This window comes from Lampetra planeri, chromosome 26, assembly GCF_965212315.1.
Source record: "Lampetra planeri chromosome 26, kcLamPlan1.2.h2, whole genome shotgun sequence".
Taxonomy (NCBI): Eukaryota; Metazoa; Chordata; class Hyperoartia; order Petromyzontiformes; family Petromyzontidae; genus Lampetra; species Lampetra planeri.
Genome location: NC_136132.1, coordinates 3,570,712 through 3,699,664, shown reverse-complemented (window position 1 = coordinate 3,699,664; position 128,953 = coordinate 3,570,712). Strand labels below are relative to the sequence as shown.

At 46.6% G+C, this 128,953-nt stretch overlaps 4 protein-coding genes across 14 annotated transcripts; 3 read left to right on the top strand and 1 right to left on the bottom strand.

Annotated features, from left to right (window-relative positions):
• Nucleotides 1–816: 816 nt before the first annotated feature.
• Nucleotides 817–28,277, top strand: SPG7 (SPG7 matrix AAA peptidase subunit, paraplegin). Of its 3 annotated transcripts, none has more exons than XM_078606488.1 (17): nucleotides 817–1,246; nucleotides 7,213–7,315; nucleotides 13,301–13,390; nucleotides 13,755–13,993; nucleotides 14,866–15,005; nucleotides 15,616–15,718; nucleotides 17,351–17,476; nucleotides 17,621–17,783; nucleotides 18,634–18,807; nucleotides 20,145–20,269; nucleotides 21,564–21,666; nucleotides 22,388–22,498; nucleotides 23,940–24,055; nucleotides 24,305–24,461; nucleotides 25,361–25,524; nucleotides 26,890–26,967; nucleotides 27,693–28,277. In XM_078606488.1, the coding sequence occupies exons 1-17, from the start codon at nucleotides 1,100–1,102 to the stop codon at nucleotides 27,924–27,926; spliced, it is 2,373 nt and encodes a 790-aa protein (XP_078462614.1). In that variant the 5' UTR covers nucleotides 817–1,099; the 3' UTR covers nucleotides 27,927–28,277. The 3 variants fall into 3 exon arrangements, with proteins under 3 accessions (XP_078462614.1, XP_078462616.1, XP_078462615.1); XM_078606489.1 differs by lacking the exon at nucleotides 817–1,246 and adding an exon at nucleotides 3,003–3,142; XM_078606490.1 differs by lacking the exon at nucleotides 7,213–7,315 and having other exon boundaries at nucleotides 1,153–1,246.
• Nucleotides 28,278–32,666: 4,389 nt separating this feature from the next.
• On the top strand, nucleotides 32,667–72,111 carry IMPACT (impact RWD domain protein). Of its 7 annotated transcripts, XM_078606483.1 has the most exons (14): nucleotides 32,667–32,894; nucleotides 41,241–41,372; nucleotides 43,414–43,466; nucleotides 45,405–45,467; nucleotides 49,256–49,341; nucleotides 51,321–51,446; nucleotides 53,963–54,057; nucleotides 55,449–55,522; nucleotides 57,912–57,980; nucleotides 58,843–58,933; nucleotides 63,736–63,870; nucleotides 64,880–65,030; nucleotides 65,797–65,910; nucleotides 71,233–72,111. In XM_078606483.1, exons 1-14 carry the CDS (start codon nucleotides 32,862–32,864, stop codon nucleotides 71,271–71,273), a joined length of 1,263 nt encoding a protein of 420 aa, XP_078462609.1. In that variant the 5' UTR covers nucleotides 32,667–32,861; the 3' UTR covers nucleotides 71,274–72,111. The 7 variants fall into 7 exon arrangements, with proteins under 7 accessions (XP_078462609.1, XP_078462605.1, XP_078462606.1 ...); XM_078606479.1 differs by lacking the exon at nucleotides 57,912–57,980 and having other exon boundaries at nucleotides 32,669–32,894; XM_078606480.1 differs by lacking the exon at nucleotides 65,797–65,910 and having other exon boundaries at nucleotides 32,669–32,894.
• An 11,878-nt stretch (nucleotides 72,112–83,989) lies between these two features.
• Nucleotides 83,990–92,372, top strand: HRH3 (histamine receptor H3). Its single transcript, XM_078606476.1, has 3 exons — nucleotides 83,990–84,757; nucleotides 86,759–86,925; nucleotides 88,924–92,372. The coding sequence occupies exons 1-3, from the start codon at nucleotides 84,430–84,432 to the stop codon at nucleotides 90,127–90,129; spliced, it is 1,701 nt and encodes a 566-aa protein (XP_078462602.1). The 5' UTR covers nucleotides 83,990–84,429; the 3' UTR covers nucleotides 90,130–92,372.
• A 4,254-nt stretch (nucleotides 92,373–96,626) lies between these two features.
• On the bottom strand, nucleotides 96,627–111,942 carry LOC144727583 (uncharacterized). 3 transcript variants are annotated; one of them, XM_078606486.1, is made up of 7 exons: nucleotides 111,523–111,942; nucleotides 108,950–109,061; nucleotides 107,525–107,626; nucleotides 105,054–105,229; nucleotides 103,297–103,407; nucleotides 101,953–102,117; nucleotides 96,627–99,764 (listed from the first exon to the last, which is right to left on the bottom strand). In XM_078606486.1, exons 1-7 carry the CDS (start codon nucleotides 111,799–111,801, stop codon nucleotides 99,666–99,668), a joined length of 1,044 nt encoding a protein of 347 aa, XP_078462612.1. In that variant the 5' UTR covers nucleotides 111,802–111,942; the 3' UTR covers nucleotides 96,627–99,665. The 3 variants fall into 3 exon arrangements, with proteins under 3 accessions (XP_078462612.1, XP_078462613.1, XP_078462611.1); XM_078606487.1 differs by having other exon boundaries at nucleotides 102,041–102,117; XM_078606485.1 differs by having other exon boundaries at nucleotides 101,947–102,117; nucleotides 111,523–111,941.
• Between the last annotated feature and the right edge of the window lie 17,011 nt (nucleotides 111,943–128,953).

Genomic DNA, 128,953 nt, shown 5'->3' with positions numbered 1-128,953 from the left:
GTGGGGGGGTGGGTGGTGTGGGGGGGTAGGGTCCGGGTGGTGATGTGGGGGTTGGGGGTGGGTGGTGCGTGTGGGGAGGTAGGGTGTGGGGGGGGTAGGGTGTGTGTGGGGGGTGCGGGTGGGTGATGTGGGAGGTAGGGTGCGGGGGGGGGGGTATGGTGCGGGTGGGTGGGTGGTGTGGGGGGTAGGGTGCGGGTGGGTGATGTGGTGTGGGGGGGGTAGGGTGCGGGTGGGTGATGTGGGGGGTTGGGGGCGGGTGGGGTGTGTGGGGGGGTAGGGTGTGGGGGTGGTGGGTGATGTGGGGGGTTGGGGGCGGGTGGGGTGTGTGGGGGGGTAGGGTGTGGGGGTGGTGTGTGTGGGGGGGTTGGGGGCGGGTGTGTGTGGGAGGGTAGGGTGGGGGGTGATATTGTATCGTCTCGAGTCACGCGACGATGACGTAATGGTCGGGGCGGACGCGCAACCGCGCGCAAGCGAGCGGGCTTGAGAGGGGAGGGAGCGGGCTTGAGAGGGGAGGGGGCGGGCTTGAGAGGGGAGGGGGCGGGCGGTGTTTGTGTGAAGGGGTTGAGGAGGTTTATGGGGAGGGGCTGTGGGCTCTGGATGGAGGTGGGGGAGGGAGCGAGGGAGGCGGCGAGGGGTGGGGGAGAGGTTTAACGGAGCGCGAGGCGACAGAGAAAGGCATCGCTCGCGCGCGGCGGTGGCGGCTGCGGCACGGAGCGCAGCGCGGGTGAGCCCCTAAAACCAAGTGACGGCGGTTTTTGACATAAAGCGAACGTCTACCTCGGGGCAATGCCGTTTTAAAACGACGCAGTTTGAAATGCAACCGTATTCAACGTACGTTTAATTTTTTTTCGTTCTCGATCGCGTCATTAACAATCCTTTTTTTTTCCCCGTACGCTCGCTTTTCGCCGACGTAAATTTATTTCTGGAGAAAAAAAAAATCGTCATCATCATTGTCGCGAGCCGAGTTTGCCATTCGTGCGATCTGCATTGTCGTGACTAAATCCGGAATATAAGAAAAATAGCCGTGGCGGCGGGATATTTGTTAGAAATCTGAGGCGGCGGTTTGCGACGACAACGACGACGAAGCCGCCCGTGAAACATGGCCGCCGCGCGCCTCCTGTGCGCGCGCCTCCGCCTCGTGACGCACGCGCACTGCCGGAAGTTACGTCACGACGCTCGCCCCGCCCAAGCCCCGCATGGCGCGCGTGACACGTGCTCGCCCGGGGCGAATAGTGGGCCAGTGCAGGTAAACAAACAACAACAACCACAACAACAACCATTTATGTTGAACTTCCTTCGCCACCGTATGTAGCTAACTGTACTAATCGGAGGTGCTGTATGTGTATGTTGAACTTCTTTCGCACCGTACGTAGCCAACCGTGCTAATCGGAGGTCCTGTATGTATGTTGAACTTATTTTGCCACCGTGCTTAATCTGAGGCGCTTTGTGTTTATGATGCATTTGTGGTGGGATTACGCACTGCGCGTCGCGACGTCCACGTCTTGTGGTGTAAAAGGCGATGCTATGCCTGGAGATCCGTGGGAATTGAGCGAGTTGCTGCGGAATTGCGCAGTGGTTGAAAAGCGTTTTGTGAGATTGCCAAAATGCCTCGCCGTGCAGTAATTTGTCAGGATGGGTATATATTTTTTCCCGTGATTGGCTGCGATGCACCCTCTGCCCCAATGCACTCAAGTTAATTTTGCCTTTCACAATCAGAATTTTCATTTAAAATTGAGAAATCCGATGAGCTATAAAGCGCTTTTTCACAGCTGCCCAGTAGGGCGTTGAAGAACGTTCCAACAACAAACGGTACAAAAACATGAAAAATAAGTATAGGCTTTACCCTACCTGGCAATACAACTGGTGTTAAGATGTTCAAACACCAAATAGACACCTTTTACGAGTAATCAAGTCTGTCCAAACCACACGTTATTGTGGTGAACATGCAAACAAAACATCCTCTGTTAGCAAATTCATTGTCTTTGAAACGGGTTGGCCTTGTTTATGGCCTAATCTCACTAGTCAGACCAGAGAACTCCAAAAGGCGAACATCCAAAAACACTTTCGTAGTGAAAAGTATAAGAAAGGTAAACAAATCACCCAAACACACCAATAAAACAAAAGCCACCCTACCAGGCAAAGCCCACTGAGGTATTCACTTATTTTTCTGAAGCGACCTGGTCACAAATGATGGCTCAACAAGTGGCCCATCATTTGGATATTCATAGCACTAAAACAATCTAAATCTTAATGCATGTTTCGAAATTTACATCGTGGAGCATCGAAAAACTCCAACATTCATTCGATGGCGCTTCATAACGGAGAATTACGGGACAATTCTAGATTTGTCCCCTACGGAAGTCTTATGGATGGACTTGCCCCTGTTCGCCCGTCATAGGAATGTGAAATTTCCACCACCAAGGCTGTGAACTGGAGATAAGCATTGTTGCCTCGTTGCTAATTTGAGCAGGACATTTCTTTGAAATAGGGCAGTGCTATTGACGAGTGTTTTGTTATTATTTGCTTGTGCGTGACGGCCCAATATATATATTTCATGGTTTTCCTCGTCAGTTGCGGTGCTTACCCATTTGGTGCCTGCCCTGTTACTCGGCATACATTTTGAGTGAGATGGCAAGAGATGGAGACAAGTGGTTGAGATCTAGTGAGAAAAGAGAAGAGCTATACATTGCAGATGATACATGTGAAATTAGAGCTGTATTCAACACACATTTAGTAAATTAAAAGAGACATGATAGAGGTGAGATATTACGCTATTCTGATTAGTTTTTTATGATAATTAGGATCTGACTAAAAAAAGCTGATCTTTGGTGCAATTTTTTTCATGAATCTGGGGCCTTGGAAGCTGATTGAGACACTAACCTTTTGTTTTATTCCTAGCACCACCACTGATCCCCATTTATTAGCCATGGTCATTCCACTGCTGGATGTGTAACTTGCTGACCTGTCCTTACTGGACATCTGCGAAGAAGAGCTTCATAGCTCATCGGATTCCTCCAGGATAAATAAAGATTCTGATTCTGGATGAAGGCCACCCCAGGGTATAGGAATCTCATAGGATCCTGCAATGCAACGAATCCACTCATCTCCCACACACGAGCTGATTTCACTCTCCACCTCCTGGGTGAATGTACTCACGGACATTGCTTAATTTCTCAGCTGTTGTGGCTGTATATTTACGTTTTGTGTAGTGTTGCTATACTGTGCATAATGACTCTCGTCGTGTTCATGAAGGGCAATTTTTTCCAACACCAGGCAACTCACCAGTTGTTAGACAACTGCTATGCCCATGAGGCTGAAACACTGCAGATGAGTACAGTACCCTAAAGGAATTGGCCAAACATCCCAATGCAGGTTTCAAATTAAAAATACAATTTGAGACTCGGATTTGCTCTTAAAAAATATAAAGGGCATTGGTATTGTTGTTGTTAAAGTCAAAACCAGTCGAGAATTTCCCCGTGTAAGTATGCTGCTGGAAAAAAAAAACTGTCTCTTTTCCTGAAGGCTTGATGGTATTACTTGTTAGGCCATTCAACTTTAATGTCATATGGTGCACATTTTTTATGAAACTGACGCTTCGTTATAGAGTAGGATAAATAACGTCTTTGGATTCATTTTCCTTTTTACATTCATCTTGGTCAAATACCTATTTTTAGAAACTTCTCCCTAACAGCCCAACTGTGCCGGTGCACTGTGATTTATTCAACAATTCTACAAAATAAAGGTCCTCTAGTATGCTTGAGGAGAACTGTGATTACTAGAATATGTCATGTGTATGTGATTTCCTCATTTCATGTTGACCGCATCCAAAAAAGCCATTAGATGTTTGTTAAAGGAAATGTGCACTTGTATTCTGTCATGGGGTACCCTTTTTAAACATTGTTTCGATATTGAATATCCGTTGGAGGGACACATTTAGTATGGCTGGCTACATGCTGTACAATATAAGTTCAACATAACTATATAAATTTAAGAACACGCGAGAGTACGTATACCTAGGGTTGTTTTTGAAGGTTGTCCCGGATAAATATAATGATATGAAGGCAGACAAGAACAACCTGCAAATGTGCCTAATGAAGAATGTTTTTAATCCTGCTATGACATATGGATGAGAAACATCCACATTAACAATTAATATGGAACATTACGCTGAAGTGTCCAAAGACGGTATAGAGTTGCATGCGTGTAATGACATCAAAGCAGAGTAGCACATGGATAAAATAAGAAAACATACACAGGTTAAGTCCATCATATTGACTGGAAGAAAGGCCCTGTGCAGGACATGTCAGTAGAAGGGATGCTGGCTACTGGCTAAGACTAATGGTAATGTGGCAGCCACCGAAGTCGACTTCCACTTTAGATATGGAACAAAAAATCTGCTCTTGTGCGGGGGTCGTATGGGTTGTTGCATCGTGAGGCTGAGAGATTTGACAGCTTAGGAAGGCTCTCATCCTACACTGGATAGATCATGGTTGATGATGCTACATTTGTATTTGATGCTTTTATTTTTATTGATAGTCCTGAGTTTGCATCTGACCCGGATTTGAAACGATGGGTGTATAAGATGCTGTTTATAAACACGTTTCAATGAACAGGCCGACTTGACAAATTTCATTTTGAGTTTTTTCCTTGCGTGAGAATATACCCGAAAAAAATTCCATCCATATTAGGTGATAACATTTGACGTACTGCTTCATAAACACATTTCAAAATCCTCGCTTGGGCGTGTGCCACCCAAGCAAAGCCAAGCAAAGTCACCATGAATTGACAAATTCAAATCTGATCATTGTGAGGTATTTGGTCGTATATTGTTCAGAGGCCACCAGTTACAATATAGACTTATTCAAAAGAGTTTATTTAACATTCATAAGTGAACCCATGCTTCTAGATTTGAAGCTTTCGTGACTGCAAGGATTCACCTACGTGACTACTGAAAAAACCTAAGAATATGAACCTATGCTGTTTTGAGAATGGAGATAGTTCTAGGGCAGGGTGCAAAGTAAAGTCTGAACGACGGTCAAACGATATGATCGAAGTTTGCATAGCTTTTTCGAAGGGGGTGGAGCAATATCTACGAAGCAGCCTTTTGCTCCGAGATTTATGAGTGGGCTCTGGAGAGCCGTTTCGCCCGACACATTGGAGGAGGGAAGGTCTTTAGTATGTGCATTATTAATTACTAGCATTTTGCACGACCATACAGTGTGTTGTTAATGTGTGGGCTATTTTCGATATGCAGTCGGGTAACAGTATTGATGTATTGGTCATGTAATTACAGAATATGGCATATCAACATTTCAGGGAATAGATTTTTTTTAAAGCCTAGTTCTTAGCAGGCGACAAGCCCACCGAGACAAAACACTGCTATTTCAAGAGATGGAGGGTTAACAGGAGTTTTTAAATTGCAGTTTAGCTTTTTTAATATTGAGGTTTGGGTCATGATAACTGCACAATTGCCCACTTGTTAATCATGTCACAGGGTATTTGCTGTGAACCAGGCAACATCCTGAGGGTCATGATTTAAAGCTTCCGTGACTGCAGCAATTAATGTTCTTTGGGTCTTTTGGTAAAGTCACGTAGATTGGTCCAAAGAAAATAACAAAAAACAAAAACTACGACGTTTCCATCGCAATACAAGCGGTCGTCTTCAGGAAAGGGGGGTTAGCTTCCAAAGGCAAACTATAAGGGTTTGAAATGGGCATAGCTCAAATGTCAGCAGCCAATGATAATGCAAGTGGTAGGCAGCCAACCTGACGGTAGTTGGTTTTCTACCAATCAAAGGGCTGCCAGGTGAAAATTAGCATGTTCATGAGAGATTAGCACGTTAATGGGAGATCTCAGAGCCGCAACCGAGGGGTCGGCGCGCGAAGTGGCTGTGTTGGTGTGAACTCTGTGAAAGCGCAAGTTTGAAATGGGCGTTAAGCACAACTAACATCGGAAGGTGGTAGGATGTGAACATCATAGTCAGTTATGACTTAAACTGGTTGATAACGTCCTTCCAATGATTGCTCAGTTTGTACCCATCTTCTCGATTGAAATTGTGTCTGTGTCTATATATATGGATGGCTTCATGAACGAATCTTTGTTGCTAGCCAGTGGGCTTGCAAAGTACCTTCTTCTTAGAGAAATACATTTCGTGTGAGCCCACCGCATTAAAACAATGATCAGCCACGGCCGAGGTATTGGTCCTACTGTGTTTCAGATCTCCCTTATGTTCACGAACACGGTCCGAGACATGTCGCTTAGTTTCCCCAATGTAACCACTGCCGCAGACACAGCTTCGTTTGTGGACGCCGGGGTATTGCATGTCAGGGATCACCTCCTTCACAGATGGGATTAGATCACGAATTTTATGTACTGTGTTAAATTGAACCTGGATCTTGTTTGTGTTTGCTCATGATTTTGGAATTATTTTTAGTGACCCCTGGTATTTTCTTTGAACCTATCTACGTGACTTTACCGAGGGTCACTTTGGCTTGATCAGTCGACAAGACACAGATTGCCGTTTCAACGATGTAGGGCTGTGACTATTGACCTTGTTAAATTGGACCATTGGCCTTTGGAGCAACATTTGTAGGTGGTGGTAACGGTGTATGCGTCTTGGAACTTGCATGACAAGTGATTGTACCCATTATGTTTGTATCTCCAGTCTTCGTATAGATAAGGAACCATTGTGTGCTGGTGACGTAGTGCAATTAACTTCGCATAAAAAGTAATTGCAAAACTGCTCTCAAGTTAAAATAGCCTGCAGCAAATGACTAAGTTGCGTAAGGGTGTTGGAAGTACGCTTCTGGTTTCTTTTTATTCCTGAGATTAGCCCCTTCCTCCATATGGAAGTGTGTTGTATTATTGCCTCTGAAAAGCCCTCCATGAAATTGCATGTTTTTTTCACACGGCTTGCTTCTTTGTACAGTGTTGTATGTGTCTGATATTGTTCAACCGCCTTTTAAAATTGTTTAGCAGATATTCAGTTTATATTATAAAAGTAACAATTTGCAATAATACAGTGTATGAATAGTCCTGAAATATCATTCATTGGATGCCAATGTGCTTGTGTACCCCCAACCACTAGTCTTTGAAATGTGTCTGACAGTGGTACATTTTGAATGCGTCATGCAGTGACTCATGCTGTGTGTGCGTGCGCTCGCTGCCTTTGCAGCAAAGAGTACAGTACTAATCACATGGTCTGTTGTGCAGGCACTCCTCAGCTTACATTTAAAAGGTCAATACGCAGGATTGCAACGACTGAGTCTGACACAGCTTTCCGCCAGAGACACCACTCTGCTATGGCGGAGTTTAGGTAAGGGTTTAGATTGTGTGTCCGCAGCCCTGTACTGCACCGTTGATTCCACACACTGGTTGTCAAGCTGGCCCCAGATGCTCCCACCACATCCACAGATGTATTTTTCCCGTGTGTTTTCAATTATTAATACATTTATTGGATCTGCGAAAAAGCACGCACTCATCGGCCCTGACCCTGGCCTAATATTTGTGTACTTAAATATACTGGACTTGGGAGGGAGCAGTGGTGCAATAGTTCATGCACTCGCTATACTGTGAACTCCGTGACCGAGTTTGATTCTAGACCGTAACCAATATCAGTGGTGAGGTTGATGTCTGAACCAGTCCGTGGGCTTACCCTTCACCAACTCGAAATGTCCGTCATAGTGAAGTCTGATAAAATAACCCCGACAATTGCCTTGGAGTGATAATAATGCCTTCCATCCAGCAGTTTGACAAAGGGCTGAATAAAAATGTCTACTTAATAATAAGTTGACTTGGATAAAAAAAGAGAGTTTGATTTGTTTTCAAGTGCAGTATGTTCACGCCTGCTCGCTTTTAAATTTCACACCGCGTCGTCCAACAGGAACAATATCTAATGTGTAGGATATGTAATGTTTTGGACAATTTAAAGTAGTTTTAGTAAATGTGTCGAAGTGAAGTTCTAGTCCTTTAAAACTATGCCAGTATGCCATGCTTATTCGGTGTGAACAGTCAACGGCACTGCAGTCAAAGGAATGAGGTATAATCCTGAATACAGATGACACATCTGGTTACTTGTTATTCCACGGATGATGTAGTTGGATTAAAATTAACTTGTATAGCAGTAGTCCATTATTAAATAAAATGTGCTGATGTTTTGTCGGATTTTTGTTGCTGTTGTATTGCAATTAAACTTTCAAAATAACAGGAAAAAGTGGCTGAATGCAGTCATTTATAAATACTGTACCATGCTGATTATGTCTTTACATAAGAGGGCCTCTTGCTGGCTGAAGCACCCAGATATTCCTTTTAAATATGCTCAAACATCACCACGCACTCCACACTCATTCCCCGCTTGAGTTTTCACTTCGATCGCACTACACACCCTCCTTCGGTGTCATAAATTGCCGATGGGCAGAACAAGCATGAGTGAACATGTATGCTCGGCAACACAGTGGGGGTCAAAGTCCCTCTGTTTTCACTGATATGTTGAACTCCCTGTTTGTTCTGGAAAAAGACCTCATTTGTCCACCACATTGCATATTTTTGTAAGAAATAAAAACGGCAGTAAAATACATTGTTAGGATGCTGGTAATACTGTATTGTGTAATTGTTGTTAAAATGTTTCCATTGTCCTTTCGGTGAGGATTAGAGGAATTCGCTATCATTTTGATGTGAACCACATCAAAATGTGATGTGAACCACATCAAAATGTGCGTGCCTTTTTTATCGGAGTTCAGGAACCATCATGCAGTCGGGTGCCAGTGCAGAGCCATTCCAATATATTTTTTCCCCATAATTTGACTTGATGACAACAGCTAGGAGAACGCATAGAACACATCAAATGCGATATTTTAGAAGGAAATGTTAAAATGAAGGTTATGCGCAGCTGTTTAAGTTCTAACAAGTATTACTATGTGTATGTTAAAGTACTGTATATACAGATATCGTTTATCTGGGGTAAACGGTAGGAGGGGGGGGGGAAGTATCCAAATTTCCGGGGTCCCGATTGGGGATTAGTTGGTTTGGGGGGGGGGGTATTTACCGAACTAACTAACTTTGTTTATCCGCTGTATTGACTACAGACAATTAGAAGAACCCCCCTCCCAGTATCACGTGACCAAAAACGTCACCAAATGGGGCGCGGCCAACAGGCAAGGGCATTGGGGGGACCCTTGTCTGGAGGCGTTCTGACTTGCTCACACTGACAGGGTCGCAGTCATCAGCTGCTCTCCCCTCGGGCACCAGCCCAGTCCTACCGGGTCTCTGAACATCGTGTTGAGCAAAGCTCCCTTTCCCATAGCCATCCCACGGATATTTACATGCAGAAACGTGCAAATCGTTCTGCGACACGGCACGCCAATGCAGCGTTCCACACAGCGCTGGATGGCGTGCTATGTATGCACACAGCACGCCAATGCAGCGTTGCACACCGCTGAGTTGCGTGATGCGTAGGCACACAGCACTGCAGCCCTTGCATGGCTGCTGTGTAGCGGAATGCTTTGCACAATGCTGCGGTCATGTATCTGAGGGAGAGGTATAGGAATGTAGCCTGCTTGCCATCCTGTTGAGAGAGAGACCCCAAGGACTGGTACCTCGGCAGTGCAGTGCAAAAAGCGCTGTGCGTCCATACCCGAGGAGAATGAACCATCATGCGAACTCTAGTCATCCTCGCAGTGGCTTTTTGGCTTGCTATCGAACACAGACGGTCACAGAATTGTGCGCTTTTTTAGATGCGTTTGTGTGGCTGTCTGGAACGCTCTTCTGATATTAGGAAGCCACTGGAGCTATACACTTTTAAATCTAGATTGGAAACTCATTTATTTAGAACTTATTTTTTTGTGGTTAGTTTGTCCTTCCCCTGCACCTCCGATTAGCATGGTTGGCTACATACAGTGCGAAAGAAGTTCAGCATAAATCCATACTCAATTTGGCGGCAGGATCATTTTGCCAACTTTAACCCGGATATTTGAAAGATTTTTCCAAATTACTCCATTAAACCGTGGTCGAAACCCCGTAGTTGTGTACCGTAATTGAGCTGTTATTTCTGAAAATATAACTAAGATTAAGGAATATTTTTTTATAATTTGGATGCTATCGGATAATCGCGTCAATGGAGATTCTAAATGCGTCCGCAACACGAGGCATTTAAACAAGTTATTTTTAACGTCAGATTACAACCGGTTACGAAAGCCTTCCTGACAAGTAGCAGGTCTTTTCAGAGACTTGTCAGTATAGTGTGCCCATTGTTGAATCGACGTATTGTAGTTGACAATCGCTTGTCAATATTTTCTCAAACAAAATGTAATTATTTGGCCACTCATACAAATATGCATGAACCTACCTTGCCAAAAATACCATAATTTTCGTTGACATACGAGCCCATTTTCACTGCCCCACGCGTTTCTAAATGAATGCTTACTCCTACTGCACTTAATGATGATGATGTCTGCCAGATGGTCAGTTCTGAATGCCTGACATCTAACAGGTGGGTGGGCAAGGTTGCCATGCATTTTTAATGGCGTGATGGCATGCTCGTGTTGAGACGGATCCGATGGCCACTGTATGCACGCGCGCGGTGTAAGTTTAGCATTGTCGGAACAGTGCAAGGTCGCCCGAAGAAAGCCCTGTGATGTAACCATAGCCAAGGATTGCGCAATCGGCTGTTGTTGCAGCAATTGCACAATGCCCTATACCACCAAACTGGGTGTGGAAGGAAAGACTTTAACCCGAGCTTAACTGCAATATTTTTTGTTCCCTCCCAAACCAAAATAACTTGACTACAGTGTCATTTTGTTGTAATCTTTTTAGGTTATTAGGTAAAGTATTGCGTAGATAGTTGAGTAGTGTAGTACACTTTTTTTTGCCTATACATTTTTAACTGCATTTACGCAGCTTTTCATTCCATTTAATATTCTTCCATGCTGTACTTGAACAGACTGCATTTGTACTGTACATCAATTATGGTGTGTGTGTATACACCTTTTTTGTACAGCGACATTTAATTTGCTTTTATTATGATCTTTTAGTTTGTGCAGGTTAGCTTTGTCAAAGTATTCTTGTGTAAAAATGAATTTTGTTGGCTTAGTTTTCTCACCACTGGGCATCCTGTTAGAACTGGTTTTGGCCAGAGAAACCCATATCACATGGGTTCTCCATGGCAGGCCTCCACTGGCTGAACTGGCCTTAATTGACTTGAATCCGGCTGGAGAGTTCAATACAGCAAGCACATTACGTTATTTTCACAAGGGCCCTCCTTAGGGACCAGTTTCTAAATCTTGTGCGCAACACAGACGCGGCACGTGCCATGATGACACATCCTTTGCAATACCGCCTGGTTTCCATCGTGGAGAAATGCAATAAAACATAAAGTCAAACCTAACCGATTCCTTGCTTGCAATTTTAACAAATATATTTATTTAACATAGTTTCTTGACCTTTACCCCCTGCCTAATATTGTGACCAGTGTGACGAGCAAAAAGAAAGCTTTTTTTTTATTTCATTATTTGGTTTTTCTTGACCAGACTAACACATAAACTGGGTTAAGCTGTTTTAAACGAAAATGCAGTCTATTTGTTTAGTTTAACACGCACATCGCCAGACAATTGAACGGAGTGGCACATGTCTCATATCTACATTGAACCCGTGATCATGAATGCTTCCAGGCTTGGGTTTGAGTATGGTTTAGTTGCCCTTAAAGGGAGGTTGGGCATCTGGTATTGGATACCGATTATGATTGGTTCGGTTAGACCTGGTCGTCGTGGGAACAAGAGATCGCCAGGCCAGACCAGTGCCTCCAGGGAGCCCCCCGGGTGTTTCCCACTGCTTGTGGGAAAAGTGGGTATACCAGGGCTGTCCACAGGCCTCGTTCCAATTGGTTATGGAAATGAGGCATTTTTGTTTTTCTCCACCCCTACTGAATGACCTCATTAGTTGCACTTTGGCCATTGCACTCTTCAAAAGTTTGAAGATCTAGCCATTTATTGTCTTTGGGGCTATAATATTTTTATGAAACGTTAATCCTCTGTTTTAGGTTGAAATTTACAATAACCTCCAATGTATATTATCTAATGTTTAGCAGTATTTTGTGTAAGTACAGAATTACGTTTTGTAATTCCTTAGAAGGATTTTTTCTATTTTAAATAGGTTTGGTGTTTAAAGTGATATATCTGTATGTCATCCGTGTTTATTTTGGAATCGTGAATTATAGTCGACACTTTTTTAAATTATTTAATTTGTTAACACCATGGTAAGTGTTCAATTATAATAATGGGAACAATTTGTCAAAGTATTAACGCTGTTTTCTCCAGGGATAAATTTGTCAAAGCACTGCAGTGAAATTGATTGGTTCTACTGGCCCCAGTAGGTCATGTTAGTTTAAAATTTGCATGCCCAGTGCTTAAATACACTAGCCCAACATTTTTGGCTGGCTCTTGCACAATGGAGAGAAAACTAAAAGAAAAAAATACATTTCTAGGGCATGCTTTATAGGAATCCTCTGTTTTTTTTTAATAAGAGCTAGCATTTGCGGTGCATTTCTCAAAAAATTATTTACCTCCTGTTATGCTTGGTTTTACAATATTAGATTCAAGTGTAATATAGTTTTTTACATCTATCAACCGTGGTTTGCTCTTTCCCCGAGCCTTTGCAGTGAATAGCCATTGTATGTTTAAAAACTTTCCATACTGCAATTGGTATATGACTATTATGGAAACTTAATTATGTGAAGCCCAAATTAAGGTTATAAGGCACACACAACCACATCGGGGAATAGCTGCCAGCTTGGGATAGGGGTAGCTAATGAAAGAAGATGTATTTTTTTGGCAGCTGTTTTACCCAATCCAAAGATAAATCGGATCTTAAAAACCAGGCTACAATGTACCTTATAGACTGCCAATACACTCACCGAGGTTAAGAACCAGGCTACAGTCTACATTATAGATAGGCGGGACACTCACTAGATTAAGAACCAGACTACAGTCTACATTAGTGTTTTTAAATTGTTTTATTTCTTTATTTTTATTCACCTAATTATTTTTTTTCTATCTACATTACTTTACCGAAAGAACCAAAGAATACTAATTCCTGCAGTAACTAAAGTAATATATCACGACTGCATATTTCAATGTTTGATTAGTCTTTTAGGGGATTCCGAGGATGTACTACATCTAAAAATAGAGCCAAAGGGAATAGTCATGTACAATTAATGGCATCAAAATGACTAATCACCCACGAGTTTGAAAGCATATTTACACTTTCTGTGTTATATAACGCTCTTTTTGTCCTTTGTCCTGGGCTGCAGTCAGCAGCTTGCGCTACTTCAGTACACCACCGCGTCCACGGGGCCAGAAGAACGATGACGAGAAGCAGACATCGGGGGAGGATGAGGAAGGTATGGACGTCTCCGATTGGCACACCGTCTCGCCACACAGCTTACATCATTGCAATTTGGAAAGAGCACTTTGTTTGATTACTACTTTGTAATCAACAAAGTACGTTCTGGTGCCGCAGGACGGTTTTTGCAAATGGGTACTGCACGTATACTGTACAGTTATCATTTATGTGCTAGAGATCACAACATGCAGTTGTGATCACACGTAGTTATATGTTGAGTGCGTTACTCGGATTTAAATATAAATATTCGTCCTTTGAAATTCAAGAATAATGCAATCTGCTCCATGGCACCCCCTACAGTTTGCATGCATGTGTGCAGTGGATTGACCGTGGCTTATAATCATGATTGTGTGTGGGTACAGAAAAGAAGCAGCAGGAGGAGGAGCGTCACAACAACATGGCTCGACTGCGCACACTTGTGGTCACGGGCATTGTGCTGCTCTTGGTCAACATGCTGACCGACACCCAATCCAGCGTGTCGTGGAACGATTTTGCCAACGAGATGCTCGCCAAGGGGGAGGTGGCGAGCGTGCAGGTCACGCCTGAGAGCGAGGTGGTGTACGTCACCGTTCACCCCGGCGCCGTCATCTCCGGTCAGCAGGTCTGCTTTTGCGGCGCTTCTCCGTGCACCCCTGAACGTATTCTTCCTACATTAGTGGGCGAGGTGTTAACCAACTCGACTGGTATGCAGGAGGCGGTGGGTTCGATCTCGACCACTGAAGCCTGTATGTTTTGAGTTTGCATGTTCTCCCCGTGGTCATGTTGATTTTACTCCGGGTCTTCCCGTTTCTTTCTGTCCACATTTAGAATCAACGTGCATTTTGAGTATTTGGCTGCTATACATTTCCACATGATGAGCCACTTCGTTGACCTATCATTTGTGGCCAAGTCACTTCTGAAAAAGAGCTACGTAGCTCAGTAGATTGCTGTTGTCGTAAACTGTCCTCCATCCTGCACAGTTTTCTAACCTATTGCAACGTCCAACAATATTTTTTGGCACGTTTAATTCTGAACTTTCCTACCCTATACAACCAAGGAAAGTCCAGCATAATTTGCATGAACCTGTATTCAAAGGCTAAACATATGTTTTATAGCTGCTTTCTTAAAATCCTGCTATGTTACCTGCACAGTAACAGATATTCATCTTTTTAAGTGTGATTTTGAGTACAGTATTTGTCAGTCTTTCTGCATTTGGTTGAATTGTCACTTCTCACAATAAATATGGATTTTAATGCAGTATTATTGCCTTTGGTGCAATAGAACATCAGTACGCCCTTGACCAATGTTCTACCGCGCCTGTTGCGTGTGTGTTAAATCTCCCAGTGCAAAACAGCTTGGAGTTTTATTTGGTATAAACTGCACTTTTGGTAGGGTGTAGCGGTTAATTGTCATCGCTACACAGTTCTAAACTTTTAATGTCAATAGTCGATACGATCATCATTCGCATGCCTTTCTGACCCCATTTTTCAACAGAGGGTGGCGAGGGTGTATTCGATGCGGGTCCCAAACATTGACAAGTTTGAGGAAAAGCTGAGGACTATTGAGAATGAGCTGGGCATTGACCCGAAGGATCGAATCCCCGTCATTTACCGTCGCACGTCCATGCTCCAGCGGTGAGTGTATAAAACGGGAGGGCTTGCAAATAAAAAGTACAAAACCTCGTGCCTGTTTCAACAAATGGAGAATATAGATTGATGGTTCTCCCACTTGACCTACATATAAGCTTTAGGTAAATTTAGGAACTTTGAAATCATGTTCGGTGAGCACACTGCACTATATACCCGGTAAGATGAGTATTATCTCTGGTCACGGATAATTTCAGTTGTGAGTTATATCTGAACCGGTCTTTGGCCTCCACCCCTTCACCCACCCGCACTGACCAGCATGGTGGAGTATGGTTTAACAACCCCTAGAACAGCACTGTATGAGAGGCCTTCATTCAGTAGTAAATCAACAAACTGCTATCATTTATAGTTGTTCAAGCTAGTATTGCTACAGCTTTAGTGGATGATATTGCATAAAATAGCTTAAGTTTGTGATCTTTGAATTTGTCATTGTTTGCAATTTAACACACATTTGGTGTTGGTTTGTGAAATATTAAATAGGTGGGACTGGCGAAAAACACAAGGTACTTCTATGATTATGAATATTTATACTTACGCGAGTAAACCCCAAAAAAAAACGTATTATAAATTAATATTTATATTTGTACTGTTTTCATAGGATCGTGCAGATGCTGGCAATCTCAATGGCCGGGATCTTCCTGTTCTGGATGCTGTTTCGCCAGGGTATGAGTGCTGCGAAGGAAGGAACATTTGGCGCTTTTGTAAGTTGTTTATCAATATTTTTACTACAACTCACCTTCCTGCCCCCAGCTGCTCTCTGTTTATTTTATTTTCCAGTCGTCGCTGGGAATATCCTGAGTTCTCACTTAATCCATCCACAACTGTAAGCACATCAAACGTGTTTGTGCTTTATGTATGTATGTAGAAATTCGTTCGCACCATACATAGCCAACCGTGCTAATCGGAGGGGCGGAGGAAGGGAAAGTTCTAAAGAAATTAGTTTTCAATCGAGATATAAAAGTGCATAGCTCCACTGGCTTCCTAAGATCAGATGGAAGAGCATTCCAGATGGCTGCAGAACTGCATCTGAAAGCACGTGATGCAGTGACCGTCTTTGTTCGATGGTTCGCCAAAAGCCGCTACGAGGATGTCCAGAGTTTGAGTGATGGTTTATGCTCCTTGTACAAATGTTTCAGAAGTCTCTAGAATGTTTAGTCACTTCTCAAAGCAAAGCACTGTTTTATCTGCAGTTGTATTTAATCATCAGGTCATCTACGATTTAATAACTTCACCATTATTTTAAAAATCGATTCAGCAATATGCAGTTTTCAATATACAATGACAGCGCATTAAACATTTTTTGTACATGTACAGTCGTTTTGTCATCTCACCGCTGCTAGACGTGGGTTGTAGGGATTGTTTTGTCAGTATGCTGCTGTACTTCACAATGTTCCTCCCTGTGGGTTGGTGAATGTGGGGAGCATTGCCAATGGATTAGGCTGCACTGCCCCCTACTGACCACAACAGTCCCGGAGCCGACGGCAAATATTAAGCGTGGCAGTCGCTCATCCAAGCATTATCAGTGCTGAGCCATAATTATCTTTCGAGATCTGACGAGCTCCCTGCATGTAAAGTGATTTAGTCATAAACACTACGTTTTTACATGCTCATAATACAACCACAAAGAGGTTATCTTGGCATCTGATACATTTTTACACAATTAAAACTCATTGCAGGTATACTAATTTAGCACGGGTAACACAGTTTTATATTGAAATTCCATGTGGGTAACAAAATAAGGTTCAGACAGAGGCTGCTACAATTCCTTACCGGTATAAACACCGCTGCTTCGATGGAGAATATCAATGGCCTCAATCTCTCTTGAGAGCTGCGGTTGGCTTCCTGCCACACTTGCTTGTGCTTGGAAATACCACCACAACTTATTAGATGCACATTCACCAACCAAAAATAATCGGAGTACTTGTTGACTTGGGATTTATATTCCCACGAGCGGGACAATGACTACATCTGCTTGGCGATGGTGTAGGGTTGTTTTCTGGGCGTCCTGCATCGGAAACCACGTCATGTTGACTCTGTGGCCTTGACTATGGCAGGGTTGTAACCCGTCGCTTCCTCTTGTTGCATAATGCTTACTCCAAGCAGTTAAATGGCATCAAAGAATTCTAATAGGTTTGCAATTTGGCCACAACTCTTTATTTATCTAATATGTCCATTGTCTGCGATATTGCACTATGAATGATATTGATGTTTGCGTAATATTAAATGGACTTATATCATTTAAAGTTTTGACAATAGAATGCCTGACGGACGTAAATAGGACCGCTTAGAGGTGTACTAAATGTGCACGTGTCCACATCTTGCACATCTGCCAGAATCAGCTGCGTATGGCACGATTCACCGTGGTGGACGGGAAGTCCGGGAAGGGCGTGAACTTCAAGGATGTTGCCGGTATGCACGAGGCGAAGGTGGAGGTCATGGAGTTTGTGGATTATCTGAAGGTACAGCAGCTGATCGTACACCCACCCAATTGAAAGATTAATTATGAACCTTGCATCATATTTGAAAAGTATTTAGGTTTCACCTGATGTTGCAATTAAGTCCTTGCTGATCTCTGGACCCCCCCCACCTCGCCCTTCTCCCAGGCCCCGGAGCGTTACTTGCAGCTGGGGGCTAAGGTGCCCAAGGGGGCACTCCTCCTAGGTCCCCCAGGCTGCGGGAAGACACTGCTTGGGAAGGCTGTGGCCACGGAGGCCCAAGTGCCCTTCCTGGCCATGGCCGGCTCCGAGTTTGTCGAGGTCATTGGAGGTAAGGGGGGGGGGAGGTTTGGGGGAGACCCATGTCTGTACCCAAATGTAATTGGCAGTACAAAGTTGAAATCGTTGGGTTAAGCGCGCGCAAATGGACTGACTCGTAAAGGAAAATGCAGCCCAAAACTATTTCCCAGTAGATATTTTTTAGTGTTGTCTTCTTGACTGTGCCACATACATCTCTTGGACTGTGCAACACAGATCTGTAAATAAGAATTTTTTTTCATGTTTGGGTCACTGATATCAGGCCCTTATGATGTAATACAATGTAATTTCAATGATGTCATGAACTTTGGAGCATCTGACAGTGATTAGTTTTATCAATAAAGCTTCAAACTGAATGTCAGACTCGGACCCTAGATTTATATCTACAAGATCAATTTGTATTCTTGGTTCTTTGGTAAAGTCACGTAGAAGGGAAATAATAAAATAAAAATATAAAACAATAAAATTATCACGACGTTTCGACTGCAACCCAAGCAATCATCATCAGGTGTGAAATCCTCAGCAAGAACAATTTCTTGCTGTGAAATCCACAGCAATAAAATTCACAGCAAGAACATTTTCTTGCTGTGGATTTCACACCGGGTGATGATTGCTTGTGTTGCAGTCGAAACGTCTTGAATTGTATTGTTTTATATTTTTATTATTTCCCTTCTACGTGGCTTTACCGAAAGAACCAAGAATATTAATCCCTGCAGTCACGAAAGCTTTAAACCAAAATTTAAGAGCAATTTGGATTTGGCTTGTGTCTCTAAACAATGTAGCAGACAGAGCCCTGTTATGACGAATCTCTGTCGCTTTGCGTGACGCAAGTAAACCTGTGCGACGGACGTGTGTGTGGGCAGGGCTTGGGGCGGCTCGTGTGCGCTCCCTGTTCAAGGAGGCACGTGCCCGGGCACCCTGCATTGTCTACATCGACGAGATCGATGCTGTGGGCAAGAAGCGCTCCAGAAACACGGGCGGCTTTGCCAACACGGAGGAGGAGCAAACGCTCAACCAGCTGCTCGTCGAGATGGATGGTGCGTGATGGTCGAGCGTTGCGCATATTATGCTTTGCACTTTGTGTGCCATTTAAGTGTCATTCATATACAGCCCTTTGTCAATCCACTGCTGGATAAGGGCCTCCCCATAATGTCAGGCATGAGAGTTGTTGAGACCATACTTCACCATGCTGGTCAGTGTCAGTCGGTGAAGGTGGCGAGCATAGATTGGGAGCATAAAGTAGTACAGTGCAACAATGGATTTTGTTGCACTGCCCACGAATGCCCACAAAGAGGCTGAAAGACTACAAAGCTTTGTTTTTATGTATCGTGGTCACCCGCCCAAGCACTGATCAGATTAAATCCTGTGTATCTTACAAGAACTGAGACATTGATGTCTTCAGGTTGATTTGGTCACCGGCATGAAGTTTTATCAGTAGTCGACTTTTTCTTCTTGTTGGTGGTGTGTTGTACTCTCTTGCGTACAGGCATCTAACATTGTTGTTACACCACGACTGCCTGTTAAAGTGGCCATGTAAAAATAATAAGCGTCATGTAAGTAGGGTGATGATCTCGGCAACACAAGTATCATTGCCGGTCCCGGTTTATGTTCGTGACGAGTGATATCTGAATTGGTCCTGGACTCCACCCTTCACTCTACCCACAGTTGACCAATGTGGTGATCTACGGGAAAACAACCATGACAGACCATGGCGTAGGGGGTTCTTCTTCCAGCAGTGGGTTCACTCAGGGCTGTATTAAGTGAGGGATTTGGTTAATGGTGGCTAATGTGGTTTGGAACTTTCCTTGTGTATCGCGAGTTCTTGTTCTTACGTAGATAGGTTCAAAGAAAATAATAAAAAATAACAGTAGTTTTTTGTTATTTTTTATTATTTTCTTTTAAGTATCGTGGTCACCCACCCAAGATAATAATAAAAAATAACAGTGGTTTTCTGTTATTTTTTATTATTTTCTTTTAACCTATCTATGTGACTTTACCGAAAGACCCAAGAATATGAATTCCTGCAGTCACGAAAGCTTTAAGTCAAGATTTTATCGCTAGTTAAATGTTAATGTCCCATTTTATTGAGGGACCGTTGCAGTGTTATCTTGGTGTGCTCTGGGACTGTTTTGTTGTTTTTGCTGCCTTGCCCAAGCTTGATAAATTTGGACTTATATAAATAATGAATGTATACATTACTTATATTTAGTTACTTGCTTACCATTTTCTCTTTTTTTCAGTGCTGTAGTTACTTGTATTGTTTACTGTCGTAACTTTCTGACCCGCGCCCATACAGGACGTGTGTGAGAAATAGCTTCATAGCTCATCGGATTCCTCCAGTCTAAATCAAGGTTCTGATCAATCCTGCCCTCAGGAATGGGTCCCAAGGACCACGTTATCGTGCTGGCCTCTACAAATCGTGCCGACATCCTGGATGGTGCGCTCATGCGTCCCGGCCGCTTCGACAGGCACATCTACATCGACCTGCCCACACTGCAGGTGCTGCCTTGGCTATGCGGCCATTCGTGTAACGTATTTCACATAAACGAGCTCGTTACTTCATTCGGTTCAAAGCATTTCTCGTTCTGCTCCATCCCCCTCGGACTGCTCAACTTTGGAATTCGCTCCCATCTTTTCTTTTTTTTCCCCAAACGCTTATTACTTCTCCCAACTGAAATATAGTAACTGTAATTTACAACAGCTGTAGTATTGCTGTTTGTTGCTGGCTGCTCGGCGTTTTCACCTTTTTGAGCCTATGCTCGGTCACCAATTTAGAATAACGGTTTTATCTCATAATAATAGAAGCATGCTCACTTCTTTGTAAACCTGTAAATAAGAATGCGAGGACGTCTTGGTGAATTGAGTGTTTTACGTTTCAATTGGGAGATGTTGAGGGTTAAATTTCCGTCCCATTGCTGGCTGTATTACTTTTGATGGCCAAAGTGCCGTATTTGTCACACCCATTTCCAGTTGTATGTGCATGCAGTGGCAATCTTGATGAAGCAGGACAGCTGTTGGACATAATCTGTAATCGCTGTGTGTGTGTCCCCGTAACCTCTGCATTGTGGCGGTGGCCTTCATGAATGATGCTAGACATCTGTTGACCATAATCTGCGCAGGCATTCCATTTTCCCGTGGGTTTACAATGTAATTGAATGTGCCGTTATGGTGGATGTGCCAGGTGTTATGTGTTGTCAAAAAGTGACATCCGGGAAGTGTTATTTTTGTTTAACTCTTTATGTTAACACCCATCTGGCAAAATTCCACAGAAGCAATTATTTCTCAACCATTAATTGGGTCGTATGTATATTTAACATTTCCTTTAAATGAATTTGGTGTCCCAAGCTACACTAACAAGAAATACAATAATTTATCGTAACTAGTAATAAATTGGCATGTTTTGTTTTTGTGACAAACCTTACAATTTGGCTGTATCGAGTGGTGGCGGTTTTAATGACACATTATATTTACGTGATCTAACCCAAAAACCTCTTATGGATAGAACTTAATATTTGTTGTACAGCCTTATACCACATCTGTTACAGAAGTCCACATTTGACAAGTGTCCATACATTTGGACAATTGCTATTTATTTTGTTATGTTTGTGACACCTAACAAGTGAATAAATAAACGAGTGGCCACTGCTAAATACGTTGGCTATTTATGAAGAACTCTTTTCTTTTCCCGCACTATTGTACATCACAATTTCCCTGTAATGTTCTGATCCATCGGTGGGTTACGGTTACAAATGAGCTGGAATCACATTGTACGTTGTGTTTGTTTGCATCGCAGGAGAGAAAGGAGATATTTGAGCAACACCTGAAGAGCTTGAAACTGGCCCAGCTGGAGACTCACTACTCACAGCGGCTAGCAGAGCTGTCGCCAGGTTTCAGTGGTGAGACGGAGTTTTCATCGCACACATTCCAGTTTTGTGGCTTTTTGTGCCCATATAGCTTTCCAAGGACACACATTCACATACTGCAGTGTGAAATTAATCGGAAGCGGTGGTATTTTTCTGCGACCTTAAAAACAATACATTTCATAGTAACACAAACTATTTCGGTTATCTTTAAAATGTTTTTCAAAAACATTCCTTTGGTAAGAAGAACCGTTCAAACGTGCTATAATAAGCACGTTTTGAATCGGGCTGCTACTCGGCAAAATTAGCTTTGTACTTTAGATGTACAAATCTGAGAATGCAAATTGGCCTCTTATGAAATGTATGTTGAACTTATTTTGCATCGTACGTAGCCAACTGTGCTAATCGGAGGTACGGGGGAAGGACAACAAACTAAACGCAAAAATCAGTTCTCTAGAAATGAGTTTTCAACTTGGACCAAAGTCAATAAATGTAGATAAAGCGGCATCTGTCAATTTAACTCCAAATGGAAAACATACAGCATTTTTTTCCCCCATTCATATTGAGCATTTTTGTCACGCAAGTCAACCGCCATGTGCGGTGTGTGTAACGCCGGGTCTCTGCTCATTCTGTTAATTGGGGGGTCGGAGTTATGATTGGTCCCTACTGTTGTTTTCTTCGTGCGCCATGCCTGCGTGGCGTAACAGCATACGGCCTGTTGGTAAATGAGCCTTTGATGCGACGGTTTCCCCTGCAGGAGCTGACATCGCCAACGTCTGCAATGAAGCGGCGCTGCACGCGGCACGAGAGAACAGCAAATCCGTGGGGGTGGACGACTTTGAGTACGCCGTGGAGAGGGTGATCGCTGGTGGGTTCGCACGCTGGTAGGAGCACAAGTGTCCATGGCACGTGCACGTGTTACGTTTGGGTTCTTTTATTTGAACGTCTTCTATTGCCTTTGGTCGGAGTGACCAATGTAGAAGTAAGAAAAAGGTTGCGCCTAGAAGAAGAGGACTTGATGCAGGCAGTGATGAGAAGAAAACTTGGCACAATTTGGACACATGTAGGATGGACAGCAACAGGCAAATTTGGATAAATGGAAGGAACCCGAAAAGAGAGGAGGAAGACCTAACGGAGAATGGCTCTTGACGACGACATAAGAGATCGGTGCCAGAAGGATGTGGCACTGCTTGAGCGTATTGGCACAAGACGCAAGAAAGTGGAAACAAATGACGAAATATGCAGTGGACACCTCCGGGCTTATCTGCCCATGGACCGTGGTGATGATGGTGATTGCCTGTGGTCGTTATTGCGTGTTGTCCTGAAGCCCTGAGCCCTTGGGTCGACAAACTAATTTCACAAAAGACAACGAGCTGACTTGGTGCATTACTTTGCATACTGCTGTTGGAATTCGCTGACTCGTGCTGAACTCGGTTGGTTTTTAGCCACCACATGATAAAGTCTGTTTTATGACACGTAAATTTTGCTGCGGTTGAGGATATCTAAATTAGTTTGCTTCTTGGCTTTTGACAGCTCTCATTTGTCAAGTTGGTGTGTACGATTTCACCTTCAAAATCTCTCGATGAAAATACTTCTCACAAATGACCATAAAGGATACATTTTATATATATTAAAAAAATGCAAATAAGTGTTTCACTTTAAAGATGATTCACAGTACAGTGTAGTTTGCATATCTTCATTGTAAAAGATAATGTCCCAACACACTCTCACCTGATTCATAATTGGTTTCTTTTGGGTTATGTCATAATGAATGTGTCATAAACCCTCCTCTGCCCAACAGCCGATTTAAAAACAAATTGTCACGTGAATCAAATGTGCCAAATGTATTACTGCTTCAGAACACCGGTGGTGTTGGAGAGTAATCTCACAACATTTGAAATTACGATTCAAGCTCATGTTACGAACCTGATGATGCTGGATGTAATCTCCAGCAAAACGTCATTCCCATCTAAAATATTGTAAGATTACTCCCGAGACAACACCACCGGCGGTCCTGCTGAAGCGATAATAAGTTTGGCACGTTTGAGTCACGTGGCACTTTTATTAATTGGCTGTGTCAGGTGGAGGAGGCTTTACTCAAAAAAAGTACACGACCTAATCCAAAAGAAACTTGAATCATAAAATTGGTCATGAAAGCCTGCATATAAAAATTGACTCTCGCATGCTAAAAGAAAATCGATATTTTGGACAGTATTGATATCTGAAGCAGAAAATACACCAAAAGGGGTTTTACCAAACTGCATAGCTTGCCTCTATCTTACAGCAGCACCTCCCCTTCACCTGTACAGGGACTGCAAAAAAGAGTAAGATTCTGTCGAAGGAGGAGCGGCGGATTGTGGCTTTTCACGAGTCTGGTCATGCCGTGACGGGGTGGCTCCTTCAACACACAGACGCCGTCTTGAAGGTAGGAGAAGCCGATGCGGCCTGCACCACATGCTTCTCTGCATCCATGGGAAACGCCCTGTGCAGCACATTAATCATTTAATTTTTACGTAGCATAGACATGGTACAACAAATACAAGTTCTGGGAACGCCCATGGGCATGCTTCCCATGGCGTTTCTTTTTCCCCATCGGTGTCGATAAAGTTTCAGCGCTGACCTCCTCGGCCTTGCTTTTAAGCACTTCTAAGAACATTGCCGATGTCTTTGGTAGGTATCGATTGCACCGCGCACCAATGCGGCGCTGGGGTTTGCACAAATCCTGCCCCGAGACCAGTACCTGCACTCTACAGAAGAGCTCTTTGAACGTATGTGCATGGCACTGGGTGGACGTGTCGCCGAGGCCATCACTTTCAACAAGGTCACAAACGGTACCTGCACAATTTCTGTAACTCCTAAAGCGGGGGTGGGAAACATTCACGGGGACTGCAGGCCGTATACTTACTTTCATATAGGCCATAGGCTACCTCCTTCGGAACAGGCCGCAGGTGATGTGTCACTGTGCTGGAGGAGAGATTTTTTTTTTAACTCGCAACGCTGTTGCTAATTTCAGTGCACACGTTCAATTATGGCACAAGTGTGTGTGTTAATGTAAGGCCCGCCGAAGGTATTTGAAGTTCTCTAAACTTGTTATATTTAGAGGTGTAATTGATTTATAATAAGTTTCTTTGGAACATTCGTTGTTGATTACTTAAGTTAATTGGATTGTAAAAATATTTAACTGCGAAGCCATGTGACAATTTACCACGTTTCCGCTCCTTGGGAATTATATTGTCCCGATGTCGGATTGTGATCCATGACCCATCATATGACAGGAAATGAGTGCTCTACATTTTTTTTTTACTAATTAGAAATGAACCTTTAACAAAAATATTTTTATCCCTATTCACAGTATCACTTTAAGTTACCATAATTATACCACTCGTAACCCTTGTATGAATATAAGATTGTTACACACCTCCCAATTGCTAAACTACTAATTGTGTGGTCGTTATTGTAAATGACTGCAGGATAATGTCCTGTCTGAGTTGATGTACCTAATGAAACAAATTCTACCTGGCGCAGTCTGTCGGCCAGTTCTCGGTTAGCAATGTGCTCAACTTCAAATTGAATGAGGGTCGTTTGGTTTGAAGCGCAGATTTTTGGTCTTGCCGCAATTAACCATAACACCTTTAGTACAGACTTATGAGCACAGTTCAATACACATACGCGCACCCCCAAATGATGACTTGTGACGTGATGCGTGCTTGCCTTATGTGTCATGTGGCAGGTGCGGAAGATGACCTCCGCAAGGTGACTCGGTTGGCGTACAACATGATCCGCTCATTCGGCATGAACGAAGTGGTCGGTCACGTGTCCTTTCCGTCGGCCGACGAGGAAGGAGTCCCTGGGCGTCGCCCCTACAGCCGAGCCCTGCAAGAGGTCATGGACCATGTGAGTTTGTATAATAATAATAGTAATACAGTTGCACTGGTGTAGCTCGGTGAATCTCAGGGTTACTACTGGTAGGAACCTCCTGGTTACACCAGCCCACAGGGGATTATTGTGTCCGTCCGTCATGCAGGGAGAGGCTGGATGGGGAGGAGCTGGGTGGGGAGGGGCTGGGTGGGGAGGGGCTGGGTGGGGAGGGGCTGGGTGGGGAGGGGCGGGTGGGAGGGGTGGGGCTGGGTGGGGGGTGGGAGAGGGGTAGGGCTGGGTGGGGAAGGGCTGGTCACCCCGTGGTGCCCTTATAAAACTTTACGTTTAACCTACTCACGCCGGCTTGTGCCCGCCCTCACAGTCGGGCATATTTGCTGAATACACCACGCCGCCGTTGACCCTGGCCATTGACCGAGCAACCCAACGTTCCTACCAGCTCGCTCCGCAGGAATGTGTTTTGCAGTGGAGGTCTCACTTGGAATGATTGCATTGCTTGGTGAACATGTTTATTGGAGGGAGGGAAACTCGAAGTTCCAGGAGAAAACACACAGAAGGAGACGGCATTCAAACGCTGCAGAAATGTCAGAGACCTACTGGCTGTACTGGCCACTCATTTTCATGTAGGTGGCTGTTGCATATATGTCATGGCTCCATCTACTCGTGATCCATCTACTCAATTTGTTCAGTTGATGTTCAGCACCACCAATCATGTGACCTTGCTCCACTGGGGAATTTGCTGGTTTTTCTATGCCAGTTATAGTTCTGTTTGTTGACATATCTTAATTATTTTTGGTGTCTTGTGGTCTGGGAACATGTAAAATCAAAATTTGACTTGACAAACTGCTGAGATTTAAAACCTGCTTCTGAGTACCCATGGAAAAATAGTATGCACAACTTTGGTCCGATTTGGGTTTCCCAGTTTAAGTGTATTTAAATGCAATGAAGCTTCACCAAATATGGAGCTAACTCTGCTCACGTAAGAACATGTCCAGCGCTCCTACTCTTACATCAAGATGCGTGTGTGAGTTTGGGAATGTGCGCATGTATAGAGGATGCCTGTGCAATTTTAGTAATGCACGTTAAGATATGCTGGAATTTGCTTCAGACATCTATTTTGCTGGTATTTCTACATGATATGAACCACAGCTTATTTTATATTCTGGGCATGAGTCATGTAATGTTTGATCATTAGTGTGTGTAGGGATATGCATGTGTACGTTTGCATGAGAGAGCATTGGTTTCCCAATTTGTAAACTATCTTTTACGATGTTCATCCGAAAAGTTTTCTGTCAATTTCTTGAATTTGCAGAGCAACTGAAAATTGTAAATTTTCTAAAATTGTATTGTTTGTTGGCATTTGTTCTGGCTTATCACTTGCAGGAAGCACGGAAGACGGTGGCACAAGCATACAGACGAACAGAAAAACTGCTTCTTGAAAACCGTGACAAACTAATTTTGGTAACCCATGCGCGTGCAGACTCAATTAGCACACTAATGTAAAAATGTATTGGTCACAAGTAGTGCGGCTCATGATGCACTTGTGCTCATGTCAGTGTGTGTGTGTATGCACATCCACTTACAAATGCAGTTATTTTGTGTTTTTTTTATTCATATCTGGTAACAAAGCTACATTATTATTTTTCGAAATTACAATCTTTAAACTGCATTGCATGAGGTTGAGGTGAAGCCTCCTTAAGGCTTCATCCTCCTTTAGTAGGTCGCTTGACCCCATTGGCTATACCCAATTAATGAAATCTACATTGCATAACATAGTGACCTATAACTTCACAAGGAATTTCCCCAAACTACCACCCAATCACTGTTGCACTAAAGGTGGTATAATACCACCTTCTGTCGGGTCATTATTTTGTACAGTGCTCCTACCTCTTCCAATACATCTGGCCAGCGTGGAAGAGTAGGCCAAATACCCTCTAGAGACGTTCTTTCGAGCTTCCTCTCGTCGAGGCCCTTGGGTCAGCAGTGGCATAAGCAAGAAATATCAGGGCTGAAAACTACCTTTTGCCGAGCTTTATCATCAATACCGTAGGCCCCTACTTCCAGTCAGAATGAGTCCTTGCTCAAGACCAGAACAAACAAAAAAACATACTGAAGTGTTGTGACTGACAAATGACATTATTAATGTAAGATTTGTGTGTGTTTTTTGCCTACGCTTCTGTCATCAGTTGGCGGAGGCACTCCTGGAGCACGAGGTGGTGAGCTATGACGACATCGTGAAGCTGCTGGGCCCTCCTGCGCACGGTCCCAAGCGCCTCATCCCACCCCAAAGCTGGGTCGAGGCGGAGAGGGACCGGCAGGACACCGGGGAGGACTCTCCGGATGACGCCGCTCGCAAGAAGCGGCGGCCGCGGCCCCGGCCGGAGGGAGAGGAGGAGGAGCCCGAGATGCAGCCGCTTTGAGAACCGCTCTGGCCGTGTGCAGCAGTGATACTCTGTCGTGCACTCGCACAGAACAATCCAGTTCTCTTGGGCCTTTGTGAATGTACAGTGCCCCCATGGCCTTCAGTAAAGTGGCCCTACACGGACGTCACACAGACTCGCATACAAATGTGCAGCTGCTACAGTTATAATTTGCATGGCGGGAAAAGTAAATTTTACAGATTGCAAAATAAAAAAAATTAACTGTTTTGGTTATGTGTCAATGTAAATATAAAATGAGCGCTTATTGAATTTGTACTTTTGAAAGGCTGTTTTTCAGACCTCTGTCATTATTTAAAAACTGCTGTATTTAAATAAACGATTTAAGACCTATTTGTGTTTTTGTATGCTCATTAAATCTATTTTACATGCTTCAACATTCTGTGAAATATTCATTGTATGACTTGTTATCGCTCCATATACAGTACATATTAAAAGATATATAGATATGGCATTGGTCTCAAAGGCAATTAGAAAATTAGCATGTTTACGTTGGAATTAAAACTAAATGGTCAAATTCCAAAGTAATTGTTTAAATGTTTTTTTAAAAAATCCTGTTGTCCAGATGGGAAATATCTTCCACCAGAGCGCTTGGCAGATGCGTGTAAAATTGACATTACAAATCCTGGGATGAATTACTGCTCCAGAAGTAGGCACTTCACATTAATACCGAGGTGCCACATGATACATTTGCCTTTTATTTGCATACAAAATGTAGACTATGGAGAGAGACTTGGAATCTAATGGTCTTTATGGGGCATTGGTATGGTGCTCCCAACAAAAAAAACACATTTGTCAATACTTCTTTAACAGAAAAAATATATAACGTGACATTTTGGTTAATAGCACATCTTTAACTGCCAGCTGCCACTTGGAATCCTAAAAATGTAGAACATGTTAAAAATATATGCCTTTTACATTTTGTGAATGTCAAGGCAATGGGGTAACTAATGTGATTTGATTGTGCTGCATGTTGAAATGAGTAACCTGAACGTGGGGAAAATAAAATGTCCAAATTATAAACGTCCAATTTCATCAAAGATACATTATCTACATGCAATCAAAGTGTTGGATAAACGATGCTGCAAAGGATAGGATTTGAGACTTTCTTTTGGAACTGATGATGAAAATATACAGCAGTTTGCTTTGAGAAACGTTTCTATGAAGTGCATTGTTACCTGCCATGACAACATGGAATAACTGCTCGAGGTACATGGAGAATGAATTGAGATCAAAACACACGCGAATAAAAAAAAGTCGGCTTTTATGAACATCAACAATGCGATAAACGCACGATTGGTATTAATTGAGCAAATAACCTGCAACTTTGAGCCCGATCTCAGAATTAAAGTGAGCTTTAGGCACTGATCGTGGATTGGCTGGGTGACATGGATGGGCAGTAGGGGAAAGTGCAGTAACATCTCTTGTTAACCGGCACTCACCCCACCAACCTGCATCGATCAAACATCCGTCACGACCGTGAGCACGCAGGATGACGAGAGGCCCTCAGCCAGCAGCGGGATGGCGATCCGTGCTGTATCAAATAGACGTGGAGAGAGCTTCAGCTTGAAATATCAACGCTCTTCCTACAACCACAGTTCACGCTGTCAGGCGGTGCTCCACGGGTAGGTACGGAGCTATGTGGATGTGCGTGGGGCTGTGAATGTGCGTGGGGCTGTGGATGTGTGTGGAGCTGTGTGGATGTGCGTGGGGCTGTGTGGAGCTGTGAATGTGCGTGGGGCTGTGGATGTGTGTGGAGCTGTGTGGATGTGCGTGGAGCTCGAGGCTGCAGTGGTGCATGGTGCCTCAGTGCTGTATAATGTTCCAGGGTGGAAGACATCTATAAATACAGCACACGGAGGGGAAGGATTATCCCCCTCTGGAGTGTACTGTACATAAATTGTCACGGTTCCAAGAAACGTCGTTTGTACACTACACACATCACCAACCCATTTGAAGGAAAAGACTGTAACAATGTATAGAGACATTGACGAAATAATCATGTTGATGGTAATGTCGATGTATGTACAATGTATAGAAGGGAAAGCTGGTGTTCTAGTTCGGTCATGGCAGAGATTCGTCTTTTAAAGTGCAGATAACTCTTCTTATCCGTGGCCCTATTGCCCGTGACTCCTGTAATCCGCGGGGGCTGTAGGTTCCGCGAAAACTCCGATTACAAGCGGCTCGAACTCCTCTTGTAACCAAAGCTGTCAACCCACACACAGTTTTCCCCGTATTATCGTACTAACCCCGCGGATAAGATGAATAACATAATTCTAGATTTGAAGCTTTCGTGACTGCAAGTATTCATATTCTTAGGTTTTTTTTCGGTAAAGTCACGTAGGTGAAAAATAAAAAAATGAAATAAAATAAATAATATATATTTTTTTACTTTTTTTTCACCTACGTGACTTTACCGAAAAAAAACTAAGAATAGGAATAACATAGCGGATAACCCGCGCGGATTATATCATCCGCAGTATTAGTCCCCCCCCCCCCACCTCGGATAATATGAGTTCTTCTGTGCGTGGTAAATGTCGCATAAGGTGTTTGGACGTGCAAGCAAAGGCTGCTGAGTGAGCCATGGGTGAGAGCTGCAAGCAAAGAATTGTCAAGTTATACTGGTAGGAACCTCCTGGTTACACCAGCCCACAGGGGATTATTGTGTCCGTCCGTCCATCGTGCATCCAATAATGGGAGGGGTGGGGCTGGGTGGGGAGGGGCTGGGTGGGGTGTGGGATGGGTAGGGCTGGGTGGGGAGGGGCTGGTCACCCCGTGGTGCCCTTATAAAACTCAACGTTTAACCTACTCACGCCGGCTTGTGCCCGCCCTCATAGTCGGCCATATTTGCGGAATACACCACGCCGCCGTTGACCCTGGCCATTGACCGAGCAACCCAACGTTCCTACCAGCTCCCTCCGCAGGAATGTGTTAGTCTAGACTGGCGAGCTGAAGGGAGAGGGGCAGGACCGGATGAAGGCTCTTGGAGCCCCTAGGCACTTGTTTTGTAGGACGTCAGTGTTAAACGTCTACAGTTGGTACTGCTGCTAATCCCATGTTACTACTGCCACTGTCACGCGCTAAAGGGGCCGTCCATAAATGACGTCACGCACCTAGGGGGGGAGGAGGGGATCAGACATTTGTGACGATGTGTGACGAGGGGGCGGGGGGGTGAGAAATGTGACGTCACATCAAAATGCGCAACTTTAAATATAGACAACACGTTGTACTTAATTAAATAGACTTTTTAACTGAGATGTGGACTCGAGTCATGTGACTTGGACTCGAGTCAGACTCGAGTCATGAATTTGATGACTTGCGACTCGACTTGGACTTGCATAACAATGACTTTGTCCCACCTATGAGATGTGGACTCGAGTCATGTGACTTGGACTCGAGTCAGACTCGAGTCATGAATTTGATGACTTGCGACTCGACTTGGACTTGCATAACAATGACTTTGTCCCACCTCTGCTTTTTAATAAATGTTTTCTCCTACAACATCAGAGTGCAGCGCCACATTAAATACGCACTACAATGACAATAGTTTAAAGCGATTTGAAGCATGTTTTATTTTTTGGGGTGGGAGGGGGGGGCAGAGCTTTGTGACGTCATATTTGAGAGGGGGTCTGACTTTTTGTGACGCCGTGTGACGAGGGGGAGTCAAAAATCGTTCAAAATCGCGTGACGTCATTTATGGACGGCCCCAAAGCTGATTTTTAAAAATAAATCTGTCTCCGACCCACCAGAGGACAACAACGCCCCGTCTCCCCTTGCACTGATCTATATTGAGAATGAGATGGTGCGAAAAACACAATTTGAAGATGTTATTGCTAATTTTGCAATGAAGAAAAAAAAATCTTGAAATGTTAATCCGGTGTTAATTTCTCTCACCTTATGAAAAAGAAATTGACATGACTCTGCCTCTTTGTGGTTACACTGTGCCTATCCGTGCTATATAAATATATTTATTCATGAAGATATCTTGGTAACATAAAAAAAAAATCATACAAACCAAAAAATGGAATTTTTTAAAATTGTTTCTTTCGGTCCTTTAGGCCCAAGGCACAGTTGCCACTGTGGCCTAATGGATAATACGACCCTGGGGAGGAGGTGGTGTGACTTTTCTGCCTGAATCGGGATTCGTAGCGTGAACTAATGTGGGGTTCGTTGGGGTTTGAGTTAATTTAGGGCGGGTTGATGGCAGACGCATTAGGGGGGGGGCAGGTGCCAGATCATGATGAATAGTGTCATTAAAACTCGGCGCATTTTTCCCGTGCTTTAATGATTGTGTTCCACACAAAGCGTTTTACATAAGTGGTGTACATAATGACGGGAAGAAAGAAAACATCGTTGTGAAACACAATAGACATCCTGACCTTTAGTCACGAAAACATTTGCAAAAACTCGACACGCTTTTCAAATAACTGTTCCCTAAATAGGAGGGGATGGCTCAAACGCGTCTATTTTGCTCTTGAAGTTTGTATTTACTTGCTGCCAAAACCGACCAACACAGACATTCACCGGTAAATCCGCAATGCAAAAAAAACCTCCAACAAACCCAAAACCTCTAATATTTAATCAACACCGCCACCCACCCCCCTCTTACAATTCGATCTTCACGGAGAAGTTCGTCTCCAACAAAGCACGGCGATACGAACTCGGACCGCGGTGGTGCACGGTGGCGCTGTTTGTTCACACCAAGCCACGGTGTAGAGACGGCGGGGGGTAGGGGCCAGAGCCGCCGGACACACTTTTGAGTTGACCTCGTATCGGGCTTTCAGGGCCCGTTCCACCCCCCCCTCCCCCACGCCCGGGCCCCCCGCAGCCTTCCCCGTGTCACACGAGGCCACATTCTCCCCCCTCCCACCCCCTGTCAACAAGAGGACAGTATCGCGCAGTGCGGGCGATGCCGTGATGGCAAGCGCAGAGGACGACACCTCGAGGCAGGTGAGTTTAGAGAAGGCGAATCAGCGCCGTGTCACGGGATAAACGACGAAGCTCTCGGGGGCCACCTCAATTGGGAGTACTCGGTTCTTTTTTGACTCGGAAATAAACGCAGCTGCTGCCCCTGCTACCGCTGCTGCTGTAACCCGTCGACCCGTGTTTGTCAGCGGTGTGCCCGTTGCGTCGTATTTCAGCCACGCCGCCGCTGTTGATGAGTTTCGCTGAGTCGGGGGACACTTTTCGTGGCGAGGATGCGAGTTGGTCCGCTCCGCGAAGTGGTGGGATTAGGCCACGAACAGAAAGGGGCCGGTCCCTGAGCATCGTTCCACTTCCCGTGCCATGCAATGGTCACATACCCTTTGATGTCCACCAGGGGGCAGAAGAGACACGCTTCTAAAGATACAACGCGGTGTCAAATTGTGTGTTTTTTTTATTTACATTTGTTACCGGGTCAGGCTCACCACTGATGGTTCTTTCGGTAAAGTCGCGTAGAAATAAAATAAATTAAATTACAGAGTATGACGTTTCGATTGCAACGCAAGCAACCGTCATCAGGTAGAACTAAATTTTAGAGAGAGACAAACACAGACACGGAGACAACACAGACAGACACACAAGCAGAGAGAGACACAACACAGACACACAAGCAGAGAAAGACACACACAGAGACACACAGAGAGAGACACAAGCAGAGACACAACACAGAGACACACAGAGAGAGACACAACATAGACACACAACATAGAGACACAGAGAGAGACACACACAACATAGACACACAACACAGACACACAAGCAGAGATATACAGAGAGAGACACAGAGAGAGAGACACAGACACACAAGCAGAGAGAGACAGACACACAAGCAGAGAGAGACAACACAGAGACACACAGAGAGAGACACACAACATAGAGACACAGAGAGAGACACACAAGCAGAGACACACAGACAGACACACAAGCAGAGAGACACACAACATAGACACACAACACAGAGACACACAGAGAGAGACACACAACATAGACACACAAGCAGAGACACACAGACAGACAGAGAGAGAGAGACACACACACAACATAGACACACAACACACAGACACACAGAGAGAGACACAACATAGACACACAGACAGACACACAAGCAGAGAGAGAGACACAACACAGACAGACACACAAGCAGAGACACACAGACACAGAAAGACACACAACATAGACACACAGACAGACACACAACAAAGACACAGACACACAAGCAGAGAGAGACACACAACACAGACAGACACACAAGCAGAGATAGACACACAACACAGACAGACACACAAGCAGAGAGAGACACACAACAAAGACACAGACACACAAGCAGAGATAGACAACAAAATGTAAAGGTGCACGCTCAACGTTCGACTTCAATCACATGGGGGCAAGTACGTTTTGTAATCCGAATAACCGCGTATTGGCGCCGCGGTGGCAAGGGGATGTTAACTCCCTCGCCTGGTATACAGGAGGACGTGGGTTCGATCCCGACCACTGACACCTGTACATGTTTTGTGATCAGATGAACAAAAATTAAAAACGTTATGGACATCGAACACTTAAGCCGTTTGGGCGTGCGTTTTAAATTTCCGTAGTGACTTTATAATCCAGATAATGAAACTCATTGTTTGGTGATTCCACTGCGTGGGCAATGTTAACGATGCGCTAATGAATAAATAAAAACCCTCAACACGTAAAATAATACCGCCTTAAAAGAACAATCATATATTGGTGACGTTTCAGGCAATGACCCTCCTTCAAAGCACATAAATAGGCGAGAGAGACAAGAGTTCATACGGGGTAGGGACGGCACTGAAACCATGGGGCTTGACGAGAATAAGGTTGGAAAATGTTTCTGATCAGTTTTTTAATTGGCATAATAAGAATATTCTTTGGTTCTTTCAGTAAAGTCACGTATATAAAAAAAAAAGTAAGCGTACTTGCAGTCAATAATGTAGACTATAGCCTGTTTTTTTTAAGCTGGTGAGCTTATTGGCAGTTTATAATGTAGATTGTAGCAATGGTTATTAAACTGAACCTGAGTGAGCCGTACTGGCAGTCTATAATGTAGACTTATTCTGGAACACGGTAACTGAATTCAATTAATTCTTGATTCAGATCATAATAAGCCATGATCTATCCCCTGCTGGGTGATGGCCTCCCCACAAACTCGCTGTCATCTCTTACGGTCCTGTAATGTAACAATCCACAGCACCCTTTTACACCTGCAAACAAGCTGAATTCAAATCATGCGAGATATTTCTCCGATTTGTTAATGGAACGCAGTGCCGGTACAATTATTGTGCTCATTACTACTGCAGATGCATTTTTTTTGGCCGCAGAACGTAGTTCATGGGTGACTGCTTCTGCCAAATAAAATCACAGCTTCGAGTGTCTTGACGGCCACAATTTGCTGCTGAGGGGCGACAAAGTTGAGACTGGGTCAGGACTCCTGCTCATGATATCTGGGTAGCTCTTGGCGTGAACACGTGCATTGAAGTTGATGTCAGTTTTTGGTTGCAATCTGTCAATCTGTAAGAATGCCCATAGGCTCACTATAATAGAATTCATTTGGAACAGGGAAGCCTCGCTGAGACCTCCATTGTTCAGAAAATATCCAAATTTGGTGATGTAAAGTTAGTGTAGCCATTTGGAAAAATGGTAACATATAACCCATATATAAGAATAGGTTTTTTCACTTTTTTCTGGCAACAAAACTGAAACCTTTTTACGAGGAATCATGTCTGCATTAACCACAATACTTGTGGTCAGAATACAAACAAAAAACACACTGATAATACATGCATTGTCCTTGAAACTGATTGGTCCACACCAGAGACAGCTTTCTTTTGAGCCACGTCTTCATACGGTGCTAGACCAGAGGACGCCCAAAGGCGTACAGCTGGCAAATGAGTTCTCATGATATAACCCATTGTTAATCCAGTGCTGAATCGATGCTTCCCCATGCCGTATTGGTTTTGGGGGTTGCTTGGCCATACGTCACCGTGCTGCTCAGTGTGGTCTGCTGAAAAGGGGATCTTCCAGGATATGGTTCAGATATCACTCACCACTGCTGTTAGCCATCGATAGGAATCAAACTCGGATAGCTGGATCCATAGTGCTGTGCGCTAGCTCTTTTGCTACCACTTCAGTATTAGAAATTGAATAAACTCGTTAATTTTAAAAGTCGTTCTGAATAATTGTCAATCCATTCGTCAGGCATCAGCAGATAGAGCCTTTCAATTTGAACTGTGGTTCCCTCAGGTATGGCAGTTAATGCAATGCATTTGTATTTGTCCCATTAAAATAGAGCATTAGATGTCCCTGTTTATCAGTTGCGGTATGGAATACTCAGAAGCATTTGTCAATTATTCACTGTGCACCAGGCGAGCTTTAGGGTCAGGTCAGCAAATGAGATGCACTTTTTGTGGGACAAGATAATTACAGTTGAGTTTTTACAGAGATGCTCGTTGGGTGGACAAGTTGATAATTCTCGAGCTTCTTCTCATTAATAAAATTGGCAGCCTTGTATATGTGAGGGCACGTTCAAATACATTTCGACTAATGAAGCATTGCACTTTCGGCTGTAGAATGATTTATAGAAAGTTGTGAAAATTACTGTGGAAATATAATGATTGTGACAATGGTGATTATGAATCGTATTACTATGCAGGAGGTTGAGTCGGAGCCATTCTTCAAGGTGGAACGTGTCAACCATCTACCAATTTATTGAGGCTGCAAGGTGTGTGACGTGTTCACACCAAGTGTCACAAATTAGCCCCTTCTCCAGATTTTTTACGAATGTCAAGGGCGTTAGCTCCGTCCATCCCTCCGCCTTCATCGCGGGGTCACGCGAACCTTTTAAAGATGATCCGATGTAAATTAAGTGGTAATATAAAGTTGACGACATCATCACGTGTCACATTGTTATTATCGCTCATTAAGTACTTTTGAGGAAACAAAAAACGCATGTTAGATGTCATTGCAGAATCAATGTCTATGCACAACTTTGACGTCGTTGTTGTTGTTATTATACAAGATGTGAATATAGCGGCCACTCGTGGTTGCCCCACCTGGCAATGTAATGAATTGTCACGATTCGGGATCATGACATTTTATTCAAGATTGTATTATTTTATTAAAATCGAGATGAATGTACCGACCACTTTATGCCTCCACGTGTCACGTGAAGAAGCCATTACCTGTGTGAATTGAAAAAGCATTGATTTTTACGCACGCGATTTGATTCATGTATCGTAAGCTTCGGAATGTATATTAATCAATTATTCTATGCATCGCTACACTCCCTGGTGTGGACCAAGTTTCTGTCTCCCCTAACCACTGAATGTGCTGCTTGTGCACGTGTTCTGTTTTACTAATTCTTCTCCTGTAGCATTTCCACAAATAGTCTTCATAGCCCAGACCGAATGATTTTTTTTCCCGGTAACTCCTAAAGTGGCAACACTTTAGTACTTACAATGTTTTTGTGTGGCCAATAACAGTGGATTACGTGATAGCCATTTGAACTTCGTGGGTTATAAAATATTTTCCATGTAAATACATTGGTGCTGTTAAAGTTTTGCCAACGTAGCTGGTACCATGTTTGCCTTGGCCCTTGGATGAAAGCTAAAGTCCTGGAGCTTACTGCCAGTTAGCTCTCTGTATAGCTGAAAATCACTCAATCTTACTCCAGTCTATGCGTGGACATTTATTCATGAATTATTCAGAATTAGGCGCGGGAAGTTTGGTCAGGTCTGTAATAAATTTCCTGGCCAGTGATTTACACATTTTGACAATCCATCTCAATAATTCAGTACTCGAGGTGGAAAAGGTCTTGATGTGGCCAGGTGGCTCACACCTAACCCACCCATATCAGGCTACCAAGTAAGTTATTTGAGACAAAATGTCAGACGGGATGTAACTTTGCCAATTTCCAATAACCGGGGAAGGGCACTTTTCAGAGCACACAAGCGAAGCATTAGACCAAGCGAACTGCCGCGAGGCATACATATAGCGGTGCACGCACGGAATAAAGCACAGGAAGCAGTGTTGTAGTCCTCTCGATAGGAACTAAAAATCTAATTGTTTTCATCGCAGTGGCAGTTTTGGGGGAGGGTGTAGGAGAAACGGTGGTGGATAAAGGGAAGGTAATGAAAATAATTAGGCGTGTATCCTAGATTGAACACGGATTTTAATAATAAGGATGAGATTGTGGCTTTTTTTGCTTTTGGCTAACTCCTAATTGCCCTAAATGTAATTTCCGTGATAGGCCTCTATATGGAGCCTGGTTGTGGTACAGCAGTGTGTCTTCATTCTTGAGACTAAAACAATATCAGCAGAAGTGAAAGGGACTGCCTGCTGGCAATACATTTTTCATTTATCACTATTCACGTATTGATTTTGTGAATCCGCAATGCGGTTTTGTATACTTGGAAACAACAAATACTTAAAGAGGGATATACAAAAAAGCAAGTTCTTGTTCAAATTCATGTTTAGGTGGTGTTCCATCTCCTCTTTGCAGCCCTGAGCCAGTGGTGGAAATGCCACATTCCTATGGCAGGGACGAGTCTATCCATAGGACGACCACTGTTGACTTTCCCAGGAAGTGATATCTATTTTATCCACCCCAAAAAGGATGATGGGCTGAGTCAACCTCCAACCAAAATTTGAACTCCCAACATTTTGGCTGTGAGTCGCTTTCCCGACCGCTGAGTTGCCTGGCCAAATAAAATGGAAGACGTCACAAAAAAGACGACATTTGGCATCATGCTCATAATTTACATGCATTTATTGTATGAAAACACAAAGACAAAGACCCCCCAGTATAGCCTTAACAGATTGTTGGGGCAAGTGCGATTAGCAAGCAACGCCTATGAAGGCTGGAGCTACACACGAGGGGTGATTGGCCAACACCATTCTCGTCCACCTTTGTATCCCTCGCTGTAATGCTTTTACACATCGCACCAGCTGTTTCATTGAGGCTGAGTCGACCTAGGGGGGGGGGGCAGGACCGGTTCAGATAATCGTCACTGGTGTTGGCCGTGAGCGGAAATCCAACTCGGGTCGGCGGGTTCGTAGCGCAGCGCTCTAACCGATACACCACCGCTCGCTCGCTACGAAGAAAAAAAAAGACACGCATAGGGAGATTCGCTTTTGTTACGTTTCTTATGGTGGCATTGCTTTTTTTTTTACATTAAATGTTGTTGTTGGGACGAGGAGCAGTTTAAATTTGGCCTCTCTGGTGTGCCGCTGCGTGAGACATGGTCCAAATAAAACAAAAAGCAACACAATTTCGAAACCAAACTAAAATTTCTGATTTCTCGAACACATTCCCAGTGACCCTCGGCATCGCGAGATGATGGAACGCCGTGGCTCGTTGCGTTTATGCAATGGGGGGGGAAGAGGCAGCAGCAGCATCGCACACTCCATTGTTTTACTTTTTTATATTTTCCCCATGACCTTGTGGTTACATTTTTTATTGCATAGTTTGTGCGAGCAAAATATTCTATGAAAGCAAATGCATTGGGAAGCCCTTGACAATAATTGTGGCCGTGGGCTTGCAGGGGCAGGGTTTCACATCCGTAGCTCTTAATGCACCAAACGGAGCGGTGGTGCCGCGGTTCGCGCACTGCACCATGAACCCTGCCACGTGAGTTCGAATCATGACCATGGTCAACATGAGTGATGAGTTTTATCTAAACTGCTCTTGGCCTCCTCCACTTTACCAACCCCGCGCTGACGAGAGTGGTGAAGTATGGCCAAACTACTGCTGTTCCCCTTCTCCCCCTTCCCCCCACGGTGATTGATACAGCATTAGGAAGCTTTAATCCAGCAATGGATTGACAGGGAGCTAGACATTATCGTTATTATAATAACATTTTCTCAAATGGTACCGCCTTGAATGGGAAATACCATAGGCACACGGTGGTTGGCACTTTCCTTGGCATTCTCACAGCTCCCCGTGTGGACACTTGGGGGAGGTAGTGAGTAGTGGGGGAACGAGATACTGGAACGCTTTCCCAAATCGCCCTTTTCGTAAATAATGTGTATAACTGTTCCAACACAGAAAAAAATGTGCCCAAAGTATGAAGTTAATTTCCAACATTAAGTTAGGTTTTCTTGCTTGTTAAAGTCTTGCAATACAGTTTTCTTTTGGATTAGATGGCGTAAATATATAAATGTGTTGTTAAACCCGCCACCACCCGACACAGCCGACTAGTAAGGTTTGTCACGTAAACAGAACGTGGCCAATTCGTCACTAGTACAGCACACCGGTGTGTTGGAGAGTTCTCTAATTGCCAATGTTGTGTATTTACTCTCCACCGCACCGGTGTGTTGTACTAGTAACGAATTGCCATGTGGTGTTTACGTGTCTGGTGGTGGCGGGTTTAACGACACGTTTGTATTTAAGCGGTCTAACCCAAAGACCTCTTATGGATCATATTGGTCGCGAAAGCCTACGTGTTAAACATTTATATTATATATAGTATTGTATGTTACTATTATGATATTGCATGTTTGATTAAATTAGAACCGACTTGAGGCTGTAACAGTTTGAGCTCTTGGTGTCCGACGCAGATTCATGAGTGACGCTGCTGCGTAGGAAAATGAGAGTCACACCACACACAAGCACCGCACCGGGTGTGGGCGGTTACTTGGTCACGGCGGATATCTGATGGTCGGACGTGCGACATTGTGTGCGCTCATGACAATAACTTTTAACTTGTAACAGAGAGAGAATGACTCAGGAGGCGCGAGGAATCAGACGCGTGGAAAAGACAGCCACGCGATGAGCCGGCAGCAATAATTTCCCCAGCTCTGCGATACTCTGTATGTGAAGGCGTTGTCGGCCAACTAACGAGCGTATACTTGCGGCCGGACACCGGAGCACCCAGAGAAAACCCCACGCTTGCGAGGGAGCAAAACTCGATCCTACACAGACTTAACAGGTGGAGTCCACATTGTTCTGTACTGGCTTTTACAAAAACGAAACTTTCTATTTGACCATTTAAGGCCCACTGAGCTATATAGCTCTTTTTCAGAAGCTACCTGGCCACAAATGATAGCTCAACGAAGTTGCTTATCACGTGGAAATGTATCGCAGCCAAATACTCTAAAAGCGAGAGAGACACGCCAACTCCAAATATACAACCGGCATCAGGAGTCGGGACCAAACCCACGACTTCCCGCATACCGAGCAAGGCAGTTAACATCTCCGCCACCACGGTGCCCTTCTTCGGGGCAAGCCAGGAGGATGTTGGCACCTCGACAAGCGCTGTAGTCCTGTCCGCGCCTTCTCCTCCCCACCCCTCCCAGGCGGATGAGGTGGAAGCCATGTCGTCTATCTACGGCGATGAGTGGTGTACCCTGGACGAGGCTGCGCGCTCGTTCTGCATCAGCGTCGGGAACGGGCAGGACCCGCCACGGCGCCTCTCCGTCTCGCTGCAGGTGAGCGTCGAGAGGGCGTGCCGACCGGCCGCCGTGACCGGCTTCTTCGCGGCTTCACGGGTTCGCATTTGCACGCGTGGGAAGCTTAAACCGCAACCTCCGATCAGTGTGGTTGGCTACGTATGGTGCGAAAGAAGTCCAACGTACGTACGTACAACTCTTTCCCATTCCCAAGACACCTGCAAGTCGTGGCGTATTTCGGAATGGTTCAAGCGGCTTGGCGCTAATTTTGTTTCAGAGAGACGTAGCGCTGTTGTTTTCAAAGGCATTGTACTCACCGCAGAGAACTGTAGGGGCACGACCGCACTCTATGATAGCTGGTTGCAAACAGTGCCACACTCCCTCCCGCATGGCCTTGTGGGAGCCTCGGTACCGATTAAGTTATTTTATTTTTTCTAACCGGTTTCGTTTTGATGACGTACGCGTATTAAGCACCGGTGTGACTGCAATGTGATCGTCTTGTCAGTGCGGGGAAAAGTGTGCTCCCTACTGCGTACGTCATCAAAACGAAACCGGTACGCGTACGTCATCGGAATGGTAAGGGGTTGAATGCTGCCATAGTGTCGTAATGGTTAGCACAGTGGACCTGCGATGCAGAGGTCGCCGTCGCAGCAGTTGTCAGAGAATGACTGCAGGCGAGGATGTTTCACAGGAAGCCTCCGGAATTATCCTCATATCCTTCCTCATCTCGTGTTATTGCTCGCACAGTCGGGAGCGCACTTTCCCCCCCGCGCTGACAGACGATCACATTGCAGTCACGCCAGTGTTAACACTCACACCTATAATTCAAACCAATTAAGCAATGCGATCTTATTTATTCTAGATTTGAAGCTTTCGTGACTGCAAGGATTCATATTCTTAGGTTTTTTCGGTAAAGTCACGTAGGTAAAAAATTTAAATTAATAAAAGTAAGATAAAAAAAAATATTTAAATCACGACGTTTCGGAGGCAATACAAGACGGAAGCTTGTGTTGCCTCCGAAACGTCGTGATTTTTATTTTATTTTTGTTTTACTTTTATTAATTTGAATTTGAATTTTATACCTACGTGACTTTACCGACAAAACCTAAGAATATGATCTTATTTAATTTGATGGGAGGATTTTTCGTGCATCCGTTGGTGACTGGACTGAGACCACCATCTCGCCGCTCTTCAGGACCCTGTTTGACCACAGCTGAGTCTATGTTAATCTACGAGTCTCTGCGTAAATGTGTGGCTCTGTATGCAAGCAATTCGTGACCGGCCACAGTTGAGAAGTCGGTTTAATCATGGGCAGTCGCCAATTAAGCTAGGCAGCCGCCCATTATATGTCGATCAATTTAGTCAGTGTTAATAATGAAGCATGTCCCAAAGCACCAATTCATTCATTAAATCAGCTCTTAGTCTAATGATAAATGGGTAAAAAATCTGGAGTGTGAGGATGTGTCCATCGTAATTTGCTTTGCTAATTTATGCTAATGATGCAGACGCGCTGATGGAGCAAACATCGCTGTGCCAACATGACGGACATTCTTTTTTGTAAAAACATGAAAGAGCTGGTAACGTCTAAAAATGAGTGAATACTGGAAATGACTTGCGACCCCTAACCATGCAAATTCATCAAAGCGCTTGGAAAGCAGGCGAATTGTCGAATGCTTCCTCGAGTAGCAATAACATCTGATTTTCATCGCACTAATTCAATAATTTAGACAGTGGCAACTTGCATTTTGCTTCTTATGGCCAGTGCCTGTATGTTTGTAGTTTTCATGTTCTCCCCGTGGTTGCATGGATTTTTCTTCGGGTCCCGCGGTTTTCCCATCCGCATTTATAATGAACGTGCGTTTCGAATATTTGACTGCTATAAATTTACACACGATAAGCCACTTCATTGAGTTATCATGTGTGGCCAGATCGCTTCTGAAAAACAGCTATATAGCTCAGTGGGATTACCTGGTAAAGTAAAAAAAAATTTTGTTTCTTAGCGATTTATATAATCACATGCAGAGGGCATTGCTGTGATGCTATTTAACAATCGACACATCACCCTTTATTTTGGTCACAGATGACGCTTCCTGCAGATTACCCAGGGCAGGCACCTCCAAGCTACCAGCTCAAGTGAGTGGCACACATCTCTCGTGGCACTGGTCACTATACACGGCCTCACCTCCAACACGAGGTAGCCGTCGCACTGGTCAAATTCACACAGCCTCACCTACAACGCCAGGTAGTCGTCGTCATTGTCGGCCATGGAGTGTCCGCTGCTGAATGAAGGCCTCTCCAAGCTTTCGCCATTTCTCCATCGTCCCGCGGTGTAACGATTTACCTGGAACCTCCACGCCAGGTGATTTTCATCGCTCCATCTCTGTGGTGTGCATCCTCTTGGCTGCCACACCGACATTAACCTTGGGCACCGGCCATCGGTCCATCCCACGACGTGTCCTGTCCAAACCCACTTGTGTTTCTTAGCTGTCAATAGGATGTCTCTTGTGTTTGTACGTAACGTACGTTGAACTTCTTTTGGACCGTACGTAGCCAACCGCGCTAATCGGAGGTGCGGGAGAAGGACAACAAACTAAACAAAAAAAGTAGTTTTCAAGAAATTCGTCTTAAATTTGGATTTAAGAGTGCATAGCTCCGGTGGCTTCCTAATATCGGAAGGAAGAGCGTTCCAGACGGCCGCAGAAGCGATGCACACTTTCTCTCTAATCCACCTGCTTCTCTTTCTGCATTTCTGTTTAATTCGAAGCGTGCACCTCCCCGTGGGTTTTTTGTACACTTTTCAGCCTTTGTTCCGTTTTCTTTGTCATATTTCATGTTTCTTCGCAGGTAATACTCGCTGATGAAACACCGTCTTCTGTAAACGCATTGGGTTTTTAATAAAAATGGGCAAGATGCGTTAAGGTTCGGGTGCTTTGTTATAAAACTGAGGTTAATAATGAAAACGCGAGGTCTTGTAAAAACAATTAAATGAAAAAAACCTAGTGAGTGAGATATGGGAGGCTTATTAAGCTAACTCCAAAAGTAATTTTGTGATGTCAATTCGCGAGACCATTTAATAATACGATTCTAGTTTTGCGTTGTTTATGGTCTTCTTCAAACGACCAGACATTATTGCACACTTGGGCAATTCCCTAACTCATTTAACTTTACTGGCGAGTGCTAAAAGCTCAAAACCAATGAAATATTGTTCTGTTGGAGTGTTGCTTAAAGAGATGGTCGGGGCGGAGATGGCTTTTGACCTAGAAGTGAGGGTCTTTCCACGTTCTGTAGCGTGCTCACGTGGGTCAAAAGTCCCAGATAAGCACGTCAAAGCTGAGATTCTTTTAATATTGGCAAAGCGATTGCATTTGTGTGCGCAGGATTGCATGTGTGCACATGCATACGCATTTGCTGTGTGTAGTGTATATGTGCCAGGCTGGGGCTTAATGGTGGTGCAGTCGTTAGTATACTGCGCTCATTCAACCCAGTGACTCGGGTTTGAATTCCCGGCCACGGCTTAACATCGGCGGCGAGTGATATTTTAAATGGTCACGGGCCTTACCCCCAACTTCACCATCCTATTCTTAGGTTTTCGGTAAAAGTCACGTAGGTAAAAAATTAAAATTAATAAAAGTAAAATAAAAATAAAATAAAAATCACGACGTTTCGGAGGCAACACAAGCTTGCGTCTTCAGGTGGAACCATCACAGCATGCTTGCTGTATCAAGTAAATGAGAAATTCCAAGAGATCCGACCTTGTATATATACTGGTTGAGGGGGGGGGAGCCAGGGTAGGCCCCTGGATAGGAGTTTTTTTTTATTATTATGATAAGGTTCACCATCCTGTACTGACCAGCTTGGTGAAGTATGGGAGAACAGTCCCCCAAACCCGCGACTGATACAACATGGGGGGAGGGGGCAGTGAGGCCTTTGCAGAAGAGTGGCATGGACAACCGGTTGTTACATAATGAATGAATCGCATGCTGGCGTTTGTGTACATTGGTCCAATAGCCTGTGACACGCTGACAATGCTGTTTTTGTTGTTGTTGTCGTTGCAATGTGTGCTCTGTCCAGCGGGCCCTGGCTCACCAGGGAAGATAAGAGGACACTCTCTGCCCGCCTGGAGGAAATATACAGGTTTGTCAACGACTATCAGATGGCCGTCGGGCATTTGAAAGTGAATTGTAGAAATTGGCATTCGGCAAGCGTCCTTATCGCGGGAAGAAATTCTCGAGTTGCAAATGCCGTTTCCATTCGTTTCAGTGTCGGGGGGTAAAATTGTTGCTTGCTTTTATTTCGTTTTATTTCGTTCATAAATCGCAGCAATAGACGTGGTTTTTTTTAGTAAAGTTACGGTAATCTAAGAACGAGAGAACTTTATTTTACCCGTTGAGAGCCAGCGAGACAGTGAGTCACGAGCGGCACATTTGAAACAAGAATTTAAATCGCTGAGGGGATTGCCAGTGCCCAAAAATGTTAACCTAACATTTAATTTCACGGTGTATGGCTGTGTTATTGATGACAGAGGATGAGTATTTTCAATCATTAGCCCACTGTGACAAAGAGTCACCCCGAATGTGCCCCATTTCGTGTCATCTCAAGAGTTCGGCATGGTTGAGCCTGACTGCCAGGTGGCCAGGGAATGGAACTACAACAATGAGATCTTGTATCTGTCTGTGCGAGGCTGTGAGCGATGCGCTTTATTTGGTGATGCTGCTTTTGGCGATCCTGCACGCGCACAAATAACGAAGAACTCAAAGCTTTCGTCATTTTTTAAAGAAGGATTTTTGTCGTTGTTTATATAATAGGCAACCTTGTAGGCAGTCGTCTGTCTTCATAGTCATGTGCTGTTGTCCTTCATAGGCATGTGCTATGAAGAAGGTCCATTGCCAAACACATCCCCTATTATTTATTGCATTCGCATTAAGGCAATGTTACTGACACATTTTCTGAGTTTCTTGTATGTATAGGTTTTCTCCGTGCACTCTGAGTTCTCGCGACAAGCCGAATGCTCACAAATGGAAGTGGCCAAACGTCCCATTGCATAACCCTCTTGAAATATATTCCTTATACTCAGCCTACGCGTTCTTTCGTGAATACATGGCACATAATTGTGATCTATTTTAATTATACGGAGTGTCCGTGCACAACAACACGAGTCAATTATTTTAAACCTATTTCCAGTGAATAATCTCTTGGGAAGAGATACAACATTTTTTTGTTAAATATACACCAGATGTGACCATATGAGCAGAGCATGGTTACATGTATGGGCAGGATGGCTGTAATTAACACTTCAGCTAGGAATTACAAGGCTGTACAAATAGTCTAATGGGCATCTAATTAACTAAAATTACCATTAAATTAGCCGAGAGACTCAAACGTGAATGTTGTCTCGCAGCAACATAGCTGCTTTATTTTTAATGTCACGAACATTTTAAATCAGAGTGGGCATGCTTAGGTAGGGAAGAAACGGAAGCGCTTGAAGTATTAGGCATACAAATCACCAAAAATTGCTCCTAATAATGCTTCACATTATAATAAATATCATTATCCATGCCCTATCTACTGCTGGATGAGTGACCTCCGCATGCCGGTGTCATCTCTCGCTCCCCCTACGATGCCTTAATGCGTCTCGCTCCTCTACGTGAGCTGACCTATTTGCTCTGCCTCCATGGTGGTTGTCCTCCTGAGCATGTCAAGTTGGCACGGTTGGCTACGTACGGCGCGGAAGCTGTTCAACATGCATACGTACGTAGCAATAGTAGCAGCACAAGTAATAACAATGAGCAGGAATTTGTGGCGCGCACGTATTTCTGGAATCGGACGTCGCGTTCGACCGAGAGCTCCTTCGGCTTCCGTCCTGTCAGCAGCGTGCTCCACCGTTCGCCTTCATCATTTTGTCGCCAAGCGTCCTGCCCAAGCCCAGCGACTCTTCTTGACGATTGGTGTGAGGACATCTCCAAGATGTGTTTGCCCTCTGGACCGTGCGTGCCTCTGTCGTTCGGTGTAATTCCCGACGTGCAGCTCTCCACGCTTGTTTGCGTACATCTTTTGCTCATTATTTCATTTTATTTGCCATAGCCAACTTGTCTCAAAGTGGGTTACTTACAATCAAAACTTTCCTCTTCGGGAACATTGGCAATTTCGATTTAAAGCTTTCGTGACTGCAGGGATTCATCTTCTTGGTTCTTTCGGTGAAGTCACGTAGAAGGGAAGTAATAAAATAATAAAAATAAAACAAAATAATAAAAATAAAACAAAATAATAAAAATTAAACATAATAAAATAATTTTCCCGACGTTTCGGAAACAACGCAAGCAGCCGTCCTCAGGTAAAAACTGTCGCCTCGACAGACCTGGTTTTCACCTGAGGACGGCTGCTTGCGTTGTGGCCGAAACGTCGTGAGAATTATTTTATTATGTTTTATTTTTATTATTTTATTATTTCCATTCTACGTGACTTTACCGAAAGAACCAAGAACATTGTCAATGTTGCTTTTCATGACCAAATTAGTTTTTTTTCCAAACATCAGAAGTGTTACACAAAAAGTTTAATGAATGTGAAAAATATGTTTGCATTTTGAGCACGGGTCTATTTTCGGTTTATTTTTTATCGCCTATTACACTGATAAGAAATTCACACTGAGTTACTGAGCCAATTCACACGTAGCCATTGCCCAACATGCTACAGACAGTAAAGTCACGTAGAAGGGAAATAATAAAATAAAAAAAATAAAACATAATAAAATTAAATAATTTTCACGACGTTTCGGCCACAACGCAAGCAGCCGTCCTCAGGTGAAAAAAAGGTTTGTCGGAAAGACAGCGTCTGAATGCCTTTCCGACAGACCTGTTCTTCACCTGAGGACGGCTGCTTGCGTTGTGGCCGAAACGTCGTAAGAATTATTTTATTTTATAAAGTTTTATTTTTATTACTTCCCTTCTACGTGACTTTACCGAAAGAACCAAGGAGATGAATCCCTGAAGTCACGAATGCTTTAAATCGAAAAAATGCTACAGACACATTCAGGAAAAACCTGGGCACACCTCAGTTGATTTGCTGCCAACTGCCGCCCTCTCTCTGATCTACTTCAGTCATAGAGTCGCTGCGCTCCGGCCTGGTCTAGGAGCTCGTACACAAAACACGGCTAGGTGCAGGATTAAATAATGCGATGCACATTATAACTGGAGCACTGAAACTGACACCAACCCCCCTGTTAAGGCTTCACGGGGTGATCGTTGTCTTTGTGGCTGCTCATGGTGGGAGCAGTGGCTCACCGCACTCTGAACTCGGTCACGTGAGTTTCATTCGTAGCCATGAACCTGTGTCTGTGTAAACATCTGCATTGGGGAGACAAAGGTGGTCAGGCATATGGAGCTGACCACACAACCCCACGTGAGTTGTGTGCCAGGCTGAATAAGTGGCCACGAACTACATTTGCCCCAAAGATGTTTGCCACTATCTGTCTTTGCATGTTCTGGATCTGACTGGCAGATGCATGACTGGCAGATGCACCACCTGCAGCTCCCACTGTGCCACCTTGCTGTGTTCCAGCTGCCTGGTGCTTTGCTCGTTGCTACAAGTGTCGTTCCTCCACCCTCTGTTGCACCTTCCAGTCCGTGTCACTCAATTAACCCACAACACCTGGGTCTGTCCCTTGACCTCCTGCCAGCGAGCCTTAGGCACTTTTCGCGTGGTCTCCAAGTGCATCTAGCACGACACAATCCCTGCGGTGATGTCACTATTTAATAGTGGCGAAGGACGTCTGTTGTTGTTGCTGTTGCGTTTGTGTATGTGAGCGTGGGCCTGTGCCCTTGCTCTTCCGGTCTTGCAGTCTAAACATTGAATGTTTTTGTTTTCTCCATTTGTCTTTCTGCGCATGCACGTGTGGTGTTTGTACACCCACCGGCACCTGTGTGCAGCCAGAATCTGGGAGAGAGCGTGCTCTTTCTGTGGGTGGAGTGCATTCGAGAGTTTGTGGCTGATGCTTCTGAGCGCTCCCAGCCCGGTGAATGAACACACGCATGCATGCGCTCGTGCGGACACACGCACGTGTAGACAGAAATGCTCCGCCTCGGACGTCGGTGAATACGACACGTTTTACACACTCTTTGGTTCTTTCGGTAAAGTCACGTAGGTAGAAAAATTTAATGGAATAAAACATAATATATCACGACGTTTCGATCGCAACACAAGCGGTCGTCCTTAGGCAATCATTGGAACCCCTCTAGTAATGGGGGTGGGTGAAAAACCCCCCCGCCGCCGCCGTTGGCATCACGACTCAAGCGCCAATCCGGCCTGTGGCCTTAGGAATGGTTGGAGACAATTTTTGGTAAATATCGGGCTACGTTTGCTCAGAGTTCGGTGGTGGAAAGTTGCCGGAAGCAACCCTTGGCAGAATTCACGCGATTTATGGCAAATTTCTTTGGGAGATCTGCCAGTGGAGTTCGCTACCCGTGGCTGTCGAGTGGCGGGGGCATGACTTGTGCCGTTGGGTAGAAAACGGGGGAATGAAAGAGCACGAAACATTTAATAGCGGGAACTCTGTCTCGAGGCTGCACACGTGTTGTTGATATTCCACCTCCGATAATTATTAAGGTTGGCTACGTGTGCCGTGAAAGAAGTTCAGCATGCGAAATGTTCCAGACGGAAATGTGTGACGGCATTCTGAATTGCACACTGAATTTGGCACACTTTTTTTGCAAATTCGCAACCTGGCTTAGACGTGGAAGAGATAAAAAAAAATTACTACATATTTTACATTCTTGGCATTTCATAGCGGTCACATATCACATATGCATGGCGTTGTCATTTCTAAAGCCATTGCTTGCAAATTAAAATTAAGCGTTTTGCACTTTGGTGGTGCGCATTGTTACTCAGAAACGTTGACACGACATTGGTTCGTGTTCACGCAGGAACGTTTCAGTTCTAGCTTCTAAATTCTCTCGATTGTTATTTTTTCAGATGTGAATGCAAAATAGCGTTTTCCTGGCCTGCTTCGCACGTTGTTGACAGCACATACCGTCGAGTGCAAAGAGCTATATTTCCACCCCTTGAGTTTAAAGTTTGCAACAAAAACATCTTGTAATAATTATAGCATCATTTTACAGCCCTTTGTCAGTCCACTGTTGGATGAAGTCCTCCCCATAATGTTTTTGGTTTTCATGGGGGTAAGTTTGTCCAGTCTTCACCATGCTGGGTCAGGGTGGGTCGTGGGGGACAAAATCGCGTACAACGTCACTCGCCACTGACGATGGGCGTGGCGGGGAATCAAATATGGGGTCGCCGGGTTCATGACGAAATGCACCAAAGCTCCATCAGTGTCACAACCGGCGACCATACTGAGCAAATTTACAGGAAAATTTCATTTAAAACCCTATCACCCATTCGCATTTATTGTTTATGACCGAGCAAAAGGTCAAAATGCGCTTCAGATGGGATGGAACCGGCGCAACTCTGCTGCAGAGCGCTATCACGAGCGCTGTGGCAAGAGTACTAATTTGTAGAACTGCCCTTAATTGTGAACACTTTAACTTCAGAATCAGAAGATTGATTTACACCGGAGGAATCCGATGAGCTACGAATTTCCCCATGATGTATGCTCGGACGTCAAACTCGGGATATCCACGCAAAGTGGCTGAACGGACGGAACGCTCGGCCGACTCGCTGGTGCCGCCACGGCGCGCCGCTCGCTCGCCTAACGGGACGAAGCGGGGGGCCCAATTCGTGCGATGGCTCCGTGACAGATTTTTTTTCCCTTTGAAAATGCTTACATAAATTATATTACTTATTGATTAAATACTTTAAAAAGGGCAGAGTCTGACATTTTATGAAATGAAATTGCTCTGTGGCCAAAATGGTAAAAACGGCTCTGCGGCTAAATTGATTAAAGAGAGACTTGGAAGGTAAAAAGCATAGAAGTAATTATCGGAATAGAGGAGTTTAAGTTTAAAAAAAAAATGCTTTCAAATTTTTTGTTTTGATCAGCGTGGAACACGTATCGAGCCAATCAGACGGAAGAAGACTCCGATTTGGTGGAAGAAATGCTACCCACAATTCTGAACGAGGAAAACCTGAGGTCACGTGACCTCGAGGCATCGGATGAATTCACAGGTGATTAACCAGGCAATCCGTGGGATTGCTCGGGGGCTGTGGGAACCACACAGAAAACCGTTGCACCTCATTCGCAAGCTTACAGGGTTCGCATCCCCCGCCCGTGTGCTGCGTTCATATGATACCACAACCCTGGAAGTGATGGAAGTGACGCAAACTGAACTACGTCAGGGCTGAACGGAGGGGGGGTTCCGTTTGTCTGCGCCACTCGTCTGCAACTCGGCCCGGTCGGGAGCTGCCACCTTCGAGTGACGGTGATGCAGGAGCTCTGACCAGCGTTCATAAAGATCTCAAAATTGGAGCTTTTGGAAAGCTGTGTCTAAACCAGTTAATTAACCCTTTCCCGTTCCGAGACGTCTGCATGTTGCAGGGTGGGGCGTGTCCCGTTCACCACCGCATCTCTGAGCGCGCAAGCGGCTCCGCATTAGACATAGTAGTCGCCGCAGAGAACTGCAGCGACACAACCACATTCTATGATAGCTGACGCCAAACTGTGCCACACGCCCTCCCGCATGGCCTTGTCATAGCCTCGGGACATCTTCTGACGTTCCGATATGTGCGTGGCACACACGCACGTGCGCGAAATAGTCATCGTGGAATATCCCGAGGTGGTGGATAAAAGGCTTTGCCTGGTATCTCAAATTGCAACAGTGCTATTCTTAGGTTTTTTCGGTAAAGTCACGTAGGTAAAAAATTTAAATTAATTAAAGTAAAATAAAAATAAAATAAAAATCACGACGTTTCCTCTCACTTGATACAGCTATCGTGCTGTGACGGTTCCACCTGAAGACAGAAGCTTGTGTTGCCTCCGAAACGTCGTGATTTTTATTTTATTTTTATTTTACTTTTATTAATTTTAATAAAAAATGTTTACCTATGTGACTTTAACGAAAAAACCTAAGAATATGAATCCTTGCAGTCACGTAAGCTTCAAATCTAGAATGCAACAGTGATGTTTGTTGCTGGCCCGCTCGCCATTTTGGGCCTGTGAACCTCTTCTATTAATCATCTGTGAAGTGTAGTAAACAAAAAATAACTTTCACCCAGCCGGTCGGAACGCTTGGGAATACTTGTAAATGAAACAACAGTGCTCTTAAGTATAACGAAGGCTTATTGTTATTTTCACTTACATGCCATGATGCATAATGATTAGCACAGTATTTATTCTGATTGCTAACATTTACTGATGTTGCCCTGGCCTAATGGGTTAGAACAGTGGACCTGCAATCCAGAGGTTACCGGTTCGATCTGCCAGTGAGGCAGCTGAAGCAATGGACACGTTTCTTAAAATGATGTTCATCCAGTAGCATAAATCACAGTTGATTGGCACGTGATATGTGGTGGGGTAAAACGTGGGTACTGCCACCTCTTCCAAGGCATCTGGCCAGTGTGGAAGGGTAGGCCAAAACACCCCCTTGAGGTGCTCACCACAGCTCCCTTCAGTTGGAGGCTCTTCCATCAGCAGTGGCTTGAGCATGCAATTGCAGGGCTGCACCTTAACCCTTTACTCCACGAGCAGGCTATGCATTTCATGACGTGCAAATGAAAGTCTTACCGTTGTCGTTGTGCATTTGTAAACAGGCGAGATGGGAAGAAGAGAGCAGTGGAAAATTATCTCCAAAGATTGCACAGCCAAAACATGGGCCCCTCAAACAGCGAGATGTGGCTCTGAGTGTGCCCTCAGCAGCCTGGTTCCAAATGCACTAAAACGGGGGAATGCACACGAGATTACGGGATTCTTTCCCTTGTTTTGATGGGCTCAGTGCAGTCATTCAGATCAATTGTAATAGGCGCAATGCGACGCTTTTCTGCCGCCATACAATAACCCTCCTGTAATGCAAAAGTCGTTGAGGCTCCACGTGCCCTGACACTGAAGGATGCCCTGCGAACATCTGGTTCTGGCCCACACGTGGGGAACGTCTTGGGGGATCATTGCCTATGTTCTTTTCACCTAAAATAATGTTTGTCAAGATTTTTATTTTACTCTTTAAAAAAGAAAAAATTTCGTTGGACCCTCTTGGGTCTCGGTGAGGTGTTCCTCATCGTGAAATTAATGGTCGTGCATGTTTATATACGTATTGACATGCTTGCATTATAAATAGTTTGTCAGTTCCTTAGCAAGGCGCTAACTCTGGCTATAGCAAGGGGCTGACACTGGGGATTTCATCCGGATTAAGCCTCAAGGCCAGAACGGTGCACACTCAGCCTGCTGGTTTTTACTTTCATTCCAAGCGGTTGAAAATGTGACCAAATTTCCTCACGCAATCGCCGCTTAGCCTGCCGCAGCGCCGGCATTTCGCCGTCGCTGCATTGATCGAAGAAGGGTCAATGCGCGAAGGATCAATACGAAGGATCCAGTGCGACGAATGGCGGATCGCGCAAGAGGTGACGACGCCACTGCGTAGGTATTTCGCGGCTCGTGCGACTCTCCGACGCGTTTTTTGTTTGTTGGCTCAACGCTTCGCCGAACGCGACGCGCGTGCGGCACCCTGCCCTGGTTCTCAACGGTCGCGCAGGAGACGAAGTGCCGCCCATTGTCCATGGCGAGACCATCACCGACCGGCGGAGCACCTTCCAGGCCCACGTGGCTCCAGTAGTCACCACCAAGCAGGTGACCTTTAACCCTGCTCCCCCGCCAGCTCTCCCACAATGCACACAGCCGTGGGTGCGCTGTTTTTGTTTCCCCGACCCTTTGATTTAGCCCAGAAAATCTGCAATTGAGCATCAAGATTTCATAGTGATGATGATAATAGTTATACATAACAGTGCCCATTACCACGTTCTCCGAGTCCAAGACACACTGTGTCGCACTGCCTTTTTAAGTAAAGGTTGGGTGTGATCCTTGTAACCCGATAGTTGCGTGTGATCATATTTGTATAACTTGATTGACACTGGACACGTATGTATGTACGTTGAACTTATTTCACACCGTACATTGCCAACCGTGCTAATCGGAGGTACGTGAAATTATCGGCGTACATATTAATTTCCGTTGTACATCTTATAATCCATAGAATATAGTATTTATCCAGGCAAACACGACTTGAGTCTGAATGCCCTTTCTGGAGAATCCTGCTTTGGGATGTTTGGCCAAATCCATGAAATGATTTGACATGTGGTAGGAAGCCGGCTTTCCCATAGAAAAACCACGATTACAAGGGGCCTCACACTACCAATCTCCTGGCGGTATTGCAGCCAAATCCTATGATCCCTGGTACTCGGAACAGTGCACCACCCAAGCATGAACCATTCCCGCACCTCCGATTAGCATGGTTGGCTACGTAAGTTGCGAAAGAAGTTCAACATACACACATGTGCAACCCTGGTTAGCTTCTGATACTTCACAAGATATTGATAAATTTGGATGATGTTTGGCACTTTTTAGCGTGTTTTTTCATGTGGGAGAAATATATTTCTTGGGAATACAATTATACAGTGAGAGAATATTTCAATTCTGCTGTAGAGGTAGATTGTAAGTAACCTATTTGCTATGCTGCTTATATGGGAGTATCATTACCCAGCAGGTTGCTGTCTCACATAGCCTCCGTCTCTTTGTGTTCCACCAAACCCTGCCTCCAAGTCACTGCATTACGATTATCTTTGAATTTTTGTAAAGACAGTAATGTGAATAATAAAAAAAGTTACCTTTTCAATTACCATATTCACTGGATTATAAGAAGTTTTTTTAAAGTAATACGCACCCCAAACTTCTACCCTGTGTCAATAAAATTACGTGCAAATCTGGTAACACGCACACACAGCTACCAGCTTTTGTGACGCACCCCCAACCTCTGACCGAAAATACAGGACTCAAAAAAGTGAATGCGGTAATTAAAGTAAAAAAAGTTTTTTCATCACGGTCACATAATTTACGTTGAAATGTTTTTCTCCTTTTGTCAGCGCACTCATCTTCCCGAGTTCCAGTTTGTTCGCTCAGTCTAATTGTGTCTTCGCAACTCGCTGATGCAATTTCCATTACGCCCGCGCCCCTTGACCGTGCAGGTCAAGCTGGTGTTACGGAAACTTCTTGAGAATAAGAAGCTTGCCAGCGCTACTCACAACATCATGGCGTACAGGTGCGACACTCCAACGCATTCGCAATAAACCACGCGCACTTCCTCAGCGCTCATTCCCGACCTCTTCATTGCGCCCAGATCTCTTCTCTTCTGTCTCTCTCAGTCTTCTTCTTCGATGTTCATAGCTTCGAAAAGTCAAATAGTCTCCACTTGTTCGCCATCATTGTTATTTCTCCCACGTGGAAAAACACGTGGCCTGGAATCTTCTCCAGGTGGTCTCCAGAGCCCGGAGGCTCGTGATAATGACTGTGTAAATGACTCAATGAACACCATGGCGAGTTATTGATGGACTTAATGAATACATAAACGCCTGCAAAGTGGGGCTCAGTATAAAAATGAGCAAAGTGAAAGTCGCGTACAACTTGTTTGCTAAACAACCGAAGATCTCTGGCAGAGGGGCACAACTAGGCAACATACCACAATACCGTTACCTCGGGCAGTTAGTAAAAGAGAGACAGGGATGAAATTATTACATAAAAGAGGCGTTTCTGTAAATATATTGGAAAAATTACCTTAATTAAAAACAATACACTAAATGTGCCTAAATAAGTTAAAGAAAATCCATCGGTCTCAAAGAGAATTTGTCAAAAAGGCATTGGAAAGTTTTATCCGTTGAGTAGTCTGGGCTAATGAAAAAAACACGTGTGGCTTTTACCTACACTTGACTTTGACGGGGCATCATTGCTCGGTCATTTCCAGAGCGACGATGCACATGGAGAGCAATACACCGCCGTGTAAATGTGAGTCGTCGCATGTGTGTGTCGGTGTGCGAATAATAAAGGTGCAGCCCTGCAATTGCTGGCTCACACCGCTGCTGGCAGAAGGGTCACAACTAGAGGGAGCTCTGGAGATCCCTGTTACAGGGTGTTTTGGTCCACTCTTTCACATTGACCGGATGTCTTGGAAGATGTGAGAGGCACCCACACTTCACCCCACGAGCACACGCAGCCTGGCTAACTGGGGTGTACCCATCTCAAATTCCGTGTCGGGAGATCAAACTTAGCACCTCTGGATTGCCAGCGTCCCTTTAACATATCTAAACATTGCCACCTTTTGCCATTGTTATGTTCATCTTGCTGTCAATCTAATTTTTTCTCTTCAGTGAAGCAATGGGTATGTAGAAAAATATAACATTGAATCATTTTTAACGTCTCATAATTTCAAAATCATCTTGTTTTTGTCGTGGCCTTGCCTTTTTAATTCACTTATTGCTACTCAACAGAACGTATACGTACTGTCATTTCCTCAAATTAGGTTGGCTATTTCCCCATTGATTGGGCATGAATGTGCGTATTATTGTTTATACCGTCATAAACAATTACAAAAGATGCCTACCTCCATGCAAACATGTCCATCTCATTTGCAATTTCCACATTCTGCTTTAAATTGCTACATATTTTTATCCCCCACAATGTACTAATTTACAAACAATGCATTATCTTGAAATTGCTCCTCAAGATGCAATGAAGGTTAGAGCAAGTGCCTCCAGGATGATTCCCTGGACACTGTGTTCGGATTTATTGTGAAAGAAAAAAAGCCCAAGGTCTGGAGGCAGGGCCTCTTTGTTTGTTGGGTACATTGTGTGCCGCTCGTCTTAATGAAACTGCACGGGTGAAAAATATTGACGTTTTTTTTTTGCACCCGGTGAATGGAAGGAATTCAGTTTCACGTTCAGCTTACCTCTCTAACCAAAGGAAATCGTGCAATAAAATGGTTGGGGCGCCGGGCTGCAGACCGTTGACAGGGAATTCGAGAAGAAGATGCTCGCATGAAACACGCACAGGGAAGTGCCTAGGCTCTCTGTCAGGAGGGTTCTGCATTTGGGATGTTTGGCCAATGCAATTTTTTTTTTAAATGAGTATTTTTCCTTTGGGAGGGCGCCGGATCAAGTCGAAGAAAACAAAGGAGGGATTTTTTTTTATATTAAAAAATTAACCTGTGAAAACTAAGTTTTTCACTATATATCCTTTATATGCGTGGCATCGGTTTTATTTTATTATTCATTTCTGTTTTTCTTGAGTAAGAGTTTCATTTTTATCACATTGGTATTTTAAATTTAATATGAAAAATTTTTTTTCCTAAAAAGTGGAAAATTTTGAAAAAAAATTTTTCACGAAAATAAATTGTCACGCACAACGAGTCTGTGTGCAAAATGTCAGCTCGATTGGATCACGGGAAGTGGGTTAAAAAAACGACCGAAAGATTTGCACGGTCGTAAGCGCGCAAGCAAGCGAGCAAGTGAACTTAATATAAAGGATTTTAAAAAAGGTTCACAATGCTGGGTTCCTGAACCAATTGGTGTCATACCACATCGACCGGCCACCTCGCCTCCCAGCCAAGAGGAAGGAGAAGAGGAAAAACAGTATCGACCCCCCCCCCCACCACCCAGGTTCCCGGCCAGGTGGCTCAGCGGGAGGGCGTGCGGCTCCCAAGTGGAACGTTATGAGTTCAAATCCTGGTGAGGGCGCTGCCTCAGCTCATTATCCCCCTAGCTAGGGTCGATAAAATTTGTACCATACTCTTTGGTTCTTTCGGTAAAGTCACGTAGGTATAACATAAAATAAATCACGACGTTTCGATTGCAACACAAGCAATCGTCATCAGGTGTGACAACCACTGCAAGAAATATTACTTCCTGTGGTTGTCACACCTGATGATGATTGCTTGTGTTGCAATCGAAACGTCGTGATTTATTTTATTTTATTCTATACCTACGTGACTTTACCGAAAGAACCAAAGTGTATGGATTCCTGCAGTCACGAAAGCTTCAAATCAAGATTTTAAATTTCTACCACTTTGTGGGGAAGCCAACAGTGATTGTCCTATGGGTGGACTTGTCCCCGGCCACAGGAATGCAGAATTTCCACCACTGGCTCCGGTCTGTAAACGGGAGATGCGCTCCGCCTCAATGTTCGTGTGAGCCGGAACTCGCTTTGACTTTTGCTTGAAGTCCGTGTCTGCGTGGCGCAGTTCCAGACACGTGTGTCGATGTGCGTGTGTTTCGCCTCCAGTGGGGAGCGGTGGTGTAGCGGTTAGCGCGCTGCGCTATGAACCTGGCGACCCGGGTTCGATTCCCGCTCACGGCCAACACCAGTGACGATTATCTAAACCGGTCCTGGGCCTCCCCTAGGTCGACTCAGCCTGAAATGAGTACCCGGCGCGGTGTGTAAACATCGCCACTGGGGAGACAAAGGCGGTCGGGCGTGGTGCTGGCCACCCACCCCCTCGTGTGCCGTTCCGGCCTTCATAGGTGCTCGCTAACAGCACTTGCCCCAACAGTCTGTTAAGGCTACACGGGGGATCTTTGTTTCGCCTCCAAGGATCGACTGCCCCGTGAAGCACGCTTTCCTGCAGGACTGCGACGACGATGGCGAGACGGCAGCCGGAGGGCGGCTGCTCCACCTGCTGCAGGTGAGACTCGTCGCGGTGTCTTTTTGGTTACGCCTCTGAGGCGTGTATCTGCAACGACGAACAACTCTTAACCAAACTGTAAACTTCTTCTTGGTTCTTTCGGAAAAGTCACATAGAAGGGAAATAATGAAATAATAAAAATAAAACATAATAAAATAATTCTCACGACGTTTCGGCCACAACGCAAGCAGCCGTCCTCAGGTGAACAGCCGTCCTCAGGTGAAGAACAGGTCTGTCGGAAAGACAGCGTCTGTCTTTCCAACAGGTCTGTCGGAAAGACAGCGTCTGTCTTTCCGACATACCTGTTCTTCACCTGAGGACGGCTGCTTGCGTTGCGGCCGAAACGTCGTGAGAATTATTTTATTATGTTTTATTTTTATTAGTTTATTATTTCCCTTCTACGTGACTTTACCGAAAGAACCAAGAAGATGAATCCCTGCAGTCACGAAAGCTTTAAATCGAAATTTAAACTATAAACTTTTTACTTTTTCCAGGTAAGGCCCACTGAGCCCTATACCTCTCTTTCAGAAGCGACCTGGCCACAAATGAGAGCTCAACGAAGTGGATTATCGTCACGTGGAAATGTAGAGCAGACAAATACTCCCAACGCGTGACGTTGATTCTAAATGTGGAGGGGAAAAACCGGAGGGACCGGAAAAAAATCCACGCGTCCAAAGGGAGAAAAAGAGACATGCAAACTCCATATATACCAGTAAAACTTTGGATTGCGAGCATAATTCGTTCCGGAAACGTGTTTGTAATCCAAAGCACTCGTATATCAAAGCACTCGTATATCAGTTGTGATCACGTGACGCTCGGCAGACAAAGCGTCTACACGTACTACTCGTATTGCAAGACCTCGCTCGTTTATCAAATTAATATTTATTTAAAAAAATTACTCGTCTTGCAAAACACTCGCAGACCAAGTTACTCGCAATCCAAGGTTTTACTGTACATGAATCAGGGTCAGCATCGAACACACGACCTCCTGTATACCAGGCGAGGTAATTAACACCTCGCCACCCCCCCAAAAACGCCCGATCTCATCAGGTCTCAGAAGCTATGCAGGTGTTGAGCCTGGATAGTGCTTGGTTGGGTGATCATGGTGCATGCCAGGTTGTGACAGGCGACTGCGCGTTTGTGCTGCAGCAGAGGGCGGTGCAGCGAGATGTATTGCTGCGCTGTGCTTCGATGCTTCTACGTCTGTGATCCCCACCTTCACCAACCCGCGAACTATGGTCAAATCACATCGGTGAGCTGTTTGGCATAGGGAGGCACTCGTGCAGCACATGACCATGCCTCGGTGCAAGGCTGCTACTCCCCAACAATCTGAGACATTTAGCTTTTGGGGATATTAGCCGGACAATTCTCTCCGTGGAGAGTCACAGTTCAGTCCCTCTCACTTCACTCCACCGGCCTCTCCTTTCAGCACCCATCAGCTCCCACTATACATAATGTTATTATAAAATTTGTATTATTATGATGAAACTTATTCACACCATCATGAGACCAGTGACGTAGTGGCTAGTGCGCTGCACTATGAACCTGGCAACGCTGTTTGATTCCTGGTTACAGCTCACATCAGGAGCCAAACCACCATGGTGAACTATCGCACAAATCCCCTAGACTGGTATGGCATGGCGGGTGGCCTTCATCCAATAGTGGATTTGGAAAGGACTATACTTTTTTTTTTACTATCACTGCCAGAATGAACATGTCTGGCTCAGACTCAAACCCAGCTTCACAGCAGTTCTGGATATGTTTTTGACACTGGCATAGCATGCGGTGCCTGTACCTTCAAATGCGAGAAGAGATGAGGTGATATTGGATGTAGGCCTCACCCCAAACTACTGCCGCCACCGCTCATGGTCCTACGGTGAAGCGGTCCACCACCTAATAGCACCCGAACGTGAGCTGATGTCATCGCTCCATCTCCTTGGTGGGCGTCCTCCCTGGACCATGATCCCATCCCAAGGTAGCCACTCCGTTGTCAGCCTCAACCCCACCAGCCAACATCCCTTTTGCACAAGCACGTGTGGTGGATGCATCCCTTTTATTCTCGATACTCTGGTAATTATAAGGAAGAGATTGACTCTGTGTAGTCTTACTTGTATACCACACACCGCTAAAACACTGCTCACGAATTATATAGCCTCAGAGAGAGAGAACGTGCAATGCATGGTGATTTAAAAGTATGCATGCCTTTCTCGGAAATGTTAACAACGGTGAAAAAAAAAAAATTTCGTGCAAAATATTTTCACATTATTCTCGTTGACAACACTGTGAAAGTAATTCATGGCAATTAGCGGTGATTATCCACAACCAGTTACGCCCGCCACACTTTGCCACAATGAAGTCTCATTACAGCATCGCAGGTGATTATTACCAAGCCACGGTTGTGTTTTGCACTCGGCACTAAAATGTTCATTAAGGCGGTGGGCCGTGATGCACGAACTGTCTAATAACTCCCATTGTGATGCCCACGCAAGGGGAGGAGGAAGGGCGATCGTGAGCGGCCGTTCATCCGATGTGCCGATGGCGGTCGCAGATCTAAGTTTCATCTCCGCTGCAGTCAAGCGGAGTATTTTTATGGAACTGAGTGTAAACACCCGTCGTGCTGTTTGAATATAAAAGAAAACCTCGGGTTTACTCACTCGCGATCTATCCCGCTTTTGAACATTGGCCGAATCTGTTCATAGCTCGGACAGCTTGAGGCTCTCTTGAAGGGCTCGCTGACTTCTTCTTGGTTCTTTCGGTAAAGTCACGTAGAAGGGATATAATAAAATAATAAAAATAAAACATAATAAAATAATTCTCACGACGTTTCGGCCACAACGTAAGCAGCCGTCCTCAGGTGAAGACCATGTCTGTCGGGGAGACAGCGTCTGAATGAAACACCACCACGCTTGGAGCGTATATTTAAGCTGGGTTGGAAGGGGAAGAGCGCCTTGACAAAAGAATTTGCATATCGAAATTTAGCTCGCTGACTTGTGTAGGAAGGTGCGCTCCCCCCCCCCCCCCCGTGTGCCCTCCCTCCCTCAATGTTTCTTACCGCTTCTGTCTCGCCTCTCTCTGCCTTAGATCACAACTGGGTTCTCCTCTAGACTCATACGTCTACACCAGGCATGCTTATATTTTTTTCAACGTTTGCTTTGTCGCAAACTGGCATTAAATAAGCATGAAGAAACTGGGGTTTCCGTGACAATTGCGTAACTCTCCCGAGAGTTAACGTCAGTAGCTGTGTTCCGTTCGTTCAGTATAGTCTTTCTCACAATTTAGATTTTGATTGGCACTTTAGGTAACTTCATCACGTAATTTGCATATCAATGTAGCAATCACAATTGAAACTGGTTACATATTCATTTGTAAATATACAAGTCAATATACAAGGAATGTGGTTTTTTTCATTTACTCTTTTAAAATTGGTTACATATTCATTTGTAAATATATACGTCAATATACAACACCAAAATCTAACCCGGTTAGCACTTGCCACGGAAATAAATTCATGTTCCCATCTTTGTGTTGGGTTCGTGGTGTCAGAACGTGGGCACTGCTACACAACGCTAAAGGCATTCTCATTTGGATTAGCGGCTTCTGCCGCAGGCAACAACGGCCAGCTTTTGTCACCGCGTGAATGCGACCGCTATTCGCCGAACTCTCACGGACGCGGAGGGACATTTAAACGCTGCGGCGTGAAGGGCGTGCAGTCTTGCGAGGGCCTTCACGAGTGTCCGCTCTCCCTTCCACCACCCATCCTCTACCCTCTAACCCGCTCGTCCCACTCGTGTCAACGAGTTTCAACACGTCCCCTTGCTGGTTCACTCACTTATTTCACGATTCTGTCCCTCTCACCGCTCGCCTCGGTGCTCGGTGCATGCTCTCGCGTACGTGTGTTGAGATTCACGTGGGCGATGTCGTCAAGGTCACCGTGTCCTGTCGCACGACCCTCCGTGTTGGGCTGGGAGAGATTGTGGTGGTGGTCGTGGGGGGGGGGGTGTAGAGGTTGGTTGTTGTCTGAGTAGAAACACATTGAATGAGAGAACCGGTGATACAAAAAAAAACTCACGTCACTCAGTTTTTATTAGTTTCTGCTTCGGGGGTGAACATTTTTTAATTTTGGTCGCACGCACGCACATATTTAGATGGCAACACAAGGTAAAAGTGTAGCCCTTCAAGTCTGAGATGAATTGCTCACCCCACTGCTGACAGAAGGGGGCCTCAATTAGAAGGAGTTCTAGAGAGCTCCCCCCTCTCCAGTCTATTTTGGCCTACTCCTCCACGCTGGTCACACATTTGGGAGGACGTTGAAGAGTACCCACACTTTACCCGACCGCATGCAGCCTGCCGATCGACTAACTGCGGTGCATCCGTTTATACTGCTGGGTGGACAGAGATTGGGGGGGTTGGTGCATTTGAGAAACTTGTCCATTGTAACAGCTGCCGTGCCGCCGGGAGATTGAGCCCTGAGGTTGATTCCTGGCCATGGCTCACATCAGCGCTCTTCTTCCTTAACCGGCCCGCCCTGACCAGTGCGGCTACGTTTTCTCGAGTAGCCCCTATGGCCCCGGCGGTGTGGATTGACAATTCGTGCACATTTTATCATTCATATAATTCTGTCTGTTTATGACTCGGGCCCTGGGTCAATTATGGGTGTAACTGTGTCATTCGTAACTAATTGCTATCACAACGTAAATTGCGATGTACATTTCGGCTGACAACGGTTTGCTGTAATTGTGCTTGACCCCGGGTCTGCGCGCACGTGCGGGCGTTGTGTTTGTGCGTCGCAAATTATCTGGCAGATTCTGGACGTGCGGGACGCGGTGGTGGTGGTGTCGCGATGGTATGGCGGAGTCATGCTGGGGCCCGACCGCTTCAAACACATCAACAACTGTGCGCGTGGTGTGCTGGTGGAAAACGGATTTGTGCAAACAGCGGTGAGCAATATTCAAATATGCAAACGGCGACATAAAGTCCCAACACAACAGCAGGCCGGGCAAGAACTAAAGTTTCAAGCAACCCAAAAAGCCGTGTTCAAACGGAACACGGCCTCTGCACATTGTGCTCACGTTTATTTTTTTTCATGGTGATCTAAGTCACGAGGACCACAGTGCACCTCTTCAGGGAGTGCTGTCATGGTGTTTGCCTATGTACAGAGGCTCTGTGCTCTTTGGACGTGCTTGTGTGTTGTCTGACACTGGCACTGATCAATTAGCCACACAAGGACCAAGATCCCGTTTTGAGCCTTGCACACAGAACGTCCATGACCAACGGGATCCACGCTGGCTCAGATCTCTAAAAATCGGGCTGCACCCGCGCAAGCCTGCATTTCCACATTCGGTAAGAAAAAAAAATCTATATTTTAAGAGCCGCAATGGACGTGAATACGAAACGTGATTCTTTTTTTCATATTTATTTTTATCGAGGCAACGTGCGGGTACGATGCATCACGTTGTGACGCACGTACATACCGTCAACATAAGCCATCAGAGTATTGTTTTTTGTTTGCATTTGACTGCAAGTATTGTGGTTAATGTAAGCATGATTCCTTGCAAATGGTGTCAGTTTTGTTGCCAGAAAAAAGGGGAAAAACCCTATTAGTATATTTTGGTACTGGCAAAGGAGGTCCAATGATATAAGCCAAACCGGTTATGAAAAGCAGGGGATAGAAGTATGGGGAAGGGGCTCGCTGCCCCAAACCATACAGGGTCCCACCAAAAGGGGAAAGGGTGACAAGGGTGGAGAGGGACGTAACGAAAGCACACCTGAGCACACCTGACATAAAGAAAATAAAAAAAAGAGGTGGCCTCAACAAGCATTTTTTCTTTGCAACCCTCCGAATCCGGCTGCCGTCTACCCTCTCGTGGTTGTGCCCTCCTTGCCCTCGGTCCCTGTCTCCCGACCCTGCCGAGACGGTGGCCCTTAATGAACGACGCCACGAAGAAGCAGCAGCGGCTTCAGTGGCCGCTTGCGTCTCCGGACCCGCAGGTTGCCGACCCCTGGTCTAGAGGCCGATGCGGGACAGGCAACGCTTTCCGCACCACGCCACGCAAGCGATTGTGGTCCTCATCGCTTTCTCCTCCGTTGCGAACGACAGGTCATACCCCCCGAGGCACGCAGTAGTGCCACGCACGGACGCACGCTCCTCGTTTGCTCACGCTTGCGCACTCATTTGCCGACCTTGCCGCGCGTGTACGCAAGAGATAAAACTGCCGCCTCGGGGTAGCGACGCCGGATGTCGCCGAGACGACGCAGCGTCGTCCGCCGCTTGAGTTGCCGACCTCGTCGCCCGCGAGCGAGCGAGCGAGAACGCCTCGCGTGGCGGCGCTCGGCGATGGAGACGAGAAGAAACCCCCCCACCCCACCCCACGCCAACATCTCCCTCGCCGTGCGCCGCTTTGCCTCGACTTGCGCGCGGAGTGGCACGCGCACACCGCACGGGCAGACGTCGCCGTGACGTTTGAAGGGGGGTGGGGGGGCAAAAAATAAATATGATGCAGCACGGTGGACAGTCGGTCGTGTTTACACGAGCGGACGGAGTGGATGGTGGGCGGATGTGTTGTGTGGTGCAGGACGACACGTAGACTGAACTCTTAGTAAGGGCTTGAGACGGTTTATTAACACGAGTAACAAACACACCAGAGGTAGGTGTCCCCTACACTCGGTCCTTCACGCGGACCTCAGGCTCTATCTACTGCTAGCCTGGGCTATCTCTTGGGCTCTCTCACTCGAGTCGGGACGGGGCCTCATCCAACACCGCCCGACCGAGTAGAACAGCACCCCAAACGTAATCTTCGCCGGCTCTTGCAGACTTCTCTGAGCCCTAGCCCTGGCTATCTCTTCGGCTCCTCTCCTACTCGTAGAACCCGGACGGGGGATCAGCCAACACCGTCCGGTCACGAGCAGCAGAGACCTCCTTTCAGACGCTCTCCATCCCGGGCTCCCACAACGACCCCGCTTTCGTCACGGGGTCCCCCGTAAGTGACATGACGTCATCGCGCCTCACAGCGCTCATGACGTCACGTCGTCATACGACTCCTCGACAGATGTATGAATGTGCTTCAAGGTGGTGATGCTTTCGCAAATGGGATCGCGTGGACATCATCGCTCGGCGGTTTTGCGAGTGCTCCAGAGGGCTACGCGTTGTGACATCGTGAAAGCGGGCGAGCCGGAAATATTTCAGCGGAAACATTTATGCACAGTGTCGCTACTTATTTATCCAGTACAGCCACTTAGGATAAAAAAATAAAAATATTCACGAGAACATTGCATGCATTTTCAAGCATGCGGGTGGAAACTATTTAGCATCTTGAGACGATTTACAAACAAGAGACAACTCTAACTCGAACGTATGGATGGACTGTTGAGACCCGCTTTCTATACCGATGAATCATTGCCAGTGGGTGTCTTATGCACGATGGCAACATCTCTGCATCAATGCCGGAATTTAAGATTTTGGTCCCACCTGGCACAATATTGTACGATCATTTACGGTAATGTATCAGTCTAGCACTGGACGAAGGCTTCTCCCTCTGTGCTGGTCGTGGGGGTTGTTTGACCATATTTCACCACGTTGGTCAGTGCATCTCGAGCGAAAGCCACCGGGTTCATAGTGCAGCGTGCTCACCACAGCACCATCGCTGCACCCCGGGCATACAAATATCAACATTTGTAATGCAGAATAGTTTCGCAGCACTACGGTAAATACGTTTGGGAAACCGCATGCATGCTCCCGTGTAGATTTTCGTGGTTTTGGTGCGTAGTTCTCCTCGACTGGCACGATGCCCCGTGTTTTGTACCACTTGCGAAACTGTCTAAGCTCCCAGCGCGTCGAGGAAAGACGTTGTAGATCGCGCCGAACAACGCGCGATGTCCAACCCAAGAAGACAAGTCGAGAGAGTTGCGCCTCCTCCAAATTGACGGTTAATTTTTTTTTTACGTGATTTCTTTTTTACATTCACGAAAGCGGGAATGCCTCCGTGGTGACTGTAATTAACATTGTGCTTTGGCAACGTGCTCGGCTTCTTTTGTCGTCGAACAAAAGGAAACGAGCTGCTTTGAGAAAGTTTGTCAGTGGCAGCAGACTCACGAGAGCGACTGCGGTGATGGGACTACGCTCGTTAAGGTGGCGGTACGCCACGTGTTCCCGTGTTTATTCCCTGCAGCGTTGGACAAAAAACATCGTACGCCCATTATATAACGGTACGAGAAATGACACGCCATTGTTAATTACAATAAGGGAGTGTTTCCCGACATGCCGGAGCGCTACAGATGGCAAGCTATGGCACCCTGAAAATGAACAGGCAATTGCAGCATTTTCTTCTCTTCAATGCCCACCCCCCCAAGCCTCCACCCCGCACCTCCCACCCAGTTATTGTCTTAATAACCCCGTTGACATCCTTTCATGTTCCTGGCAAGGTGGCTCGCAATGGGAGGATTGCGAGATATCTTGGTTGGAGGTTTACAGCCCAACGTCCGACCCGAGGTCAAAACAATGGGGCGCCGCGTTTGCGAGATGTTAACTACCTCGCCTGGTATACAGGAGGTCGTGGATTCGATCCCGACCTTGACGCCTGTTGTATATTTGGAGTTTGCGCGTGTCTCTCTCCCCGTGTTTGCGTGGAATTTCTATCCGGGTCCTCGGTCCCCCCCGCCACATTAAGAAATATGCTTTTAGAGTATTTGGCTGCTATAAATGTCCACGTGATAAGCCATATCGTTGGGCTATCATTTGTGACTAGGTGGCTTCTGAAAAATAGCTGTATAGATTAATGGGACCTTACCTGGTAAAATAAAAAAAGAGTTTAAATAGTTTTAAGAGTACACATTTTTGGGTGGAATCAACAGCAGTTGCCCAATGGATAGACCTGACCCCGTGTTAGGAATGTGGAATTTACACCACTGACCCAGCGCTGTAGGATTTCAATTTGAGCTGATAATTCGTTTACTCATAATCTACTTTGTGAATCTGGGACCCGTTGAGATTTTTGGGGCCCAAATCATCTTCACGAAGCTGCGTCCAATCCTCCCTTAAAACAACCCCCATCTCTTCTCCGCTTTCCATTCTGCTACTCCCTGCCCCGAGCCCCAGCTACGACCAGACCTCGCACAACCCCTATCACTATCCCTATCATTACCCCAACTCCTATCACTACCCCTATCACTACCCCAACCCCTATCACTATCCCTATCATTATCCCAATCATTACCCCAACCCCTATCACTACCTCAACCCCTATCACTACCCCAACCCGTATCACTACCCCTCCTTAACCACTCCCACCTGTTCTCCTGTCACCATAACTACACCACCACTTTTAATAACCCCTTCCCGCCCTCTTCTTCATTTCAACAACTGTCATCTTACGTACACTTTTATAACGGTTGCAAAAACGCCTTGGGAGTAACTTGCTACGCACGTCTAAGTAAGCTACAAGCGTGTTCTCACTTTGCCCGTGCCTACCGCCACCGCTGAGCACAGGAGTTCACCGGCGGCGTCGGTAAGCGTGCGATCAGGCGCGGTATCTTCTCGACACGCAGGCGTACGCTTAGCAATCGCGGATTTGCAATTGCCGCACAAATCTCGTATCTCACCTTGGGTCGATTTCTCCCGTTTCTAACTGACATCTCAAATTGGCCCGGCAATAGGAACATCCTGCCTAGGCATGAGGAGGGGGTGGGTGGGGGGAACAATATGACAATATAATTAATTAATCATTTAAGATTTTAAAACTAATTTAATAAAAACGAAGAATATACACCGTACATTGGTAGGACATTGTGATTGTGGGGTGATTGAGTATTTTAAAATATTTTAAAGTCTCCTTGACATTCCAGCAATGTAGCACCTTCAAGTATCCAATACATGATACAAGCCTTGTAAATGCAATGCTTTGAATGACGTTGATTTTAGGCCATTATTCCATGATAATTACTTGCACCATTAAAGCACGCTTCACCCGGAGTTCGCATGGTGCTGTACATAACTTAAAACAGAAAATGTTTGCACGGATATATGTTGAACTTCTTTCGCACCGTACAAAGCCAACCATGCTAATTAGAGGTGCGACATGAAAAATATATATATAAAATGCACACAGTAAATATATAATAAACGTGCACAGACTATAATGCACCCTGAGAACGATTGTATAACGGCACTTTCTAAATGAAAATTCTAAGATCACCCCACCAAAAAAACAAACATACCCATAGCTAACCAAATGTCAAGGAAGTGAAAAGGCATTTACAAATTCATAAACTTTACGAACACAATAGACGGGCAGCTCTTTCCCCTGTCTGAGTTGAGATCGAGCCCTGTGTGACACCGCACCCTGGAGGTTCGACCTTTCGCAGATGTGCCTGACAATTGGGGTGGCATTGTTTACAAAATTAATATTGGGGGGGGGGGGGGGGTGAAATGATTCTCCTCTTGCGCGTCCCCTGGGGCGACTTGACAAATCGTCACAATTTACCACCACGAGTCACAAATGTATTATACAGTGATCCCTCGTTTATCGTGGTTAATGGGGACCGGAACCCCACGCGATAGGTGAAAATCCGCGAAGTAGGATTGGCCCCCTAGGAATTTCCGTATATGTGTGTGTGGGTACCAGAATGTTTAAAATATGTATATTTATACTTTATATATATAGTTTACTTAAATCTATTTTATTATAAAACCTTAATATTATACATTCACTCTCTCTCTCATACGATGCGTATTATGGTGTTCTACACTCACCAATGACAGTAGTATCTTGAGACTTGACTCCAGTAATGACGACGATGACAATGACGATGACAATGACGACGATGAAAGACCTGTGCAGTTCGATGAATGTGATGATGAATGATGATGATGGTGTTACTGCACAGGTATAATGAGGCCTTTAAATCAGTTCGAAAAATCCGCGATGCACTGAGGCCGCGAAACTTGAACCGCGAAGTGGCGAGGGATTACTGTATATATACACACACTTTTTTACCTTTTGGGGGAATAGTATGCGCAGTCGACGGCGACCGGTTTAACGTTCGTCAGCTCGCTACGTTTGAGAACCAAGTTAAACCACGGGTGGCTGCCTGGGATTTGAAATGAGGAGTGGTGGCACATTGCTCTCGCGTTGCATTAGATCCCAAAGCCACCACATCCACCGGCAATCAAACTCATCGCGTATGCGTCTTCTCATATGAATGGGGACATCACGAACAGAATCAAACGACGCGTAGCCCTCGGTTAATCTGCTCGCTGGGTGAAAGCCTCTCCATGCCCCTGTCGTGGCCGTCGGGGTTGTTTGACCAAACTTCACAATTGCCGTTCGGTGCTCCCCGGTGACGCCTGGCGAAGTAACAAGGACAGGTGTCAGATGTTGGACGTCACCTGGGACCTGAACTGGGAGCAGCGCGTTAACCACCGTGGTGCCACTCCACACTGCATACACAAAATGAAAAAAAATTAACCCGTAAAAACAAAGTTTTTCACTATAAATCCTTTATATGCGTGGTGGCTAGAGTCCTCTCGTCCTCTGGCTTGAGATGGCTGCCACCTATGGGTCAGATGATTGCCTGCCACCATTAAGCAATTGGTAATTAAATATAAAAAAAAATTCCTAAAAAGTGTAAAGTTATGGAAAAAAAAATTCACGAAAATATATTGTCACGCACAACGAGTCTGTGTGCAAAATGTCAGCTCGATTGGATCACGGGAAGTGGGTTAAAAAACGACAGAAAGATTTGCACGGTCGTAAGCGCGCAAGCAAGCAAGCAAGTGAACTTAATATAAAGGATTAAAAAAAAACCCATCTTAGACGTGCATTTAAATCGTGAGCACGAGAATCCATATAAGTCAATAAATGATGCATGTTCTTGGTTCTTTCGGTAAAGTCACGTAGAAGGGAAATAACGTTTTATTTTATTATGTTTTATTTTTATTATTTTATTATTTCCCTTCTACGTGACCTTACCGAAAGAACCAAGAAGATGAATCCCTGCAGTCACGAAAGCTTTAAATCGAAATGATGCATCGTCCCGCCACAATATACATCCACGCCGTTGTTGTTGTTGCAAGCTCAACTTGTTCCGCTGGTTTGTGATGAGGGCCATTCATTTTAAAAATATAGTAATTACGTAATGTTGTGAAATGTGTACGTGAAATTGGTACAATGTGGGAAAACACAACTCTCCATATTTTTGTAGGAACGACGGAGTCTTCTACTCATAGGGAACATTGTGAAAGATTTTCCCCGTTTAGTTATTGTAATTCGTTTTTTTGTATTAATTTGTTTTCTCTCCGCTTGTAGGGCGACGTTGCCAAGGATACTGCAAAGCCCAAGAAGCATAAAGCAAAGAAATGCAAACAGTAGTTGTAAGGATTCTACAACCTAATAATTATTATAATTAAAAAACAAATTCACCTAAATTTGTTTTATTGCGTTTCGATCTCTTTTAGTGCGGCAGACTTATTGCTTGGTGAGTAAAGTCTGAATAATTCACAACAACTGTTTTGGTTATTTCATTTTTATTATGGTAACTCTTAACTGTTAAATTCTACCTCTTTCACGAGTGAGATGTTTTGATAAACAGCAAGAGGCTGCAATATAATTCAGCGTGACTTTGACAAATACTAGACTATGCCACATTTTCATTTCATGTCGGGGGTTTATTTAATTTGTGAAATAAAGACATCATCAACAATTACGGTACATTTTTCTTCTTCGGATATTGATGGTATTAGGAAGCCACTGGACCTTTTCAATGTAAATTGAAAATTTATTTCCCGAGATGCATTGCTTTGCCAGTGCTTCATTCTGCTCAGGCTATGCCATCATCATCTTCACGTGAATCAGTTGCCATGATGATACAAATTTGTTGTGTTTTCTTTTAAAGTGTCCTTCAAAATTGTATATTTTTGCTCTGCGAATCTGCTGCACTGGATACTTTTTTTGTAATATATTTCATATCATTAGTTTTTTTGCAATGACTCTCATCATGACCTACTCTTATAATGTTCCCAGCAATAACATCGTCTCCCATTTATATTGTGCCTTTATTTCTCAGATCCAATTATCAGAAAACTTTAGATTTCGTTGTGAGAATGTTTTTTCTCTTTTGTAATCTGGTAGTATGTGGTCCAAAATGTTATAAATACAGCTCGCCTGCATGGCGAGCCTCTAGACTCACCAATTATTTTTGTCTCATTTTTATCTTCGAGATCAACTTAGATACACGTGATTGGCTCATAGATCTGTACTTATTCAAACCAGTTTTGGGTACCCCCTTCAACTGATGCTCCTTTGCTCTTGTACTTTTAATTATTGATTGAAAAATATATCTATCTCTTATTATGCAGTGGTTTAATCCAGACGTCCTGTTCACACCCAGTGATGAACACATTCCTGCGGAGGGAGCTGGTTGGAACGCTGGGTTGCTCGGTCAATGGCCAGGGTTAACGGCGGCGTGGTGTATTCCGCAAATATGGCCGACTGTGAGGGCAGGCACAAGCCGGCGTGAGTAGGTTAAACGTTGAGTTTTATAAGGGCACCACGGGGTAACCAGCCCCTCCCCACCCAGTCTCACCCCTCCCACCGCCCACCCAGCCCCACCCTCCCCACCCAGCCCCTCCCCATCCTCCCCTCCCAGCCCCTCCCCACCCAGCCCCTCCCCACCCTCCCTACCCTGCCCACCCAGCCCCTCCCCACCCTCCCCTCTTCACCCAGCCCCACCCTTCCCATGTTTGGATGCACGACGGACGGACACAATAATCTGTGGGCTGGTGTAACCTGGAGGTTCCTACCAGTATTAGCACTCCATGCTATTTCACCTTATATGTATGTATGGGTATGTCAACTGTGACATACCCATTTATATGTATGTTGAACTTATTTCACACCGTACCTAGCCGACCGTGCTAATCGAAGAATGACAAACTAAACGCAAACAGCAGTTCTGAAGAAATTCGTTTTTTATCTAAATTATTTGAATGCGCAGAGCTCCACTGGATTCCTCGTATCGGAAGGAGGAGCGTTTGAGACGGCTTCAGAAGCGCAATGCTGTGACCGCCTTTGTTCAACAGCTCGCCAAAAAAGCCGCTGCGAGGATAAGAAAGGCATTCATGGTTTTGCACCCAGTGAATGGAATGTAACATTCCATTCAAGCCGTTGTGCACGATAGAGTTCACGGCCAGCTGCCTTCTCTAACCCAGTTGATGAATGTGACGGGTGGCGACAGACAAAACCTGCGTCCATTATCTGCTACGACATAGATTAGAAAACAAGGAAACTGACAAACGATAATGAAAGAAAGAATGAAAAGCGTGCAAACGAATCGTGAAGAAATGCATGCTGGGAATGACACTGAAAGAGAACGAGGATCGTGTTGTTCAAGGAACAAGTGATTATGAGAGACAGGGCTCACAAAAGCAAAATTGGGATAGGGTAGGGCACGTTAGAAGGGCGGCTCAGGGCACATTAGAAGGTCAGGGCACATTAGAAGGGCAAGGCACGTTCGAAGAGACGACGGCTGGTGGTCGAGATAATACTGGTAGGAACTTCCTGGTTCCACCAGCCCACAGGGGATTATTGTGTCCGTCCGTCCGTCGTGCATCCAAAAATGGGAGGGGTGGGGCTGGGTGGAGAGGGGAGGGGCTGGGTGGGGAGGGAGGGGCTGGGAGGGGAGGGTGAGGAGGGGCTGGGTGGGGTGGGGTTGGGTGGGGAGGGGCTGGTCACCCCGTGGTTCCCTTATAAAACTCAACGTTTAACCGACTCACGCCGGCTTGTGCCCGCCCTCACAGTCGGGCATATTTGCGGAATACACCACGCCGCCGTTGACCCTGGCCATTGACCGAGCAACCCAACGTTCCTACCAGCTCCCTCCGCGGAATGTGTTTTATAACGCGGATGTGAATTGGACATAACGCTATCGAGTGAACAGATCTACGTCGAGCGAGAAGGAATAAGCAGTTGTACGGCTGCCTCGGCAAAGCATCGCACAAGGCAGCGGGATGCTGCTGGATGCTTCTAGATGCTACCCACGTGCCTCAGTCTGTGTTAAGCCTCCACACGCATCTCACGCGTTACCGCGGACTGTGCTTTACCCATTATTATATATTTATTATTACAACGCGATTTCTTTTCTTCAGGAACGCAACCACTTCCGCGTTATAGGAGAACAGACTAGAGCATTGGAAAGTGGCCATGGTTGGACATTGATTTCATTTCCATTCAGAAGTAAATAAATTATTTGATCACATGTATGTCACGCCTGTATGTTAACAAAACAGACACAAAAAATCTGTACTATCATACATTTCAAAGCTCAGTTGTTTTACTTAAAAGGAGTGCCCAATTCTAATTGGCGAATAAAATCATTGACGTGTTCATTACCGCGGTGACTGGGATGACGAGTAGCTTTGTTGAGACCGTAAGTGCCCTTGTGTGAATTTTTTGTGAGTTAATTAAGCGTAGTGGGACTGGCCATTTAGTGTGGGAGCAGCTTCACTGTATTGGTGCTGAAGGTGAAAGTCCAGTGCTGTACACAGCAAACAACCGCTGAATGACAAACAGATGACGTGCTTGTGTAGAGGTGATAGCCACTCATTATTCAGGACCTACGCTACAGCGTTGCCTCCCTCGGTAAACGGTCGGGGTCAGGGAGAGATGAGAGCGGATCGTATTGACAGATTCCCGCCAAACAAACGGCCAAGGGTCAGCTGAGGGGAAAGAGGATCCAAACGGCAGATTGGGAAGGACCAATCAGAGGGATCCACAAAGTAGCGTGTGATTGGACAAGCCCAGCCACGAACCGGTATAAAAGCCAGAGCGCTGAGAGCTCTGGCTCATAATCAACGTTTTTGGGTTTAGATCGCGTTATTTATAAATGTGTCGTAACCCTCCACCACCCGACACGGCCAATCAGTAAAAAAGTGTCATGTTGACAAAAGACAAATAGTTCACTGCTTTAGCCCACCGGTGTGTTGAAGCGTAAAACCACAACATTTACAATTTTAGTATGACGTTTCGCTGGTAATTGCATCCAGCATCATCGGGCAATTCTCCTCACACGAAGACCGAAGCCCGTGCTGAAGGAGATAGGACCCTGGTCCAAGCCTTCTAGCTCTTCTGAGGGCTGAGGCTCAGTGATCCAGCGTTCAAGGGGAGAATAGGTCCTGGAGAGGCAGGACCCTGGCTCCCAGCCTTCCAGCCCTTCTGAGGGCTAAGGCTCTGCGTGACCAGTGGTCAGGGGACCCACCGAGCCAGTGATGGGTCAAGCTAGCCTCCCCCAGGTCCCAGCCGGAGGACCCTAGACTAGCGGGTAGACTGCGTGTAGCTCCCGCCATTTCCGGAGGCTGTACCTCCCTGGGCTAGCAGCAGAGGTCGCAAACGGGTTTTGATTCCTTACCCGTACCCAGCCGCACCAGGGTCGCAACCGGTACCCTACCCGTACCCGGCCGGGTACGGGTAGGGTACAGGTATCGGGTACCTGATTGCGATCTCTGGGATGAAGCCATGTTGCAAGCGCGGGTGGGTTGATTCTAGGAACTTGAATTGTGAGAAGAGACAAGACGTTGGGAAATGAGTGACAAACGGTTACTCACCAGTGACTCACGGCCTACCCGTACCCGGCCGCACCAGGGTCGCAAACGGGTACCCGTACCCGGCCGGGTACGGGTAGCCGGGTATCGGGTAGGGTACGGTATCGGGTACCCAGTTGCGGCCTCTGGCTAGCAGCCAGAGTCGTGTGTAGGTCCCGCCAGGTATGGAGGCTGTACCTTCTCACAGAGGTGGGACAAAGTCATTGTTATGCAAGTCCAAGTCGAGTCGCAAGTCATCAAATTCATGACTCGAGTCTGACTCGAGTCCAAGTCACATGACTCGAGTCCACATCTCATAGGTGGGACAAAGTCATTGTTATGCAAGTCCAAGTCGAGTCGCAAGTCATCAAATTCATGACTCGAGTCTGACTCGAGTCCAAGTCACATGACTCGAGTCCACACCTCTGCCTTCTCAGGCTACGGATGAGGGAACCGTATATCCCTCTGTGTGTAGGGACCGTGTCGAAGAAAGACAAATAAACAGTGGATGCCTTAAAGGAGTTTATTCATCTGTTATTCACAACACTACACTTGCATGAAATGAGGTGGGCGTTCCATATTGATGAGACACATGAACGACATTTTTTTTTAGGCCTAAAAACGGCAGAATGTACGCGCACAATGTACATGCACGTTGATTGACTGTGAATGACGCAACCGCGAATAGATACCCATCGCAATTTAAACGACGACATTAACCCCACCCACGTGGCCTTCGAGCCTGATCGGCTCACAAGTGACGGCGTCAAATTCACCCCCTCGATTTCAGACTGAAACAAGAGCATTTCTCCCAAATTTCTGGGTTGTCGTCTGATGAGGCTGGTCGTGTATACGGGTGAAATGCCACGGTACTGCGATTGTAAATGTTGCGGGGTTTGCTCTCCGTCACACGATCGGTGTGCTGAACTCGTGGAACTAAGTTGGCCACGTTTTGTTTACGTGACAAGCCCTTACTAATTGGCTGTGTCGGGTGGTGGCGGGTTTAACGACACATTTACGCGATTTAACACAACAATAAAAAAAACCTGATTGTGGATATTTTATTGGGCTTCGTTAAGCCGCTGACACGCCGGTTTGCTGCTCGCGGAGTTTCAGTTTTCTTCCCCCACCCCTCCACCTCCACCCCCACCCCTCACCCCTTACCCCCCACCCCTCCACCTCCTCACCCCTCCACCCCCACCCCTCCACCTCCCCACCCCTCCACCTCCTCACCCCTCCACCCCTCAACCGCCCCACCCCTCCACCCCTCAACCGCCCCACCCCTCCACCCCTCCTACCCCTCCCTCCCCCCAACCCCTCCACCCCTCCACCTCCCCACCCTCCACTCCTCCACCTCCCCACCAACCCGCTCGTGTGTCGTGCCGGCCTTCATAGTTGCTAATTATAGCCTTAGGGGCATCCATAAATTACGTCACGCACCTAGGGGGGGAGCGGAGTCAGACATTTGTGACGATGTGTGACGAGGGGGGGAGGGGGGGTTTGAGAAATGTGACGTCACGTAAAAATGCGCAACTTTAAATAAATATTAATTAAATATAATTGTTATAGCAACACTAATTTTGATTCATTTTCATTATTAACAACTTGGTTATTTACATCTATTTAAGATCACCTTTTATTTATTCCATGAAGGAGCATTTTGTTTCTCCATGGGAGAATGGAGAAGCATAAATGTTGTTAATTTTTTTAATGATTCTTATTAAACATTTTGATTCTAATGATTCTACCACGACTTTTCATTCTGTGAAATGAATATGTGATTGTTATAATTGTACTCTCCATTATGCTTCGTTCTACTACGAAGTTTCAAGTATTTTTTAATAGTCATAATTACTTTTAATATTTTATAATTATAAGATAATTTCAATATAATATTCTGAATATCTGCAGTTTTAGTTAGATGTTGAATATTTTAAAGTGCATTTTATGCTAAAATTTCAGCTTTCTAACGCCTCCTTTTTAATACGTTTTTTCTCCTACAACATCAGAGTGCAGCGCCACATTAAATACGCACTACAATGACAATAGTTTAAAGCGATTTGAAGCATGTCTTATTTTTTTGGGGGGGGGGGCAGAGCTTTGTGACGTCATTTTTGAGGGGGGGGGGTCTGACTTTTTGTGACGCCGTGTGACGGGGGGTGGTGGGATCAAAATTCGGCCCCTTAACAGTCTGTCAAGGCTATACGAGTGGATCTTTGTCTTGTACAGCACCTTGTAATTTCCAAGAGGAAAGGGCTTTAGAAGAGTAAATAATTATTAATTATTAATTTAATTTAGTTGATTTTCAAGGAAAAGTAGTCGTGTTGTCAGCGACGTTCTCATACAATCAAATGCAGGAAATGATTACAGGCTGCCGTGATCACGCAGGTGCAAATGACAATAGAGCCTGCATGCGGTGTGAGTGGACTAGTGGCCACGGGAGGTATTGATAGGGGAGTCAGCCTGCAGTGTGAGTGGACTAGTGGCCAGGGGAGGTAATGACAGGGGAGTCAGCCTGCAGTGTGAGTGGACTAGTGGCCAGGGGAGGTAATGACAGGGGAGTCAGCCTACAGTAAGAATGGACTAGTGGCCAGGGGAGGTAATGACAGGGGAGTCAGCCTACAGTAAGAATGGACTAGTGGCCAGGGGAGGTAATGACAGGGGAGTCAGCCTACAGTAAGAATGGACTAGTGGCCACGGGAGGTATTGATAGGGGAGTCAGCCTGCAGTGTGAGTGGACTAGTGGCCAGGGGAGGTAATGACAGGGGAGTCAGCCTGCAGTGTGAGTGGACTAGTGGCCAGGGGAGGTAATGACAGGGGAGTTAGCCTGCAGTGTGAGTGGACTAGTGGCCACGGGCGGTAATGACAGGGGAGTCAGCCTACAGTACGAATGGACTAGTGGCCAGGGGAGGTAATGACAGGGGAGTCAGCCTAGAGTGTGAGTGGACAAGTGGCCACGGGAGGTAATGACAGGGGAGTCAGCCTGCAGTTCGTGTGCACTATTGCCCACGGGAGGCAATGACAGGGGAGTCAGCCTGCAGTACGAATGGACTGGTGGCCACGGGAGGTAATGACAGAGGAGTCAGCCTACAGTACGAATACACTAGTGGCCATGGAAGGTAATGACAGGGGAGTCAGCCTGCAGTACGAATGCACTAGGTATCATTTGTGAGTGCGAAGGGACTGGTGGCTTCGGGAATGTTCGAGAAGGGGGGCGTGGCTTCGTGTTATATAAAAGGGAGATGCGTGGGAGGTCTCCGCCTGATGTCAAGTAGAACGTGTCTTCAATAAAGTGCCATCTCAAGAGAAGTGTGTCAAGTCGTCACTGCACAAATTGAACACGTTGTCTTTGGACAAAGCTAATTCGAGGCAAGAAGAAGAAGAAGACTTGCATCAAAGAATCGAGTCTGGGAAGTAGGGAAATTGAGACTAATTCGAAGGAGCAGAGCAGATTCAAATCCCAAGGAGAAGCAAAATGAATGATGAAAATGTATTAAATGTATGTCACCCCTTGCAATAACGAATTGAACCATTACCATTGCAATGGACAGTGAACTAAAATTGCGGTGCAACGTTTTATATATAATGAAGACGATCTGCAACCATAAAAAACCGTGTTAAATGACAAACAGGAAAATAATGGCTGGAAATGCCAAACAAATAATCAAATGTGGATAACTCTATACAACCATTAGGAACAGAATGCGAAAATGAATGAATGAACATGATACGAATGATTGAAGATGTCCATAACAGGCTTTGGTAGCATGAAAGCAGCGAAGAGGAATTTGATGATTGTTAAATCACAAACAGTGACCCTTAATAGAGTAGAATGGGACCATAACACAGAATAGATTATAAAAGGATTATAATAGACATGGCACAAATGCCGTATTAGCACAAAACACGAATACACAACATGAAACATGCCTTACTGACACAACAACACGGAACACGTGCCTTACTCGCACAAAACGCACGAATGCACAATGTAAAACAAATGCCTAACACCGCGTTGACTAGAGGCAATGACACGCAATATGTGCATCATGGCTTTCGTAACCTGTCGGGGTAGCGAGTGGATGGGGGCTGGGGAGGTGCGGTGATGCGGGGGGCCAGTGGGCCTTGATTGAGGTGAGGGTGGGCGTCGTACCAAGGAGGTTACACGCCCATGCAGCCACATGCCCACAAATGCCCTCTAACCAAGGCGTAATTTGGGCGATCTAGTGAATTGGGATTGTCTGCTTTCCATGCGGGGTTGGTGTCTGTCTAGAGATGCAAACTATGTTTGATGTTACCAGGTAAAGCGCACTGAGATTAATGGCTTATTTTGTCAGAAGAGACCTGGCCTCAAAGGATAACTCAATGAAGTGGTTTATCACGTTGGACATTTATAGCAGTTACATTCTCTAAACGCACGTTTCTACATCTGGTGGGAAAAACCGGAGGGCCCGGAGAAAAATCCACACGACCACGAGGAGAACTTACAAACTCCAAATATACATCAGACGTCAGGGTCGGGATCGAACTCACGACCTCCTGTATACCCGGCGAGGTAGTTAACATCTCGCTACCGTGGTGCCCCATGGTGGCACAGAAGGATATTTTAAGAGGAACCTAATGCTGAGAGAGACATATAGCAAGCTCTAGATTTGAAGCTTTCGTGACTGCAAGGATTCATATTCTTAGGTTTTTTCGGTAAAGTCACGTAGGCAAAAAAACTAATAATTTTTTTTTTACCTACGTGACTTTACCGAAAAAAACCTAACAATATATAGCAAGCTGTGCATTTATAATAGCTTACAGCGCCTCTGTCAATCCACTGCACTGGCTCAGTGCGGCTTGGTAAAGTTGGTCGGTGACGAGGATCGGTTCCGATATCACTGCCGGGAAGTCAAACTCAGGTCAGTCGGGTTCATATCACAATGTGCTAATTACTGCCGCCACCGCTCTGCCTTAATATTAATCACAGCTTTAAATTAGACATTGGTATTTACAGGCCCCCCAGGCGCGTAGACACAACATGATTATAAAATATATTTATCTGACAAGACAATAATATAATAAATATTGTAAAAAAAAAAATCGTCAGTTGTCCTCACTTTTATCCAGATAGGAATCGTGTCAATAGACAACGTGTCCATTTTAATCTTTCGTTATGAGATGCAACCCTTCATGTCAGAGAATGGCCTTTTGGAAGCGGATTTGGCAGAGCTACCTTTGATATCTCTTCAATTAACTTCTGGTCCGCACTGAGGGTAGCACTTTCCCACCCACTCTGCCTATGAAAGTCATGGTTGTCACACAACAGTCAAACCAATATCAAAATTTCAGAGCTGATCTTTGGCCAAATTAAGCAGAGGACTAAATTGAATAAAAGATACATGAAAACATTTGGCAAGTCGGCATTGGTGACTGGGCTGAGACAATACACCCACTACACTTGAAGACCCAGTTTTAATCACAAATAACTGGATTTGATACCCAGGAACTCATTGGTGCCAGCTCAGTACTCTGACCTCTGAGCATCTTGGCCACCTCTTAATAATGATAGTTTTACAGAACAACTGTTGTTTTTATTACTGTGCATTAATACAATGAAAATGTTCCAACAGGATTGCCAGAAAGATGATGCATTCACGAGCAGTAAAATTCCAGTCCTTGTATCAGTCCCGAACTTATGCCCAACATCCTCCCTGTGCACCCTCAGTGGGATGAAAGCGCTGCTGTCTGAAATTGCATTCCGACAGATCGTTTCGCTTTGCTGAAATGGGCATCATTCTTAAGAATGACTGCAATTAGGGGTTACATTCAGATGCGCGTTATCATCATTATTATCATCATGCCGAAAATGTGTTGCCATTTCAATACGAACTCATCACCGTCCGGCTAAACTTTCTTGCATAAGCAAACGTGGATACAAAAAAAACGTATTGGAAAGGTGACAGAACGACTGAGAGGTGCATGGAAGCATTCAGTTGGCAACGCAGGGATTCCTGGGTTTGAAAGTGGCCTCAATGTCTGAAGCCCCACCCCAAAATACATCACATTTTGTGTTGGCATTCAGTTCGCCTAAATTATTTCTCTGAGAGCAATAAAATTATGTTTTCGCCTCTGTGAAAGGGAATGTGGGATATGTGCTGCCACCCCGAGTGCGTGGAATAGGAGGCAGTTCTCTAATAGCCACTTCCGGTGGATTCTACGTCTGATGGTTTGGAGATTGACAAGCAGAGTGGGGATAAAATTGAGAAACATGTATATTTTTTAAATGTTTAAATCTCAGTTTAACACCGAGGCTTTCGCGACCAATATCATACATAATAGAGGTTTTTGTGTTGGTTTAGATCGCGTAAATATATAAATGTGTCGTTAAAACCCGCCACCACCCGACACAGCCAACTAGTAAGGGTTGTTCTCAGATGGTAAATGTTGTGGCTTGGCTCTCCAACACACTTGTTAGTGCTGTACTAGTACACTACACTATACACTACACTACACACTACACTATACACTACACTATACACTACACTATACACTACTATACACTACACTATACACTACACTATACACTAGTGCTGTACTAGTGACGAATTAGCACGTTCTGTTTACGTGACAACCCTTACTAGTTGGCTGTGTCGGGTGGTGGCGGGTTTTAACGACATTTATATATTTACGCGATATAACCCAAAAAGACTCTATTATGGATGTTTAAATGTGTTTGGAGATTGTAGTAAAATCCAATATTTTCCCTCTATCCTCGCTGCTTGTGCAAACCTGGTGTTAGAATGTCCTCTTTCCAGGGCTTTATTTTTCACTCGATAATATTTTGTTGGCTGGCTATGGATAATCAGTGTAAGGTTCTACTCTCGTTCGCCTATCCATAATAACTCTATATTAACGTACCCTGGGAGTTATGCATGACATGCATTGCCTGTGCAGCATTTTGTTGTTATTGCAGAACCACTGCATGCATCTCGGCGACGTATAGAAATGTAACATTGGACAAGTGTGCGCATTATCTTAATACCATGTGCGCTGAATGAGCGCAGCCTATCCACGCGAGCGCCGATGGGCCATGAGTGGTTCCAAAGAACAGACTGTGACTCGCTCTCATGCACAACCACACACACACAGTCGCACGGAGTATATAAGGGGGACCTTGACAGAGGACACTTTAGAGAAGGCGAGCGTATTACTCGAAGGCTCTGCTGAGCGATTGCGTTCGGTCAAACCTGCGCTCCGCCGTTGTTCGATATTCACAACAACAAAAATTTTAATTGTATGTTTTAAAGTCTTTTATTCATTTTATTTGCAATGCAATTCTTTGAATATTGATTTTGTTTTCAATAGAACCTAGGAAAATTTTGCGAGCGCGTTTAGTTGTTACTTATTACAACATGCGATCACGGAGCGCTGTGTTTGACAATGCATCGTATTATTTGACATATGCGATGCATTATAAGTCGCGAAGGTGAAGGCGCAGCTCTGCAATTTCCAGTAGACGACACTGCTGAGGGAAGGACTCCCAAAGAACTCCTCCACAGGGAGGGAATTTGGCCCTTTCTTGCATGCTGCCCAGACGTCTCGGACAGAGTAGCAACGAGCAGAATTGTAGTGTACGTTTAACATTATCCTGCCAGCAATTGTGGGCTTTTATAGGTGTGCATTTTTAGGGCTTATGTGTCGTCAAAACTCAAGCGGACACTCATTTGAAAGTTTGTTATTGCCGTGAAACAAGGTGGCTTAACAGCAGCATTTACAGCTTTATAACAGCTCATCGCAGCGTTTACTCTGGTAATATAAAAGCTGGGTAAATAAAACAACAACCACACACACGTTCCATTTGTTCTTTAACAAAAAAGTACGCGCTTATAAAATGATACACGAAATGCGACTGAAGTTCAGTTTGGCACTTTAACAGCCGCGCAGTGCTGGATTAATGATTTCCGAGTCGCATCGTATTTGTCAAGGTGCTGTTCTTATTGCAGACGACAGATATCAACATCAAGCTCTCTGCTGTTCAGTCAGTTTCAGCTCTGCTCTGCAATACATTGTCGATGTATCTCTCTCCAGCATGCCACTCTACAGCCAAGGTTGTAGCTGCACCTCGATGTGTTCCTGTACCGCTCTGTATCTGACCTTCTGGTTCCAGTACAGCCCTCTAGTTTTAGTACAGCTCTTTCGCTAACCCCCCTGGTTCAGGCACAACTCTATAACTAACCATCTGGTGGCAGTACAGCCCTATAGTTAACCCTCTGGTTCTGGTACAGCTCTATAACTAACCCTTTAGCTCCTGTACAGCTCTATGGTTAACCCTCTGGTTCCAGTACAGCTCTATAGATCCAGATCAACTCTATAGCGAAGCATGGGGTCCCAGTATAGCTCTCTAGCTAAGGCTCTGGGTTCTAGTACATCACTTTAGTTCTAGTACAGCTCTCTAGCTAAGCCTCTGGGTCCGAGTACCGCTCTATAGCTAAACCTCTGGTCTGAGTACAGCTCTATAGCTCAAACTTTGGTCCGAGTACAGCTCTCTAGCTAAGCCTCTGGTCTGAGTACAGCTCTATAGCTCAACCTCTGGTCCGAGTACAGCTCTCTAGCTAGCCTCTGGTCCGAGTACAGCGCTCTAGCTAAGCCTCTGGGTCCGAGTACAGCTCTCGAGCTAAGCCTCTGGGTTCTAGTACATCACTTTATCTTCTTGGTTCTTTCGGTAAAGTCACGTAGAAGGAAAATAATAAAAATAAAACATAATAAAATAATTCTCACGACATCACTTCAGTTCTAGTACAGCTCTCTAGCTAAGCCTCTGGTCCGAGTACAGCTCTCGAGCTAAGCCCAGCTCACACCGACGGCGAAGGTTCTCCGCGCGGCATCGCACATGACAGCAGCGGCTCACTGATCGCTCGCTGCCAGTCACCGCCGCCTGCCGACGATGCGAAACGGCTCGCAGGACGCGGGGCCCCAATCGTGGCCATGGCCACCCGATAGCGGCGGCCTCCCCAACGAGAGCGGAGGAAGCCCCGGGTCTGCCGCCTCGCAGGTCCACGTCGCCGGAGGCCGCGGAATGGCCCTGCCGTGGCCGCCCGGTTCGTCCTGGACCCCGGGACAGGAGGCCCTTCTCACGGCGCTCATGGTGGTGCTGATGCTCGCCACGGTGGTGGGCAACGCGTTCGTCATCCTCGCCTTCGCGGTGGACCGGGGACTGCGCACCCACGCCAACTTCTTCTTCCTCAACCTGGCCATCGCCGACTTGCTCGTGGGTTCGTTAAACAAAACACAAAACAACCTCCTTTGGCTATGCCTTTTTTTGTTCGCTAGGGAATTGACGCGAGCAGGAGGCTGCCCCGGGGAATGAGTTCTGGGGGGAAAAAAAGTCTCCAGCTGCCGACCCTCGCCCGCTGCTCCGCTGTGGTAGAGGGGGGGTGGTGCAGGGATGCTTGTGGTGATATTCCGAATCGTCCGTTTTGAAAGACATCGTTGTATACGGATGATCGTTGCTCATGTATTTTCATGATTTTTTTCATTATGAAAATTTCTGACGATGAAATAACAAATTCAATGGTCAGAATTGTAAATTCGTAGCAGTTATTAATTACGCAGATGCTGTGTCACGTGTTTTTGTTGTTGAGTAATTGGCGTAATTACTTTCATATAGGCGTGTCTCGCTTAACGAGCGAGATACGTTCTGCGAAATTGCTCTGTAAACGAAAACTCGTTAAACAATCGTGGTTGTGCCATTGACTCACTCCCCATGTTCAAGGCTGAACTACATTTTAGCCCCCAACATTTTCCTTCCTTGAACAGCTTTTTTTAACGTTAAAAATACAAATAAATTTTTTTCAATAAAGTAATTAAACATCAAATGTTACACTTACCACGCATGATGAACCACAGCGCTTACAGGTGCCCGGCACTTTTGTTGTTTAAAGGGAAGATGATGTTAGTGAGTGGAGGGAGCAGCAGCAAGGGTCGTGCAGGATCGCTGGTTCAGATATCCATACAGTGTCTTATCACCAGTCCTGAGTTTGCTTGTACCGAATCAATACATGCTTCTGAAATTATGACTCCCAGAAAGCCAATGGACGAATGAGGTCGTGTCAAAAATACTTTTAATTTGTTTAAGCGAAGAGACTGAATCAACATGAATGGGGACATCATTTAAATTTTGTGATTCGTGTTTCCCACAACTGACGCCTGATTATTATTCAGACTTCTTAATGCCATGTTGTTGTCTGCTGTCACGACAGCGATAGTGTCGTGACAGAGAGAGAGTAAAAATCTCCGTGTGGGTGGAAAGTTGTCATTGTCCCAGTGTGCGCAACTGAGCTACTAACCTGAGCGGGATTGGTCGCGTGTACTTCTTAAACAAAAACACACTCGAAAGTCCAAATTTGACCAATTACTCGCAAATTACTGAATTGAGTAAAACCCAACGGTAATATTTCCTATCCACTTGCAGGCTGGTGCTGCATATACACATACACCCTGTTCAAAACAAGGGCATATGCCACGGGGCGGGGGGGGTGGAACGTTTGAGATGGGAATGAGATGTTAAGGCAATTAAAGTTACTAAATCATGTACGCACCCCATTAATGCGAATCGTTATCGAGTCAAATCAAAAGTACATTTCTTAAATGACGCCACACTTGGAGCGCAAGGCTCTCAGCAAGGTGATCTGTTTCACAGCGGAGGGCGATGCTGCATGCTTCGTGACCATACCTCGACCATGCTGGTCAGTGCAGCTTGGTACAGCAGGCGACTAGACACCCATTGTGGATATCAATCCCAAGGAATTTTAGGCACGGCTGGAAATCGGCCTCAGGTGGCCTTGTAGGTCGCGCAGCGAGCGGGTTTCATGGCACAGCGCACAAACCACTGCGCCACCACTCCACCCCCTTAGATGCTCTAGAAATACAATTTGTAGTTGCGTTGTTGAGCAAGTGATTACGGGAGCCGCTATGCTGCTGGCTGCTCAGCCTGGGGAAGACCCAGTACACGTGGAACGCTGGAACGGGGCTTCCAAGTGCAAACGTTGTCCCAACGTTGTATGTTCAATGGGGACTACTTAACCCAATTAGGTATTTTCAAGTCGTTATAACTTAAACATTTGGATCGTCATAGATGGTGTGTCGTCGATCGGGGCGGTGCGTACTTTTGCTTCATACATCCCCACTATAAACCAGGGCGGCCTCTGTGCTCGAACTGCCATGTCACCGCTCCCCGCCCCCTTCGCCCCTCCCCCATCGTTCCGTTGCTCCAGGAGGCTTCTGTATCCCCCTGTACGTGCCCTACGTTCTCACGGGCGAGTGGCGCCTTGGCCGAGGCCTCTGCAAGCTGTGGCTCGTCATGGACTACCTCCTGTGCACCGCGTCCGTCTTCAACATCGTGCTCATCAGCTTCGACAGATTTCTCTCCGTCACCAGGGCGGTGCGTTACGTGCACACCGTGGTGGTGGTAGTGGTGGTGGTAGTGGTGGATTGTAGTGGTGGTGGTAGTGGTGGTAGTGGTGGTGGTAGTGGTGGTGGTAGTGGTAGTGGTGGTAGTGGTGGTGGTAGTGGTGGTAGTGGTGGTGGTAATGGTGGTGGTAGTGGTGGTGGTGGTAGTGGTGGTGGTAGTGGTGGTGGTAGTGATGACTGCCCGGCTCTGGGGATCTTGAGCAGAAATTCGGGGAGCGGTAGTGTAGCGGTTATCCGCGCTGCGCTACGGAATCCGGGGTCCCGAGTTCGATTCCCGCTCACGGCCAACACAAGTGGCGATTATTTTAACCAGTCGTGGGCATCCCCTAGGTCGACTCAGCCTCAAATGAGTACTTGCTGTGATGTGTAAACATCGCCACTGGGGAGACAAAGGCGGCCGGGGCGTGGTGCTGGCCACCCACCCCCTCGTGTGCCGTGCCGCCCTTCATAGGTGCTCGCTAACAGCACTTGCCCCTACATTCTGTTAAGGCTACACGGGGGATCTTTGGCGTTGGCCAGCCTGTGGGGACTGAGAAGCAATTCGGGTTTTTTCATCCCCCACTGTCCGTCTTTAAACTCGCGACAGTAGAAATATGGACCATGGACAGAGATGTAGAGAAATGAGTGAAATTGGGACGTAAGATTGAGGCGTAATGAGAAGAGGGATCAAGAAGAGACGTGGTGAATTGGGGATCCGATCTTCTGCTATCCCCAGCTTCACCTTGCAGCTCAAGCCCACAACTGGCATTTAAAGAAGTATCCCACCAAAGTGCTTTACACCGGTGCCCAAGTCTGCTTGGGTTTCATATACCCGACGAGATTAGTGGACAAGTGATATGATAACCGGGCATGGGGGCCCCAACTTCACCTACCAGCGTGGTGAAGTATTCATAATGAACGTTTTTGAGTTTAGATCGCGTTATTTATAAATGTGTCGTAACCCTCCACCACCCGCCACGGCCCGATGATGCTGGATGCAATTACCAGCGAAACGTCGTACTACTCAAATTGTAAATGTTGTGGTTTCACGCTTCAACACACCGGTGGGCTAAAGCAGTGAACTCTTTATCTTTTGTCAACGTGACACTTTTTTACTGATTGGCCGTGTCGGGTGGTGGAGGGTTACGACACGTTTATAAATAACGCGATCTAAACCCAAAAACGTTGATTATGAATAATATTGGTCGCGAAAGCCTACGTGTGGTGAAGTATTTGATAAATAACCCCGTTACCGGCACGGCGCGGAAAGAGGCCTTCCTCCAACAGTAGCTCGACAAAGAGCTGCAAATGATTGAGGGCGCCACGGTGGCGAGATGTTAACTACCTCGCCTGGCATACAGGAGGTCGTGAGTCCGATCTCATGCACCCCGATGCCTGTGCGTTTGGATTTTGCGTTTCACACTTAGAATCACCACGCGTTTGGAGTATGTGGCTGACGGTACATTTCCACGTGGCAAGCCACTTCGATGAGCTGTCATTTGTGGCCAAGTCGCTTCTGTTAAAAGAGCCGAAATAGCTCAGTGCGCCTTGCCTGCTGGAATAAACAAAAAAACTGTTTAGTAGAAGAGTCTATGTTCTTGGTTCTTTCGGTAAAGTCACGTAGAATGGAAACAGCGTCAGACGCTGTCTCCCCGACAGACGTGGTCTTCACCTGATGACGGCTGCTTGTGTTGTGGCCGAAACGTCGTGAGAATTATTTTATTATGTTTTATTTTATTATTTTTATTGTTTCCATTCTACGTGACTTTACCGAAAGAACCAAGATGATGAATCCCTGCAGTCACGAACGCTTTAAATAGAAGAGTCTAGTTTGATTTAGGAAGACGGCGGTAACCCACGTTTGTACTCCCAAGTTGCACGACCGCACGCCACGCAAATCGCAACAATGCAAATAACGCGCGGCGTGCCGGCCTTTGTAACGGCCGCGTGTTTATTGTTCTGTGCACCCCCCCCCGTGACGGTGCCACAGGTGAGTTACAGGGCCCAGCAGTGCATGCCCAGGCGCGCCGTGCTCAAGATGCTGGCGGTGTGGCTGGCCGCCTTCCTTCTGTACGGCCCGGCCATCATCGCGTGGGAACACGTGGCTGGCCGCAGCGTCGTGCCGCAGGGCGAGTGCTACGCGGAGTTCTACTACAACTGGTACTTCCTCATCGTCGCCTCCACCTTCGAGTTCTTCACGCCGCTCCTGAGCGTCGCCTACTTCAACCTCATGATCTACTCGAACATCAGGAGGAGGAGGAGGAACACGCCGAGACCCAACCGGTGCGACGAGGCAGCAGCACTCGCCGCCGCCACCGTCGCCGCCACCTCGGCCCGGTGTCCCGGCCGCGATCGGCCGGACGAGGGCTTCCCCCGTGGTGCCGGAGTCCACACCAGCGCGGTGTTTTTCGTCCAAGAGAGTCCCGCGGATCAGAGAGTCCAGAGGGCGGCGGCGGCGGATTTCTCCCCGCGCAAGCGGCACGCGAGGCGCGGTGGCAGCGCGGGTCCACGTCGCGCCACGTGGACGCCCGAGGTGCTCTCGCTCGCGGGAGATCGGCCGTCGAAGGGCGACGCTCCTCGTAAGGAGTGTCCGGTGGACGTGTCCCTGAGTTTGGCACAAACGAGGAGAACGATTTGCGCACGCCGAGGAGAGGCGTCCTCGTCAGCGGCAGCTTCGGTAGCGTCATCAGCAGCAGGGAGAGTGGCACGCCTGGGTAAACCTCGTGCCAATGTGGTCGGGCTGTGCGTCAATCGGGAACCTCTGTCGGGGCTTCAGGGGCTCGAAGAGAAGGACCGGGGCCTCGTCCCGGGAGGGGATTTCCCCGGCCTGTGCGCGGAGCAGAGAAGGTACGGCGCGACCCGACCGCGGCTCCCGCATTCCGCCGATGCCAGCGTGCGCCTGTCGCGCGACAAGCGCGTGGCCAAGTCCCTGGCCATCATCGTGTGCGTGTTCGCCATGTGCTGGGCGCCCTACACGCTGCTCATGATCATCCGCGCCGCGTGCCGCAGCCGGTGCGTGGACGACCGCCTCTACGAGTTCTCCTTCTGGCTCCTGTGGCTCAACTCGGCCGTGAACCCTGTCCTGTACCCGCTGTGCCACGTGCGCTTCAAGCGCGCGTTCCTGCGCATTCTGTGCCAGCGCAAGTTCAAGGTGGAGCCGCAGGTGGTGGCTCGCATGCGGTGCCGAGTGGGATGAGCCGGCTGGCTTTATTTGTTGTCTGCGGGGCCGAACGCGTCACGCCCGTTCCCATTTACAAATCCTCGCGGTTCGGGGTTTTTGTTTCCTTACCGCGCGTTTTCCGACAGGACATGTGTGATTTAAGTGCGAGCTAAAGTCTTGCCCACGCTGCACGTGCCCGATGATTGATAAACACGTCCCCCACGTGACGGACAACGAGATTAGTGTCACGTGCGTCTCACGTGATGGAGGGGATGGTGGCGCGTTGGTGAACGCGCTGCGCTACGAACCCGGCGACGACAGTTGGAATCCCCCTCACGGCGAACATCAGTGACGATTCGGGCCTCTCCTAGGTTGACTCAGCCTCAAATAAGTACCTGTTGCAGTGTGTAAACATCGCTACTGGAGATGCAAAGACGGTCGGGCACTCCGAGATGGATTTCTATCATTGAAAGAGCGCGAGAGATGGGCACGCTGCTCGGTGAGGCCTCCATTCAGCAGCGGACAGAGCGTGGCCGATGAAACGTTAAAGTCACGACCTGGTTGTGGGTTTTTTGTTGTTGTATGAACAAAATCTTTAAACGTCAGATGTTTTGTCAGACGGCCCAGGATAGATGACCCGGGCGTGTAGTTTGCGTATAACGATGCGTCGACTCAGCTATCACAAATGCGATCATAACAGTCGCAACATACTTATTTATTCACGATGTACTTACAAAAAAATCCGCAGACTACCTGCTGGATCTCCTTACTGTTTCGAAGAACAAATGTGACCGAAGGTCTTCGCTCATTTAGCAGCTTCACGTTCCTTATTGCCGTACAAATACTGGAGGAAGGGCCTTTGCTATTGATGACTTGAGGGTCTGGAATGCTATCGCCAATAAACTGCAACTTGGATCACTACCTGTGAGATCTTCACTCAAAACTGCTCTAGAGGAGTTGTACACCCCCAGCTGCCACTGCTATTCAGCAGAGGTGTGGACTCGAGTCATGTGACTTGGACTCGAGTCAGACTCGAGTCATGAATTTGATGACTTGCGACTCGACTTGGACTTGCATAACAATGACTTTGTCCCACCTATGAGATGTGGACTCGAGTCATGTGACTTGGACTCGAGTCAGACTCGAGTCATGAATTTGATGACTTGCGACTCGACTTGGACTTGCATAACAATGACTTTGTCCCACCTCTGCTATTCAGTGGCCTGAAATCAAATGCATCGCTCCGGATGACCGCTGCAAAGTATGATCTTGAGTTTGTGTTATAGTGCGCTGATCTTTAAAGGTGCATTGACATTTTCTGATACTCCTACTGATACTCCTGCTGTTATGGAGTGAGTCATGCTGCCAGCTATGGCCGTAAAGTTTGGTCGTACATGTTATGGATATTGTTTATTGTTAAATTTGAATCACAGTTCCTATGATCACTGTTACATTGTTTTTATTGCTTTATTTTGGTGATTTGGAACACGTTTTGGTTTAGCCATGTTTGTTTGTTGTGGTATAGAGTTAGCCTGATAACTTTATTATGAATTGTCTTATGGTTGTTATTGTTTGACTTGCATCCCACTGGGATTTTTGCACACAGCGTTGATATACGGTGCTTTTTTCTGGAATATTTTACTGTTTTTTCCTGGATTTTTCTGTTCCGCGTAGTCACTTTAAGATGTTTCTTGTTTTTGTTTGTTGCGGTTGCACCCGATTCAAGAGCCGCATGGCTCACAGGGCTATACCTAATACATGAACTGAACTGAACATATGCATCATCGAATCCTGTCCTGTGAGAATAAATACGTATTTTAATATGTTGTAGTCATGTGCGGCCACTGGAGGCGCTACATTTCACACAATTTTAAAATAAAAATGGACCAATTGACCAATGGAATCCCAAATTGTAAACTTAACAGAGGAGTGGGAATAGTGGCATGCCTCGTTTTTTTTTTAAAAATAAAACCAATCACAACGTGCAGCCCTCTGTCAATCCACCAAAGGATAAAGGCCTCTCCGCGTCGATCTTGGGGGTTGTTTGACCATATTTCACCACGCTGCGGATGGTTGCTTGTGAAGCAGATGGTGGACTAGGACCGCTTTAGATATCGATCACCACCGAATGTTCTGACCGTGGCTGGGAATCATTAACAGCAAGGTCACGGGGTACACGGCGGAGCAGTGCGTTAACGGTGGCGCCACCGTTCCAGGCCAGCGTTGTGTATACAAGATAAGAGACGCTTTACACCCCCCTGGAAGCACACGGATGCCCATCATCATCATCATCTCCTTGGCAATGAACTATGATGGGCTCACGGTAACACACTCGGGCTCAAATGCACTGCGCATTAGATGACGATTATCCCATATGAGTGGCACGCAAGAGCGGTTGAAGATGAGTCAACAAACTATAAAAACCGCACAATTTTTAAAAGAACATCTTTTAACGCTGCCTGTACATTAGGTCAGGTCATGTGCTTGCAGACTAACCTCAACAGGACACACACATGTGCTGTATATATGTATATAGTTTTAAATGTGCAAAGAGAACGATGCCATCTCGGACAGCAGATGGGCAGGCGGATGCTTGGATGCAATACAAAACGAGCACTCCCCTTAATTGAAGACAGTGGAGCGTTCGACAATAGCACATAGCACATCAAGGGGCCGTGTTTGCAGTGATGTATAAGCACATCGAATACACTCATCGCCTTCATCCGAGCAACAAAGCCACGCTGAATGAACAAGATCTCTTCAAATATCGGCAGCTTAGCAAGACTTGATCCTGGTTAGCGCTTGTATAATGACAGTCGAGCGTACATACGGTGTGAGTGGACTAGTGGCCACGGGATGTAATGACAGGGGAGTCAGCCTACAGAACGAATGCACTAGTGGCCACGGGAGGTAATGACAGGGGAGGCAGTCTACAGTACGAATGCACTAGTGGTCACGGGAGGTAATGACAGGGGGTGTCAGTTGTGAGTGCGAAGGGACTGGTGGCTTCGGGAATGTTCGAGAAGGGAGCGTGGTCAGGCGACGGAAGAGGACGGTGGAGTCTGCCGGTGGAGTGAGCGTCCAGAGTCAGCGAGAAGGTTCGAGAAGGGGGGCGTGGCCTCGTGTCGGTATATAAAAGGAAGATGCGCGGGAGACTCGGGGCTGTCGCAGTGGGGGGTCTCCGCATGATGTCAAGTAGACCGTGTCTTCAATAAAGTGCCATCTCAAGAGAAGTGTGTCAAGTCGTTACTACGCTTGTATGGGAGACTGCCTGTAAATACCAAGGCGTTGACGGCTTAGGCCAGTGGTTCTTAATCTTTACTGCAGCCTGCAACCCCTTTGGTTCTGAATCGTAATTTTGTATAATGTTAATAAACAACATCTGTTTGATGAAACAAAGTTGTTGTATTTACGTACCCGTGGTTAATTTGTGTTGTTGATGATTCACCTTCTAAAAAAAACAATCTGGCCACGTCTCGCACCCCCAGTAAGGCCATCTCGCACCCCCAGGAACTACGCGCACCCCAGGTTAAGTACCATTGGCTTAGGCTATGAGGTGGCAAGGAGTATGTATGTATGTATATTGAACTGGTTTCGCACCGTGACTAGCCAACCGTGATGATTGGAGGCGCGAAAGGAGATGGCAGTACAACAATGGATGCGTGATTCTATCTGTGCGTAGCTTTGAGCGTAGTGCCGTCATGTGCATTGGTTTTCAGCAGCTAATCCAATTCCCCCCTGCACTTCCAAAACACTCATTAGCAGCACGCGGCCCTGTGTGAGGCTTCCCTGTATAAACAAAGGGCATCGTTATTCACTCTGATTTAAAACACACACAATACATATGTATCCAACAGAAATATATCTGCAAGAGAACCTTTTCCAAAACATCAACCGATTATGTGTTTTTCTTTCTTTTTTGTAAGGCTCTCTTAATTAATTACTCCTTTACCCAGGGAGGCAAACTGAGTCCAAGGACTTTTCACCGTGGGGTCGTGCACTGCACGGTTTTATATCGAGATGTGTTTTTTTTAACCACCAATTCTTGCGTTTTTTTTATGCGTGTGGGTAAAAAAAACAAAACCTGATCACCAAGAGAAGAAAAAAATCCTACGCGTGCAAAGGGTGCGATGCTTTAGCCTCTACGGATGGGGCAGACGGAGATTAGTCCACACTCGATGGGGTCACCTTCTCCTTGACGATTCGGGCTAAAAGGGGCGACCTTGATGCACGGCTGAAGGTGGAGAGTCGCAGCGTTTTGTGTGATCCACCTAAGCGTTGTCTGTGGATTCCACAGTCAGCCAACATGGGGGATATGAAAGCTGCTGAAAATAGCTGCGCCTGATTGTGCGTCACCACATCGTGGTTTTTTGTTGTTGTAACATACGGTCTTTTTTTTTACTCTCATAATAAACATGCCATTGTTATATATTCTGTACCGTGATGTTTTTTATTTATTAAATTCAAGCACTTTCCGCTGGCTGGAGAGGCAATTAAAGAGTCGTAAAATGTGTGCAGGCCATAAACAAATCACGATTATATGTATGCGCGCACACACACACACAGAACATCTCAGCGTTCCGTGCAAGCCGTGAAGACGTCAGCAACCCTGCGAACATTCTGCACACAGCTGTTGGGGACGACTGCCAGCGGCTGCATCGTGCCGAGCGTTGTGATGTTGTGGATTCATTTTCTTGGTTCTTTCGGTAAAGTCACGTAGAATGGAAATAATGAAATAAAAAAACAACAAATTAATTTATTTTATTATATTATATTATTTTATTTTATTATGTTTTATTTTCATTATTTTATTATTTCCATTCTACGTGACTTTACCGAAAGAACCAAGAAGATGAATCCCTGCAGTCACGAAAGCTTTAAATCGAAATGTTGTGGATCATTATTGACGCAGCAGCCAATGGCTGCCTCAACCTCGTTAGAACTCACGACAGCGTTTGCCTTTTGTCACTATCGCTGCCATTTGTCGCAGTCCTCTTCTCTCGCGTTGCTCGTCGATTCCACAGTCGTCAGCCAACATGGGAGGTGTGAAAGCTGCTGACGATAGCTGCGTCTGATAGTGGGCCTTCACATCGTGGTTTTTGATAATTGGTTTTTTACCCTTCTATCTGGCAACAAAACTGACACCTTTTTTTTAGAAGGAGTCATGTTTCCATTGACCACAATACCTGCAGTCATAATGCAAACAAAAAACACAACTCTGATAATGTGCACTGTCCTTGAAGTTGATTGGTCCACACCCGAGACAGCTTTCCTTAGAGCTTAGTCTCACATGGGTTGGACCAGATAACGCCAAAAGGCATTATGACTGCAGGTATTGTGGTCTATGCAAACATGACTCCTTGCAAAAAAAGGTGTCAGTTTTGTTGCCAGATAGAAGGGTAAAAAACCGATTATCATATTTTTTACTGGCAAATGAGGTTCCAATGGTGTAATCGTGGTTTTGTTGTTGTTGTTGTAACATACGGTTTTTATCACTCTCATAATAAACATGCCATTGTTATATATTCCGTACCGTGCTCTAGACACGGAGCAGCGACTACAACTTCACATGCAGGTGGTCGAGTCAGACGGAATGCCGTCGCTGCGATGTTCTCCTTCCTCGTATCTGTGGACCTGGCACCACAGTCGCACGCTACCGGAGAGATTAAAATGTTCCATTTGTGCATCAGGTATCCGCATCTGCCGTGGTGTGTGCAGTGCAGCGCGATTCAGGGTGGACCATGAGCCTCGTGGAAGAGAAAACCCCAGGGAGGTTCCACGTTGGGCTCTTTCGCATTCACGTACCAACAATGACAAAGGCGCAGACCTGCAAGTGCTTTGCTCACGGCCACTGCCTGCAGAAGGACCTCCGCGAGAAGTAGCTTTTTAGAGAGTCCCTCCACAATGGCAATCGGCCTGCTCTTCAACGCCGGGTCAGACGTCGCGAATAGAAGGGGTGGGGGGGTACCCACACTTTACCCCACTACGCACGACCTGCCGATGTACGAACTTGTGGCGTAACCCGCGTCTAACGTCTGGCCAGGATGGGGGGCGGTGGGGGATTTAAGAAACGTCTCATTGATTCCACTGCCCCTTGTCGGGACATCGAACCGAACCGACGGCCTGTGAATTGCGAAACCCCCAGCGTGCCGACCAATCGCACGGCGAAACACTCGTGGCATGAAGCGAGGATGGCAATTGCACAATCTGGGCTCTGTTGAACCCACGTGGAAGGCGAGCGACAATGGATACGAGGCCCTTGCGTGCAGAAAAACATTTTAAAAAATGAACTCTGCGAGGATAGCGACGGCATCGTGGCACGCAAAGTGTGCGGAGATTCCTGTTGATGTGCGCTTGTTGAAGGCAACTCGTTTTGCACGTGTATTGCTCACGTGTTTTTCATTTTCAATCCACCTTCACATTTGCTGTTTTCTTCATTTGCTGTTTTCTCGCTGCTTCTAAAAGTTTGACCATTGCGAACGCAAGAAGCACGGTTGTATAAGTACCAATTATGACACTCAGAGATACACATGCTCTGTCAGAACGACGCAGCTTTAATGAGAGGGTCTTAATTGGAATGAAGAGCCACACTCCAGCCGCTCGCTACCATCGCAATCAATGTCAAGGTCTAGAATAAAATGTTACCATTAGAAATTGTTACACGACAGTCACGTTGAATGTTGAATATAGAAATAAAGAATTTTGATTTCGATTTAAAGCTTTCGTGACTGCAGGGATTCATCTTATTGGTTTTTTCGGTAAAGTCACGTAGAAGGGAGGTAATAAAATAATAAAAATAAAACATAATAAAATAATTCTCACGACGTTTCGGCCACAACGCAAGCAGCCGTCCTCAAGGCGGTTGAATGAAACAGCACACGTGCTTGGAGCATATATATAAGCTGCTTATATATATGACAAAGGCGCAGACCTGCAAGCTGCTTATATATATGCTGCTTATATATATGCTCCAAGCACGTGGCTGCTTGCGTTGTGGCCGAAACGTCGTGAGAATTATTTTGTTATGTTTTATTTTAATTATTTTATTACTTCCCTTCTACGTGACTTTACCGAAAGAACCAAGAAGACAACAAAGAATTTTGAATTAACTTTCAAGTCTGCTGACAGGCCAATATGAGACAAGAAGAAGAGCAGCGATTACAATCATCTCTGATTATCATCATGCTCGGCTTAATTAAAACACCATGTTCGTGTGTGACACGAATGTGTAAAGTGGCCTTCCTACAACACTATGTACGCAGTGGTGGGTAACAAATACCGTCTGGGTGTGAGCACTTATTTTCGTGTTTGAGTACATTTAGATTTATCATTGTGACCGCCACCATCGAGTCTGTACATTGCAATCTAGGACAACATTAATACAAGTTTTATAACTTTGCAACGTGTCTCCGGAGGTGGATGTGCTAAACATGTATTTATTTATTTACCGAGACTTGAATCTCATGCCAAATCGTAGCCCTGTGCACAAACACACACTGCTTTCATGTAATCGCGCGTGCGCATGCAGTTTCGCCTTTTGACAGAGTTCCGTGGTGAACACACACTCGAGACACCTGGTCACGAGTGGTATTTGAAGCTGTTGGGAGTAGATTTCACGAGATCAACTCAGCCTGAAATGAGCATCTGTTGCAGTGGAGTTACCGGAGGCAACTACAGCAGCACTCTGGAAGTAAATCCGACTGGGTACGGGAGAGGCGACGCCTGTTCCTTCTAATACGGTCCTGAACTCGAGGCTAACATCACGCGCGCCTGGTTGATCTCTCTATGCAGCTGACCGTGGGAGATATTTGTGCGTGTGTGAATGTACAGAGACATGTCAGCACTAAGTGGTGCCCTGTGCAGGTGGGTCTGGAGGGGGGCCTAGTTGGAGCAATGGACACGCACACAGACGCAGAGAGAGAAAGGTAAGATCGAGACGCGCAGAGACACAAGGAACACCCGTGCAGCGAGCACCCATCAAGGCCGTCACGCAACAACACAAGGGGTTGGGGTCTGGCAGAATCACACTCGGCCACCTGTATGTATGTTGAACTTCTTTCACACCGTACGTAGCCAAGCGCGCTCATCAGAGGTGCGGGGGAAGGACAACAAACTAGACACAAAAGCAGTTCTAAAAACAGAGCTTTCAATCTGGATGATTTAAAAGTGCATAGCTCCAGTGGCTTCCTAGTATCGGAACGGAAGAGCGTTCCCGACGGCCGCAGAAGCGCATCTGAAAGCGCCGCGCGATGCGTGACCACCGTCTTTGTTTGATGGCTGAGCGAAAAGCAAGCGGCTGTATGTTAGGGGAGCTGCCGATGTTCACACACCGTACTCGGGACTCGTGTGAATACGATGCGACCTGGGGCGGGGGTGGTGGGGTGAATGATAAGGGGTGGCGGACGCACGACCGGTACGTCACACCGATGTTCACCGTGACTGGGGATCGAATCTCGGGCCGCCGGATTCGTAGCGCAGTGAGCTAACCACTACACTGCCGCTGCCCACACACACACACACGACCGGAGAAGAAATGTACACACTCAGCGAGAGACGGACGCACGCAGATAGATACGGAGAGCGAAAGGCGACGTGAAGACACAGAGAGGCAGACACGCCGATGACGTAGAGTTCAATGTGGCAATATGTACGTCGAGATAGGGGCACACAAATAAAGACGCGACGTAGAAATACAGACACGGAGCCACGTGGAGAGGGACATGCAGAGAGATCGGTACAAAGACAGAGAGATACAGCCAGATATACGAAGAGGTTAATCAAGAAGGACACTCTTTTGGGGGGTCCCTAAAGAACTGGGAGCCATGTACACACGAGTGTGTAAATATAGCACTGTGGATACGGTGTCCACGTTCTAATTATTCAAAGGAAACTTCTGTCCTGCGCTGTAGTCCGCGTAAAGGAAAGTCGTCCTATTGAACGCAGGGGAAATCTAACCTTTGCTCGCATGGTGTTCCCATTAGCCCATGGTTCGGACGTCTGCACATCACACTTGTTTTTTTTTTATCAAGGCGGTGTCTCGCATATCGCAGAGTAGCCACAAGACACCAATAATATTGCAAAAAGGCATTATTATTATTATGATTGACCTTTGAGGATAGTGATTATGCTGGAGTCCAGTTTGGTGATACAGCGTCCAGCCCACTTCATCCATGACTGCTTGAGACCAGGATCGAGCACCGCAGCTTATTGCAGTGCGTCTACGAGTGGGAGGTAATGTACTAATAAATAAAATAACAAACGGGGCAGACACCACTCTCTCCAGATGGAACCTCCCCCCCCCGTCTCACCACTTTGCTCCCAACCCCACCGATCGCGTGGGATATTCCACTTCATCCTGCGACGGTGGTGAGTTTCCACGCAACGAGGGTGTTTTATTTTTGCGAATTTAGCTTCGGTTTTGCAACCCCCCCCCCACCTGTGTGTGCGGAATGAGAGCCGTGTATGACTGTTGTAGCGGCAGTGGCAGGGAGGGGAGGGGGGTGAAAGTGTTATTAGCCCCTCGTATCGTGCACACGTGGAGGAGTTTGGCGTCTCGGACCAGCCCGTCAGCTTTACTGGCACGCTATGGAGCGGCAGCAGAATAGTCGTCGCTTGGTATTCATGACCTTCTTGGGGCACCTTCCGCTGCCTCCAATAACGCGCGACAATACCTGAGCGACAGCACAACACGGGGACGACAGTGAAATGGGAACTTTCTAACAGCGCTGTGATAATTCCCACATCAAAAGACGCGACCAAGCCGCGGTGCCATTGTGGTCATTCAACTCCCAAACGATGGACCACGGAGGAAAACGACAACGAACTCTTTCCCGAAGCTCCCCTGTGGCCATCACACCTTGGCGTTGGCATTGAGCTCGTGAACATTTTGTTGCCACGTGCAACGATAGAACAGAATTCCCCAAAACCCGCACCCTTTCTCTAATTTCACCATTCCGTATCGGTATGAGCGATGATTAAAAAATTGTCACTACTATTCGTCATCATCATTCAGCCATAATCCACTGCTGCGTGAAGGCCTCGCCAAGCCACAACCTACTCTCACGAACATGAGATGCAATAATCCACATAGCACCTTGTAGATGCAGCATCACGACCTTGGAGATGGAGCAATGACATTACTGGTTGTGCATGTGCGAGGTGGAGGGTGCCGCGGTGGCGAGATGTTCACTCCCTCGCCGAGTTTGCAGGAGGTCGTGGGTTCGATTCCGACCTCTGACTGTATATTTGGAGTTTGTGTGTGTCTCTCTCTTTGCAGTTGTGTGGATTTTTCTCCGAGTTCCTCCGGTTTTTTTCCCTCCATATTTAAAAACATGCTTTGAGAGTATTTGGCTGCGAAACATTTCCACGTGATAAGCCACTTCGTTGGGCTATCATTTGTGACGAGTCCGCTTCTGAAAAATACCTTTATAGCTCAGTGGGCCTCACCTGGTAGAATAAGAAATAGTTTGAGTTTAGGATGAATGCACCTCAAGATTGTGAGAGACGGCTTGGGCAGTCCCTCATCCAGCAGTGGATCGATAATGACGGACAGTTTTGATAATTATTTACTCAGGAATAAATTACTGTCTCGAGACCCGTGCCAGGAGAGTTCTGCTTTGGGATGTTTTCTCATTACTATTCAGCACAGCCCCAAGCCTCCATCACCAGGCAAGATCCCATGGTGGTCACATGTCAGGTTAAAAAATCCTGCTTAGCTTCCAAGATCCGACACGTGTTTCCCCCCCGACTCATTAACGACTTCATTTACACTTTCAAAACATACGTGTTTTTCTAACATCGACTGTGGTGATGCAGAAAAGCCCCCCGAAGACCACTGCTATGAGATAGGTTACTTGCTGAGATTGTTTACAAAGAGGTGATTTGATTCTAACTCACTATGCGCTGAGTAAGCACAGAGAAGCATAATTTAACGTGTATGAACAAACATATTGTTTGGAACATCAGCCTTTTCAGCCAATATTATTCAACAGGAAGCCTGACTCTGCTAATGAGACCCAGAAGATTGAAACCGATCCGGACTTTGCTTGCTGCTGCTGTCTAGTTTTGGTCTGTAAAGCCAAGTCTGATTGACTAAAACATATTTAAATTTATGAGTTGGGGGGGGGGGGGGCAGAGAATATAAATCTGCTGATACGTGTGTGTTGTTTTGTTAAATTAACAACCGGAATTTATGGAAAAACGAAAATTTAACAATAAATCCATCGGTACTAAACTATCGAGATTTCAATCCTGCTGTGAAGTCGGGTGCTTCGGTTTGGCCCTTCTCACCTTGAAGCAGCTTCAATCGGATTCCCAACCATTACATTAACCCCCTTCCCTTCAAGTGCAAACTTTAAACTGGGCAAACAAAGACAAAGATAAAGATCCCCTGTATAGCCTTAACAGACTGTAGGGGCAAGTGCTGTTAGCGAGCACCTATGAAGGCCAGAACGGTACACGAGGGGGTGGGTGGCCAGCACCACGCCCGACCGCCTTTGTCTCCCCAGTGGCGATGTTTACACACCCGCACCGGGTACTCATTTGAGGCTGAGTCGACACTAGGGGAGGCCCGGGACCGGTTCAGATAACCGTCACTGGTGTTGGCCGTGAGCGGGAATCGAACCCGTGTCGCCGGGTTCGTAGCGCAGCGCGCTAACCGCTACACCACCGCTCCCCAAACACGCACGCACGCGCGCACACACGCGCGTGCACGAGGCCTCGGTGTCCCAGACATTCGTCCCAGAGCCACGAGCCGCTAACTGTCGGGCAAGTAACGAGAGTGCGGCGCGTGGAGTCGCAAAGGAGGGCGAAGAGACACACGCTCGCGCTCCATCCCGCCGCCGGTTAGCGTACACCCACGGCGGCGCTGCATGTCATGTCGCAATCGCTCTCCACGTCCTCCAACGTCCACCCGCTGGTCCCGGCGAGTTGCGGCTCAGAATCGCACCGCTTGCCGGAGCGTTTGCTGCTGTTGCTGTTGCTGCACTTGGCCAGAGTCACCGTCGTGGTGCAGTCGGCGTTCATCTGCGAGCGGCGAAACGAGCACACGGAGGGGGGGGGGGGGCACGCGAAGGCGAACGGCACTCGTTGTAGCCCTAGCAGACTGTTGGGGCAAGCGCCGTTTGAGCGAGCGCCTATGAAAGACCGACACGGCACAGGGGGGGTCGTGGGTGACCACCACCGCGCACGGCGGCTGCCTTTGTCTCCCGAGTGACGATGTTTAGACATTGCACCAGGTACTCATTTTAAGGTTGTGTCGATCTAGGGATGACCCAAGACCAGTTCAAATACTCGCTACTGTTATTTTTCGCCAGTGGGACTCGTTCGTAGCGCAGCGTAGCGCTAACCACTGCACCACCGCTCCCCACACACACATACACAAAGCAACAGAGATCACCCACGTGGCCTCGATATACTCTTTTGGCAAGTGGCTGTTTTAGGGAGCGCCTATCAAGGCCAAAGTGGTGCTGGGCCTAGCACCGAATCCGCTGATGTCGACAAAAAGGTCACGTGTACTAATTTAAGGCTGAGTCAATCGAGGTGATGCCCAAGACAAGTCGAGGAACCACTGGTCACTAACTTATCTGTGTCCATTAAATCCGACCAGAACAGGTGGCAACCCTAGCTGTCTGGAGCTATGATGCCATATATGGCAATGGGCTATACTCACAATTGGTTTTTTACCCTTTTATCTGGCAACACAACTGACACCTTTTTTTACGAGGAGTCATGTTTGCATTGACTACATTTTTGCATTCCGACTGCAGGTATTGTGGTCAATGCAAACATGACTCCTTGTTAAAAAGGTGTCAGTTTTGTTGCCAGATTAAAGGGTAAAAAAACAATAATCATATTTTGCTACTGGCAAAGGAGGTTCTAATGGTGTAAATGCTTACCCCGAGCTCTCATACTCTGATGGTGCATTGTCTTTGAGTTGTGCACCTTTTGGCGTCATCTGGTCCAACACCATGTGAGACTAGGCTCTAAGGAAAGCTGTCTCGGGTGTGGACCAATCAATTTCAAGGACAGTGCATACATTATCAGAGTTGTGTTTTTTGTTTGCATTCCGACTGCAAGTATTGTGGTCAATGCAAACATGACTCCTTGTAAAAAAGGTGCCAGTTTTGTTGCCAGATTAAAGGGTAAAAAAACAATAATCATATTTTGCTACTGGCAAAGGAGGTTCCAATGGGCTAAACTCACTTTCCCAGAGGGGCAGAAGCCGTCCGTCTTATCCCGCGGATCAACGACTTTGGTGCTTGTCGTGAGCATGGAGCTCACTTCCAACGTGATCTTCTCACTTCCTTCCTGCCTCTGGAAATGATAAACACACGCAGAGTCTGCCTCTTATATCTGGCTCAGAGCAGGGATCAGCAGCGTGGTGTCCCTGGAGCCGCATGCGGCTCTTTAGGACCGCTTCGTGAGGTTGTTTATTACGGACCATCACCGTCTCATATTCGTGGCTTTTGAAATTTAGATTTTTGTTGTTGTTACTGATTTCGAAAAAAATGGCTTTTCTTGTTATTTTGGTTGCCGACCCCTGGCTTAGGAACAAAGAGATGATTGTTGGATGAATAAGGGGGGGGGGGTAAAATCTTTGAACCGGCACAGTTGAGACCTGGCTTTGAATTCGGGTTTCAGCCACCTGTGGTTTTAACCACGTAGCTCAGCTGTAGCGAGTTGGTGGGTATTTAATCCAGCAACTGCGGAGGCAGCAGCGAGGGCTGGTGGATTGCACGAATGTTTTGAAACTCCCTTCCCTCGGGTGTCGAGGGGTTGTCCCAAACTGAGAAATAAAATATCAGTCCCGTGCAAAAATGTATTTCTCTGTCGCAGTGCGGATGGGAAAGAGCTGTGCCACGAATGTGCTTAAGAAGTGATTTGATGGGACGTCACAAGTAGTTCTGTAAAGCAGGGTGGTGCGCCCCTCTGCGAGAGCTCTGAATGGACACTCCGTCTCAAGACATGAGCGGGGGGGGGGGGGGTTTATCATTGAATTTGGGGGAGAACATATTGAAAAATAAATTACAAAAAATAGGAATAGACGTAGCGCCAAAACGGTGAAACCCAGACAGGTTTCGTAGGCAGCGTTGTGTTCTTCAAAGCACGTGGCAGTGATTAAACCTGACTTCAAAAAAATAACGCTTGCAGCTGATCTCAAATGTTACTGTGGCAACCCCCCAGAGGGTGATATGAACCAAAGTGACGTAACGATGTAAGAGTTTACGCAGAGCCGGCCCAGCCACTAAGCGACCCTTGCAATTGCAAAGGGCCCCGTGGCCAGCAGAGGCCCCCTAGAGTCACTGCTAGCGAGTGGGGTGAAAAAAAACATACATCAAAGGGGCCTCCAACCAAATTTTGCTTAGGGCCCCCTAAGGTCTAGGGCCGGTTCAGAGTTTTACGCATTGGTAACGCGATTGCAAACCACCCTCGGGATCGTTGTGTTCAGCCTCTGTCTGCCTGTCGGTGAGTCCGCTTGATCAGAGACTCCTCTCTTACAAACCGTCTCGTGTCCTGCCACTGTTTTATCCTTTATTTGTGTATTTTTTGCCATTCCCCCTCTCTTCTTCCTTACCCCCCTCTCCTTGATCGCTCCCAACTTTGCTCCTTCCCATCCTCTCTGCCTCTCCCCGCACCTCCCATTAGCACGATTGGCTACGTACGGCGCGAAAGAAGTTCAGTTCATCGGACATAACCATGCCTGCCTCTTTCTGCTCAGCCTCGACTAAATATCATGCAATGCGTTGATTGAGTGGACAGCTCTACAATTACACCGACGCCCTCTAAACATGGCACCCACCTCGATACCATTGCCTCCTGAAGGTGGAAACCCCCCCGCCCCCCCCCCATTAAAATACACCCAGCCCTTTGTTTCTAACGATGCGGAGGACATCACCAAGTCCCCCCCCCCCGCCACCTAGCTGGCAGGTCATGGGACCACCACTACCACCGCCACTCACAATCCACTGCGCATATTGGATGTGCCACAGGTTGGTGTTGAGCGAGTCGAGGATGAGCGCCACGGAGGAAGTCATGTTGTACAGCGCCAACTGGATCGCGGCTTCCGTGACGGCGGCGGGAACGGCCGGGGGCTCTTCCTGCGACACGACAGTCCGCTCGCTGACCCAGTAGAACTCTGCAGAGCAAAGACATTTGGTGAACGTGCGGGAGTCGCGGGGCTGGGGCTGTGGCTGGGGGGAATCCGCCGGCGCTGTGAGAGCGTGTGTAGCCGCAACATTCAGAATCACTGTGCGATCAAGTCCGCCTGCGCTCATGCGGTGAGCCGGAGAGGTGGGGCAGGTAGCAGGCTACAAAGACGGAGGGGGGGGGGGATAAGCAGGGGACTCACCCCCACCCCCTCCTCCCTTCCCCCACCCCCTCCCCTTCCCCCCCACCCCTCCTCCCTTCCCTCGTCCCTTCCCCCCCCACCCTTCCCCCCCCCCACCCCCACCCCCCTCCATTCCCCCCCCACCCCCCCTCCCTTTCCCCCCCCACCCCCCCTCCCTTCCCCCACCCCCCACCCTTCCCCCCCACCCCCCACCATTCCCCCACCCCTCCTCCCTTCCCTCATCCCTTCCCCCCCCACCCTTCCCCTCCCACCGCCCCTCCCCTCCCTTCCCCCCCACCCCCCTCCCTTCCCCCCCACCCCCTCCCCTTCCCCCCCACCCCCATCCACCCCCCTCCCTTCCTCCTCCACCCCCCACCCCCCCACTCCCTCCCTCCTCCCCCCCACCCGCCCATCCCCCTCACTTTCCCCCCACCCCCGTCCCTTCCCCCCACCCCCTCCCTTCCCTCCCCTCCCACCCACCCATACCCCCACCCCCCTCACTTCAAACTCCCTCCCAACCGCCCCTCCCCTTCCTTCCTCCCCCACCTCCCCCCTCTCTTCCCCCTCCCCCTCCCTTCCCCCCCCCCCCCCCCCTCCCTTCCCCCCCTCCCTTTCCCCCCCCCACCCTCCTCCCCCCCCCCCACCCCCCTCCCTTCCCCCCCCCACCCCCCTCCCTTCCCCCCCACCCCCCTCCCTTCCCCCACAACCCCCCTCCACCTCCCTCCCTTCCCCCCCCACCCCCCTCCCTCCTCTCCCCCCCCACCCTCCCATCCCCCTCCCTTCCCCCCCACCCCCCCCTCCCTTCCCCCCCCACCCCCCCTCCCCCCTCCCCTTCCTTCCACCCCCCTCCCCCTCAAGATGGGACTTGCACCAGGGCCGAGAGCAACAACGCCGCTGGCCACCGCTGAGACCTCTGGATTCTCTGGATTCTCACGGCAGCCTTTATGGGGCTCAATACAATTCTATCCAAGGGAGAATGGGGGTGATACGTGGCTCGCGTTAATTTTCCGCCAATGATTTCGTTTTGTAAGAGGGATACCCGTTTCCACCAGCCTCTCCTCCCGAACAAGTTGAGTGTTCAATATTGAAGTTTGATTTTTGTTCAATGGCAACGCCTTTATTAAGTTGTATTTTCCTACCGTCAGTGTGTCCCAAGATAAAGTTACGTTTAAAAAAATATATAACAACGCCACATTTGCTTCCCACCTCGTACGGAGGTAAGCGGGAGGGTTGAGGGTGGAATGGCAGGCGCCAAGATCGCAGAATCACCACTCCGACTGCACAATTCGGAGAGCATTGTGTAACTACGTGTACAAAAGTAAATGCCTTGATCTAAGCCGGCAGCTCGACGGCATCGAACTGTTAAGCGCCTCTTAAAGGTTATTGTTCCCGGAGGAGTGGCAATCACCCTTAATGATGTTTCGCAGCCGCTAGTGCTGCCATCGCGAACGAACGGAATGAACGCGTGGGCTACGATTTGTTTTGGGAGCGCTGCGAATTGAGTCGTGACCACACCCGTCTGACACACACGGCTGTGACAGCGCATGATATGAGCCCATTATGTGTTACAGTTTAACCTTCATGATTATTGATCAAGGGGGGGGGGAGGGGGAGAGTGTCACCGGACATTCAAACGTGCCCGATGTTGATCAATTGCGTGTTTAACCGCATGGAAGCACAACTTTATACGTATTTAATAATGATAATAAATATTAAGTAATTATTACTATTATAATTTTTAACCCAGAAAAGTCTCACAAAGTCTCCAGAAGGTCTTCGGTAAGGCCTTGCCAAGTTGTACGCTGCAGGGGCGATGTTGCTACGAATGTTCTCCCAATTGAGTAACTTGAAGGTAATTTTTATCACTGGGATGTATGTCTAATACCAGTAAAAGTTGTATGTTTTTGTGGTTTTATTTTGCTATGGGAAGAAACTGGAGAAGCCAGGGGACACCCACGCAGAACAGTGGGGAGAACCATAACAACAAATTCCACACACAAAGGCACCTCAGCTGGGAATCAAACTCAGGCGCGTCTCGCTGTCGGCCACAATTGGTGACCACTCACGCCACCCGGCCCCACTTGCGCAGCGCAACGCCCTTACCTGTCTCATTCCCCGTGGCGTTGACATTGCATATGACGTAATTGGCTTTGAGTCCCTTTCCCGACAATGCCGACACGCTTGCCATGCAGCAGCCACGGATCTGTAACGTCAGGGCCGCAACGCAGGCAATCGACGGGAGAGAGTAATCTCTGCACTTCACAGAGCGGAGATAATGTGCAACGTAGTGCCGGGGAGTGGCAGATTCGAAGGCCATGGAATGCCTACAGAACGTATATTATGCGGTTTGGATTTGTATCGTGTCGAAATGGGACTGCTTTTCAACACACTCTACAGATACGGTGCGCATTTATTTATTTAATATACATAGGCAGTCCGTCACAGAGGGGGGGAACAAGGACGGGTTTGAGCCTTGAGTTGAAGAGCTACAGGGAGTGAGCGATGCGTGGCTGAAGACTTGGCCAAGTGACCTTGGGAAGTGCGTGGAGGGGAGTAGAGTGAGATGAGAGGGGAGAGGCAGGAGAGTGCGTGGAGGGGAGTAGAGTGAGATGAGATGGGAGAGGTATGAGAGACCGTGGAGGGGAGTAGAGTGAGATGAGAGGGGAGAGGCAGGAGAGTGCGTGGAGGGGAGTAGAGTGAGATGAGAGGGGAGAGGTATGAGAGAGCGTGGAGGGGAGTAGAGTGAGATGAGAGGGGAGACGCAGGAGAGTGCGTGGAGGGGAGTAGAGTGAGATGAGAGGGGAGAGGTATGAGAGAGCGTGGAGGGGAGTAGAGTGAGATGAAGAGGGGAGAGGCGAGAGAGTGTGGAGGGGAGTAGAGTGAGATGAGAGGATTGAGGTAGGAGAGTGTGTGGAGGGCAGTAGAGTGAGATGAGAGGGGAGAGGCAGGATGGTGCGTGGAGGGGAGTGGAGTGAGATGAGAGGGGAGAGGTAGGAGAGTGCGTGGACGGGAGTAGAGTGAGATGAGAGGGGACAGGCAGAGGAGAGTGTGGAGGGGAGCGGAGTAAGATGAGAGGGGAGAGGCAGGAGAGTTTTTGGAGGGGAGTAAAGTAAGATGAGAGGGGAGAGGCGGGAGAGTGCGTGGAGGGGAGTAGAGTGAGATGAGAGGGGAGAGGTAGGAGGAGAGTTTTTGGAGGGGAGCGGAGTGAGATGAGAGGGGAGAGGCGGGAGAGTGTGTGGAGGGGAGTAGAGTGCGATGAGAGGGGAGAGGTAGGAGGAGAGTTTTTGGAAGGGAGCGGAGTGAGATGAGAGGGTAGAGGCGGGCAGAGATGAGGCCAATGCGCATTTTGAAGACGGCGGAGTGCGCTCCTGAAGAATTGATGGAGCATTCCATCGTTAAAATGCATCCGTACATTTATCGTCTCCAAGGAAACACGCTCCTACCAGTCGAGCCCTTGAACGCAACACGCGTCGTGTGTCTTAGCTAACAGGGGGAGTGAAACGCGCACGCCGAGACACACACTCACAGCGTTCTCGCGATCCGCGCAGAAGGCGTGCTTGAAGCGCTCTCGGCTGTTGGGGCACCTCGTCTCGGCCACGTGGAACGTCACGAGGAATTGCTTCTCCCCCCCGTCCGCGTCCTTTGAAAGGAGTCGCGCGCACGCACGCGCACACACGCACGCGCACGCACGCGCACACACGCGCACGTTACCCGGCACCCACGAGACCAACGGGCAAACCAGCACGGGAATTTCAATTCAATTTGAATGACGTCTCTCCTCATTTGCACGTGCAAGACGCGTGTGGTTATTGCTAGACGAATGCAGGGGGGTGGGGGGGGTGAAACTGACATCCAGTTGCTTTGTGTTCCTTCTGATGCCTAAACTCTCAGCTTATTTTGCGCTGGTTGCCATCACAACGGCTGTGTGCAGAATGAACGCAAGGATGGCGATGTCGTCTTGACATGCAAAAAGCATGCGGCGGCTCCTTGTGATGTTTTGCAGTTTAAGACGCATTTTTTGCATGTACTGCACAGGTTGGCACCGAAGTTTTTTTTTGCCGAGATGAACATGTTTTAATTTTCTTGATGAACTAAAGCAAGTGGGCTTGGGCTGGACTGTTGGCTGGATGGGACGATTACTCGATGGTAAAGAATAATGATGGAGTGTCAGCCAAGAAATGAAACGTGTCCGATAGCACGTGCACCGGGGAGATGGAGCAATGACATCAGCTTGTCCGTAGAAGTTACGTGGCTTATTACATATCAGGATTGTGAGATAAATCATTCCACTGCTGAATGAGACTTCGCCAAGCCTCTGCCACCACTAACGATTGTCAGAGGCAAACATTCACCCAGCACCTTCTGGGCGCTGGATGTCTACCGTGGAAATGGAGCGGTCAAATTAATTGCTGTGTAGGTGCGCGGTGGATTATCCCCATCCCAGGATTGTGAGCGATGGGGACGGCTTGGGGATGTCTCTATCCAGCAGTGGATTGACCATGTCTGATGATAATGGTGATGATGAAACTGTCGAGACATCCTGTCCACATGCATTACCCATGACTGAGTGATTACCACGCCGTATTCATTCGTCGATGGGGAGACATATTCTTGGTTCTTTCGGTAAAGGCACGTAGAAGGGAAATAATAAAATAAAAATAATTATTATGTTTTATTTTTATTATTGTATTATTTCCCTTCTACGTGACTTTACCGAAAGAAGCAAACATATGAATCCCTGCAGTCACGAAAGCTTTAAATCGAGATGGGGAGACACTTTGATTATTTGACCCTGGGCAGCATTGAGCCCTTCAAGCCTCCCCTCCACTACAGATTGTAGGAGAACACAGGGAGCGAACTCACCAGACACGCCGATGACAAAACCCATCCGGAATGCACCCCCCGATCTCGTCAGGTCTCGGAAATTGAACAGAGTTGAGCCGGGACATCGTCATGATGAGCGACCAACACGCTGTGGGCGCGATGTTATGCTCAGTGCTAAAACATCTAGAATTTTTTGTGCACGATATTCCCTCGTCGATGGTAATAATAATTTTATAATATGTTTGGTTTCCGTGTAGTCCTGACAGAGCAAGGCTTTCGCAAAGGCGCTACGAGGGCGATGTTTGCTGTGTGATTTTACGCACTCGAGTAAGTTTGCGAGTTGTTTTCACCAATCCACACTGACCAGCGTGGCGAAGCATGCCACGAATAACTGGCACACCTCCACAGTCTGATGCGGTGCGTGGAGGCCCTCACCCAGCAGGTCACCGAAGCCGCGACGGCCCGTGAGTAACCACGATATTATGGACAACGTCGCCTCTGCCGCTCCGACAAGACCTACGAGAACCCCTCCCACGCCGTCGGCTGAAATCCGGAAGCGTGACTCCGCTCTCGCAGCCGAGAATAAAAACTATCGGCACTCGCTGGACGAAGTCGCAGGCGGCCCAGCAACAGAAGCTTCGAGTGGCAGATTTGTACCAGAAAGGCTCCACGTGTTAAGGCCAAACAAACAAAAATTTAATTGACCTGAAACAAAGCCCATTAAGAACCCGACTGTGGAAGGATCGGGACTTCTCTCCCCCGCGGCACGCACCGCGGACCTTCGCTGCACCGCGCGCCTGAACGCAACGTGGCAGACGCGCGCGCGCGCACGGGCACCTTCCGCGAACGGACGGTCAAAGATTCACCGAACTGCGACCGCGGTGACGTTCAAGCCGTCGTCACCCGACGACGACGGACGGACGCGCCGTCCGTGCAGACGCATCGTGGCGGTGCCGCTGACGACGCCGTGCGGCGTCCACTGCCCCCTTTGAATTGGTCGACAGCAAAACGTATCCATTCGACTAGAAATACCTTTTTAAACTGCCGTACGAAAGAAGAGGAAGATTGGCATAAAGGGGCTTTGTATGCACGTGAGAATTCCATTTACAATGTAGTCTAAGTGCATTCCAATTTTTCTCTATACAATCTATGGGTATTCCGTCTTCCGTTAAATGCTATGGGCATTCGTTTTCTGTCATTCCTCTTGGCCTATCCCATCACACATCCCACTGCATGGCACATCATTCATATGTTGGACAGAGAAAGCGTCCACTCACCACCGCGTACATCTCCGTGAGTCCACGCTCCTCGTACCACTGAGGGTGTGGGTCGTGGGTGTTGTAGGCGTTGATGGCCAGAAGAACGCTCTGCTTGGCGGTCATTAATTCCCGTGGATCCAGATGATTTATCGCCAACTCTTTACTGTTGTCTGGCAGGTGCGATGACCTCCAGAAGACGACGCAGGTGTCCGGCGGTTGGGTCACGGGAAGGGCCCACGATGTGACACTCAGCGTCAAGACGAGAGGGAGAGATAGCATCGTCACCATCATCATCATCGTCGTCGTCGGCAGTGTGTGTGTGTGTCTACCCGTTCGCACATGCACGCACGGTCCGCTCCCAGCAGTATTGAACCGAGAATGCACACCGCGCGTGGTTCTGCGCAAAGTTTGTGCGCAGGTTTCCAAAAGTAACCAATAAAACGTAGAACAATAGAGGGTAGTTCTTTGAGGACGGGGGGGGGCACGTTGGTCGGTTCACGGGGTCGTGAATCCACGTGCCTCGACTTCACTGCCGCCCGGCACTTGTTGATTTTTTGTCTGGGTTATCTATTGACCTGCCTTGGAGTAAAGTTGATCATCACAGTGTGTCAACATTCAACTGATATGCTCGCTCCGGCGTTTCCCGTAAACGGCAGCGATGTTGTTTTCCTGGTCAAAGCCACACCGTTCGGTCCAAAGGTTAGGATGATGTCGCGAAAGGAGATGTAGGCTTACTGCGGAGAAGAGCCATCTCTGAATACTCACTTTTGGATATTTAGCCAAATAAACTTTTTTTTTTAAATCAAACGTTGCATTTTTGGTTGGCAACAGCATCTACAGGAGTGATTCGATATACAGGTTTTCGTCAGACTTTTTACACGACTTTTGGGGATTGTTTTTATTTTACTTAAATAGTTTTGCAAACCAATGCAATACCGAGTGGTAGAGAACGGTTCGTGGAAACAAATGCCGCGTAGCAATTTCCAACATCGCCTCGAATGATTGCGTACGCCCATTAAGGGGGGCAGCACTTTTTCACTCACGCTGCTTCCGAGTAATGTTTGTCACACGACAGTTTGACCGATATCTTTTGAATGATCATAGCTGTAAGTCAGTCATGTAAAGTGCAAAGCCAAAGGTTATGCAATGGATTTGTTTTACAGCCTTTGGTGACCAGGCTGAGACCATCAACCACTGCACTCGAGATTTGAGCAATGGATCTCAGAAGTAACAGGTCAGTGATTTGAGCGACTCGACCATATCTAATCAGGTGTTTAAGAAAAAAAAGAACATTGTCAAAATAATTATCATCATAATATAACAAAAACATTAATTCAGTGTGAAACTGTCAACGTTTTTGCTTACCACCCAGAAAAAAACTCCACTGAGTCTGTAAACTCTCAGGACACCCCTGCTTAGAATATTTGTCCAATTCTGAAAACTAAAACGTATTTTTCCGCATAAAGAAGGAACTTGTTTTTCCCTCGGAGAAAACAAATACACACACGTAAAGTGGATAACACTGCAATAAAATCTGCCTAGGTCAGCAACCAGACTTATTCTTATGCCTCCTAGAGGCACATCGCTGCCCCTGCATGCATCACGATTTTATCTCTCTCTCTCCTCTCTCTTTTTTTTTACGATCAGTGGAAACAAGAAGATGCTCGGTGTAGTCGGCACTTTGTTTCGGTCATCATTTCGTAATTTTTTTTTTTAAACTTTGCTTTATGTAAAACCCCCACCTCTCGCTCGCTCACTCTCTCGCTCACTCTCTCTCTTACTCTCTCGCTCACTCTCTCGGTCACTCTCTCGGTGCACCCACAACCGCACCGCCTCCTCGCGCTCGCACGCGTGTCACAGAATCGTCAATTCACTCAACATCGTTACGCTGTGGGGAGTACGCGCGCTCGTCATTAGTGATGCAGCCGTTCGCAATGGTGGTTGGTGTTTGCACGCAGCTACGACGGTGGTGATGGTTAGCACGCTGAGCTCGCACTCCGGACGTGTCGCTGGTTTGATCTCGCGGTGTGGGGGTGGAAACGACGGTGCAGGTCGCCTCTGTGTGGGGTAGAATGTGGGGGGGTACTCCAACTTTGTCCACGATGTCTCGGCCAGCGGGTAACAGTTGGTCAAATAGTATATTACATCATCTGAAAATGATGATGGCGATGCCTTGGTGAATATATATACACGTAACTAAGGGAAAAACCATATGCGAGTCATTTATTTGTTGAATATGCAGATAAATAGATTAATTTTTTTGGGACCAAATGTTAAATCGCTTGGTTGGCAACATCAGCATTGCAGTGATTTCATACACTGTACAGTTTCTTGTCAGGCTAATAAAAATGGGTATTTTTCTCAAATTGTATGCCGATTATGCTACCGACATCCTTGCACGAGACGTAGCATCCATTCGTAAACCGTCGTCGGACAGTGCAACCCCCCCAGTCTCAGAGAACAGCCACAGAATGATGTTTGAGGTGACTTCGGATTACCTCTTTATGCACACGAGGCGCGCAGATCTTTCACACTAACCCTGACCACAGAGTAATGTTTGTCACACAAAAGTCAGATTTTTTGTGGTTGTTTTATGATTCTCAGAGCAAGAATTTAGTCGATTAAGTGCAAACCCCAAATTTCCTCTAATAATTATCTTTGAGTCGTTGGTGACGAGGCTGAGACCATGAAAATCACACCCCTTTGAAGAATCTATTTTATTATGTCGGAGGAGGTCCCGTGTTTTGCCAGAAGTGATGTGAGAGCAATCAATTGCAGGGGCTGCATTGAGCTGAACAAACGTGCTTGTTGAAACACGCCGTGCCCTTCGCAGAGTTAGTTGATTCTCTGCCAGTGCAATATTGTACAGAAATCACAGTGCGAGGCGTATTGACCGAGGATTGCCAGCTCTGTTTTAGTTTGAGCGAAATCAAGAGGAATGACCGGTGCGTCAGATAAACAATCACGGCTTTTGTTTAGACCACAGCGTGAAGCAGATATTATTTGCTGTCAAATAAAGAAATAATAGGCACCTATTAGAACCTAGAATTACGTCTCAAAATGCTCATGCAAATGGCATTCGCTGCTGCTGAATAATCGGCATCATCATCAGTCATGGTCAATTCACGACTTGGATGAAGGCCTCCCCTCGTTGTATTCGTCATCGGGGTTGTTTGCTGGTCAGTGTGAGTTGGCGAAGAGGCAGGAGCTCAGGACCGGTTCAGATGTTACTCGGAAACTGACGTTATATCCCGTAGGCATTAGAACTCAGGTGGCCATGTTCATAGCGCAGCATGGAACAGCGAGTCTCTCTCTCTCAAGATAGACCGCTGATGCGTATCCGTAACAAACTAGCCAAGTGTCTCAGCGGTGGAGCGAGTGACTTGCAATCTGGAAGGTTTCCTGTTCAAATCCTGGCTGGGAATTGACTTGGCTGGGATTGATCAAATAAGTACCACTTGGTAGGGACGTCAACACGGATAGCCTTGCTCCCGCTTTTAGATGTGGAAAAGTCAATCCACCAGCACGGGGCTTTAAACAGCTGATGGGCACCGGCTCAATGCTCATTTCAACAGGAAATAACTTTTTACTTTTATTTGTAACATATAAGAGAGATAATCCTCATTAAGAATCAGGTGAGCCCACTGATATCGTCTCTCTCTCTCTCTCAAGGTAGACCTGATAATGTTTAGCAAAGAACATTGATGCAAATATTATTTGGGTCTTTCGGTAAAGTCACGTAGATAGCTTCAAAGAAAATAACAATTTGTTATTTTGATATTGTCTTTGAACCGATCTACATGACTTTACCGAAAGACCCAAATAATATGAATTTCTGCAGTCACGAAAGCTTTAAGTCACGATTTAACATTGATGCAAGCTACGATCGTACATTATTTCGGATAATTCCGTGAACGTGCTTGGTCTGTGGGAGGAAACCAAAGCATCTGGAGAAAACCCACACATGCATAAAGGGATTAGAGGCTCCAAAGCTCCGTTATCGATGACTCCAATAACACTTGCTGTGCTGCCATCTCCTGGCCATATCGCAGGCGAGCGGTTTGTGAGTTTCACACGCACACACCAGCGCGGTCCACCAACTCGAGCCTCCACAGTTGCCGGATTACCTTAACCCCTGGTTCAAGTTTCATGTATCAGGTGTATAGCCCTGTAAGCCATGCGGCTCTTAAGTCGGGTGCAACCGCAACAAACAAAATATGAACACAGAACATCCCAAAGCGACGACACGCAACAGAAACATCCTGGAATAAACCAGCAAATATTTGTGTGTGCGCCTCAAATAAAACAAATGCTGTACATATAACGGATCAGTGGAGTGGGGGGAGCGGTGACGCAGTGGTTGGCGCACTACACTCGAAATCCGACCGCTCATCTGAGTTCGATTACCAGTCACGGCTTTCATCGGGAGGGGGGGGGGTAATATCAGAACCAGTCCGGGGCTTCCTCTAGTTCGACTCAGCCTTGAATTAACACAAACCGCGATCATCGTGCATGATGTTTGTGTAACATGGTAAACCTTTTCTTTGCGTTGAACAGGGCCCCATGGTGTTGATAAGGTCAATAAGGTGTTGGAATCTAGAAGCTTTTGTGAGCACGTCTGACTGCTGCTGATGAGTGCAGTTTTAGTGCTTTAACACATTCCTGCGGAGGGAGCTGGTAGGAACATTGGGTTGGTCGCTCAATGGCCAGGGTCAACGGCGGCGTGGTGTATTCCGCAAATATGCCCGACTGTGAGGGCGGGCATAAGTCGGCGTGAGTAGGTTAAACGTTGAGTTTTATAAGGGCACCACGGGGTGACCAGCCCCTCCTCACCCAGCCCCACCCCTCCCACCCCCCACCCAGCCCCACTCTCCCCACCCAGCCCCTCCCCACCCTCCCCACCCTCCCCACCCAGCCCCTCCCCACCCTCCCCTCTCTACCCAGTCCCACCACTCCCATTTTTGGATGCACGACGGACGGACGGAGACAATAATCCCCTGTGGGCTGGTGTAACCAGGAGGTTCCTACCAGTAAAAAAAATATATTCCGCTTCTTGATCATATCGGTTTGGGAAACCACGTCTGATTGCCTAATAAGCGGTTAAAAACGAGTGAATAGAGCGGAGCTTTGCGTACATATAACTTTACCCATAATGATCCACAGTAAGTGCCTTGTCATCAAACAACTATACGTAGGCAGGCTTTCATCTAGCAGTGGATAAACATTGGCCAATTATAATAATGATGACACCGATTATTTTTTTCTTTTCGACAGATTTTCAAATAATCTTACAGGTGACCGTGCAACCTAAGACGGATCCTAATCCGCAAAACGGTGAAGGGAAATTATTCTAGATTTGAAGCTTTCGTGACTGCAAGGATCCATAATCTTAGGTTTTTTTGGTAAAGTCACGTAGGTAAAAATAAATAATACACAAATAAATAATAAAAATAATAGAGATAATAATAGAAATAAAATAAAAAATCACGACGTTTAGGAGGCAACACAAGTCTCCGTCATCAGGTGGGACCGTCACAGCCAGATTTACTGTCTCCAGATTTATTATTTTATTTCTATTAATATCTCTATTATTTGTATTATTTATTTGTGTATTATTTATTTTTACCTACGTGATTTTACCGACAAAAACCTAAGAGTAGGGGAAATTATCTTCGTCGTGATGCTCACACGACATTGAGTAAGTGCCGAGGATGTCGCCTCTACCTCGAGGTGGTGGTCGGGGGAGGGGGACACGCCAGGATTGGACTCCACCAGCGCCGCACTGCGGCTGCACGAAGTCGTTCGGGCGAGCGTTTGAAGAAGGCGTGCAAACAACAACAACAAACAACAACAGTTCGCTCCTTCTGCACGCTTGGAAGGAATTGCCGCTGAGCGGACAGGAGGAGGTCAACGTACGGATTGGAGTGGCTTCTCAACCGGGGGTGGGGGGTGTGGGGGAGTCATTTGGTGAATAATCACATTGTATGAATCTTATAGTGTCCAATAACTACAGTAAAATGTAAATCCACGTGGTAACGTTGAACGATCTAAAAGACGATTTAAAGCGTTCGTGACTGCAGGGATTCATCTTCTTGGTTCTTTCGGTAAAGTCACGTAGAAGGGAAATAATAAAATAAAAAAGATATAATATTATATTTGTTATATAATGATATTATATTATTATATTATTTCATTTTATTATATAATTTTATAATGTTTCATTTTTTATTATTTTCTTATTTCCCTTCTACGTGACTTTACCGAAAGAACCATGAACATCTAAAAGACCTTTCCAAACTCATTGATCGTAAACAAGGTGGTGGTTTCCAAGAGTCACCAGCGACTGAGAGTAAATGACGTCGTGTCAGCAGAGCGTCCGACGATGGTTTTATTCAGTTACTTATCCAGTCAGGATAGCTCACAAGATGGACAATTGCTTAAAATAGCAACCTTCATTATTTAGAACATTAATCTCTCCGAACCGTGTTGGGTCAGGCAAGGGTGTTACTTGGCAAATTCAACAAGGGGGCACCGCTGCGGTTGAGCACCTCTGAGGGATTAGACAACACACGTGGAGTTTATAACACGATTCAAGCTGTTATAGAACGCTAAGTGGTCTTCGGCGAGATACGTCCTGGCTAGAGGGCATGGCGGCCAATGGTCAAGAACGATCATCTTCTTGGTTCTTTCGGTAAAGTCACGTAGAATTGTATTTTATTATGTTAAAATTGTAATATTTTATTATTTCCCTTCTACGTGACTTTACCGAAAGAACCAAGAAGATGAATCCCTGCAGTCACGAAAGCTTTAAATCGTACTTAGTCCTGTTCACTGTGAAATAAACGTGTTGCCTGCAAGTCAAGTGTGTGCCTCCGTGAAGAACACCACAAATACAACGTTTACAATCCGTGAAGCTTCTGAGTGCATGTCAGTTATAACACAAGGATACAACATGAATAAACCCGCTACAAAATAGGACATCCTTCACCCCCAGTGGCCTCAATGATAATACGAAGAAAGGCCTTTTATGAAGCACCTATTTAATGGGCAATATGTTAATTAATTCAGAATTTTCGTGTTCGTTATTGAAAACATTTTTTGGGTCAAGACACGGCACTTGTCCTTCACCAACCACGAGAGGATGCTACATTGTCCGCAATGTCATTTGTTTCGTTACGCACCTGGCAAGAATGCAATTGCCAGGCGGGCGAATCGTTAAAACCCAGGGTAAATATAGCGGCGTCAACATGATTACGCTATTTGAAACACAAATCTCACGTAATCGAGACAAATGTGTTATGGGTCATGCTTTGCTTTCAAATTCACGAACAAATTGTGTGGGGTTTTTTTTCTTTTCTGGGACGCTAATATGATTACAAAATCCCGTTCAATCGATCGTCTAAAACGATAAAAGCGACAGACCCACAGGTGCAGTCTTATCGTGTCTGTTGTGTCAAACAGTCTGTCCGTTTTGATAATTCTATTTAAAAAAAAATCTGTTGTTCTCAAGTCGCTTCCGTTTCAGAAATGCGCACTCCGAATATAGCAGCAGCTGCAGCAGCTCAATGTTCCCAGACCCACGCACGCGTGCCCAGCCGGGTCTGACTTACGCTATGCTTCTCTATCACGTGTGTACACACCGATAGGCACATTCCGTACGGAGCAAGTGCCCCCGTTAGCGAGCGCCTGTTGGCGGGTTATTTTTTTTCTTTGCGGGTGGAATATCCCATTAGTAATAGGAGGCAGATCTCGGAGGCGTCACCACCGCGTTTCCGGCGAGTCTCTCGTAGCGCTGCGGTCTGACGATGGCAGGGGGAGAGGGAGAGAGAGAGAAAGCACTCGTGACGGTCTCACGCCACCATTTAGTCGATCTCACGCTGCCACAGTCAACTCACGGCTCACGCATTTACCCGTCTCAATCCCATTTAAGAAAGAAAGAAACAAAAAAACTCAACAATAACGCCGCTTGGCTTTAATTGGCAACATATACAATAGGCGACGTTTCGGGCAATGACCCTTCTTTATAGTAGAGGCGACGTTTCAGCCAACGGACCTTTTTCAATGCAGAATGGCAATTTCCCAAAATGTCATTTATTACATAGTATTTCTTTTACAGTAGTGTTTTTGACATATCTTGCGTTTATTGTTGTGTTATTTATACTCGTGCACCAACTGCCAATGCAGCAGCAGCAGCATCACCAAATCATTCGTTCCCAATGTTGAGAGGGTGATTCATGATTTAGTGTGAACCAGCGGCCACGCACGCCTGGTCACGTTCTCCTCTCCGCTGCTGATGTTGCCCACATTGCGCCGGGTGGTCTCTTTATTTTAAGGTTGAGTCTGCCTAGGGGAGGTCAAGGCCAGGTTCAGTTCGAGAATCCCAATGGCCACGATCGTAGCGCAGCAGCGTGCTAATAACTGCGAAAGCGTGCCCCAGTAAATAAAATAGTGGAACACTAGTGCAGCTAACACCAACATTTGCCCAAGGGTCATTACTTTTATTTATACGTGTACACACAGTACCTGCCTTTAAGGGTGATGTATTGCGCGTGTGCGTGTTCTCAGCTTTGCTTTGCGAACGGGCGATTTGGTGAATTTTTAAGGACTATGAAAACACACAGCTGCATATCAAGTACATAATGCATTGTACTGCAGCAGTAGCTGGGTGGTGGAATCTCCCCGATTTTTTTCTCCCAACTTTTAACTTTAACATCGCACTGAACCAAAAACGACCGTAATTATTTTTTTATAAGGAACAAATTTCATATTTGGATTCAGCACACTCACAGAACCTCCAGACACACACGTTTTCGCGGGGCTAGATTTAACGCGATTATTTTCTGAAGCTTATTGCCCCCAGATATCTGTGGAGCCAAAATTGGCAAATTCGTGTTTTCAAATCATGAAATCCGACATCAAATTTGACTTGAAACGTTGCGGTTAGAACCTGCCGGTAAATTGGGGGAGTGGGGGGAAGGCCAACTCGAAATTCAAGTGTTTCACATCCGGTATTACTGTTGTTAACAATACAATGAAATATATTCGTACAATATGTCAGCTTCATAACCATTCTAGAACATTCGACAATGTCTTTAAAGCATTACTATGCATTCATAATCAACGTTTTTGGGGTTAGATCGCGTTATTTATAAATGTGTCGTAACCTTCCACCACCCGACACGGCCAATCAGAAAAAAAGTGTCACGTTAACACAAGACAAATACTTCACTGCTTTAGCCCACCGGTGTGTTGAAGCGTGAAACCACAACATTTACACTTTTTGAGTACGACGTTTCGCTGGTAATTGCATCCAGCATCATCAGGCAATTCGCCATAATGGTGAGGCTCTGCTCTTGCTCCCGGTCTTAAATAGATACTATGCATGTTGTAAGCGTCACTGTGCATCCTCCAATTATCACCGTTGGTTACGTACGGTGCACAAGAAGTTCAACATACATAATTTGGTACTCGAATCGAACCCACACTTTGCAATTACTGGCCGGCCTTGCTGTGTTCGTTGCACTCAGAGATATGACGCGGTCCTTCTTGTCGCGGAGGCTGAGACCTCATCGGAGGCTTTGCTAACATTTAGTTTGGTTAATGTCGTTATGTATGGCATTTCGAAGCCCGCCACTACTGCCACACTGAGACATCTCGCACGGCAAATAAATACGCTACCGCGCCGAGCAATGCATTTGCTAAATTAAAACAAATCGCTTCCACAGAGAGCCATTACTAATGGCATGTCCAAGGGCAGACGCGGCTTCGCGTGCAGTCGGAGTAACCTGTCGACTTCGCCAATGTAATCAGAACAAATGCTGTGCTATGCAAGAGGCCAAATGACCACGCCGGTGGAACGAGTTCAATAATTAAACAGCCATGCGGGAAGCAGTCCTTATCGAGCTTCGTCTCGCAATGTAATGTGAGCGTTGTTGCAAGCGCCGCACACAGGCGCGGACCACGAATGACATCTGACGATGTTCGACTGTCAGCAGTGATGTCGTAGTCTCCGTATTATAAGACAGACTTTCCCCCCTGAATAGTTGAAAGGGGAAAGTCTTATTTCCCTGTAGCCGTGCGTGTGTGTGTGTTTTGTTTTTGCACGACGTTATTGACGGCGTGGACCGGTGTGTGGTGTGTCTTACTTTGTTATAACTTCGGAGAATGCGGTGATATCATCTTCTTGGTTCTTTCGGTAAAGTTACGTAGAAGGGAAATAATAAAATAATAACAATAAAACATAATACAATAATTCTCACGACGTTTCGGCCACAACGCAAGCAGCCGTCCTGCGTTGTGGCCGAAACGTCGTGAGAATTATTTTATTATGTTTTATTTTTATTATTTTATTATTTCCTTTCTACGTGACTTTACCGAAAGAACCAAGAAGATGAATCCCTGCAGTCACGAAAGCTTTAAATCGAAATTTAATGCGGTGATACTTTACAAAGACGTAGGGCCATTCCAGGATTTTTTTTTCACGCCAAACACATCAATTGAATTTTAGGGCATTTTTATTTTATTGTATTAGTATTATTGAAGCTTCATTTGAAGCTGTCGTGACTGCAGGAATTACTCTTTGGTTCTTTTGGTAAAGTCACGTAGAAAGAAAATCAATTACATAATAGAATACGACGTTTCGATTGCAAACACAAGCAACCATCATCAGGTAAGAATGACTGAGAAAACAGACATAGTAAACTTAGGCACACACATAGCCTCTCTCTGTGTGTCTCTGTGTGTGTCTCTCTCTGCTTGTGTGTCTGTCTGTGTGCCTCCGTGTCTGTGTTTTGTCTCTCTCTCTCTGAAATGTAGCAATCTTTGGAAGAACGTAATCAACCAGGTAGGGTGTTGACTGTTGTGTTAGCCGACTCTCTGTGTTGTATTGCATTATACTTATAAGTTTACAGAAAGAAACAAGAACCCTGCAGTCACGAAAGCTTTAAATCGACATTCGCATTATTCATTCCCCCCCCGCTTCCCATATAATTGGTCGACAGTTGGCAAATGATCACGTGATCAAAGATGGCAGTGCCCTTGCACAACTGCAAATTCGTTTTCTCCCGCACAGGAGGCGACTGACACGCGTCGACTACACACATAGCCTCCCTCTGTCTCGGGTGTGGACCAATCAACTTCAAGGATAGTGCATATATTATCAGAGTTATGTTTTTTGTTTGCATTATGGCTGCAGGTATTGTGGTCTATGCAAACATGACTCTTTGTAAAAAAAAAGGTGTCAGTTTTGTTGCCAGATAGAAGGGTAAAAAAACAATTATCATAATTTTTACTGGCAAATGAGGTTCCAATGAAGTATGTATTAGTATCGTTTTCTTTAACAACACTTGCAAGAAAAACAACACAACTGGAGGCAACATCACAAATGTGTGAGAGAGACACACACAAAAAAACACTCGCGCAAGTTAAACATTTCACAACAAGAAGCACGAAATGCGACATTTCGTGCACACAACAGAACGATGCGTGTCGAGGCCCAGCGCTACCATTGCCGATGGGGTTTTATTTGTCACACGGCACCAGGCGTGGAAGAAGAAGAGTGCACAGGCATTGGTTGAAGCGAGCCTGACTCTACTGCTGATGAAACATTGAAAGTGGAAACAGGTCCAGAGTTTGCTGCTATTGGGTTTTCTGAAATAATGCACTCCCAGAAGGCCGGATGCGTCAAACATAATTGGATATGAAAAAACCAACTAGGTTTTACCCTCTCTGGCAATAGAACATGTAAAACAGGTGTTAAAGCTGTTCAAACACCAACTAGATACCCTTTGAACATCTTAACGCCTGGATTACTGCCAGGAAGGGTCAAACCTGCTCTTATTTTTCACGCTTTGATCCTGGCAAAAAGGTCCCATTGATATAATTGGATATATTTGGATATATGTTTAGGTACATTTCTATGAAGAAGGCCTGCTTGTGTTTTTTTTTTATAAGCTTCATGAGCTCTACTTCGTGCGAGCTTTGATACCAGTTTAACACGTAGGCTTTCGCGACCAATAGCATCCATGATACAGGTTTTTTGGGTTAGAGCGCGAACATTTACCACGCGATCTAACCAAAAAAAAACCTGTGCTATGGCCTTGATACCGTCCGCACTCCAAACCTGCAGCGAGTTCCTGTGGACCTCATTCTAATTGCGCAACTGCAATGTCATTGTTGATATCCGTCAGGGGCTTACGCAGATAAGGGGTTTCTTGTTTTGGAACATAGGACGCGACGATGGGCTGTTAGCGCATGGCTCTCACCAAAATCCGCTCCCTCGTGTGCGGCCACTCAGCACGATTTGCCGTTGAGTTGTTGTCTTTTTTTCTTCCAGTGGTAAGTGCACCACCTCTCATTATTTACTGGAAGTCCACTCCACCGCCCACCCCGCCCCTTCTTTATCGACGCACGAGTTGAACTTCTCAAGGAAGCCACTCATTTATTTGTGTTAGTCCGCGCAAGCGACGAAGGGCGAAGTATGTGTCACGTAGCTCGTAGGGTCAGCGGTGGCACCTCCAGTGGCTGATGAGTCCGATAGTGGGGAGGGGGGAGGGAGGCACGCTCGGCACACGACCTTGGCAGATGTAGACACCAAAGACAAAGACCCCCCCCGTATAGCCTTAACAAACTGTAGGTGCAAGTGCTGGTAGCGAACACCTACAGAATGAAGGCCGACACGAGGGGGTGGGTGGCCAGCACCACGCCCGGACTCATTTGTCTCCCCAGTGGCGATGTTTACACATCACACCAGACACTCATTTGAGGCTGAGTAGACCTAACGAGGAAGCCCAGGACCAGGTTCAGATAATCGTCACTGGTGTTGGCCGTGAGCGGGAATCGAACCCGGGTCGCCTCTGGTACGTACGCCTTTGTTTTCGAGACGACTTTTTGCACGGCTGGCCTCGAGTATGCCAACATACTCCCCGAGTCGAAGTTGCTGCGTCTCAAACGTTACTTGAGCATTCCCCTCGTGACGCATGGATTATTGTCCACCCACGGGGGCCGCTTGCCGTCCCCGACTTTCAGCTCGCAGTGGAAGAGAACCCCACACCCCCCTCCATGGATAAGCGTTTATGGGGCACAGCCGTGCCACGTGCGCTGCCCAGCGGGGGTGATGTGAGCGCACAATGACGGGGCTCTCTCGGCGTTGGTCCCAGCACAGCGGCGAAGGACTTCCTCGCGGGAGATTTGGTCCTGCCGAAGCGATGGGTGGGACAACCGCGATCCGTTGGTATTCCACCGTCAGCCGATGCACTTTTAAATCTGGATTGAAAACTCACTACTTCAGAACTGTTTCTCTTTGCCTGCGTTTACTTTGTTTGTCCTTCCCTCGCACCTCCGATTAGCACGTTCGGCTACGTACGTTGCGAAAGAAGCTCAAGGTAGATACGTGCACACGTACACACAGCCTGCCTTGGTGTTAAGTGCTCAACACACACACAACGGGCTTGCAGTCCAGCCGTCGTCGGCGTACTCTCCCGGAACGACAGCTGAAATCAACTGGGGGGGGGGGGGGGTGGGAATGTTCCTTCAAATTCCCCCCCACTGTCCATCAAGCAGTCTAAAGGGGGTTAACCCACTGCCACCACTCTGAAGACCACCGTGGAAGAGAGGGGCAATACCGAGAGCTCCCTCGAACGGAGACACTTCAGCCAGCAGTGGCACGCGTGCGAGCAATCTCCCAGAGCTGCACCTTTGCCTTCGTAAGGCAAAGGTGCACCCCGCCCTCGAAATTCAATGCGGTGCCACATTAGTGACAAAAAAAATTGATAAAAAAAAACCCAATCATCATCGTGACAATTTTTTTTTAGATTTTTTTAAACATTCGATTTTTAAAATCTAATAAAAATATTTTTTAATCAATTTTTTTCATCATTCAATTATTAGATGTTAATAACAAATAAAAACAAATGAATAGATACAAATAATAATAATTTTTCGTCACGAATGTAGGCCGTCAGTGGCTGGAGGGGGGTCTGGTGAGTCCAATGCGTACGTTGTAGACGAATTGAAGAGCATCGGATGCTACCCACGTGTATCAGGGGCTAAGGGAATCCAACATTCACCGCACCTACTATGTGCGTTATCAGAAAATCACCAGGACATCAGTCTAAACGCGGGGCTCACCCATACCAAATCGCCAGAAATTCGCAGGACCATCGTTACCTCTCCATAACTCAGCCAGGACCATCGTTACCTCTCCATAACTCAGCCTCTTAAGCCTCACCTTTCCATATTAATAAAAAGTGTGCCGTACTTGGCCCTTCCCCCCTCTCCAACCATTATATATACGGAGTGGTAGCTCTTGCAATCTCTCATTTACTTGATACAGCTGTCGTGGCTGTGACGGTTCCACCTGAAGACGGAAGCTTGTGTTGCCTCCGAAACGTCGTGATTTTAATTTTATTTAACTTTTATTAATTTTAATGTTTTACCTACGTGACTTTACCGGAAAAAAACCTAAGAATACAAGCTTAGCAGAGTTTGAGCCTGGATAGTACCTGGATAGTGTCTGGGTGGGCCATCACCATGAATCGCAGGTTGTTGTCGGCCGCTGTGGAGCTACGCAGTGGGCTGCACTTTGCTCACACGGCAGTGCCTCCCTGCTACTGACCAGCGTGGTGAAGTATGATGAAACAACACCCCCCCATTCCCCTACGACTCGCACGGCGTGAGAACGGCCCCACAACCAGCAGTGGAGTTGACACAAGAGCTGTGTTGACTCAAGGGCTGTTACGCTATGGAACAGAGGTTGTGCTCATTCATCAACCATCTAATTGGCTTCTTCTGCATATCGATACGACGAGATGTGGGGACAATGTTATTCAAGGCAGCGGGATGGGGTTGGAGCGGCGAGAGATGGATGGCGACACGGGTGCGTGGACGGGTGAATTAGATGGAAAACGTTGAGAGAGGGGGAAGTGGGGGGGGGCGAGAGCAAAGCCCAGGCCGGTGTTGACAAAGTACCCTGGTCACACAGAGCATGTCAACACATATATTCACATACACATAGGCACGCTCAGATGCACACAAAGACACACGCACGCGCACACACTGGCTCAGGCGTATTGCGTCGCAACGATGCGCGATGCTAGACAATGTAGAGCGATGTTCTTTCATTGCAAGGCCCGCCGGCCACTGTCGAGGCCGCTGGTGGCCCTTAGTGCGCCCCCCCCCCCCGAAATGCCCAAAGAAGTGAAAACGCCACGCAGCATCATCGTCGTGCCGCTGCCAAACCCGCAATGGTTTCAAATGTGTGGCGGCACTCACACACTGACGATGTCTCATCGGCGAAAGTCTACCCCCACCCCCTCCTGAAAATTAGTGAAGAACGCTGCTCTAGACGATTTGAACACTGCTCTAGACGATTGGAACACTGCTCGGAACACTTTTGTAGGCGATTGGAACACTGCTCTAGACGATAGGAACACTATACTAGACGACTGGAACACCGCTCTAGACGATTTGAACACTACACTAGACCACTGGAACACTGCTCTAGACGATTGGAACACTGCTCTAGACGATTTGAACACTACACTAGACGATTGGAACACTGCTCAAGACGATTTGAACACTGCTGTAGACGATTTGAACACTGTTCTAGACAATTGGAACAAGTGCAGTGAGCGTGACTCTTACGCAAGCTGGAACCGGCGCCCTAGGTTGGTGTGGCCGTAACAGAAAAAAAACCCACGCCCAGACGCCTTTGTCTTCCCATTGGCGATGATTACCCAACAGGTCACGTTCTCGTTTCAAGGTCGAGTCGAACAAGGGGCGGAACATGTTCAGTCGCCGACTTTAGTGTTGTGCCGGAACCGAACTTAGGTAGGTGGCAGTGATGATTACTGCGTATTAAATGTCCATTTAAAGCTTTCGTGACTGCAGGGATTCATCTTCTTGATTCTTTCGGTAAAGTCACGTAGAAGGGAAATAATAAAATAATAAAAGTAAAACATAATAAAATACAATTCTCACGACGTTTCGGCCACAACGCAAGCAGCCGTCCTCAAGTGAAGAACAGGTCTGTCGGAAAGACAGCGTTGTGGCCGAAACGTCGTGAGAATTGCATTTTATTATGTTTTATTTTTATTATTTTATTATTTCCCTTCTGCAGTGCATGTCCCAATAGCACCAGCACCCCGCACACTACACAGACAAAGAAAAAGATGCCCACCCCCACTATGGGCATGTCGATTGTCGGAGGCAAGTGCTGTTAGCAGAAACTTTCCGGCACACTAGGAGGTTACGTGGGCAGCACCACGCCACCGCCGCTTTTGTTTCCCAACCCCTTGTACGTTTACACATAGAGCCGGGTACTTATTTAAGCTTCAATCTACCGAGGGGAAGTCCACGGGACTCGAACTCAGGTCCTGTACACTTCACAGAGATTCCAAAGAAAGAGATCTCCCGTTAAGACTTCAACTGAGTGTTGGGGCAAGTGCCGTTCGCGAGCACTGTGACAGCCGGCACGGCGCAGGAGGGGGTGAGTGGTCAGCAACAACGCCCGTGCCGCTTTTCTGTGCACAGTGGTGATGTTTTACACACTGCGTTAGGAACTCATTTCAGGCTGAGTCGACCTAGGGGAGGCTCAGGACTGCAGGAATTAAGGTCGCCGGTTTCGGAGCGCGCCGCGCTAACCCATTGCACCATCGCTCTCCTAACTCCAAAACAAAACATAAACAAAGATCCCCTGTAAAGCCTTAATAGACTGTTGGGGCAAGTGCTGTTAGCGAGCATCTATGAAGGCCGGCACGGCACACGAGACGGTGGGTGGCCAGCACCACGCCCGGCCGCCTTTGTCTCCCCAGTGAGAATGTTCACACACCGCACCAGATACTCATTTGAGGCTGAGTCAACCTAGGGGAGGCCCAGGACCGGTTCAGAAAATCGTCACTCGTGTTGGCCGTGAGCGGGAATCCAACTCTGGTAGGCGGGTTCGTAGCGCAACGCGCTAACCGCTACACTCCACACACACACACGCGCACACTCTCCACATGCACACACGCACACACACACACGCACACACTCTCCACACGCACACACAGGGGCGGATTAAGATTGTGTAGACCTCTGGGCTACAGGTACTGTGAGGCCCCCAGTAATATTTTCGAAAGAAAAAAAAAGTTAAATAAAAATACAATGTATTTTTTGCAAGGCTAACAACAAATCAAATTCAGCATTCACCAACGAAAGAACTTTTTCACTTCATCTCTGGAGGCCATCCGGCTGGCAGAAGCCCCTGGGCTTGCAGCCCCTCAAGCCTCGTGCCTTAATCCGGCCCTGTGCACACAACGTACACACGCGTGCATAGCCATACGTACCAACGCAGCCAAGAATACCCAGGCAAGACGAATTAATTTAAGATAGCTCATATTTAATTCAAGCGCGAAACACATTAATCACGAGAGGGCATGTTTTTCTCTCTCTCTCTCCCTCTCGCTCTCCG

Coding starts and splice junctions, on each gene's coding strand:
- HRH3 (XM_078606476.1), top strand. CDS start 84,430: ATGCGAAACGGCTCGCAGGACGCGGGGCCCCAATCGTGGCCATGGCCA. Junction 84,758..86,758: donor CATCGCCGACTTGCTCGTGG/GTTCGTTAAACA, acceptor CCGTTGCTCCAG/GAGGCTTCTGTATCCCCCTG. Junction 86,926..88,923: donor TTCTCTCCGTCACCAGGGCG/GTGCGTTACGTG, acceptor ACGGTGCCACAG/GTGAGTTACAGGGCCCAGCA.
- LOC144727583 (XM_078606485.1), bottom strand. CDS start 111,801: ATGATGATGATGGTGACGATGCTATCTCTCCCTCTCGTCTTGACGCTG. Junction 107,627..108,949: donor CTGCGCGGATCGCGAGAACG/CTGTGAGTGTGT, acceptor CCCTGACGTTAC/AGATCCGTGGCTGCTGCATG. Junction 99,765..101,946: donor CATGCAGCGCCGCCGTGGGT/GTACGCTAACCG, acceptor GCTGTCGCTCAG/GTATTGTCGCGCGTTATTGG.
- SPG7 (XM_078606488.1), top strand. CDS start 1,100: ATGGCCGCCGCGCGCCTCCTGTGCGCGCGCCTCCGCCTCGTGACGCAC. Junction 17,477..17,620: donor AGTTTGTGGATTATCTGAAG/GTACAGCAGCTG, acceptor CCCTTCTCCCAG/GCCCCGGAGCGTTACTTGCA. Junction 25,525..26,889: donor TGCAAGAGGTCATGGACCAT/GTGAGTTTGTAT, acceptor TATCACTTGCAG/GAAGCACGGAAGACGGTGGC.
- IMPACT (XM_078606483.1), top strand. CDS start 32,862: ATGGCAAGCGCAGAGGACGACACCTCGAGGCAG. Junction 32,895..41,240: donor AGGACGACACCTCGAGGCAG/GTGAGTTTAGAG, acceptor CACCCCTCCCAG/GCGGATGAGGTGGAAGCCAT. Junction 41,373..43,413: donor GCCTCTCCGTCTCGCTGCAG/GTGAGCGTCGAG, acceptor TTTTGGTCACAG/ATGACGCTTCCTGCAGATTA.